The sequence below is a fragment of the Schistocerca piceifrons genome, chromosome 2 (genome assembly GCF_021461385.2).
Source record: "Schistocerca piceifrons isolate TAMUIC-IGC-003096 chromosome 2, iqSchPice1.1, whole genome shotgun sequence".
NCBI lineage: Eukaryota > Metazoa > Arthropoda > Insecta > Orthoptera > Acrididae > Schistocerca > Schistocerca piceifrons.
This window is the reverse complement of record NC_060139.1, coordinates 833,037,722-833,181,900: the sequence shown is the minus strand read 5'-3', so window position 1 is coordinate 833,181,900 and position 144,179 is coordinate 833,037,722. Positions and strand designations below refer to the sequence as shown.

The window sequence follows — 144,179 nt, the reverse complement described above, 5'->3', positions numbered from 1 at the left end:
CACAAAAAGGATCCCAGAAACTACGTTTAGCCCGTGCGTGGACAGAAAATTGGGCAGCTTCCAGCTGCAAAGAATGCACGTGAAGGAAGCAATTACGGACAAGACTGTTACAGGTAAGCAGGTAAGGTTTTCAACCTTGTGCCAGGCGTAGCGTTCGTCACGGATGGCCTAATAATCTCATATCTGATGACAGAAGTGATACTGGGGGAGGGGGGGGGGGGGGGTAGAATGTATGTGACATCGTGCCGGAATAGTTGACACAGGCAGAGGAAAAATTTCCCTAGGCATAGGAGAGCAAGGCACCGCACTCAGATTCAATAGGATGGAGCTTACCAGTGATGCTTTCAGACACTGCTTAGAAACCACGGCATTCTTAGCAATGGTAGCTAATTAGGAAGTAAACGTCTTTCCTCCATGAAAGCATGAAAAGCGTTGTGATGGAGCTTGCTGAAATTCTCTACGTAATTGAGAGCTAGGTTTCTGAGATAGAAGAATCTCACATGAGAGCTGAGACGAACTCAGAAATATATTTACAGATCAAGAGGAAGTTTTAAATGTTAAGACTGGTACCTATAAGAATTTTGGATATAAACTAGCTGAGAAACCCGGAGTTGCACAGGTGTTTATTTATAGCTGTGCCGAGACTTCGTACGAGTGGAATTTATTTTTGACTTACAAAGCTTCTCTGTGTACAACGTTCGAAGTGGTATGACTAGGGGCATGAATGAAGAGCTTGTTTGCTTCACTAACATTAAGCAGCTGACATTAAGTTCCACACCCACAACACGCAGCGTCTGGCCTTGTGCCATGTATACGATCATGGCGTACCATAAACTCACCAGTAATTGTACACGTTTAAGAGGAAATCCTAAATTATTAGCGATAAGTGAGATTCAAGGTATAAAAAATGGCTCACCTGCGCCAATTCCCTTCAAAATTTCCTTTTCTATGATGTTATGTTGGAGAGAAGTAACTTTAAGCCGCTGTGAGTGAAGGTTTGAAGAGCAAGACAATGCACGGCACCCTCGATCAGTCACTTTCGGAAGAAGTTTCTAAAGAGCGAGTTAAGCCTAATGTTCTCGAGCCGCAGCAAGTCTCACCTAACGATCTTCGTTGGAATCTTGGAACTGTATAGTCCTCAGTCTTTTAGCAGCTCTGGTGTATTCAGAAAATCTCAAACGTTTTCTACGCATTTTTATTCGAAAAAAAAATCAAAATGTGATGAGTAGGCAGTCGAATCACAATACAAACTTAATAAATTGTTTTTCCTAGTCAAAAATATACATAATATCTATCGAAAGAAGCAAAGCAATGTCAGTAAGTTTTAAATACACAAAGCGAAGTCAATGATCCCTGTACTATAGCCAAATAAATTCAGTGTTCCTTTGTCTTTGTAAAGCTAAGATTGTGCCAATTAACTCTGCAACTGACATATAAACTTCCGAAAATATATTTTTCATTTATTTAAAAAAAAAAAAACAGCGCCAGCTATTAGTTGTTTCGTGTGCTACGCTGTGAAGATTAAACATCTGAACTACTAGCTGAGCAGCCGATTTGATATACAACTTTAAATTGTAATATCGTGTTTCGATTTTGGCGAAATAAAGCCTATACGTTTCCCCGAGCGACGCTCAAAAAACTTTCAGTCACAATAACTTTTTTTTCTGTGATCCGATTTTGATGAAATGAAGGCTGTACGTTGCCCTAAGCTCCAGTCAAGTTACCTGCGAAAGTTCGTCTCGTAGGTTTCTAGATTAGCGTGACCAACCGACAGACAGACAGGCATGACAGTTTCACAGTTTTATTAATGCAGTAGTGTACGTACAGCTGATACAGATTCACAATTAGGGAGCATAATAAGTTTCTCATAAAATGATATAGTATTCAAGTGGAACAACAAAGCAAAGAATCTTGGAACAAGAGATTACTGAAAACGCAAGCTGTAGCTACAACTAACACCATCATTGTGCCTGAAACAGGCCACCACAAAACTATAGAAGAGCTGTTGCAAAAATTTCATGTTAAAAGTATCTTCTTGATGATCAATTTGCGCTATAGTTTTTGGCAGATCGAACTAAACCCTAGCTGTCGGCACTACATTGGATTTTTGTGCTATGGTGAATGTTACCAATTTAAGTAGCTAACCTTTGGACCATTGATATCTTCATGTATGTTTGTTCAGGCCTAAGGCCGGTATTACACTATCAAATTTCTTTGTCAAAGATTTGATCAACGATGTGAGCAAAGACTTTGACGTAGCGCTAGAAGGGGTATCACACACTGTCGTCATATTTTTCATCAAAGTTCAAGATGGCTGACAACAACAACTTGTTATTAACTGCAGCAGTTGCATGTACCCCAATTGCACTGCGTGCATATGCGGAAGAGAAGCGGGGAAAAAAAAGGAAACATAGCTGGGTGAAATGGCTCTGAGCACTATGGGACTTCACATCTGAGTCAACAGTCCCCTAGAACTTAGAACTACTTAAACCTAACTAACCTAAGGACATCACACACATCCATGCCCGAGGCAGGATTCGAACCTGCGACCGTAGCAGCAGCGCGGTTCCAGACTGAAGCGCCTAGAACCGCTCGGCCACAGCGGCCGGCAGCTGGGTGAAGCCGTGGGTTTTACGACGACACGAAAATAAGCATTCAACAAAACTTGTTACGTGAGCTTATAGTGAAGGACGTCAAGTCGTACATCAATTACTTAAGAATGGATAAGCATACATTTCTGTATGTGCCCAATGAAGTGTATCCTCATATCACAAAGCACAATATTCACTTAAGAACGGCTACATCTGCAGAAGACAGGCTCACTGTAACACTCCGATTCCTTGCTACAGGAGAGGGTTAGGTTAGGTTTGGTCAGGTCATGTCTCCAATCTTCGTAATCTATTTTTGTATTCAGCGTGCCTCACGTTGTGAAGTGCCTCATCAGCCTCATACATCTCTATTAATTTTGTAGTTCTCGGCACACACCAACTGTATTTACTCGGAATGTTTATAAAAACACTACAGACGACAGAATGCAGCGATGCTAGCGCTCCATGTGGTAACATGTCACATTGCAGTGAATAGAAGACAAGCGACTTCTTTGATCAAATCTACAGCGAGGCCCTAGATTTGATCGAATATTGGACGACATTTGACAAAATGCCCTATTACACCATCAAATATCTTTAACAAGGATACTGGACAAAAATATTTGACAAAGAAATTTGATAGTGTAATACGGGCCTAAGACATGGCACTCCATGAGGAAGTGGAGAGTTTTGTCACTAAGTATACTGATGACATAATGTTTACCGTGGAGTTCTGAGAAGAACACAATTATTATGCGCTAAAGTTGCAGGTGCTGTAGGCGGCTGGAGTGAGAAGTCTGGGTTCAGAAGGAAGAAGACTGCGTTTCAGGAACATGTAATTCTTGACACGTAATCTGTCTCGATTAAAGGTTTTACAAGAGTTCCCACCACTAACGGCCAAGATGCAGGTAAGGAAATTCCTTGGCTTAATAAATTTCTGCCGAAGAGTTCTGGGGAGTGAGATCTTGGGGCACTCAGACTTTGCACAATTACAAGAATGAACATACCTTCGAGCCCAAATTGATGAGAGCCTTCCATTTTGTGTTATGTCATATAGCATGAAAATCAGGACTGGGGATGTGTTTCAGGAGGTGGATGTAGGAAAACAATCACATTCGACAGCTATGTCCTAAACAGGGTGAACAAACTATGCCTTTACAGAACTAGAGACCTTAGCCATTGCATAACCGATCCATAAATTCTGGTATCATTTGTATGGAAGAACTACAACCACGTACACGGACCTCATGGTCCTGCAGTTTCAGATGTTCACAAAATTCGCGCACAGACGGCTATCTCGCCGGGCACTTAACTTACAGGGATTCTCGTTTAAAATTAAGCACATTCCTGGAAAAAACAGCGTCGTTACCTATGCAGTGTCATGCTCGCCATTTGGTTTAACTTGTGGCACAGAGGAGGAAATCAACGAGAACAGGTTTGATTCAACGTTCTTGGAAGGCGTGACATACGATACCTTCATTCACGATGCCCTGCAAAAATATAGGAAAAGAACAAGATAGAGATGCGGCGATATATGAAGTAAAAGAGAAGATGAATAATAAGGATCCCCTGGCGTTGAGGCAGTTTTATCTGATGAGAAACAATCGATTAATCTGCTGTATGAATCCAAAGAGATCAGAATGGGTGGTATGTGTGCCAGAGTAGCTGATTAACAAGCTGATCTGCTACACCCATTTGAGCTACGCACATTTTGGTCCAGGTAAGTGCATTAGCAAACTGAAAGAATCGGTATATTTTAACAGCATGGATTGGCGAGTGAGGAAGGTGCTGGCAGTTTGTGTGAAGCGCCGTAAGGCAAAAGCTTCTTCCGCAAGGCAAGCCGTTCCCTTTTCCCCTATTTTCACTAGGAAATTACTTGATTACACGCCCGTCACTCTGTGGAGTCCGATTGTGAGGGCAAAAATCAGTCACCACCAGATCCTTGTAGCCGTCGAGTTAGTATCGGAATAATTCACACTTCTACCAATAGAAACAGCCACCGGAAGCTCTGTCACAAAGACGTTCATCAAAAACTTCCTGGGTGTGATTGGGCATGAGAAAGACATACTTTCAGACCATGGGAAACAACTCGTCTTGAAGACATGGAGGGGAATGCTTTGGAGAAGGGTGAAAGAAGAATTTACAGCGCCATTTACCACCCACAAGCCATTTCAGCAGGGTGTATCATGAGAGAGCTGGGAAAGCTTTGTTGAATCTATTGCAACAAAAGACTAGGGGAGGGTAGGTCCAGAATTTCGAGTTAATGATGAATCAGCTCCGAGGTGTCAACCAAGTTGTCGCCAGTCAAAGTTCTCATGAATCAGGAAACAGAGAACAGAATCAGAGAAGTGGTCGCACGCATAAACAGGTGATTGCAGAAGCATCTGCAAATATCAGGAAATCAGCACTGCAACGTCACAGGAGGGATGCGAAGAATGTGAAGCAACATTTCTCTTACATGGGACAGAATGTGTTGGTGAAGAACCAGCATCGCTTCTGCAAGGTGAAAAATAAATCACAGAGGCTGTTCTCCCTGTACATGTGGCCAATCTGGGTAAAATGCCTGGTCTTTGCAAATGCAGCCAACCTACACATGTTGCCGATGAAGAAAGTAATTGGGACACAACACTTCTCAAATCCGAACGCATTGACACTTTACGAACACTGTATTTATTGTTGTACCTTGTATTAATTATATGGTTTGGTTTATTCAGTCACGTGTTCCCTACCAATATGTTCTGTTTGTATTTCGCAATAGCTTTATGTAATGTTATTTGACACTTGTGGTTGCTACAGGTTATGTATGTGTTTGTACCTCTTGGGAGAAAATGAGGGGTAGAATGATGTGAAGGGCATTGGAATTAGACGCACTCGAAAAAAAATATTTTTATTGTTAAAAGTGAGCATCAGCAGTCCACGTTTGCTGGTCTCAAAATCGCATGACGCAATGATCCATTGTTGCATGAGCATAATGCCTGTTCCACAAATGTTTTTGATAATGAAGTCCAGACGCAATCAGTGAGTATCGTCAGCGGATCCTGGCCATTTCTGTTTCAGAAGTGTCGGGGATGTAAGGTAACAAAATGTGATGTATCATTCCTCGAAAATTGTATTTTTTCTCAGGGTACCGTACGTTATTTTCTTTTGGCTTTCCCTCTACACTTCAAAAGCCGACACACTATCAGCAGTTGCAGTGTTTCTTAGGAACAGCCAACTTTTATCGCCTCTCAAGTGGACCCTAGAGATGGAGAAAGCTTTCTATTGCAGGTGAGACTATATTGTGCAGTGCTTCTCGCCCACCCAATGCCATCTGCGCCCTTGGCAATAGTTGCAGACCATAGCCAAACAGCAACAGGTGCAGTCTTATGCCAACTAAGTGAAAAACATTGGCAATCATTACACTGTTTTTCCAAAGCGTTACAACCAGTGCAGCAGGAGTGGAGTGCCTATGGCAGAGAATTGCTCGCAATTTATGAAGCTGTTAAATAGTTCCCACTACAAATTCACTATTCAGATCAACCACATATCAATAGTCTCCACTTTCCAGAACGCAAGTGAAAAGTGTCCCCTCCCCCCCCCCCCTCCCACAGCCCACAGTCAGACACATAGAGTTCGTCAGCCAGTTTACAACTGATATGTGTCTTAAAGAAAAACAACAAAAAACATCGCAGCTGATTATTTTTCACTCATCTGTGGTTTGGCAAATATCATTAACTACAAAAAACAGGCCATCACTCAGATGGCAGGCCCACAATTACAGCATTTATTGGCCAATCATTCTACAGGTCTCAGCTCGCCCAAATCTCAGTGCTAGGCACCAAGTTAACACTACGGCACAATGTCTTGCAGCGGAAGCCAAGGCCCTAAATTTCGCCAAAGCTCCATAAAGCTGCTTTTGACAGTGTTCATAATCCGTAACACCCCACACCCAAACATGTCCATGAAGTTACTGACCTAACATTTTGCGTGGCCACTGATTAGATGTCCATACATGAGTATGTTCGTGTGTTCAATGCCCCAGCAATGAAAAGTGAGATGACATGGACTCACCAACATCGAGCAGTTTCTGGCACAATCACATTAATCTCGTAGGCTCTTTTCCACTTGCAGACAGCTACAGATATCTTTTCACAGAAGTTGAAGGATACAGTCAATGGGCAGAAGCTACACCCACTGCAGAGATGTTAACAGTAAAGGCCTTCATTGTTATTTAGGTAGTACGATTCAGTTTCCTCCTTCACATCACTACAGATCAGAGCAGAAAATTCGAATTCCAAGAGTTGACCAAGTTGTGCAGCATCCAGCATCATGAGCAGCCTATCAGCAACAGGATGGTAGAAAGATGACATCTGACCCTAAAGGCAGCTTTCATGTGCAACTGTTAAAAACAGTCACAGGCCCTTCCCTTGGTCCTTTTAAGCTTTCTCACAGCACACAGGCCGGGCATCAGAGCATCACTAGCAGAAATGGCGCATGGGGAGCCATTATGCATTCCGGCAGACTACCTCACACCCACACCACTGCCATCTACAGTGGATGATACAACATATCCGAGACTACATAGCCAAGATCCATTGCCTGCCTGCTTAGTGCCATGGTGAACACCCTGTTCTCATCCACAAAGCGTTGGATGATTGCACTCACTTCAGGTTGTGCACAGATCTCATCAAATCACTACTCCAATCGCCATGGCTGACTGCACTTGCATGATATGAGCCATGTTATCAGATAGCAAATTAAGCTTTTGCATAATTGTGGTGACGGGGTCAATCGCGGGCGCTGAGGAGCTAGCTATATCCTGCACAGCAGCTGTGGGGAGTCGTCTATAGCGTCCATTACGTTAGCTGACTGCATTTCTCCTTCTTGTTCCGATTACATTTTAAAAAGCACGCGAGTTAAAACCATGAAATGCTGCCAACAGTTCCGAAAATTCTACTTTTCTGATTAACGACACAATAAATTGAATCACTATTTCACACGTAATTAAAATATCGTAGCACTTCACAAACTACCGCTACAGAAGTTTGTATCTAGAATGATAGCAAAAATGGAAAACTATCCTTTACACAGAACAGCAACAGAGTCCTTGCCACTTCTGCTTACTGCAAGAACCAAGTTGGTGGCACAAAAGATGTTGAAAGATAATTGGTTAGAGGCCCTGTCTTTATGTGTTTTCTTCCGTCGAGATTCTGGTCTGAAATTCGCATGTGATGGACCTGAGTAGTCTGCACCAGTGGCGGATACATATCCCCCACCCCTTGCTGTGTCGACCGCATTGCCACCCGCGCCGCCCCCGCCAGTCAGCCCGCACGCTATGCGTTCGTTTCTCTCGTCAGTCGACTCGACTGAATCTAGTTATTGAGTAGTTGTACTTTCCTATGCAGCACACGCGTCCGCGTCATCGTATTTTATATGTTTCTGCCTGGCATACAGATAGCTAACACATACGTACAAGAAAAGTCACGGCCATTCTAGTGTTCTCGATACGTTATTCTGTCTGGCATTTGTTCGAGAAAAGACGTGAATATTCTACTGTTTTCTTATACAGAGAACCTTATTACGTGGCGTTATAAATACGGGCTATTCGCCGAATAGGAAGCTAGTTTACATTCAGAAGCAGAAATATTAAGATTGAAGAATAAATAAGTAAAAAGACCTAGTTTTAGCAAGCGCAAGTGTGAAGATTAGTCAAAAGTGAGAGTGATCAGTTGATTGTGAAGTAGTAATAACGGTAATTCATAGTAATAGAGACTCGTAACAATATTTTTACTAATAACGTAACAATAGCTTCCCATATCTAACTCGTAATACGAGATAGGTATGGGAAACTATTGACGCCTATGTCTCCGGTAATAGTGACTTTCGAGAAGATTCCTAAAAACGCATTGTTACTATATTGGCCCCCTACTGAATTCACTAGAAAGGAACGGAATCGAGAATAATAGTTCCACGCGCATAAATTGCCGGATGACGTCATCATCGGAAACTCGCCCTTATATTATACGTCGTAAGGTACATATTGGTTTGTCGCTTTCACCGTAGGTATTTGTTCACCCTCCATAAAAGTCTGGAAGCTGTGGCGTCGGGGTCTCCTTAGACTTGACACGACTCGGAGGTGATGGTCGTCCCAGTCGGTATGACGTGGAACGGCGTCCATCGCTCACGACAACGCCACCCTGCAACTAATAGAAAAACAGAAACTCCTCGCGTGGTTTGGTCATATTTCAGATACCATCTTTCGTGATTAATGTCAATTTTTGATAGAGCAGCGCGTCAGAATGTGTAGCCGCTTTTGCTGCTTCACTGATAAACGCGGCAGTTGCACCCCTCGATGACGCGATGACTGGCTTGACCTGAAATCATGACCATCAGTTTTCTTTTGTTGAGAGTCCGCGACAGACTTTTCGGCTTGCGCGAACTGGCTAACTGTAGTTCTTCCTTTTATTATGCCCATTTAGGTAATGGATGTTGAATATTAATAATATAAAGTCTTGAATATTCAATCCACCAACCAAGTCGTTGCCACATTATGGAATTGCGAGGATGTTGAATTCCGTTGTCAAGACGTCGCTACGTCGCGTGTTCGATAACTACACGACATAATTCCAGAGATACCATATACTTAGGCAATGTTCAGAATGCGTCGCAATCTTGCGACAAATCGATGACTGTTCACTGTTAAATTATCATGAATTCACTTTTCACTTCCTAATATTCTAATAGTCAATTAATTTTCACTAATACACCTGATAATGTCTATTCAATGATGTAGGCGACATGAAAATTAAAGTTTGAATCCAGTTTTATTGTTCCTTGTCCCTACACTGAGCACGTACACCGATTTCTCACTCAGGGAATTGCTTCCGTTTGCATCAGTAATCCTATCGTTGACGACAGCTTCTGACAACTCAGCGCAATTGTGCGTTTTTCGTGTTGGCGTAGTATGTTACTTACTCGAGACTAATGAGACTAATAATTGTTTTCTGTCGGCGATCTTTCTTTTTCAATGCCCTTGAATATTAGTGCTTATTCAGTATCACGAAGGCTAAGTCCCATCACAAATCTCACATTATTTAACTTCGTCTCGAATCTCCCGTTATCTTGCTAATGGTGAAGATGACTTTGCTTTAGCATGACTTCTGAATAATGCTTCAATATGTATCGCAAAACTTTCAAAATTTCGACAAGCTTAAAACTATCTAGTAGCGCTTACATGCATGCTCGATCGCAATAGTACTAGAGAGCGACTAGATAGCAACTGAAGCTAACATTTCCATTTCCGAGCTAACCTGTAGTCACTTCGAACATCCTTTTTGATGCGGCTACAACTCTCTTCTATGGTAAATGTTATCTTCGGCCAATCTATCATCTGGGCTTTAACCTTCGTTATTAATTATTTTGCAATTCTTTCTTTGATGTTTTTGAGGCGTATCTTATCAGATTCTTTCATTCATTCAGTCTCTATTTCATGATAAATATTATTGTTCACATGACATTCCTGTTGATCAAATTATCACAAGTGTAAAATTTGTCGTCCTGTAATTGGGGTGTTACACATGTCCCCCTGAGGATAAAGTGGGTACGTGACTTCCCGCTTCAACTTCCCTAACCAGGTAAGGTCCTTGTTTTTATTGTTGGCACACTAACATTCACACACATACACATATACATACAAAATTTAAATCATTACGATGTTGTTTTTTTTTTTGTACAATAATATGAACTTAAGATTCATGTCTTATGAATTCATTTTTCATTTTATTTTCGGCCCATCGCATCACTGACGCTGCACCTGCACCAGACCATGCATGCTGCAAACATGACCCGGTTCGAAGCTAGTTTCTTCTCTTCTATCAACCATGGCGAAGCTGCCACGGAATCGGATCGTATATGGCAGCGAGTATGATCCGATTACTCGTGCTCGTCTGGTTACTCTCGACGTCCAGTGGCTGCTCTCGCGGTAGACTCCACTAACACCTCAGCACAATCTGCCCTAAGAATGTCCGCATCACCACTTTTCTATATGCTGCAACAATTAAATCACTTCTCTTTTCGGTACTTACCATGAGTTTAAACATTACTATCGCAGTTCATCATGCTCATTCTGCAAATTGTCTCTGCATTTAGTTAATAATGTTCGTGGTAAGTATGACTAGTCTATCGTCACTTCACACGTGTACTATCAGTCTACGCGCAAGCACAACAATCTACACATCGGCACCATTCTATGAGTTTCTGTAACTGGGGTGTTACAAATCGAACATACCGGCAGCGAATGTTCTCGAAACAACTGAGCCACATATACAAGGGAAGCCGAATCTGCCAGTTTGAAAGCTACAATCGTTGCGATAATTTGGAAGTGATAAAAAGTGAACAATTGCAATTATTGGCTATTACCACAGACTTCAGTCGGTATTGTGCTTAGCGATATTAGAAATACGCGGAGTGTGACCGTGAGTGATTTAGCGCTAAGTGTACTAGTGCAGTTTCTCAACATTGCGGTCTACAAAGACTTGGCTGAGGGCGACAATGGAGGAGGATCGATTAAATGGCTTAGCTCTGTTGAACACTCACCCTACATCTACATGGATACTCTGCAAATCACATTTAAGTGCCTGGCAGAGGGTTCATCGAACCACCTCCACAATTCTCTGATTTCCCTTATTTTATCGTGGTGATCGTTCCTCCCTGTGTAGGTCGGTGTCAACAAAATATTTTCACATTCGGAGGAGAAAGTTGGTGTTTGATTCCGTCGCAACGAAAAACGCCTTTATTTTAATTATGTCCAGCCCAAATATTGTATCATTTTGGTGACACTTTCCTCCATATTTCGCGATAATACAAAACGTGCTGTCCTTCTTTGAACTTTTTCGATGTACTCCGTTAATCCTATCTGGTAAGGATGCCACACTGCACAGCAGTATTCTAAAAGAGGACGCACAGGCCTTCAGATTTGACTGATTTATCGTATAACCGAAGTTTAACGGATTCCTTTTTGCACTCATGTGGATGACCTCAAACTTTTCGTTATTTAGGGTCAACTGACAATTTTTGCACCATTCAGATATCTTTTCTAAATCGTTTTGCAATTTGTTTTGATCTTCTGATGACTTCATTTGTCGATAAACGACAGCGCCATCTGCAAACAACCTAAGACGGCTGCTCAGATTGTCTATAACACTACCTTGGGGAACGCCAGAAATCACTTCTGTTTTACGCAATGACTTCCCGTCAATTACTACGAACTGTGAGTTCTCTGACAGGAAATCACAAATCCAGTCATATGACTGAGACAATATTCCGTAAGCATGCAATTTCACTACAGGCGGCTTGTGTAGAACAGTGTCAAAAGTCTTCTGGAAATCCCAGAAATACGGAATCAGTCTGAAATTCCTTGTCAGTCGCACTCAACACTTCATGAGAATAAAGAGCTAGGTGTGTTTCATAAGAACGATGTTTTCTAAACCCATGTTGACTGTGTGTCAATAGACCGTTTTCTTCGAGGTAATTCATAATGTTCGAACACAATATATGTTCCAAAATCCTGCTGCATATAGGCAGTAATGATATGGGTCTGTAATTTAATTGATTACTCCTACTACCTTTCTTGAATATTGATGTGACCTGTACAACTTTCCAGTCTTTGGGTACGGACCTTTCGTCGAGCGAACGGTTGTATAGGATTGTTAGGTATGGAGCTAATGCATCAAAATACTCTGAAAGGAACCTAATTGGTATACAGTCTGGACCAGAAGACTTGCTTTTATTAAGTGATTTAAGTTGTTTCACTACTCATGTTGGCAGCTATTCTTGGTTCGAATTCTGGCATATTTACTTCGTCTTCTTTTGTGAAGGCATTTCGGAAGGCTGTGTTTAGTAAATCTGCTTTGGCAGCACTGTCTTCGATAGTATCTCCATTTCCATCACACAGAGAAGGCGTTGATTGTTTGTTGCCGCTATCATACTTCACATACGACCAGAATCTCTTTGGATTTTCTGCCAGGTTTCGAGACAAAGTTTCGTTGTGGAAACTATTATAAGCATCTCGCATTGAAGACCATGTTAAATTTCGAGCTTCTGTAAATGAGCGCCAATCTTGGGGATTTTGCCTCTATTTAACCTGATATTGATTGTTCTGTTGACGATGTAATTGACCATTTTGCCAGGAAGAATAGGCGTTGTCCTATTGACAATGTAATTGACCAATTTGTCAGGAAGAATTGGCGCACAGAATTCATCATTTAAGGAAGAGAACTTTTTTATATCATAAGATGGCATTGCCTTATATATTTGTATAACCAGTTTAAATAAAAACTATCTTAAACTTTGCATGTGACTTGATTATTTTTTATTACGGTAAAAGTAAAGGTAGCTCAAGATATCTTTAACGCCCCCTCCTTGAGGTTTTTCTGTATCCGCCACTGGTCTGCACCCAATTCCATAGCAGCAGTACTCGTGGCATGAAACAGATACACACAAATATTATACACAGAGTCCTGGCCTAAACGATTGTCAATTTAACTTCTGTCTCCCTCTGAAATTTTTCAGTTAAATTATTATGACTGTATTATGCAGCTACTTGAATGGAAGCTTTTGAATGAGAGAAGTCGCTTCCCCAATATTTTTACACCATTATCTCCCACTCTTCCAGGTACAAAATTAATTACTCCACCTGGAATAAAATCTCTGTGGCTCTACAGAATTCCAGCGGTCGTCGACTCTGAAAATTGTTGAAATAATCAGGGGCAAAATAGTACGCAGAGGGGAAGTCGTCTTCCTCTCGTATGGGATGAAATGTTGTCACAATTCACTAAATTACATTCGGTATTTAAGATGGCAGCTTACAACAATGTCGCTACTTACAATTCCACTACGAGCCTACTCTTCGCAAATCTCAATCAGAAGTAGGTAAGTACATTGAACCCACACAGACCATATCTGACATATGGTCTGTGTGTACCTATCCACTTTCTATCCACAGATTCTTTATATCACGAGTCAGAGATAATGCGTCTCTCGCAATTGTAAGGATTCTTTGAGCCTTATAACTCACTTGCTCGGTTATACATGAACATTTGTCCTACTAGATAAAAATGTGATACTACGCGGTTACAGAACCTGAATTGCCCATAACTTTATAATACTACCCATTTGCAGATTAAAACTATGCATAATGCTGTCTTTGAAACTACTATATTCACAGAACCAGAAGCTGGATAGGTTTCACTCATACCCCAAATACCAATGATTCCAAACGATTTACCGATTCATTTTAAGCAGTTTCAATTCAGAATAAATGTTTTGTTTGCAGTAACAATAAACAAGGCTGGAGATGAGGTAGAGGACAATGTGGGTGGTGGGGGAGGGGGGGGGGGGGGTTGGGAGAGTGTATCTACAGATGAAAAGGGGGAAGAAGTTTACGATGTATATCGATTTCACATGCATATTGAGTAATTGTGAAGCACTGCTGGGTTCACTAGCCTCTGTTGTGTACAATTCACCTCTGTTGATAGGTAGGGGAGAGCTGGACAAAACCGGGTTTCATAAATTAAAATTGTTATAAAAATATGTCTATTAGCAATAGATCAACAAACCATAGTTTTTTAGGTTTCTGACTTATTTGTTATCAACATATTATTATGTTTTTACTTTAAAATTAACACTTAATTTTTTACAATTTTTTTGTTCAGCAGGTGCAAACATCCTGTTTTACCCCATCGGTTGGGTAAAGGCGGGTACACATTTAAATCAATACAAAACAAAGTATATTATTGTAAAACTTTTATTGAAAACATTTTAACTCAATACAAACTTCGAAATTGTGAATAAATGTAATATTTTAGACTCCCACAAGTTCCTTTACTAAATATTTCGGCCTAAAATACTTTAAAAAATCAATGTTTTAGGCCAATTTTACTTTATAAGGTAAATTACCAGTTTAAATATTATAAAATAAACATAAATAGCATATTTAAAAAAATTTTAAATTTAATTATTAATTTTGAAGAACTGAACAAATTTTGCAAACAAAACTTAGCCTTAATCAACTAAGAACAGAAGTCACAAACAAATGTGTCATCCTCTTCTTTGGCGTTGGGACACACCTTGTGCCTGACCATGACAGGAAATGCACCGAATCCATCCTTCTTTCGAACGAGACTGTGCATACAACTCGTTGCAAAATATGCAAGCTTCCTTAGGGTTGTCTTCGTCTGAAGAGCTAGAACTCTCATCAAACATCATCTTTGATTTTTTCGCCAGGCTACATGTTGTTCAGCTTGATTGCTTCTCCACAAATTTTATCATTTTGGAACATTTGTCTTTCTGGAACTTTGTTTTAGGTCTACTAATAGATGTAGGCCTACTAGGCTTGAAAAGTGTTCTTTCCAAAAAAAATTTTCTCCTCGTTCTTGTTTCTTGCAACTCATTTTTATATGGTGGAGAAGTGACTATCGCTGTTTTATCTTTTTTTTCGTATTGCATTCTGTTGAGTCTCGCCTCCAAATTTATCTTTGGAAGAGGGATTAACAGCTTAGGATAGGTGGATGGAAACGATGACACTCCTGCAGGTCCAGCAACTTGAATATCCCTTGGGTTTTGCTGGGGAATATGTAGTTGGCCGCCATCAGCCTCTGCTACAGTGAGCTGTTCAGTGGGTGCTTCGTCTGGAACCTCTTCTGCTTCTAGGGATTGAGGTGCTTTCGGCGTTTCTACCTCACTTTCCCCAGCTTCTACAGACATTTGCGAAAGTTGGTGAGGCACATCTGAAGAGGCATAGGCCGATCAGTTGTATCTGCCGGCGCAAAAAGATGATCTGGGAAAACATACCTGTTAAAGGGCTGAATACCAGTCTTTTCAAAGCCTTTCTGACCGGTTTGCATTACAGCTGCACGTGTAAAAGCACCTTTGAATGTTTTTCTATTTGGTAAATAGTTACCGGTCTACCAGGGTTTGAAATCATCCACTGTCTGACCTCTTGCTCATAGCAGGTGATCAAGGGGGCCATGAAAAGAACATCGAGGGGTTGAAGATAGTGGGTTGTGTGTGTGTATGGACACACACACACACGCACACACACACGCACACACACACACACACACACACACACACACACACAAAATAATTACGTTATGTTGCCTTGTTAATTCAATTAAATTGATACTCTTAGCATGAGAGCTGTGACCATCCAATAGTAGGAGGACATGTTTTTCTTTTGAGGGATTCGCAAAATCTACAAACCGCTGAAACCATATCAATACCAATCTTTGTTTATCCAGCCACTCTCATGGTAAGCTGCGGAAGCTCCAGGTGGAGCTTTGTCTATCAGAAGGGGTTTTCCCTTTTTGTGGGGAATACAATCATCGGTGCCATGAAGTTTCTGAACACACTCATGCATATCTCAGCTGTGACTAAAACACCACCCTCAGCTGAAGAGATCGAGCCAACTTGTCTTTTACCCTTAAGGGCTAAAACTTTGGACAGTTTGTTGGGCACTGTCAAAATACCCATTTCGTCAACATCGTATATCTCTGTTGGTTTCATTTTATGCTGAGTAAGAACTGATTCCAATAGATCAAAGAAAGAGTTGACAACCACCCGATTGAATCCCTGCACTCTAGCCAAAGAAGTTTTTTCTGGAGTCCTCCAAGGCAGTTGTGGATGTCTTTTCAGGAAACTATAAATCCACTGTTTTCCAGCTATTTTTCTCAACTGGTTAAAATTGTTAGGTATCTGACTTTTTTCCACAATCTCAAATGCAGGTCTACAAACGTCATGTAGGATGATTTCAAAATATCTTTCTCCAAGAAAAAGTATGTGGTTAACCTATTCTCTTTCGCGTTCTTGGAAAAAAACAGTTTTGTACCTGCCCAGTGCTTTTGCCGCTGCTTCCTCCGAAGACAGATGTTGAAGACGAGCTTTCTTGACCTTATCCTCTAGTGATGACTGTGGAGCAGCAGATGTTCTAACAGCTTTCTTGTAATCCATTCTTTAGGTTAAAACCTCCTCAATTGCTGCAGTCATGGATTCCAAGCTCCAGCTCTGTCTCTGTGTCTTCCTCTGATACTTCCTAGGCATTGCTGACTGACAAACAAAACAATTTTTTTTAAAACCAATTGAGGAATACAAGGGTATTGTTTAGATTAGGTAGGCCAGACTGCCTCTGTCAAGCAGTTTTTCAAGGTTTCTTTAAGATTTCGAATATGTTTCGAGAACCTGTAGGCCTACAGATGACGGCTTGTCGAAACATTACGCTTATTTGTTCAAGAAATAATGTTAAAAAGCTGGAAAGAAATAATAACCTAATTTAAAGAGTCAAATGAATGCACTTAAATTACATAACACTTCAATTACGTATTACTTCAATTTACTGTATTTACTCGAATCTAAGTCGCACTCGAATCTAAGACGCACCTGAAAAATGAGACTCAAAATCAAGGAAAAAAAATTTTCCCGAATCTAAGCCGCACCTGAAATTTGAGACTCGAAATTCAAGGGGAGAGAAAAGTTTTAGGCCGCATCTCCAAATCGAAACAAAGTTGGTCCATTGTAATATGAGACACAATTTAGGTCGAATGAATGACGATACAGTTACAATAGTTTGGTTCGAGTCATAACCTTAGCAGTTAAGCTTTACCAGGTAGCCATTGCTATGCGTCAGGCGCTCCGTCCGTATTTATACGGGTACCCTTCCTTTTTCACGTGCTTCGTCTGGTTTGAACTGATTGCTTATTTTTCTTTGATCTGGTAAGCGCCGTTTTCTTTGTTATAGGTGTTTACATCATTCTAAGCTGAAAATGCATTACTGTACTGTGTCATGCGTTGTTTGTCGCATTCTGATTGTGCGTGTTTACCGCCTGTCGCCGCTCGCGGCATGGCTTGCTTTTGTGCGCGCTACCGCCGCTTACAATAAAAAAAAGAGAGGAATCGTCTCATTAGCGAAACAATGGCAAGAGACCGCTATTTGTTGTTACTTACACTGCTGCTTTCTTTGATAACGATCAACAAGAACCAAATAATACACTGCGTATGATAGAAGATGTTCTGAACGAGAGTTTAGCGAAAATTTTTCTCCGTTTGAAAATCTTTGCAGGCGCCTCTTTAGTACATTGCATTCTGCACAGAAATTAGAGTCATCTTAGATTTAAAAATCTAGTCAATTGCTGTGCTTCATTTATGACTGTATCACTATTAGGCATAAGAATAATACGAATATAAACATGACATGGTATGTATATTCTTCCGCGTTTGCTGTTGTCTCACTCTAGTTTCGTAGTTTATTAGGCAGACACGATTTAAATGAGATAGCAGCAAACACGAAACAAAACATGGCAAAATGTTTGTATTCGTATTATTCTTATTGTGAAGAGAATACTGCATGTGATTCACAATTCATAGAAGTTTTTATTTATTTTATTTCAGAACGTAGAGTTGGCCATATTGACAAACATCCCAAACAGTCTTGCCAGTCGGATTTTCGTAGTACATTGAAATGCTGCTACATTCGAAGATGAACAATACGGAATTTGTATTTACTTCGTTGGATAATGTAAGAAAATGCAGTGGTCGAAACTCGGGGCGGAGAACAAAAGCTCGTCTTCCACCTTTTTTTTTAATTTATTTACTGACGCAGAGGATTTGGTGGCAGTATTTATCTTTGTGCCTACAAAGCATGCCTATGTAGCGCTACATATATTCGACGGCAGAAGTTAGTTGTGGCGGCACCTACCAACATTTTTCAGAACTTCCGCTTGCTTTGCACTCGATTCTAAGCCGCAGCCGGTTTTTTGGATTACAAAAACCGGAAAAAAAGTGCGGCTTAGATTCGAGTAAATACGGTTAATATGCACTTAAATTATTAAGGTAGCCTACATAAGGCCTATTTAACCAAATAGGCCATACGTACCTATCGTGTATTTATGGAAATGAATGATGGACCTATATTTTTATTCTTATGGTTTTTTATATTTATATTATCATGACCAGTAATAACAACAATCCTTTAGCTAAGTGTTATTTTTTTCATTCAACGTGTTCAACTACTATTTTGCAATCAAAACAATAATGTTACATTACTTCTGAGGTGTGGGGCAAAACTGGTACCACATAGCCAGTAAAACCGGGTACCCTGTTTTGCCCCACACTTTGTTGCTGTAGGCATATGAAAAGTACATCAAAATAAGAAAACGTGCTTCTCTGCTGCTGTTCTCTCCAACTGCATTAAATGGCTACCGCTAAAAGTTCCAGTGTTCAACTGCTAGATAGAAGCACCTATCACAAAATTTGTGAGGTACTCGGTTTGACCCGCCTACCTGGTTTTGTCCAACTCTCCCCTCCATTTCCTGATTGTACGAAAGTCGCAAAAGTTGTCCCAATCTTCAAGAAAGATGAGAAAAATAATTTGGAAAGTTATAGGCCCATTTCATTGTTACCTGTTTTTGGTATACTTCTGGAGACATTAATTTATCAAAGATGAATTAATTTTCTGCAATGGGACCAGACCATCTCAGATCCTCAATATGGCTTCAAGAAGAATAAATCCACAACCACTACTACACATGACTGCATACACACTACTCTAGACAAAAAGCAAAAGCTGTTGGGCTTTTCCTAGATTTGTCAAAGTCAGGTGATGTGATATACCCCAAAATTCTAGTAGACAGTCATATGACATCAGGTGCATAGCTCTGAACGCATTCCAGCTCATATCTGGCACACAAGAAGCAGAAAATAGCAACAATGCACAAAGATCAAGGACATATTTATTCTTACTTGGGAAACTGCACAAGTGTACCCAAAGATTCAATACTTCGAGCAATTCTGTTCCTCCTTCATGTACCGTAAATGATTTACTGTTAAACATCAGTGGCACTACCAATAAAATCTTTGCAGATGATACCAGTATCGTCCTTAACAGGAAAAATGATGACAAGCTCAAAGAGGTCATAACCAATGGTACAGGTGAGACAGGTATAACCTAATATTCAACACAAAGAAAACCACCTTCTTGAACTTTCATCTGATGACCGAGAAATTTATTCCCTGATAGAAAACATAGTCCCCGCATTTAAACAAGGTTTTTTAGTTCTATGGATCCAGGACAATTTACAATGGCAAACACACATCAGCAAAACTAATAGTAAGATGAATAGTGTGCTATGCCTTAAGCATCCTTATTTATCGCATAAGCCCATAGACTGTTCACATTGTTTACTGTGCACAATTTCATAGTATAATACAGTGTGGCATCATGTTTTGGGAAATCCCTACATAGCTTAGACATTATCCTCACTCAAAAGACATATCTGAGAGCAGTGAACAGTGCAAACCAGCTGACAGTTGCAGACCTCGATTCCAAAAAACTCATTTTATCTTTTGATCTTCTTTACCTGTTGGATTTGTTTAATTTTGCAAAAAGCAACATTGCAAAAGTCAGCAAGAATGTGAATGTCAATGACAAAGGTACAAGATAGAAAATGAAATTTCATGTTCAAAGAATCTGTACCCCTGTCTTTAAAAAATCGCCGTTTAACCAATGCATTCAACTTCTCTGTCTTTGTTTAAAAGAAATCTGAAAGCCTTCTTGCACAGTCATTGCCTTTACACTGTATCTGAACCTTTCATCCATATGCGTACAAAGAAATATAAAATCAACTGCAGGAATGATTTTTGCAAAAGAAAGAAACATTAACATACAATATGTTTAAAAAATGTTTTTGTTTATACTAATACCCTTTAATTTCCATCCAAACCTAGTTATCCACATTGTGTTTATGTAGGTAGTATATATCCATATGTTACTCAGACCATATCTCAGGTAACGTCATTACTCAGGCATTAATTGCCAATATGCCAGTTACAGTAATATATTTAGTTTTCCTAGAACCCTATTATATAAAAATAATTTAGGGAAGTTGAAATGATCATAATGTGTAATGACCAATTTAGTGTGTGTTAATCATTTGTTTTGGAAGTATTGACCCATACAATTAGAAAGCTATAACATCAGACTTTCCGGTAAATATTTTTATTTTTCCAGAACTAATTAATTCAGAACATAATCAGTATTGAAGTCTGGATACAGACAAAAGTACAAATGCTTTTGTGTCATTACACCTTTTTAATTCCTGAGTCCTCAATCTTTCCTCTCCCACATCCACACCGGCTGTTCAGAGCATCCTCCTACAGGCCAATCGCAAATTAGAACAGCATGCCACCCACCACCTCAAAAAACTATCCAATCTCCTGGTTCCCCACCTCCGGAAAGGCAACTCACTCACCCTTCACAACCTTTCCAGCAAACCTCAACCTCCTCTCATTGCACACAGACCCAGTCTCTCCCATCTACTCAATCTCCCACTTCCAGCTCCACTCCCCCCAAAACCTCAAAATTCCAATCAACACGATCTGGAACCACAACACCCTAATTCAGTAGTTAACCTTTCCTCCAAACCTCTCACCCAATCCGAAACCTCTGTCCTATCCAAAGGCCTCACCTTCAGCCCCACTCCCAGATTCAACCAAACTGCCCTTGTCAAAGATTTACTGTCCTACACCCGTACTCTCTGCTGGAAATATCACTTTGCCACGAAGAAAAATGATCCTAATCCTACTCCTAATGGTCCAACTCCCCAAGACACTATCAAAATTGAACCCTGCATGGAACAGTTCCGTCCTCCGTCACAGTGGGACCCACCTCCTCTTCCTCAAAATCACCCTCTCCAAACTTTCCAGGAATTTCTGACTTCCAGCCTTGCTTCTCAATCCTTCTTAAAAAACCTTAATCCTACTCCGAACATCACCACTGCTGAAGCCCAGGCTATCCGTGATCTGAAGGCTGACCGATCCATCGTCATTCTTCCGGCGGACAAGGGTTCCACAACCGTGGTACTTGATCGTCGGGAGTATGTGGCTGAGGGACTGCGTCAGCTTTCAGACAACACTACATACAAAGTTTGCCAAGGTAATCCCATTCCTGATGTCCAGGCGGAGCTTCAAGGAATCCTCAGAACCTTAGGCTCCCTACAAAACCTTTCACCTGACTCCATCAACCTCCTGACCCCACCAACACCCCGCACCCCTACCTTCTACCTTCCTCCTAAAATTCACAAACCCAATCATCCCGGCCGTCCCATGGTAGCTGGCCACCAAGCCCCCACAGAACGTATCTCTGCCTACGTAGATCAACACCTTCAACCCATTACATGCAGTCTCCCATCCTTCATCAAAGACACCAACCACTTTCTCAAACGCCTGGAATCCCTACCCAGTCTGTTACCCCCGGAAACCATCCTTGTAACCACTGATGCCACTTCCTTATACACAAATATTCCGCACATCCAGGGCCTCGCTGCGATGGAGCACTTCCTTTCACGCCGATCACCTGCCACCCTACCAAAAACCTCTTTCCTCATTACCTTAGCCACCTTCATCCTGACCCACAACTTCTTCACTTTCGAAGGCCAGACATACCAACAATTAAAGGGAACAGCCATGGGCACCAGGATGGCCCCCTCGTACTCCAAGCTATTCATGGGTCACTTAGAGGAAGCCTTCTTGGTTACCAAGGCCTGCCAACCCAAAGTTTGGTACAGATTTATTGATGACATCTTCATGATCTGGACTCACAGTGAAGAAGAACTCCAGAATTTCCTCTCCAACCTCAACTCCTTTGGTTCCATCAGATTCACCTGCTCCTACTCCAAATCCCATGCCACTTTCCTTGACGTTGACCTCCACCTGTCCAATGGCCAGCTTCACACTTCCGTCCACATCAAACCCACCAACAAGCAACAGTACCTCCATTATGACAGCTGCCACCCATTCCACATCAAACGGTCCCTTCCCTACAGCCTAGGTCTTCGTGGCAAATGAATCTGCTCCAGTCCGGAATCCCTGAACCATTACACCAACAACCTGAAAACAGCTTTCGCATCCCGCAACTACCCTCCCGACCTGGTACAGAAGCAAATAACCAGAGCCACTTCCTCATCTCCTCAAACCCAGAACCTCCCACAGAAGAACCCCAAAAGTGCCCCACTTGTCACAGGATACTTTCTGGGACTGGATCAGACTCTGAATGTGGCTCTCCAGCAAGGATACGACTTCCTCAAATCCTGCCCTGAAATGAGATCCATCCTTCATGAAATCCTCCCCACTCCACCAAGAGTGTCTTTCCGCCGTCCACCTAACCTTCGTAACCTCTTAGTTCATCCCTATGAAATCCCCAAACCACCTTCCCTACCCTCTGGCTCCTACCCTTGTAACTGCCTCCAGTGTAAAACCTGTCCCATGCACCCTCCCACCACCACCTACTCCAGTCCTGTAACCCGGAAGGTGTACACGATCAAAGGCAGAGCCACGTGTGAAAGCACCCACATGATTTACCAACTGACCTGCCTACACTGTGAAGCTTTCTATGTGGGAATGACCAGCAACAAACTGTCCATTCGCATGAATGGACACAGGCAGACAGTGTTTGTTGGTAATGAGGATCACCCTGTGGCTAAACATGCCTTGGTGCACGGGCAGCACATCTTGGCAGTGTTACACCGTCCGGGTTATCTGGATACTTCCCACTAACACCAACCTGTCAGAACTCCGGAGATGGGAACTTGCCCTTCAGTATATCCTCTCTTCTCGTTATCCGCCAGGCCTCAATCTCTGCTAATTTCAATTTGCCGCTGCTCATACCTCACCTGTCTTTCAACAACATCTTTGCCTCTGTACTTCCGCCTTGACTGACATCTCTGCCCAAACTCTTTGCCTTTACAAATGTCTGCTTGTGTCTGTGTATGTGCGGATGGATATGAGTGTGTGTGCGAGTGTATACCTGTCCTTTTTTTCCCCCTAAGGTAAGTCTTTCCGCTCTCGGGATTGGAATGACTCCTTACCCTCTCCCTTAAAACCCACATCCTTTCGTCTTTCCCTCTCCTTCCCTCTTTCCTGATGAGGCAACAGTTTGTTGCGAAAGCTTGAATTTTGTGTGTATGTTTGTGTGTCTGTCGACCTGCCAGCACTTTCATTTGGTAAGTCACATCATCTTTGTTTTTATATATATATATATATATATATATATATATATATATATACTGTATACTAGTAAACTTCAGCTTAGCAGTTTTATAAACTAATATATAGTAAGCAAAATACCTTAATCCCAGTTTATAAATACCCACCCCCACCCAAAAATCCTCAGTCCGTCACCAGCAGTAGTATGAGCAACATCTATGAATTAAAATGTCTGAAGTTAGCAATTATACAAACAATATCTTTGTAATTTGACTTACCTTTCATTAACTTCTTTGAGTCACTATGTGAGTAATTTGTCTTATCTTTCATTAACTTCTTTGAGTCACAATGTGAGTAACTTCCATTCTGGTTCACCTTGATACTTTAGAGTCAACGACATCGAAGTATGAACGCATGGTCTCGTGGTGATTGAATTAATAAAATCTGCTGGGGGCTTCCAGCCACATCTGGAAGTTAAAAAACTATGAGCTTTCGACCAAGCTATCCTCAGCTTTTGTCAAATGGTAAATGACTGCTGTGTCACTGTGGCCTTGCCATTATATAGCCACACTGCTGACTGTGATGTCATGGGTGCTCTCTTCGTCACAAAATGTGGTAATGTTTTCATCCCAAATCCGTTGTGTCCACTTCAGCCTCGTGATGGATGGGTCTCAGGCTCTGCTGAGCTGCAAAGCGTCTTCCTAGTTGATGGTATTTTCAGATATTTTTATTTCTTCTGCTACTTTTATGATGCTATCCCAAAATCCCTTCATCCTCATAATGGTAGATCTTTCGTCGAACAGAATTCAGTGTTGATTTTATAAAGCATGTTCTGCCATGGCTGATTTATTAGGATAGCGCTGGCGTAAGCACCTCTCGTTCTGACTGGCCTTGCTCAATAGTGCGTACCATTTGCCTGATGTAGAAGCAGACACGGTATTTTGTATACTTTGTTCGGAGCCCTAGATCATCTTTCACAGGCCTCATGGGCTGTCGTATCTTTGCTGGGGGCCTCAACACTGATGGGATGTTGCCTCTCTTCAGAGCCAGCTAATCTTTCCTGACACTGTGTAACAGAAAGGCAAGAACACAAGTTTATTGTTCTTTTCTTTGGAGGTGTTTTTCCTATGTGGCTCACCACAAATAGCCTGTGATACCTGGCAGTGATTTTAGCTGATTTTCCACAAGACTTTTTGGAGGCAGCTTAGTTCAAGTGGTAGACTTTCGGCATCTGAGATGACTTTAGCACAGTGAACAGGGTCTTCAGAACACCACGTTTTTGTGCTGGATGGTGGTGGCTAACGGCGTGCAGATACCGATCCATGTGTTTAGATGTCCTGTACCTGTACACTGTGGCTGAGGTGTCCATTGGTTCTCCAACGAATGAGGACGTCAAGGAAGGCAACCCACCATGTATCTCTACTTCCATCACAAACCTTATGGTGTCCTGAATGCTGTTCTGGTGTTCTAAGAATTCTCCCCTTCCCTCCATGAACCATGGACCTTGCCGTTCGTGGGGAGGCTTGCGTGCCTCAGCGATACAGATGGCCGTACCGTAGGTGCAACCACAACGGAGGGGTACCTGTTGAGAGGTCAGACAAACATGTGGTTCCTGAAGAGGGGCAGCAGCCTTTTCAGTAGTTGCAGGGGCAACAGTCTGGATGATTGACTGATCTGGCCTTGTAACATTAACCAAAATGGCCTTGCTGTGCTGGTACTGCGAACGGCTGAAAGCAAGGGGAAACTACAGCTGTAATTTTTCCCAAGGACATGCAGCTTTACTGTATGATTAAATGATGATGGCGTCCTCTTGGGTAAAATATTCCGGAGGTAAAATAGTCCCCCATTCGGATCTCTGGGCGGGGACTACTCAAGAGGACGTTGTTATCAGGAGAAAGAAAACTGGCGTTCTACGGATCAGAGCGTGGAATGTCAGATCCCTTAATCGGGCAGGTAGGTTAGAAAATTTAAAAAGGGAAATGGATAGGTTAAAGTTAGATATAGTGGGAATTAGTGAAGTTCGGTGGCAGGAGGAACAAGACTTTTGGTCAGGTGAATACAGGGTTATAAATACAAAATCAAATAGGGGTAATGCAGGAGTAGGTTTAATAATGAATAAAAAAATAGGAGTGCGTGTTAGCTACTACAAACAGCATAGTGAACGCATTATTGTGGCCAAGATAGACACAAAGCCCATGCCTACTACAGTAGTACAAGTTTATATGCCAACTAGCTCTGCAGATGATGAAGAAATAGATGAAGTGTATGACGAGATAAAAGAAATTATTCAGGTAGTGAAGGGAGACGAAAATTTAATAGTCATGGGTGACTGGAATTCATCAGTAGGAAAAGGGAGAGAAGGTAACATAGTAGGTGAATATGGATTGGGGGGAAGAAATGAAAGAGGAAGCCGCCTTGTAGAATTTTGCACAGAGCATGACTTAATCATAGCTAACACTTGGTTCAAGAATCATAAAACAAGGTTGTATACCTGGAAGAATCCTGGAGATACTAAAAGGTATCAGATAGATTATATAATAGTAAGACAGAGACTTAGGAACCAGGTTTTAAATTGTAAGACATTTCCATGGGCAGATGTGGACTCTGACCACAATCTATTGGTTATGAACTGCAGATTGAAACTGAAGAAACTGCAAAAAGATGGGAATTTAAGGAGATGAGACCTGGATAAACTGAAAGAACCAGAGGTTGTAGAGAGTTTCAGGGAGAGCATAAGGGAAGAATTGACAGGAATGGGGGAAAGAAATACAGTAGAAGAAGAATGGGTAGCTCTGAGGGATGAAGTAGTGAAGGCAGCAGACGATCAAGAAGGTAAAAAGACGAGGGCTAATAGAAATCCTTGGGTAACAGAAGAAATATTGAATTTAATTGATGAAAGGAGAAAATATAAAAATGCAGTAAATGAAGCAGGCAAAAAGGAATACAAACGTCTCAAAAATGAGATTGACAGGAAGTGCAAAATGGCTAAGCAGGGATGGCTAGAGGACAAATGTAAGGATGTATAGAGGCTTGTCTCACTAGGGGTAAGATAGATACTGCCTACAGGAAAATTAAAGAGACCTTTGGAGAGAAGAGAACCACTTGTATGAATATCAAGAGCTCAGATGGCAACCCAGTTCTAAGCAAAGAAGGGAAGGCAGAAAGGTGAAAGGAGTATATAGAGGGTTTACACAAGGGCGATGTACTTGAGGACAATATTATGGAAATGGAAGAGGATATAGATGAAGACGAAATGGGAGACAAGATACTGCGTGAAGAGTTTGACAGAGCACTGAAAGACCTGAGTCGAAACAAGGCCCCGGGAGTAGACAACATTCCATTAGAACTACTGATGGCCTTGGGAGAGCCAGTCATGACAAAGCTCTACCATCTGGTGAGCAAGATGTATGAGACAGGCGAAATACCCTCAGACTTCAAGAAGAATATAATAATTCCAATCCCAAAGAAAGCAGGTGTTGACAGATGTGAAAATTACCGAACTATCAGTTTAATAAGTCATGGCTGCAAAATACTAACGCGAATTCTTTACAGACGAATGGAAAAACTGATAGAAGCGGACCTCGGGGAAGATCAGTTTGGATTCCGTAGAAATGTTGGAACACGTGAGGCAATACTAACCTTACGACTTATGTTAGAAGAAAGATTAAGAAAAGGCAAACCTACGTTTCTAGCATTTGTAGACTTAGAGAAAGCTTTTGACAATGTTAACTGAAATACTCTCTTTCAAATTCTGAAGGTGACAGGGGTAAAATACAGGGAGCGAAAGGCTCTTTACAATTTGTACAGAAACCAGGTGGCAGTTATGAGTCGAGGGGCATGAAAGGGAAGCAGTGGTTGGGAAAGGAGTGAGACAGGGTTGTAGCCTCTCCCCGATGTTATTCAATCTGTATATTGAGCAAGCAGTAAAGGAAACAAAAGAAAAATTTGGAGTAGGTATTAAAATTCATGGAGAAGAAGTAAAAACTTTGAGGTTCGCCGATGACGTTGTAATTCTGTCAGAGACAGCAAAGGACTTGGAAGAGCAGTTGAACGGAATGGACAGTGTCTTGAAAGGAGGATATAAGATGAACATCAACAAAAGCAAAACGAGGATAATGGAATGTAGTGAAATTAAATCGGGTGATGCTGAGGGAATTAAATTAGGAAATGAGACACTTAAAGTAGTAAAGGAGTTTTGCTATTTAGGGAGTAAAATAACTGATGATGGTCGAAGTAGAGAGGATATAAAATGTAGACTGGCAATGGCAAGGAAAGCGTTTCTGAAGAAGATAAATTTGTTAACGTTGAGTATAGATTTAAGTGTCAGGAAGTCGTTTCTGAAAGTATTTGTATGGAGTGTAGCCATGTATGGAAGTGAAACATGGACAATAACTAGTTTGGACAAGAAGAGAATAGAAGCTTTCGAAATGTGGTGCTACAGAAAAATGCTGAAGATAAGGTGGGTAGATCACGTAACTAATGAGGAGGTATTGAACAGGATTGGGGAGAAGAGAAGTTTGTGGCACAACTTGGCTAGAAGAAGGGATCGGTTGGTAGGACATGTTTTGAGGCATCAAGGGATCACAAATTTAGCATTGGAGGGCAGTGTGGAGGGCAAAAATTGTAGAGGGAGACCAAGAGATGAATACACTAAGCAGATTCAGAAGGATGTAGGTTGCAGTAGGTACTGGGAGATGAAGAAGCTTGCACAGGATAGAGTAGCATGGAAAGCTGCATCAAACCAGTCTCAGGACTGAAGACCACAGTAACAGTAGTAAGAATTCTCCCAGTTACTTTTTTTTTCTTTTTTTTTTCTACCATGCCTTGCCGCAGTGGATACACCGGTTCACGTGAGATCACCGAAGTTAAGCGCTGTCGGGCGTGGCCGGCACTTGGACGAGTGACCATCCCGCCGCCATGCACTGTTGCCATTTTTCGGGGTGCACTCAACCTCGTGATGCCAATTGAGGAGCTACTCGACCGAATAGTAGCGGCTCCGGTCAAAGAAAACCATCATAACGACCAGGAGAGCGGTGTGCTGACCACACGCCCCTCCTATCCGCATCCTCAACTGAGGATGACATGGCGGTCGGATGGTCCCAGTGGGCCACTTGTGGCCTGAAGATGGAGTGCTTCCATGTCTGTAGATGATAAAAGTTGTTGTGCATCGAGAATTTCAGCGTAAATTCCAGAACCACTCGACCTTCTACCATCTTGAACACATGATATTTTAAAAATAAGTGTGAGAGAACGTACATACTGCGCGACAAGTTTGTGTGTGCAGGCTGGAAAAGAGTCATGAGCGTCAACGGCACCGACAAGTGTTTGCCGCTCGCACCATGGAAGTCACATTGGAAGAGCAAGAAGTAACCATGTAGAATTCCTTGCTATTTTAGTGTCTGTGATTATTGTTAAAGAAAAATGAACAACTAATTATAGACATTAAATTGTACTTCATGTGTTGGACTTTCTAGAAGTAAGACATGTTCATAATTATGTGGTTGCAAAAACTACGTTAAAAATGTATTTAATCGAATCTAATGCTAAACGAATCAGTTGACTTGCAAACATTCAAATATTTCAGTGAGAAGTGGTGAGTTTATTCTTTCTGGAAGTTGAAATATACCAAGGCTAAAACCAAAAATATTCTGCGAGTATCCACTTATTTCAAGAGTAGAGAGAGAGAGAGAGAGAGAGAGAGAGAGAGAGAGAGAGAGAGAGAGAGAGAGGAATTTCCGTAACCAGCATTATTCTTTGGAGAAGGAGATTTTGGAGATTGACGCAGCCGGCTATCCAGAGAAGATTAGCTGTGCGTATCAAGTAAGTCAACTGCTGTGAGAGAGATGTGGATTTTGCTAGCAATCCACAGTCACACCGCTTCTTATCGTCGCACGGCGTTAGAAAGTGTCATCAGCATAAAGATAAAAGCAACTTGGCTTATCTGAAACTGTGTCCAAAGTGATGTCTCCAGATTTCTCTATAAAAAAAGTTGGCTATCAATGAAGCTAATGGACTTTCCATTGCCACATCATTTAATTTGGTCGAAAAACTGGTCGCCACATAGGAAATACGATGCTGTCAATGTGTGCTTAAACAACCCCATAACTGTACTATCGATGACAGTACAGATAGATGATGCATTGCCCCCTACCTTTACGTCCTCATTCACTGGAAAAACAATGGACAACTCAGCCACAGCATGTGCAGGAAACCTATACACACAGATCGGTATCTGCACACTCTTAGCCCCAGCCATCTGGCACAAAAATGTGGCACTCTGAACACTCTTGCCCATCGTGCTAGCCATCTCAGACACTGAAAATCTGTCACTAGAGCTACGCCACCTCCGTAAAGTCATCCAGAAAACAGCTACAATCACCGCCGGGTATCACAGACACTGGTGAGGCACACAGGGTGAACTCCACTGAAGAAGAGAACAAGAAACTTGCATTTTTGCCTTAATGTGACATAGTGTAGGGAAAGATTAGCCAGCTCCTGAAGAGAGGCAATATATCATCAGTGTTCAGGCACCCAGCAAAAATACAATAGCTCGTGAGGCCTGTAGAGGACGATCCAGGGCTTAGAATGCCTGAAGTATACAAAATACCATGTCAGTGCGGCTGCTATTATGTTGGCCAAACAGTACGCACTGTGGAGGAACACTGGATAGAATATTAGGGGTACTTACACCTATACAATCGTGAAGAATCAGCTGTCACACAACATGCTTTAAAAAATCAACACTGAATTTTATTCAATGAAACATTTGTCATTACAAGGACGAAGAGATTTTGGGATAGCACATAAAAGAAGTGGTAGAAATAAAAATATCTAAAAATACCATTAACAATGATGATGGTTTGCAGCTAAGCACATCCTGAGACCCAGCCATTGCGAGGTTGAAGTGGGTGCAATGGATGTGCGACAGAACCATGGTGAGGAAGAGAGCATCAGTGACATCACAGTCAGCAGTGCAGTTAAATAACAGCAGGGACACGGCAGTCATTTATCACTTGACAATGGCCGAAGAGAGCTTGGTTGAAAGCTCGTGGGATTTTAATGACCTGACATGGCTGGAGGTCTGAGAAGATTTTATTAACAACACTAATTTTTGCATATTTGTGTATTATATTGAGAAACTGACTTGTTGATTGCCAGTGTAAACTGAAACCAATGTTGAGTATGTTACTGTCAGAACATGTTTATGAATGTGCTCTTTGAATAGTTTGACACTGTCATGCTGAATAATTGGATGTTGGAAGTGTCTACTTGTGAACAACATTTTGCATACAGGCTCAAACTGGTCATTGTATTGGCAGGAGCGACAAAAATGTGGAATAAATTATTTACAGCAATTTAATACACTTCCATCAATGAGATACAGAGGGCACACTAGAAATCATAGGTAGGCACATTCCAAACTGCTCCAATTATGTGCCTTACTACAAAGGGAGTGAGGGAGGAAAGTGATCAAGGAAGGGGGGGGGGGGGGGAGATATATATATATATATATATATGTGAAACTGTAATATTCTTCTAAGACGTTGTAATCTACAGCTATGCCTAATAGGTAGTTGTTTTATATGAGTGGGACATGAAATAAAATAATGTTGTAATAAATAATGTAAAATCATGTTTTGTAATTTCTCACCACATCACCTCATGTCATTAATCATCACATCATACTATGACTTGTCCAACATCATAATGTACAGGTGATAAACAAAAATATGGAAACACCAAAAAATATCACATTATCATGTGTAATATGGTGGAGGAAAACCGTTGGCATCCAAAACAGCTTCTAAGTCATCTCAGAATGGATAAATACAGACCCTGTACGGTTTTCGAAGGGAACCTTTTACCATTCTTCCTGAAAGTTAGTTGGAAGTTCAGGTACCGAAGGTGGAGGTGGATAATAATTATGCACCCTTGTCTCCACAGCAGACCACAAAGGATCCATAATATTGATATCAGGTTACTATGATGACACGGGCAGATGTGACAATTCATCCTAATGCTCACAAAACCAATCCTGGATGATGCGGGTTGTGTGAACTGGAGCCCTGTCGTCTTGGAACACAGTATCACTACTGGAGAACAAACACTGTACAATGGGATGAACCTGATCATCCAAAATGGTCACATAATCCTTGCCAGTATGTGTCTTTTCAGAGTAATCATGGGACCCAAGGAGTACTACACTATGGCTGGCCAAATCATCACTGAACCTCTGCCATGTTTCATTCTTGGGATGTGAACTCGGTCAGAAGTTTGAAGCCATGTGAAACAAGACTTACGTGACGAAATGACTTTCTTCCATTGCTCCATAGTCCAGTTCTTATGCCTTTGGCACCACGTTTTCGTGTTTGGGGCAACTGCATCACTGGTGAGAGGTTTTGGAATTCCAACTCACCCTCCAGTTCCTTCTTATGGAGATCCTCTCATATTGTTTTGGTGCTGACAGGATTTGCAAATGTGACATTCAATTCTGCAATGACTTTTTCAGCTGTCAGTCATCACATTCCTCTTCAGCGGCCATTTATCATTATCACTCAACACACACTTTTGTCCACACTGCGACTTAGCAGGTGAAGTTTTAGCACTTTCCTAATATGCAGTATAAATATTCACTACGATGCCTTTTGAAACACCAAACATTTTGGATTGCTTTGTTATGCAAGCACCCACCATAAGAGCACCAACAATTTGCCCATGTTTGAGTTCTCTTAGCTCCAACGTAATGACCTCACAAGTACACTGACCACGATCGACACTTGCAATGCATGAGGCCTGTTCAAAACATTCCACAACATTCGTAATTCTGCGTCAATGGTGTGTTGAAGCGAAATGTGGTTGGCATCACTGCACGCACCTGTGTTTAATGTGTAACTGCCCAAAGTTTTATTCTTGTATGTCTGTTAGTTATTTTCAGTGGTATATTGAGTAAAGCATTGTGTCACACGGTTTGCGAATTTCGAGATCGCAGAGTTAGAGAAGCAATGCGTCTGTTAAATTTTGTTTGAAACTCACAAAAACTTTTACAGGGACACACCAAATAAAGCAGGAAGCCTACGGTGATGAGTGCTTGGTGTTACGAATGGTTCACACAGTTTAAAAATGGCCTTTGTTCAGGATGCCCTTCGATGTCTACCAATGAAGCTCACGTCAGGAATATAAATGAAATTGGGCATGCTAACTGCAGAAAAATGGAACTGTTCAGTTGGATCATGTCATGAAATCCCGACACAGCAGCTTGGAAGCATCATGTTGCCACCAAGTCAAGCTTATGAGTCAAGACCAGAAAGACCTTTTGGATCATGCAAATGAGAATGAGATGTTCATTAAGAGAATCATAACTGGTGATGAGACATGTTGTGAGATGATGTGACCAGGGTTCAACCTTCACAATGAGTTAGAAAAGGTTCTCCGAGACAAAAAAAGCTCGTCAGTCAGATCAGATGTCACAGCCATGTTGATAGTTTTCTCTGACTTTGAAGGATTAGTTCATCATGAATTCACGCCACAGGGGCAAAGTGTTGGTTGATGCTACTATCGGGATGTGTCGCGATTCCTGCTGGACGATGTGAGAAGGAAACAGCCTGAAATGTGGTGAGACAAATCATGGTTCTTGCATCGTGATAACACACCTGCACATTCACCCCTGTTGGTACATGACAACTGCACAAAAAACTAAATCACTGTGCTTCTTCATCCTCCGTACTCTCCAAACCTGGCCACTGGGGACTTTTTTTATTTCCAAAGTTGAAAACCATGTTGAAGGGATGAAGATTTGCAATGATAGGCGAGATAAAAGAAAATTTGCAGATGGGGCTTCATGCGATCCAGCAAAAGGATTACCAAAACTGCCTCTGGAAGTGGAAACGGCATTGGGAGCAGTGTATCAATTGTGGAGGAGAGTATTTTGAAGGAGACCATGCACAATACGTAAAGGGTAAGTATAGAAAAATGCAGCAGTGGAGGCTTGGCTAGCATCTGCATTTATGTTCAAACATGCATTTCTCACGATGTTTCCGTATTTTTATCCAACCCCTGCATGCTTTGTGCATCACCTTGGTATGTCTTACAAGAACTATTCAGGGGACAAGTAAATAATAAATTATCTACTTGAAGACATTATTTTGGGAATGGATTGGATTTTGAAGGCTGATGTAGATTTCAACTGCTCTAACAAACAGTTAGTTTTTGAACACCCTATGAACAGAATTTCTTCAAAGACAAAAACAATTGTTCAAAAAGGAATAGTTAGATCAGGGAGTCACATGCTAATGAAAGCAGACATTTTGATGATTTTGGTTCTATCATGTACTGTAGAAGTCAAATTAGAAGGATCAGAAAGTTTACATTTGGGGCAGAATACAGAACTGAGAGAATTGCGTTGGGAGTATTATGATGTATTTGATGAAAAACCGGAAAAAGTTAGAAACTATGAGTGCATGTTAAAGCTAAGGCCTCATCACCAATTCTTTATAAAAACATATTGTATTCCTCTTTCAAAAACAGAAGTAGTAGAAAGAGAATTGCAAAAAATGTAAAGCTGGAGGATAATAGTGTGTAGGAGTAGAGAGTAAAACAACCCACTTATTGCTGCCTCTAAAAATGACGGGGCCATAAGACTTGTTCTAGACTCTAGCCAGCTTAATAAATTTTTATAGAGAGAAACTGATCACCCTATGAATACTGATGAATTATTACACTAATTTAAGCATATTAAATCCATGACTAGTTTAGATCTTATTCTGGGCTTCACCAAATTCCACTTCAGCTTGATTTTAGAAAATATATTACTTCCTTGTATGGGGATACGTGTTACAACAGAGTATCAGGTACCATTTGGATTTATTGTACCTGTTGCTGAGTTTGTTCATTCTTTGGGCTTTGTTTTGGGAAAAGATCTGTTTGTGTCCTACGATTATGCGGCACAATTACAGTCCCGCCCCGGTCAGCAGTTGGTACCAAGGCTGCAGGTCTTGTCCCGTCACTGTAGAGGGCGCACAGAGTATCAAAGCACAGCACCACTGGAGTTGATGAGAGAGCAAATGTGACATTGTTACAGAGTCTCATTTGCGACAGTGGACCAGCTGCATCTTGAAGCCTGCTCTGCGGCCATGGGCAGCAACCGATTGATACATTGTACATGGTGGTGAGTGCATCTGGGAAGTACCATCAAGTGTAGTCTTCATTCCAGCGTGGCTGGTTCCAGATCTTGTATCATGCAGGAGGCAGATGGAACTTGAAGACAACACCTGGAAAAAGGATGAATGGCTGCTGACTCACAACACGACAGCAGCAATTAATGCACCACCCAGTACTGTCTTGGATCACAGAAGGTCTGTTCCTGGAGGCATACTGTGAGCAGTGGAATAGCCAGAGCTTGGAGCCAAGGCCATGGCTGGTTGCTGGCTTACAGCAAACATATAGTGGATGAGCCATTTGATGTTCGGTTGCAAGGCTGCAACACGGCCAAATTTGGAAATGTATACCCGCAGAGCTCAGTGTCAGATGGCACCCACAAACACCGAGTGAGAGGTGCCACACACAGAGAGAATAGTAGCAAAATGGTGTTTTGGTGGTTTCCAGGAAAACTTGTGTCTGGAGTGCAGGGATGCCACTATGACTAGTACTGTGTGTCACGTACACTGCACTACCCAAGTAAGGTGCAATAGACAGCTTTGAACTTGTTCCGGATTCAGTGAGGTACCTTGATGGCCTTATTTAGTTGTGCGTCTCTGCAAACATTGCCCATTATCTACTGACAGGCGATTGAAGATGCACTGTAGTTGTCACACAGTGATCCTACTTACCTTGTTATCTCATTGCAACTTGTTATGTGAATGCCTTGGGGTAGCTTCACAATTGTACTCTCAAAACATTATTTCTTAAGTTGTCTTATTTTTGAGTTCGGTATTGCAGTACCCTTCCAGATTGATATTTGACTGTGCTAAGGACTTGTTATAAGCTTACCATCTGATGCTATTTATAAGACTGGATGACATGTCCGCACGCATGGAAGAAGGTAGTAAGTTAGTGCAATAATTTGGCACAAGGCATCATTACAGTACGCCCTGTTGGTTAGTGTGTACTGTATTTCTTCTGTGTAATTTAAGTTTTAAGTGTGATATAGTCTTATGCATCTTAGGAAGAAAAGGACAAAGGGGCAATGGGGGAGGGGGGGGGGGGAGGGGAGAAGCGAAGTGACACACATGTGGGGGCTAGTAGAAGAATAAAGATTTTACATTGGAGTTAACATTATTGTATGCAATTAGATAATAACTTGTTTCTGATGAAACCTGCATAGTGTATTATTAATTGTTAAAGCGGTTTATGTTATGAAATTTAGCACAGAAAAACATACATATTTCCATTTCTTATTTATATTAACCTTTCATGACTGTAAAATCAAATAGTGGGAACTCCAGGTTGGGATATTACAATATAAGGGAAAGATAAATTTCCACTCACTGTAGAGATGCACACTGTGTCACAAACAGGCACAATGAAAACACTGTTACACATTTAGCTTTCAGCCAAAGCCTTCTTCAGAAAAGAAACCACACACACATTCATTCACAGAAGCAAGCACACCTCACGCATGCATGACACCCTTCTCTGGCAGCTCCGACTTTCTGAGCTGCTGGTCATTTATGCGTGAAATGTGCTTGCTTGTGTGAGTGAAGTGTGTGTGCATTTCCTTTTCAGAATAAAGCTTTGGTCGAAAGTTAAATGTGTAATTTTCTTTTTGCTGTGCTTGTCTGCACCTTAACGTGTCACCTTTACAGTTAGTAGCAATCAATCTTTTCATTATATTATTTTTTTCACTGTAATTCAAATAAAATATTAATTGTAATAATGCTAAAAGTATGGGATATTGTCAGAATCTTACACAAGGGCTGGTGTTATGCAACAGTAGTTTAGTTGTTGTTATGCAGTTGTTGCAAAATAGTGGGAATGACAGAAGTGAAAACAGGTAATAACCAAGGAAATTACAAAGCTTCAATCTCGGGGAAATTACAAAACTTGGATCTCAAAATTTATTTAAAAAATATAAAACATGTTCAACTTCATGTGTATGAAATTACTTTCAAACATACAGTGGTCGAGGGCACTGAAGAAGATGTACCGTTACAATGTTCCTGCAGAGATGGTGATGATGTGCACTTTCACTTCAGTTCTCATGGACACCCAACTGCTGAAGATCCTTTAGCGGTTCATCCTCCCATCACTTCTTTGTTCTTCCAATTGGACGAGTTCCATCAGGTTTCCCGTAAGCACAGTTTTAGCCCAGCACATTTCTGGGCTTCTAGCAATACACCCTGTCAGGCTTATTCTTTCATTTTCTGCACAAAGTTTGATTGTTTCATGAGGTCATACAGTTGCGAGTTCTTTCTATTCCTTCATTTGTTCTCTTTGCACACTGGTCCGAAGGTCTTTCCCATGATTTTCTGTCCAAGAACCCATGATTTTCTGCTCAAGGATCAGCAGGTTCTCTTCATCTTTTTTTGTGGTGTTTTAGCATTTCTGTCCCACATGACAATACTGCATTATAGACTTTAAGTTTAGCCTTAACTGACAGATTTTTTGATGACAATATGTGCTTCAGACCGAAATACATTTTAGACCCATTGACAACACACTGATTAATTTCTTGATTTAGGTTGTTATGCCTGTTGCACCAGCTGCCAAGCTGCTTAAAATTTTCCACTCTGGTTATATTCCAAATTTCATCCTGCAATGGCTTCTCTGGGTACTTCTATCATTTCAGTCTTTTCCATACCAATTCTCAGTCTGACCTTACTGGCATTCTCTTCTAAGCCCTCTTTTCCTCTGACTGCAGTGTTGTCAGCATATCCCAATACCTGTATTCTTCCACTTAGATTCACCCTTTTACCTTCTCTTTTCATTTCCTGAATTACTTTCTGCAGGACCAAATTAAAAAGCAATTGTAAAATGGCATAACTTGTCTCACACCCATTGTGATGAATTTCTTTGATAGCTCCCCCTGGTATTTCATCTTCACTTTTGTCTCTGCTCTACAAACCTTCACCAAGTTAATTACATTCCTTGGTATGCCAAGGTCCCTCAGAATATTGTACATACTTAACCTATGTATACTATAATACGCCTTTGAGAAATCTACAAATGTCACCAGGAACCAATGGCTGAATTTCTAGCACTCTCCCAGATTTGTCTCATGGTGAAAATTTGATCCATGGTTGATCTTCCTGCCTGAAACTCTCCAACAATATTTTCAGCAAAAGGTTTCAGCTTTTGAATTATTAATGATAGCACTTTTATGATACACTTAGAAGAGAAATATCTTTATAATTACTACAATTCCTTTTACTATTCTTTTCATGTGGTGGGACCTTATTATTTATTCTTCAGTTTCTAAATTGCTCTATATACATCCTGTTTGATCACATCTTCCTCTACAGCTTCTCCAATTATTGCTTCTGGATCTTTTTAGTATCTTCTACATTCAGTAACTGCTCAAAACATTCCCTCCATCTGTCCAGAATTCTTTGCTTGTTCGTTAGCATATTTCCATCCTTATCATTAATAACTGAAACATCTTTCTGCTGTCAAATATTGTATTTGCCTTCCCCATTGCATTAATCATGTTAATCATGAATTTTTTGCCCTCAGAAACCTGTTTATTTCTCTTTTCATGTTATTGAATTCTTCTTACTTTGCTGCACAATTTCTATCCATCATGAATGTTTCCCTAACTCTCTTCCTGGCCTTCAGAGCTTGTTTACATTTATTCTTGATTACTGGCTTTGCTTCTCCTGGAATTTCCTTGGCACTTCTATTAAAGTTTCTTTATATCTTCCCACTGATTGTTAGCACATTTTTTGGCACTGTGATTTGATGGCACAACTCTAGATCCTTAAGCTTCTGAACATCAAACTGTCTCTTGACCATGTCGTTCCTCTTTCTTTTGTAACACAAATGTAGTTGTAGTGTGTCGGTTACTAGATAATGGTCTGTGTCCATATAGCCCCCTGACAGACCTAACACCTGCCATATACGTCTTCTACCTCTCATCTATAAGCATATGATCAATCTGATTGATTGTATATACGATCAATCAGACTGATCACATATAAAATTGCCAAAAAGAAAATCCAGGATATTCGCTGCAAAACACAATAATGAATAATCACAACAATCAGGACTTTGCTCTGTGAGATGCGGTGTTGCGGATCTGTCAGATGTTTGAAAAGGTTAAGAAAACATTACTGCCAGTTGTATATTTATTAATTACAAGAACACAGTAGTCTTCCCCAGGACATCAGTAGCTTTGGTGTGCTGCTGGAGTGGGTGTCAGGAGAGAGGATGCAGAAGCATGCATGCCTCACAGTATCGGAGCAGCAGCAGTGGCTCACATAGCAAACTGCTATGTCATGGGTGGACGATGACCCCGCACCGCCAACACAGCCAGCATGGGCCAGTAGTCTGCAGCTCTGCTAAACAGTCGCCAGATCACTCTTGTTAACATCAAAGCTCAACGCCGAGGAGAGGCATCCTCCAGAGCCACTTAGAGTGCATGTATCTATGCAGAGGAACGTTGCAGCCTCCCTTTAGGAGAGAGAGGCTGGCAGCATCAGGGTCCAACGAATGGCAGCAGTGGCTCACCTCCACAATGTCGGATGATGATATGCTCGTAGGCCCTGTTAATTAGGCTTCCAGAATGCCGGCTGGATGGAGACAGTCACAGCACCAAATCAGTCTTGGCTGGGTTGTAAGTGCTGCAGCTCACAGCAGCTATGGCCCTCCAACAGGACTAGGTGCACCACGGAAGTTCGAAGGCAACTAGACAAGAAGAGGGTCAACCAACATAAGCCTCATGACAGGGCTGCTGCAACTGAGTAGATATCCATCAGAACAGAAGTAGTATTTATGATGGGTCACTTGTGTGCTCTGATACGGTGAGGCAGCAATGACATCATGCGTCCTGGTTTACTCATTTGGACAGCTCTCTTGGACACTTCAGGATTTGTCAGCTTTGGCTTTCAGATGCTCTTTTCTAATGTCTCTGTAACTGAATAGTTAATCTTATGACAGATCTGGGATTTCTTGTGACACCTTGTGCAGTCACCAGTATAAGAGCAATCTTCTGTCGCCATGATGTCATTGCTAGCATTTGCTTGTTTGAGGACTCAGCCAGTTCGGAGTGGTGCTATAGCTTCTGCATTCACTGCAACTCAATCTGCATTTCTCTCTTATTCTGTACATGTTATGGACGTTTAACAGGTTGAAGGTAGGAGGATACTTTAAACAAGCTATGTTACAAAAAATGCCAAATTTCAATAAGGCTTGTGTAAAAGATGCTTTATTAGTAACAATGCAGCTTTGAATGTAATAAACAAAAATGAATAAATGGTCACTTAGGTTACAGCTGAATAAAACACAAATGTTGAGAACTTTGCAACCACACAGTAAGCAAACCGTTACATTTGCTCTTGCATAGAATAGAAATGATATTTACACATTGTACAAGAATGATTTAGTACACAAACTTGATTTGACATTCAATAAGACACTTGATTGTGGCTAAGTGTCTTTTAGATCAACTTCAAACTGAATGTGTCCATCTGAAGCAACTGTAGCTTCTGCCCACCTTCTTCTTTAAAATGTATTCTCTATTTGTTCATCTACACAAAAACAATTTATTAGCTAAAAATTTATATGCATTTTCATAAAACATTTCAACAAAAACATGTCAACTTGACATACAAATTTCCAAATTGAAAAAACATTAAATTATATGTATTTACTCTTGTTCTTTCTCTCCTACAATCTCTTAAAAAGAAAAGAGGAGATAGAGAATGGTCTATGAGTGTGATGTCATGTGCCTGCTTTTTGCAGCACTGCAACCTGGCATATTACTATCACTAGTGTCTGCAGTTGATATCAATATCACCCCCCCCCCCCCCCCCCGCCTCCTCTCTCTCCCCTTTAAGGAAGAAGCATTAGAAGGTGTTTGAGTACCTCACTCTTAGCGTAGCCCTTCTACGATAGGTAGAGAGTCAAAACAGTGGCCTTTTATGGGAATCAAATTGATCACTCTTCTTGTTTTCTATGTACATGTTCAATAATTGCAAATAGTTGAAGCAGTCACAGAGGAAGAACAGTAGGTGTTATAATAAACATTTACATTTTCCCTGTCATCAATCAGAAAATAATTTATACTGAAACTATCTTGATCAAACAGTGTAAGATGTTTTGCATGATATCTACCCCAAAAGTTTCACTTGTGCTGGCACTTTAATTCATCCACATTAATCCAAAAGACATTAATACTCTACAAATAAGTAAGTCACTTATGGATTTTTCATTACCTTTTTCTTCTTTCGAAATGAGAAAATGATGAAGGAACAGTAATCTAGTAGACCAGTTGGTTAAAATGAGCACTCTTACAGTTCTTTACATGGTTCACCATCTTCGGAACACACTTTTCATTTATGTTTGGTTACTGTGGGTAAGTTACTTATGTGCTGTTTTTCCTACATTGTTTGTGGAGCACAAAAAGGGGCTCTGATGCAGGATTGCGCCCACTGCTGAGAACCTTCAGATCCAGAGGTGTTATCTGAGGCATCAGAGCAGAAGTAGCATTTGCAATCAAACATCTCAGCTGAGGGACAATAGCAAAGAATACCATGGACATTTTGCATAAACACATGGAGCACAGATGTTTGTACTTATGTCTATTGCTTGGACTTATAGTGCTGCAATTAACATTATAGTGGGTGACTTCAACATGGAGCTGAAACAAGTTATAAACTGTACAGGTGATTCAAGTAATGTTATGTTCTTTATATAGTGCAAAAGATACTATCTCTAAGTTCTTTAAACTGAGTCTCCTATATAAAAATATGAAGTTGTTAAACTCATATCAGACACATTGCACGAACATTACATCTCAGGGTTGTGAGAATTAGCATAGTATTCACTCCAAAACATATCTTTCACTCTGTAGCACAGGATGCACATTTAGGACATCCTTGTAAGTTAAACTGTGTGCCGGACTGAGACTTGAACTGGGAACCTTGCTTTCTCATGGGCAGTGCTTTACCCAGTTATTCTATCCACGCACAACTCACAGAAAGTCCTCAAACCTTAACTTCTGTCAATATGTCTCTCGTACTTTGAAGCTTTCCTGCCTGTCATATTCCACTGGAATTCCTGGAGAAAATGATACTGCATAACTGTCTGAGTCACAGCTGAGGGAAGGGTCCAGAGACTCCCCCCCCCCCCTCCCCCTCTCAATCATCTAAGTAAAATAGAACATGACATAGTTGCTGTATAGTGAAACTGAAAGATATATTGATTTTCAATCATATGACGAAAAATGGGATATGCACTATTGATAGTCAACAAGGCCATCAACAGATTTCAGTTATTGAAATATTAATAGCACTATTGGCTATTGCGCATCCCTACTTTAGCCAAGATAAACTACTGTACACTGTTAGCGTTATTTGAGCTCAGTTGCTGTTTTGTTAATGAGTTCAGTTCTCACTTGCAATTGAATTTAATGTAAGTGCTGCTGTTTGTTGTTTTTGTGCTATGTTAGTTTCTAATTTTGGGTATGTTTGTAACATGAAAAAAAGGAAAACTGAGTTTGAATCATCCATTCGCATTATGATAAGTTAAAAATATGTGCACACTACTATAAAAGTGTAATTATCTATCTACAGCTGTTAATTGTTAGCACTGGAGTTATTTGGATGGAAGAACTTTGGGGTTGCCATTTTTTAGTATTTCATGATGCTGCAGATTGGTAAACAATATGACAAATAACATTATATTAAAATCAGTGCATAAACATTAAACAGCATTTGCCTGCATTACCGAAAAATCACACTGATCAACAAAAATGTCACTCAAACATTGATGGTTGCATTTCTTTGAAAAATTTACTCAAAATTCTATGATTAGTGGCCTAAATGCCAACATATTGCCCCTGGTGACCTGGGTGGTACTCAGTTATAAACACCTGTTCAGGTACAAACGATGGCGGAGGAAGTTGTGGAGAGCGGAAGGGATATGTGATGATAGCATCTTCTATAGCTCGTTCATTTCTAAATGATTTTATCAGCGGGCTGCTTCAATTCATCCAAGGCGAATGCGCCATACATCCCCTCCCCCCTTTTTGTCCAGAATCTATTTACACTCTTGTAATGCTATAATACCTGAAGCCACGAATGCCATGTGTAAGTAAATGTAAAAACATGCATGCATTCAACACTATTCAATGAGAAGACATGCACAACTAAAGGAAAAACATACAATATGAGGATTCCTTCTTTTGTAGTGATGCATTTTATTTTATTTTGAAACAGTGTGCAACCAGTTTTTCCAAATTCTCCACCACCGGGGTAGCTCTGTGTTTTGAGCCACTGAGCTAGCAATATCTGGATTTGGGGGGGGGGGGGGGGGGGGGGGGGGGGGGGGGGGTAGGTGTTTGAATCTATCTGGCAGCAACCTTGAAATTGGGTCTCTGTGGTTTCCCATTTTTAATACAGCAGAAGCCAAGGTTGGTCCCCTTACTATAGCCCACAGACAATTCCTTCCGAATTCCTTTCTTTCATGACAGATTCCAATTCCCTTAAAGATACAGCCCCTCTACTTAAATGAAAAGAGCTGCATCAAAGGCAAGCATACTAGCTCTTCAGAGACTCCCAGCACTAAAAGTCACACCATAAATAAATAATACTCCAAATTCTCCTCATTTATGCCGATTCATTTATCTGTCGGGACATTCTTTAATGCAGAAAACTATCTTTCTGCATTTCAAGAAATGAGGAAATTTGGGGAAGTGTAAAGTTGAAGAATTCCAGATCCTTTGTATTTTCTCCACTAAAAATTGTTCTAGCTTCTCTGTTGAAAACAATGTCACATCTGTTTGTTCCAACAACCCTGTCGTTTAATAATCAGTGTCCAACAAATTCTCATTTGTTCATTCCTAAACACTTCCTCAGCTCAAATCCCGTTTGAAAGGAGGCGTAAAACGACCTTCAAAGGAGATTAGCGCATGACTTCTTCTTAGTGGTTTGCCAAAATACAGCATTCCTAAACCACAAGATTATAATTGTATCTGCTTGGTGAATCGTCCGAGATCATTGTCAAACAAAATGGTTTATCGTTCTTTATGGAAATTCCATATTTTATGGAGCAAAAGTGAGAAAATGCACTATATCATGCACAATAGTGTAATATTGTGCACTAAAGGCAGAGAAAAGTGATTAATTCACAGGATTAAAGCGTAAAATATCTCATATTAAGTATAACAAATCAAAATAAGCAATATGCATGAATTTACTTCTTTTTAGGGCTAAAATATGCACGAGAAAACACTGATGCTGCCTATTCCAATAACATTCCCCCAACCCCACTACCTCCCCCCTATAGCCAGCTTCAGTTCAGCTACTACCCCTCTCATACTTTTCACACTCCACAAAAGGTCTGCATATATTGCAGGACTAACCCTCCTAGAAGAAATGTTATTGCAGGCGTTTGGATTAGCCACAACCTAGCAGGTGTTTCCAAAATGAATCTTTAACTCTGTAAAGAAATGTGTGCTTTTTTGAAACATCCTGGCAGATTAAAATGTGTGCCAGACCAAGACTCAAGACAGAAACTTGTATTTCACAGGAACTGCTCTTACTGGATGGCTATGCAGCCAAAGCTCATAACCCACCTTCATCACTTCACTTCTGCCAGTATCCATCTCTTAATTTCTACATGTACCTAAATCATTTCTCCCAGAGTGCTTCAACATCATCACCACCACCACCACCACCATCATGTAGAGATGTGTGTAGCTTAATTAGGAATGCATTAGTAATTCCTCTTCACCACTGACTAAAACTAAAGTGCAAACTCATGTGTCATCAAACTATGCAGCATAAAAAAGCTGTGCCTCCACAAGATATGCAGACATAAATTTGTGTAGCGTGCAAAGCGAAGTGAAAATTTTAAAATCAAATACAAGATTAGTTCTGTAGTCACAGCCACAACAGCTACCCATACCACAGCGTCACATGCTACGCTTGTAATAGGCCTGGTCATATAGCTGCTAGTTCGTCCATCACCTTGGTGCGGCAACATACTTCACAGCATTAGACAAGCACAAACGGCTGCAAACAAAACAAGACAACTGGAACCTATTGGCTGAAATGGATTTCTAAGTGGATAATGGAGCATCCCGGTCCACAATCTACATATTCATATATCAACTCATCTTAAGAGACCACCAAATGATTTGCAGAACTGTAAAATAACTGTACTTGCTGGAAAAAAAAAAAAAAAAAAAAAAAAAAACATAGTTTAAGAAAGCTACAAAGACGAAGGGAGACCAACAACATTTTCCGTAGTTCTTTTGCTAGTAGCATCTAACATTTATGTGTTGGACACTTTTACTGCACTTGTTTTACATAAACTATATTTCAATTCAGTTACTTTCTACAGTATTCCATTTAGTGACTTGGATTCACTAAAGTGGAGGCATCACACTGATAAGCTGATTAATCTGAATTTAATTTGAGATTGCATTTCTATGAAGCTTAATGTATTTTTTTAAACAATGGAAATTCTAGTTTTTTTAGTTTTTCCAAGATAGCCCAATGCCAGTTTCCATGAAGGAAGTAATTTCAGATGTACTTAATCAGTTACAGAGCTCAGATGTAGAATAATCACCATGGCAGAGCATAAGTAATCATGGTAGACTACCATCACTGCTGCCTATGAACCGCAGTCAGCCGATGTCTGCACCACTAACTCTCAGTAACACACAATATCACAGCCAAAAAGATTTCTCACCTCAGTCCCTAGCAAATAAGTACTATCTTTGTCCACACCATGGGCCCACACCACTGAAATTTTGTCATGGCTTTCAAGATAATTTGATTATATTAATCAAGAATTTATCAAAACAATTTTCACTTCTCTTGTAACATTTCATCTCTTATTCAATTCTTTTTTCTCTCCCTATCTCCACAAATTCAAGTCTGACAAGGACTGCCTTTGAACACAACGTTCTGTTTTTGGGATCAGGAGTAACCCATGGAAACAGAAGCAGCTCATAAGACTTTTGATACTGTGTTGCACTTGTATGTGATTTTGACATTTTTGAGATTTCAACATCCCCAAAGCAAAACATTATTTTTAAAAAATTGCTGGTGCGAGTTTGTTCAAAGCCATACTACTGTTTTGCCCCATTCATTCTCTTTTCAATTACTGTTGGGTATACAATGTTATCAACTGTGGTTATCAAGCTTGCATTATTTTACTTGACGGTCTGCACAGTTAAGCGATATTACACAACACACCTAATGTGTACAAGTCAGGTGTAGACGGCCTGCCACATAGCAGCAAATTGGGTGAAGCTACGATTTGAGCAGACAGTTTATCCACTGGGGAAAAATAGGAACATTTCTATTCTGCCACGAATCTGCACATGTATAGTGGAAGAAGAGTATGCACACATATGCAAAACACAGCATTTCGAGCAGGCTTTCTGCTTGTTATTGCTTTCATGTGTGTTTGGCAGATGAGAAATAGATGAGCTCTTGAGGACTCTTTGGCTACTGCGCAAAATATTCTACACATTCTTCATTGAGCAATTTTTTATTAATACAGTAATAAAACAAATGAGTATTCTCTTTTTTTGTTGTTGTTGACAAAAGCTGTTCATATAATGATAGCTCCTTATTGTAAAAACGGAACGAAACAAAGAATTATAAGCTTGCTTACAGAGGCATACAGCAAGGAAAGGTGTCTATGTGGTCCACTAGATATGCTGTACCATAATACAGAAAGTCTACACATGATTAATTCTGAGTTTATGTTTTACATAAATGTGCATCTAATTTTACTTTAGATGTGTATGTGTCACCTTAATTGGTGAAAGGAACACATTTATTTGATTTGATTGCATCTTTTGTATTACTTCAGCATGCCAAGAAGGGCAGTGTTGTGAGAATAGCCACAAGTCAGAGCAGCTGTGCCAGCTACGACCAGAGAGGGCTGTAAACGTCGTTTTGCATCTTCGCAGTCGCACTGTTATGAAACAGTGTCCCTCATTACTCTGTCACTTGTGCACATCCCGTCATGTACCATTGACAAGCCACATCCATTCTGATGAAGTTCCTACACTCCTGTTGATCTTTGAACTTTAAATCCTCTGTCAACTGGAGGGTATATGCCCTACCTTCACCCATTCTTTCCAGCGCATGTCGAACCCAATTCCTGCACCTGGCATTATGTTGTTGTTCTGTAATTCACGCAACGAGTACAGCAACCACTATGATAGTAAATGCTGCATAGATAACTACATTCTCCGTGTCTTAAATGCTGTGATAATCATTCACTTATATCAATATGACATAAAGTGAACACAGTGTACGTAATTCTGCATAATCATAATGTAATTTCATTATAGCTGCACAAGATAAGAGTAACTGCTTAATAAATACAAAGTTAGATCTCTGAAAAGTTTCAACATGAGTAAATAGCAACTTTACAAAAATATCAGCTTTCACACTCAATGACGCAACTGATATAAACAAGCCTGTGGTTCCGAATGTGTTTGCTTGGGGTGCTGGTGCAGACTTGTATTTGTTAGGTGTAATATGGGCTTTACAGACTTTCTTTAATTATGTTGCGAAGGAGCTCTCTACCTCCATTCAATTGCTTAAAAGTGAAAGTACTACCAAGCACACAAAGGCATTTGAAGGAAAGTGTTTATTTTATTTCATTTTAGCCCCTGTACTTCATTCCGCTCGGAACTATTGCACAGCAACATGCTCCAACAGTGTATGGCATTGTAGTAAATAGCCATTACTGAGTTAACAGTCACTTGTTTCAACTTGATCCGTGCAGGTGCTTGAGCTGAGAAATGATGAATGAAGAAGCTACTTCTGACCCATCCATTTCTATTAAGACATCAACACAGGGTGAAGTGAGAAAAATTATTATAAATGCTGCACAGTGTTGCGAACGGAAGAAAATGCAAACAGGAGAGTATATTAAAAGAAAGGTGAATAATTACTTTATACTGTTTGGCCACTTTAAGTTGACGACTGGCGTGGTGGCTGTTGGGAACAGCCTTGACCCCGCATTAGGACTGCCGAGGATAGAGGAGTGGTGAGGGGAAGGCAGCGTCGACTGCTTGCGGCAGTGCTGATACCATTACTCGCATTTTGTGCTTAACACTAAATTAGCGGTGGCACTCGCGAAAATATTTCCCCTTAAATGAGACCTGAAATGGATTGTAAATCACTCACTATGCTGACATATCCATGCACGGGAGTTTTACCCACAACTTATGTATTATTTATTTATCAAAAATTATGAAAAATGAAAGTTGATGAACGTAAAACTTACAACACTTTGAACTGTCAGTCAAAAACTGATTTTTGGAATCTGTTCTGCAGATGGCATTAATGAAACACATTCCAGCAGTAATGTTAACAAAGTACAAATGACTCTGCCAAAACAATTGTCAAAATCATATATCTAATTCGAGGCCATCATCATCGTCGCTGCAAGTTAGTGAAAACAGTTTCTTGCATGAAACATCCAGGTAGATTAAAACTATATGCCAGACCAGGTTCGAGGTTCTGAGTCACCTGTCCAGCACACAATATTAACCTGCCAGGAAGTTTGAAATCAGTGCCCATTCTCCTGCAGGATGAAAATTCATTCTAGTTTTTTTGCATCTTGCTGCAAGTACTTGACAAATTTTCAGTTCTTGTAAGTTTTTTTGTCAAACTTGTAGAGGTTGTGTGTGTTCAGTACTAGTGCGAATATACTAGTGTCCACAAGGAGAATAGCACAAAGCCAGATGGACCAAAACAAATGTGCTTTTGGGACCCTTAAAAACATATAACTGGCACCATCAGCCAAGCAAGTGTGAAATGAGTTTACCAATGAATTTGGCTCACCAGAAGGGAAAGTACACTGACAGTATAGGTGTATTTAATTTTTTGCTGTTTTTAATGTTACTACCAATACTATCAACATAAATGCATTATGTTTGTAATAAAAGTAATCAATATTGCTTGCAAAAATCGAACAGTAATTAAAAGGCAGTCTTTTGGTGGGACAGCTCACCACATTTTTGTTTCCTTCTATCGAGTATTTCATTATACAATAGACAAGAGAAGTTTGAACATTTCTTTCTTCCTCTTTCTTTATTTTTGCATTTTGTCAAAATTTTTATTCATTAATAATAATAATAATAATAATAATAATGCAACAAGAGTGGTGACAGTTCTTGTTTTTAAGCATGATAGCATTTCTGCAAGTTCTTGAAGCAAGTTTCTGAAATTAACTTGCCCCAGCGACTTGAAGAAGTAAACTTGAGTAAGTTTTGTTCTAATGAAAACACCTTAGCAAGTGCTTACAAAAGTTACTTGCTAGTGGACACAAGTCTTCCAATGCGTTCAGTAATATTTCATGTCTATCTGTGGGCAGATTGACGTTGGCAGCACTTGGAGACAAATGAATATCTCTCAGCTAGTACTGATTTTCTATGCTTCTGGCAACACTAGCAAAATCGTCACCTTATTGTGGCCAAACAGTAATAATAATTGTATAAATGCTGCAAAGCAAGACACAATTACAAATGTCTAAAATGCCATTCACCTTCTCCTATTTGAATAATTGTGTTACAACAGCCATAATTTAATTTAATAACTACTCAATGTTATTGCCACTCTGCTCAAAGAAATGGCCAAGCAAGCATTCACAAGCTACAGATTTATCAATGGAATACTGCAGATTACCCCACGGTAAAACTGACGGCTAGCTTTAACTTGTTCATTCATAAGATTATGCCATTCTGTCAGCGTCAAGCACTCTTCCAGCCCCATAGATCTGTTTGATACATATCGGTAAAAGTCATTACTCTCCGTGATTATGACATCTTGTTTTTGACTGCTGCCAACTACTACAATTTAACAGTTAATACAACAGTTGTTACAAAAGGCTTAACGTAATTTCGGACATTGCACTAAACTGAATATAAACGTCTCTATAAAACGCTTTAACAAAACTTATTACTTCTGTGTTTTTCTACCATAGTAGCTCATCTATACTTTATTCCAGACTTCAAAGCAATGAATTCACCCGTCTCTCCCCACCTCTCACACGGTAGCTTCCTCAGATCCCCATTCCATGCAACAGATCGATGATTATAAATCAGTTACAAATCATTGTGTAAACACTGGATCACCAATGGGTATTATGTGTATAACACATAGATTGCTATTTGAATTATCACAGATGGTTTAAACTGATAACATATCCATTTGGGTATGGTACCATAAATTTTTTTTAACAAATCAAAGTTTTTAAATAAAATAATTTTGAAAATTCCCATCTTCTGACAGGTTTTCATGATTTCCAGGTTCACTGAACTCCTGCTTTAATACTAATACAATGTTCAGGCAGTGACATTACACTTCAGCTTTGCATATGAGCATGAGACTATAAAAGTCATTATGCTTGGAAGTTTATGATGGTGCATGCTCTAACATATGGTTGCTGTGGTTGAACACACCTTCCATTTCCTCAAACTAGTCTTTCCTCTTATACTAGGTGTACAAGAGTCTTCAAATAAATGCTGGAAACCATTTTTTGATAGGTCCTTCAAAATTGCCTCCACAGCCTTCACCGCTGCTTCTGATGATTGATAATGCCGTCCATGAAGGCATTTCTTCGTGTTAGGAAATAGAAAAAAGTCACATGGCGCTAAATCAGGACTGTGGGGAGGGTGAGGGATGCACTTCACGTTGATTTTTGCATTATATTCAGCAACAACATTGGCAATATGCTGCCGTGCATTATCATGGTGCAGCATCCAGCCTGCTTCACAGAAATGTGATCTTTTGTGCCTGATATGGACTTGAAATGTTTTCAGGACATCCCTGTAGTGTTGTCCAGTTACTGATGTGTGTGCAGGTACAACATGCTGACAAACCATTCCCCGAATATCAAAGAATGAGATGACCATAACTTACCCAGCAGAAGTAACGACTTTTGCTTTTTTGGTGATGAAGGAGATCTCCACACTGAGCTTTGCTGTTTGCTCTCAGGATCAAAATGATGTAACCAAGTTTCATCAGCAGTGATTACATTTGAAAGAAACTCCAAATCTTCCTCTAACATCAACTTTAACTGCATGCAGACCTGCTTGCAAATGTCCTTTCGTTCGGGAATCAACAGTCTTGGAACCCATCGCACACAAAGATGTGTCATGTGTAATTTTTCTGTCACCAACATGTGGGTGGCACCCTATGAAATGTTCAGTATTTCAGAAAATGATCTTAAGGTAATTCGTCAGATCTCTCTCACAATGACCGCAGCAGTGTTGATGTTTTCTTCTGTAAGAGCAGTAACTGGAGCACTGGGTCCACCTTCCTTTGAAATCGATTGTCTCCCCTCTTTAAATATTTTAAACCACCTTCAAGCTGTGCTGTAGGGAAGAAAAGACTCTCCACAGCCCTCCTGTAACATTTTATAGGTCTCAGCTGAAGATTTGTTGAGCCAAAAGCAGAATTTCAAAGCCGCATATTATTCCTCGCGTGTTACCTTCATTGCAATGGTAGGTGATACCGAACATGTCTGACCTTGCCTGCCTCTCCCAGGCGGGAACCAGGAGTCCCAACAATGAAATACTATGGCACATTTGTTGCATATTAGGCTAAATGAATATCATAAGAATAAATTTTAGTGTGAAAAATTATGACCATTCTTTATTGAGCAGCCCTCATGGAAGTATGCAACCGGAATTTGGTTGCAATAATTACACATCTGTTGTTTGAAACTGATAAATAATATTTTATCTAAAATAATCTCCATTGCTATTTATACATTTCTCCCATTGCAAAAAAACATTTCTTCTTTTGAAGAAAACCAGACAGAGAGCCACTTTCACTTTCATATATTTTCATATGAATTGAAGCATTGTTCAGCGAGTGTGTGTCCCTGTGATGTGAACAGATGATAATAGGATGGAGTAAGTCTGAAGAATAAGTCGCATGCCTAGTATTTCCCAACTGAACACCTCGATCGTTTCCCTGACCCATTTTGCTGTGTGTGATGGGGCGTTATCATGGAGCATATGACATTGTGTTGCTTTTTTCATATTCCAGTAGTTTTTCACGTAATGCCCAATTTAAATCGATCATTTGCTGTTGGCAGCAATCAGTGTTAACAGTTTCACCAGCTTTTAGCAGCTCATGATAGAGGACACCCTTCTGATCCCACCAAACACAGAGCACTGTCTTTCTTCCAAAGCGATTTGGTCTCACAGCGGAGATCGATGGTTTGCCTGTATTTACCCATGACTTACAATGCTTAGGATTCTCAAAATATATCCACTTTTCATCACCTGTCACTATTCAAAGGAGAAATGACTTTCTTTTGTATCTGGCAGGCAGCATTTCACAAGTGGTCTTTCGATTTGCTTGCTTTTTACTATTCAGTTCATGCAGAACACATTTTCTCACTTTCTGCACCTTTCCCATAGCTTTCAACTGAAGAGAAATGGCTTTCTGCATCACATTCAATTGTTCCATGAGTTCCTGTTGAGTTTGAGTATCATCTTCATCCAATAATGCCCACAATTCATTGTCTTCGAGCTTTTTCGGTGGTTTCCTGCACTCTTCGTTTCTCAGATCAAAATCGCCACTTTTAAATTTTTTGAAACACTGTGTTTTCCCAAGAGCATGTTCGTCGAAAGCTTTGACAAGCATTCAATGTGATTCCCCAGCAGTTTTCTTCAAATTATAACAGAAAACCAATGCTGTCTGCTAATCGTAGTTCATAGACATAAAACTCAACATGCTTACGGGTTTTAAACAGATACCAATGTACTGAACTTGGGTTACTGTGTGCTGACATTCGTCATCAGCCATTACAGGAATAAGATGGTGCTACAGGCACGGTCTCACAGAGCCTACACTGATGGCTAGCACCATCTATAGGGAAATTCCAGTTTCATACTTCTACACCTGGTAAATTATGTGGTAGAAATTGTATACAACACATAGATATCATTTAATACACAAAGAAGTATATGCACAGGAAACAAGATGTCATAAAACTAGTGACAGACTAGAAAGGTGGAGCAATCTTCAGCTTGTCAAGCAGAAACTGTAAACCAAAGTTAACTTTGTGCTTCCTCGGTCCAATGACGGCAAAAGACTGACTATTTTTTTACTTTTCTGTTGTCATAATCCGTTATGTTACTTAATCTGTTAAATACAATCATTTAATTAAACTTTAATGTAGTCTGATCTTTTAATTTAGGGCATTAATTTCCAATTTTTAATTACATGCAAGTACTTGCAGATACCATACTTATACTAAATCCACAATGAACCATTATCCTCAATAGTGAAATAACCAGCCATACTGTTGCCAGGCCCACAAATTCCAGTGCCTTAAATGCCTATTAATCTAATTAATCTACAAAATTAATTCTACTTACTGGTTCAATCTCCTTGCTTTCGAAAAGTTCTTCACTTTTCAAATAGATCTAGTGTAACTTTCTTATGGTTCCTACAATAAAGAAGATGCGAGGGGTAAGTGAGGTACAAAAAACTATTTTCATGTAGGAGATGAATAAAATGAGTGAAATGTATAACTAACAACAATTTTTTACGAAAAATGAAAATTTTATTCACTACAGATTAGGAGACAGAGTAGGGCTTAAAATATACAGCAAATAACAATATAAGCCTTCATTCTTTCAGAACTATGAGAGTAAATTATTGAATAATGACACAAAAAGGATTAAATTACCCTTTTAGCTGTGTTGATACAATATTACTATACTTCGCAGTTTTAATTTCCCTTTTCTTCCTCTTCTTCTTCTTTGACTTTTCCTACTAGAGGTTAGTCATTTTCTTCTTCCAGTAGTCTTGGTTACTTCAGTCATAAACTGTTAACCCCTTCTCATCCATCGCTTGATCATTATATAACTTTCATGACAAATGTGTCTGACCCCTGCAGTTCTCCTCAGGGCCCACATCACTACCATTTTGGGCCACCTGTCATGGCTAATTCTTTTAAAATTCTGAAACAACTGAAGACTTCCCTTCTCCAGTCTGTTCGTTATGGACTCTGTCACTTACATTTTTTCCCCATATTTTAGATATTTTGATCTCATTTATGTGGGCAACCTGCAGGCAACCTCTCATAAAATCTAATTGCATTATTCCAACCTTGTCACTCCTTTTATTTCGTAAAAGGCCACATTTTTGGCTATAAGTAACTATATTCTCAATAATACTACAGAATATGCTTTTTTTGGTCTGTTGAGTAATACCATTGTTCAAATGAGTCCATGTAGGGACTTCATCACTCAGTTACCCATCACTACTTTGGTCTGCAATATCTTTGTCACAGGTGCTGTTGTTGCATATAACAAAACCTAAATATTTAATTTTTCAATTTTATAATTCTTTCATCTTCAAGAACTAAATTGATTCCTTGTTCACAAAAGACATATGTACTTGGTCTTATCAAAATTAATTTTTTGACCCCAATCAGGAATAACTGCCATTTAGGAAACTGTAGATTGCTACTTACTGTAAAGATAACATGCTAAGTTGCAGACAGGCACAAGTAATAGACACACATTAGCTTTCGGCCACAATCTTCATCGGAAAAAGAGAAACACATGCCATTCATTCAGACAAGCAAGCACACCTCACGCACACGACCGCCAAACTCCGGCTGCTCAGGCTCAAGTTGCCTGAGTAGGTGGTCAGGTGTGCCTCAGCTGTGCTTGCTTGTGTGAATGAATGGTGTGTGTTGCTCTTTTTCTGATGAAGGCTGTGTCTGAAAGCTTATGTGTCTCTTTTAATAGTATCTGTCTGCAACTTGGCGTGTTATCTTTACAATAATTAGCAATCTACCTTTTCCTACATTGTTGTTAATTTTTAGACTCCACCTTGCGTATTCCTTCTGCAATTTATCCAGTATCTGTTCCATTTCTTATCTGCGGTTTGCAAAAATTATTTGGTAATCTGCAAAAAGTAATGAATGCATTCTTTCCTGTCCAATTCACAGATTCATCCCTGAACAATTTTTATATCATGGCTGAAGCTCTTGGTGTATGTATGTTAAAAAATAATTAGGATAGACTGCAACATTACTTAAGGCCATTGGTGGTTTTAAAGTTTTCTTATTCTGTTTCTCTTTTCCTTCTGTCTCTTTGTACTTCTTATAACTATAGTAATCCATTTACCCTGTACTTTCAGTTTCTTCATGCCAGGTGTAATTTCAGTTCTTGGGATAGTCATATGCTTTTTACAAATCTACAAAACTCACATCCATTGCCCTGTTACTAGCTCTGTTCTGTTCAACTACTAATGTAAGTGTGTGAATGTATCCAAACATCAGCCACCAGCCCTAAAGCCACTTTGTTCCTCAGAGAACTTTCTTATATTCTGTTCAGTCTTTTCCTTATGGACACTAGAGTACAGTTTTGCTAAGGCTATTTCACTAATTCCCATTAATTCCCCTGTAATATGAGCAAGACTTCTTGTCCCCCATTTTTGATAGATGTTACTAATAAAACCCGTTCCACTCTCTATGTACATCCTCCTCTTGTTCAACTTTGTCAGAAACTATACACAAATATTCTACTGTCTTTTCGCTTCCATATTTCAAGAGTTTAGTTCTAATATTTCACTTTTTAATGTCAAAAAAGGGATCAGTCAGACATAACTTGTGTAATCTATTCACGTGTGGTCATTTTGCTTCTTAAGTTCCTTTTGTAGAAAAACTTAACACTTTAATCTTTGTATTCTGAAGCCTAAGCATTGTCACCAAACCAGTTTGTTTGATTTTCTGTTTCCTTCTTCCCTACTTGGCAGTTCCAATATCTAAGTGTTCTCTTCAGATCTTCAAAAAATTCATTCCTGGAGTTAGTATCTGCCTCTCCAAGAGGATGCAAATAAATGGCTCACATCAACACAAGTCACTGAGTTGTTAATTAGCATAGGTTCATCAAACCTCACAGAGCTCAGGTTGTTTACCTCGGTAGCTTCGCACAGTCTCCATTGTGTCCAGCAGAACCAACATCACCAATATGCAGCATGCCTATCATGGCAGACAATGCTTTACTCAGGCTATTACTCCCTTACATCACATCACGTGCCCACTCAGTACCAATCATGGCAGACAATGCTTTACTCAGGCTATTACTTCCTTACATCACATCACGTGCCCACTCAGTACCACATTTACAATCTTCTACTGGAGACTACTTACGTCACCACCAGACAATGCTGTGACCAGTTGCATCTCCGGGCTTCATGCCAGCCACAACAGCTGCTCACTAAATGGAGTCATCATCCTCACCATCAGCACCTGTTACTGACTCTAAACCAGACCACTGTCCACTGTTCATGGTGCCATGTCCTGTCGCCGACACTAAGCCAGACTTCTGTCCATCGCTCCCAGGTGGCATGTCTTGCCACATGTTACGCCACATGCAGCCAATGTCATCAAGCTATGCCTCCGACACATGCCAATGCCCAAGGTCCCAGAAGTATGGTCATCTTCAAGGATACACTCAGTGTTCCAGGTTGAATCCTACTGTCAATTGACCCCAGCTCCTCCTGCTCTACCGCCTACCACAACTCATGGACTTTATTGTGTAAGCGCATTTCAGGCAATGTCTCAGAGGGACATTTCTGTTTGTAATTTGGCTGTGGGAAATTCGAGCATGGAAACTGTATTTGTGGTTCTGTTCTTATATCTATAATAAACACTCCTGCCAGTCACTCCACTCAGCTAACAGCAACGATAAATGTCTTGTGTGGGTTCTCAGTGCATTGCTGTTCTCCATGACCACCATGGATTCTGCTTTCTCCAACACTGGGAATAACTGTGGATCTCACAGCAGGAGCTGCTACAGATGTTGTGCAGGTGGACTGTAATTTTCATGCCACTTTAGTGTCGAGTGAGGCACTTGTGGAGAGCCTCTTCCTCCGCTGCCCCCCCCCCCCCCCCCCCCTGGCCTTGTTCTGCAACACCTTCCACTGCAGTGCCTCCAGCTCAGGCTCCTCCTGCTCTGCTGGTGCCCTCGTCACTGCCCAGCACAATGCTGGCTTTTACTCCAATGGCCAGCCAGCCCCTGGGACATGCATTGTCAGCCAGCGCATTGCTGGCTTGCACACTGCCGGCCGGCCTGCACATCCCTATGCCACTGACTTGCCTCTACTGGCCCCCCATGTGGCCATCCCTCATGTCTCTGGCCCAGGCATTTCTCCTCATTCCTGCATCACGTGCCCAACTGGCTCCTGCGCCACAGTTCCCGCCGATTCCTGCATCTCGAACCCTGCCGGTTTTTGCTCCAGCAACACCTATTCTGGCAGTGCCAGTTCATCCGCCATCTGCTCTGACCATGGTCAGCCCTCTTACCAAAGATGGTGGTGCCCAACAGGATGTGGACAACGAGGCCACTCTTCACATGCATTTCCATGTTTCCGGATGTCTCTTCCTTTGTTTTGCTGGAACAAAGTTTCGTTCTTTTTCAACTGTCTGTGTGTTTTTCAACCACGTCGACACTGCTTTTTGCACCAGTGTTCACTTCTTTTTTGATAGGCATTCCTTTACATTTCATATTTCCTCTCAGTGTTGCACATTCTTGGCACTGTTCTCTCCTCCAAGAAACTTGGGTGGTCCATTTCTATGTTCTTTCTATATGCATTCCCTTCCGTGTTGTTGTCATACTGCAACTTTCACATATTTGTCTGTGCCTTCAGACTCTGGTTCTTTTGTTGTGTCCTCTCCCTCTGTGGACCTTTCATTGACACCCAGACCACAATGACCGCTGTCAATGGTGCCTTCTCTGTGGCTGTCCCTCTCTGTGATGACGCCTCCCCCGATGCTGCCACAGTTGTCCCTCTGATGACTGCTCCTCTCCTCAACAACACTGCGCCACCATCTGTGCTGCCACGCCGTTTCTCTCACAGCCAGCCCTCTCTTTGATGACACCATCATTGCTTCTGCTGGCGCTGCAACAGCCGGCCAAGTCACAGCCAGCCCTGCTCTTGGCATAACTCCTATGATTGCCAAGCCTGTCAGCGAAAACATCATCCTAGTCATTGGTCTTCTGGTCCCTCGTCCTATCGATAACAGTGCCAGTCTTCTTGTCAGTCCTGTCATCACTGGCCCTGTTCCAGTCAGCCATCCTGCTATCACCAGCCCTGGCAGTGCTGATGCCAGTTGTCTTGTCAGTGTGTCAGGACTGGCCCTGCCACAGCTGGCCCAGTAGCTGCCTCTGCTGCTCCTGAAGCCATCGGAGTCATCCCCACTGGCGTCAATGTGACCGATCCTGTTCTTACTGTTCAGCACTGCGACGACCGCCTGCAAGGTCACCAGCCCTCTCATTGCTGGCCCTGTTATGACCAGCCCTTCCGCTGTCAACATGGTTGTCACTTGCTGTATTACAGCTGGCCTTATAGCCACCACCACAACTTCATTGCCACAGTCCCCACCACAGCAGCAGACAGCTGCCTTTACCACTGCCACTGCTGACCCTGCAGCCAGTCTCAGCATACCCGTCAAATCACTCATTAGTCAGGTGCCATAGGCTTCATCTCACAACCGGTTTCCTGTGCCTCCTGGATCCAATGCGCGTGCTCGCTTCAGGGGCTTTCTCCTTCCATTCCGTGCTGCTCCCTCCTTTGGATGCATTGACCACGGGTAGCTCTTGTCTGTCCCTGTGATCTGGTTCTGGCATTATGGAAATTTTGCTACAAATCTTGAGCAGTGCCAGGCCTATGCCCTGTCACCCCCCCCCCCCCCCCTCCCCTGCCTGGCAACCACGCAGTCTCTTATTACGCTAATCTTGTTCATCTCTAGTTTTTACAGGTCCCTGTTTGAGGTGGCCTCTTGTCCGCAGGATCAGATGTCTCACCAGCCTAGCAGCATTGTCACCTCCTAACTGGCTGCCATTGATCAAACGACACTCTCATTGACTGCCGACACCTGCCCTGACATCATCGGCTTCCCAATCCCAGATTGCCTGCTCCCGACAACAGCCACTTCGCCTTTGATCTGGCTGAGTCATGTCTTTTGGGGGGGTCGGATATGGTATCCATTTGGAACTTCATTGTTCCACGTCTCACGTGAGTATGGTGGGCTGCCGCCTCTGCAGGAGAATGCAAACACAAGTTACCACGCTGTTTACAAGCATATCGTAGCCATACAGCACCACATTAATTTTGCTCTGCTAGAGACTACTTAGGTCACCACCTGACTGTGGCACAATGAGTTACGTCTCTGCGCTTCATGCAGACCACAACAGCAGCTCACTAAACAGGGTTATCGCACTCGTCATGACAACCTGTCACTGACACTATGCAGGACTGCCATCAAGCCTTCCCAGGTGCCATGTCTCGCCACACATCATCACATTAGCAGCCTCCAACACATGCCAATGCCCAATGTCCCAAAAGTACCGTCATTCTCAAGGATACATTCTGAGTTCCAGGTTGGGTCCTACCATCGATAATCCTCAGTTCCTCCCTGTTCACTGCCTACAACAAATCTTGGACTTCATCATGTAGATGCATCTCAGGCAGACATTTCTGTCTGTAGTTCAGTTGCATGGACATTCGTCCATGACACTGTATTTGAGTTGTGTTCTTACAGGGTGTTTCAAAAATGACCGGTATATTTGAAACGGCAATAAAAACTAAACGAGCAGCGATAGAAATACACCGTTTGTTGCAATATGCTTGGGACAACAGTACATTTTCAGGCAGACAAACTTTCGAAATTACAGTAGTTACAATTTTCAACAACAGGTGGCGCTGCAAGTGATGTGAAAGATATAGAAGACAACGCAGTCTGTGGGTGCGCCATTCTGTACGTCGTCTTTCTGCTGTAAGCGTGTGCTGTTCACAACGTGCAAGTGTGCTGTAGACAACATGGTTTATTCCTTAGAACAGAGGATTTTTCTGGTGTTGGAATTCCACCACCTAGAACACAGTGTTGTTGCAACAAGACGAAGTTTTCAACAAAGGTTTAATGTAACCAAAGGACCGAAAAGCGATACAATAAAGGATTTGTTTGAAAAATTTCAACGGACTGGGAACGTGACGGATGAACGTGCTGGAAAGGTAGGGCGACCGCGTACGGCAACCACAGAGGGCAACGCGCAGCTAGTGCAGCAGGTGATCCAACAGCGGCCTCGGGTTTCCGTTCGCCATGTTGCAGCTGCGGTCCAAATGACGCCAACGTCCACGTATCGTCTCATGCGCCAGAGTTTGCACCTCTATCCATACAAAATTCAAACGCGGCAACCCCTCAGCGCCGCTACCATTGCTGCACGAGAGACATTCGCTAACGATATAGTGCACAGGATTGATGACGGCAATATGCATGTGGGCAGCATTTGGTTTACTGATGAAGCTTATTTTTACCTGGACGGCTTCGTCAATAAACAGAACTGGCGCATATGGGGAACCGAAAAGCCCCATGTTGCAGTCCCATTGTCCCTGCATCCTCAAAAAGTACTGGTCTGGGCCGCCACTTCTTCCAAAGGAATCATTGGCCCATTTTTCAGATCCGAAACGATTACTGCATCACGCTATCTGGACATTCTTCGTGAATTTGTGGCGGTACAAACTGCCTTAGACGACACTGCGAACACCTCGTGGTTTATGCAAGATGGTGCCCGGCCACATCGCACGGCCGACGTCTTTAATTTCCTGAATGAATATTTCGATGATCGTGTGTTTGCTTTGGGCTATCCGAAACATACAGGAGGCGGCGTGGATTGGCCTCCCTATTCGCCAGACATGAACCCCTGTGACTTCTTTCTGTGGGGACACTTGAAAGACCAGGTGTACCGCCAGAACCCAGAAACAATTGAACAGCTGCATGTGAAGCCATTCCGCCAGACACGTTGTCAAAGGTTTCGGGTAATTTCATTCAGAGACTACACCATATTATTGCTACGCATGGTGGATATGTGGAAAATATCGTACTATAGAGTTTCCCAGACCGCAGCGCCATCTGTTGTTGAAAATCGTAACTACTGTAATTTCGAAAGTTTGTCTGCCTGAAAATGTACTGTTGTCCCAAGCATATTGCAACAAACGATGTATTTCTATTGCTGCTCGTTTAGTTTTTATTGCCGTTTCAAATATACCGGTCATTTTTGAAACACCCTGTATATTGTTAATAAGCAGTTGTTATTCAGTGCAGTATTTTGCTTTCAAAAATGTTTGTCACTCATTTATTATGTCTCAGTACATAGTGAAAAACATTTATCATTATGATTTCTATATCCTTGAGTAGTTGCCTTTCTTTTATTTTTACTGGTACCTAAAGATGTGTTTATCTCTTGGCCTAGCTAATTCAGGTGACAATTTCAGTTTCAGTTGTCTGTTGTTTCACCTACTGTTTCTCTACTTTAAACCATTGTCCAACTCTCACTCCTATAGAGAGGCACACTGCACATAAGAGATTTAACAAATGATTATCTTAAGAAGAAAACTGGAGTGGAATTCCACCTTATGCAAGGCACCTTTGTAGCTTCATTTTCACTCAGACACTTCCCATCCTTTCATTTTATTTTATTTATTTATTTTTTTAGTGGATTTGTTTATTTTCCTTGTGCAAAATTGTTGTTACATGTTAACTTACAAAGAAACTTTAGGTACAAAATATTTACATTTGTAAAATGAGCAGTTATTGTCAAATTTGAGATGTGATCAAAACGGAATGGGAATTTTTGTTTTCCTTAAATAATCATGGTTTATACATCAACATCAACTTTGTCCCCTTCAAAGCAACCCTCTCAGATATAATACACTTGTGCTAGTGATTTTTCCAATCTTGGAAGCACTTCTGAAAGTCACTTTTCATCATCAAGTCAAGTTCTTCAGCGATTCTGTTTTATCTCATCAATGGTGGCAAAATGATGTCATTTCATGGTTCTCTTCAGCCTCAGAAATGGAAAGAAGATGCAAGGGGAACAGTTTTACTTTTTGACACAAAATCATGAAGGAGTACTGAGGTTTGAGTGGGAGCATTATCATGATGCAATTTCCCTAGAGTGGTTTTGCCACAATTCTGGTCTTTTCCTTTGGACTGTTTCACATAAATGGCACACAACTTCAAAGTAGTATTTCGTATTGGCTACACAAGGCTGGAATTCATGATCCAATATCCATTGTAATCAAAGAAAACAGTGAGAAGAACATTCACATGTGATCCAATTTATCGATTTTTTTCGGTCGTGGCTCTTCAAGACTGTTTCAATTGGCACAATTGGGACTTGGCGTCAAAAAAAAAAAAACTTCCCTTAATAACTACATAGCTTTCCTTATTCAATTTTGGACATCCTGATTGTCACATTTGTTGCTTACTACCAACAGCTTTGCCTTATCAATATTTATCTTCAGTTTATACTCCTTTAAATGAACTGTCAGTCTGTTCAGATTTTTGTTCATATTCTTGATTAAATCTTCCACTAAAGCACATTATACGAAAATCGTATGCCATGACTTCTTGTCTGTGAATTACAATTCTCTTTGTTCTCTCTTTCAAGATGCTAATCTAATCTTCAATCAGTACAGGATATACATAAAGTCTGGGAACACTTTCAATATTTAATGCGCAAGAACTAAACATTGTACAGATGTCATACATATTGCATTTTGAAGAAAAACTCCAAAAGTTTTTTTTTTTTTTTTTTTTTTTTTTACAAAGATTCAGTAAGCGAACCATGAGTGACCCGGCAGAGGTCAATATGGTAATCAAATACTTGCCATACCAATCCAAACATGGCATTGTCGACTGTGGCAGTCGCTTCCTGTATTCTCTCCCTGAGCTCTGCTACATCACGTGGTAGAGGCGGTACATACACCAGATCTTTAATGTGTCCCCACAGAAAAAAGTCACGCGGAGTGAGATCTGGTGACCGGGGAGGCCATTTCATGAAACAGCTGTCCCCATCTGTAACACGGCTGATCCATTGATGCAGCAGCTCCGTGTTCAGGTACCCACGAACTTCACGATGAAAATGGGGTGGAGCCCCATCCTGCTGAAAGATGAGCGGAGAGTCCGACTGCATTTGAGGCATCAGCCATTGCTGCAACATGGTCTTGTAGGAATATCCAGTGACAGTGCTCTCGGTGAAGTGCTCTCGCTCCTGAACTCGCCATGTTTGTGACTAGCACTGACAATTGGCAAATTACCAAACTATACTGTGGTGGTATACACAAAAAAACCTTTCAGGCTTTCTCTTCAAAATGACATAAGTGTTTGGTTATTGAGAAATAAATAACTGAAAGTGTTCCCGGACTTTATGTACACTCTGTATAATGCCTGACAAAAAAAGTGAAGAACCCAGAAGATATGGACAGATGTCAACGTAACTTTTAACTCGTGGAACACTGGATGGCATGTAAACGAAGACAGTTGCAATTCTCTGTGACAGGTAGACAGACCACCAAAGTATTACCGTTGTTTGTGTTTAGTAATGTTACCAGGCTGGTAGGGTATATAAGGGGTGGGAACAGTATCAAATGTTGAGTGATCACTGTGAAGAACATGCAGATTCTGCATACTCCTGTAAGACAGCACCTGACAGAATTTAAAAGGACTTTCACTGCGTGTCATCATTTAGACTGCTGGTCGAATTGCATATCCAGATTTGTGGGGCATTTGGATATGAGAGTGGTGTAATACTGCACTCCATAGGACCATGAGAGCAGCCATATTCACCATCAAGGTTCTTGTCAGCCATGTCTGACCACCCCAAGGGAGGACTGCCGTATTGTGCATAAAGAACACTGTTACCCCCTTGACATCAGCACCTGCTGCCTGGGAACAAGTATTGACTCCCAGCAACATTCTGTGTCATCCCTCACCATGAGTGGGAGACTAGCAGCAGACTAGGGAATTACTGTCCTACGTGTAGGCTGCCATTCACACAATCATGGTTCTGCACTACCCTGGATGACGATCGACAGCGCATGCAAAGGTGACCTGAGGAGACATTCCATTCTACAAAAGTTTTAGAATGGCACAGTGGTGTTATTACTGGCATCATGGTGCATGGAGCCATCAGCTATTACTTCACATAGTTGCTGGTAGTGATCAGGGAACTCTTGATCGTACAGTGGTATGTCACGGACATCCTGTGTTCTCATATGTCACTTCTCATGTGATAGTATTGTGCTGCCATTTTACAGCATGACAATGCGCTGTCTGTGTAATGTTGAACTACTCCTGTGGCCATTAAAGACCCCCAGATCTGTCCCTGACAGGACATGTGTGAGACCAACTCAGGTGCCAACTCCGGCTCAGTGTCAGTGTCCTGGATATTGTGGACCTGTTACAAGTCATGGGCCAGGTTGTCTCAGAAGACAATATGATGGCTTAGTGACAGAATTAGTGCATGCACCCACATCAGAGGGGGACAGCTTCATACAGATAAGTGAACTCATACTGCCAAGTTCATAAATTTCACTTGAGTTTGCGATAACTGAAATAACATCAGATACCGCCTCAACCCATGAAATTTCATTTCATTTTCTCCTCCCCTTCTGGGTGGTTCACTTTTTCTTCTCAGACAGTATTTGTTGAACAAGTATGGTGAAAGGGGGATGCTTTGTCTGTTTCCTTTCTTGATTTTTAAAGGTCTTCTTTCCGATATCATATGCACTGCTAAATTGGTTCCACTATTAAAATTAAACTGATCTTTTAAGCTAAGCTCCATCTCACTTTTTTAGTATCTTCATTACATGTATATGTGATACACAGACATTGTCCAGTTATCACATTATGCAATAACATTTCCTTTTTTTAAACAAAGCAATTGTTTTACAGATCTCCAATTTCCTCTTTCTAGTGGCTGTCTATAATTATCTTGAACAAGAAATTCTTCACCTTTTCACAAAAATCTGCTGATACATCATTGAAATCTACTGCTTTTATATCCTTCAGATTCTTCAGAGCATGTTCAATTCTGGCTGTGGTACTTGTCAGTGTTCACACATCTTCACCATCTTTTTGTTCACATTTTCTACTTTTACATTTGTAGCTTTCTTTCCCGTTGCACTGAAGAATGTTGCATCACACTTCCTATTTTTGTGTCCTTTTCAGTATCTTTTTCAATATCAGTTGTTTGCTTTTTCTTTTGCTCCTTTGTACTTGCAAATAATAAGATTATTAGTTCTCTTGCAAACTTTCATCCGGTCTGCTGAGCATTGTTGGCAAGTGGGCTGCACTCAGCCCTTGTGAGGCAAACTGAGGAGCTACGTGATTGAGAAGTAGCAGCTCCAGTCTCATATGCGGCCAGGAGGGCAGTGTCCTGACTACTTGTCCCTCCATATCCACATCCAGTGATGCCTGTGGGTTGAGGATGACACAACGGCTCGTCGGTACTGTTAAGTCTTCATGGCCTGTTCAGGCAGAGTTTAGTTTAGCTTGGTTTCTGTAATCTTTCAGATGATTCTCTGCACTCCATAGATGCAATATCTGCTCTATAATTAAATGTGTTCTTAGCTATAATTTTTTATTGCATATAAACTTATCCACAATTTTCTTAATTCCATTGTTATGCATTTTCTATTCTGAGTCATTTTCATTCAAGACTGTAATTTCACTTGTCTTTTCCCTCCAAACAACTTTTAAGTCCTTAATTCTTCAATCTATCCTCTTTCAAAGCCCTTTATGGTGGCACCAATGTCACTATGGAAACCAAGTAGCTGGCACAGCATCACTATCAACTGCCATGGCACTTGTCATTAGGAGTGCCCTCTAACGAGGCCACGCATACCACAATCCTTCATATAAGCCATTCTAGGGCTGGTTTGAGCCAGGTGTAATTCTGTTGCAGTACTGATGCAGTGGAAGTGTTTGCCGGAAACCTACTGGTTTGGTTCATGCTGTGGACTTGGTTTACAGGTGTTTACTCTTTGGACTCTTAGTGACTGGCTGACATCTTGACACTGTGTGAACTGGACTTTGGTTGACATGTGCAAACTGGAATTTGGTTAGATTGCTTGCTTAAACATAGCCTAATGCTCTGGGGAGTGTTCTGTAATAATTTCTTTTTTTAAGCTGGGGTGACACTACATTAGTTTTGAGTGTAGACAGCCTTTACAAAAGTAGTGAGAACTCGGGACCTGTGACGCTTGCAAATCAGTCTTTGAACATTCCATGATTAGATGAAAGTGTTAGTTTCTTACCATGCAGCAACTTCTGCAATTACTAATGCAAACCGCGCATGATTACCAAGTGCTAACAGCAGCAACATTGTAGCCCTCTTAAGTGTTAGGAAATGTAACAAGTACATCTTCGTGCCACCCATGTTTATGGCTTCTCTACAATGTAATGAACAAAGTGAAGAGTGGGATGCTTAGAGCCAATAATTGCAGTTACATTCTATGACTGCCAAATTTCTGACACAGAAAGATGAAAGGTGACATTCTTGTTAGGAAATCTTAAATTGTATTACCTAATACAGAAACTACAGCCACTAACAAATCCAGTGCTTACAAGACAATGAAACACATTATTACAGCCAGGACTGAATTTTGGCAGCACAAAAATGGCCCCCGTCAATCTCATATGGACTGGACCGCCGACCTATGAAGACTAAGCAGGAATAGCAATTCTGAATGTTTGTGCACAGAACTATTCTCTAATCATTGATGTTAAGTGCAACTTGTGGTGTCACCGCCAAACACCACACTTGCTAGGTGGTAGCTTTAAATCGGCCGCGGTCCATTAGTACATGTCGGACCCGTGTGTCGCCACTTTCAGTGATAGCAGACCGAGCGCCACCACACGGCAGGTCTAGAGAGACGTACTAGCACTCGCCCCAGTTGTACAGACGACGTAGCTAGCGATGCACACTGAAGAAGCCGCGCTCATTTGCAGAGCAGATAGTTAGAATAGCCTTCAGCTAAGTCAATGGCTATGACCTAGCAAGGCGCCATAGCAATTGATAGTTATCGTATGAAGCATGTCTCATCGAGAATGATATACAAATGATAGATTAAAGTTAAGTATTCCAGAAGCTACGTACTTTTCTTTATAGCATTCATTACGTATCCTGTTTCAGACCTCACGCCAATCCGCGTGAGCGTAACGCGTGCCTTTCGGCTACTTCCGAGTGGCGTGGCTGCCTTGCTACGTCACAACACAACTTACACCCAACTCAGAAGTTTGGAATCATGCACTGAGGAAATCAGCTCCTTCTCTAATAGAAGTGAAATCAGATCCTTCTCTAATGGAGGTAATGTGAACTGCTCAAGCCTATGAAACTGCCTTTGCAGCCCAGAGTTTGTTTACAATGGAAGAAGACATCATGGCAGTCAGCTTTCCAACACTGGTCACGTGGGATGTCAAGCTACCTCTAGCAGCGCCCTCACCTTCTCCATGACTCAGATGATCCCATCAACAACCACAACAGCGGTGACAGGCCATGCCAGTAACAGCATCACTGTCGGGCTGTAAACCACATACACAAAGATTGCCCTCTTCGGTGTTAACATGCCACAGGTGTGGCAAAAAGGGATACTTGCAAGAGGTATCTTTCAGCAGTTCTACCACAAACATGCCCCTACTTGTGGAAGTAAACCACATGAGTAATAGATCTGTGGAAGAGCAGACTTCTCAGTATGCAGCCCCAACAAAAGTACTTAGATGCATCCACAAGCAGCAAGCACTCAGTGAAGTTATTCCTTCACACTGGTGCTTCTGTGTCCTTGCTAAACCAAGCCACTTACTTAAATTTGAGGTTGCTGCCTGAACTTTTGGGCTTATGGACACCATCATGTGTCCTTGTTAGGAAAACTTCAATTTTACTTACGTATAATTAAGTCCACCAGCCAGTAAATTTTCCAGTGGTAGAGGTTCCCAAGGTGGACAGTGTTTATGGAGTGGACCCTTTTCATGCTTTTGGGTTTACAATTCTTTAAACAGTACACACTATGAAGTCTGAAGGATTTTCCACCAACCTTAAGATTCTCTGTGACAGATATCCTCAAATCTTCTCACCTGAGATAGGGAAGGTGACTGATTTTGAAGCTCACATTACTTTTAAGTGATGGCTACTCCATGCTTCTTCAAAGTTCACCTGGTGCCCCTGACTCAGAAGGATACCCTCAAAGTGACTGGGCAGACTCACTCATGAGGATGTGTTAATGCGTATTCCTCATGGTCAATGAGTCACTCCACTTAAACGGCACTTTGAGTCTTTGTGGTTTCCTTCAAGTGATGTTAAACACATATGAGTTGAAATGGAAACTTACCTCTACCAACCACTGGTGAACTACTTACCAAATTAGGCCACAGCACTTTATCCAGTAAAATCATCCTCACAGAGAAATATTTTTAAATTCCCTTGAATGCAGTGTCACGAGTTTATCCAGTGCTCAATACACCATACAGCCTCTACTGTTATAACTGGTTACCTTTCAGAACCCAATCAGCCCCTGTGATATTCCAGTGTGTTATGGATCAGTTTCTACACAGAATTTCAAACTGTACTGCGTACCTCAATGAAATCTTAATTACAGGTTTCACTCCTGAGGACCACACCTTCACAACCTCAAACACTTGCTCCAGAGGCTGGCAACAAAAGGACTAAAATGCAACCAGCAAAAGTGTTCTTTCATGCAGTCATCCTTCACATATTGGGGTTCAAACTTTGAGCTAATCGACTTGAACCAATGGAAGATTACGTCGAGTGATCCACAACATATAGCCACCTACAACTGTCAAAGACCTACAAGTGTTTCCTTGTAAGATCAACTATTATGGCAGCTTTGTTGCAAATATAGCTGAAATCTCTCCTCACTGAACCAGCTATGATTCCAAGTTTCATGTACTGAATGGTCACCTCACTCAGGCTTTCCATACTTTGAAATACTTCCATAAGCAGGCACCATGTTAGTCAACATACACCCCTGGCCTGTCTCTGAATAGTAACGACCAATGCATAAACCCATGGTACAGGCTTCACTTAAAACTTCCAGGCTGATGGGCCATGGACAAAGTATGTAAAGAGGAGAGTTTTATACATCGACCACGCCCATCAATCTGGAAGTTTTAAGTGAAGACAATACCAGCTGTGAAAGCCTACATTGTATGACCCTGGTATAGGTGTCATCCACTCCCATGACTACCCAAATGGCCCAGGAAGTCCTATGGCGCATGCTTCTAAGACCTTATTTGCCTCCCAGGAATGCTACAGACAGAAATTTTGCCTTGTTCCATACCATAACCCGCTGCTAACATCTGGTGCAGAGGAACGGGCTGCTCAAAACATTGGTACATAGGTTTTGAACCTGTCCACCAAGCAATCTCAACCAAGAACTAGAACATCTGAGGATGGGGTTCCAGGAGAATGGCTACAAAAGGTAGCAAACTTGGAGAGCAAAGTCCGGAAGTCCTATACCAACTGTACAACTAGCAGGAAAAATAGAGGAAACTCAGGATGATGTGGACACTGCATTTATTCTATTTTGAGGTGCATTATCCTTATAAGTAGGGCAACTTATCCACAAATAACAAGTGAAGACTGTTTCCCACCAACAAGCTAAAACACAAGCACTGCTTGTTAATATAAGGATGAGCTCAGACAAAAGATTTCCAGAGTCTGTTAGATAATGTTCCAATGTTGAATGACATACATAGGTAATACACTATGTACTGTTGAGAATCACTGCTGTGAACACCAATGCCACAACAGACTGCAGTACCTAACAATCTGGCAGTCAAGGAAAACTGCCTATCGGAATAACACAGGATGGATTATGACCATACTATATTCCTGACACACACACACACACTTAACTTCTGGGGCAGTGTCACTACAGAATTTTTCAGGATTTGTGTAAGCAAACAGCTGATCAAACATGAAAATGGCTACACCCTTCATGAGGCTTGCAAACTGCACTTCAGTATTCAGTTTATTCACCATTGACCACTTACAGCAGAATATGCCTGAACATTAAATATACAATTAACAATAACTTTACAGTAAAGTTTTTAAAATTTAATTCCTTTTCTTTTAGGAATATTCTTATATACTAATGTCAATGATTATTTCAAAATGTTCTGTTATCTTATAAAATGGGTGTTTGAGTAACCAGTCATAAATCTTATGTTTGAAAATATAACTGGTCAGTGACCAAGCAGATGCTGGAAGTTTATTGAAGAGTTTTAAACTCATTATTTTGTGTGAGTTTGCAGTCTTTGTGAGTCTGTGTCTTGGTATGTCGAAGTCCAGTTAGCCTCTGGTGTTGTGGGGATGTACGTTCTCTCTGGTCTTGAGCTCATTTAAGTTGCTTCTGACATAAAGCAGTGCTGTGTAGATGTATAGATTCACAACAGTTAATATCATGTGCTCGATAAAGAGGGGGCAGCAGTGTTCCTTGGGCTTAACTTTGCTCATTATTCTGATTACATTTTTTTTTAATTTTCAGAATTTCACTGACAAAGCAAGAATGTCCCCATAACAATTTGCTGTAGGAAATGTGTGACTGAAAGAGGCCAAAATATACCAGTTTTAGTTACTCATCAGTGACTACATCTGTCAGTCTCCACATGAGATAACACATTGCTATTCTCTTGCAGATATGGCTAATGTGTTCCTCCCAGTTTAATTTTGAATCAATGTGGAATCCTAACAATTTTATTGATTTGCTTTCAACAGCTGTAGTTAAACCCAGAATCAGTTCTTGTGTTTTATCAGGATTACATAGGAGTTCATTAGAAGAAAACCAATTCATTACTAGTTCTAGTTTTTCCTGTGTTGCCTGATGCAGTTCTGTTGTGTCATGGTGTGTATTGAGCAATGTTGTATCATTTGCATAACACCCAATTGAATTTGCTCCTATATGGTAAGGTAAGTCATTAATTGCAATGATGAACAGAAAAGGACCTAGGACCGAGCCCTGAGGCACTCCAGTCCGAACTTCCTTCAGCGAGGGGTATCTATTTTTAATTGATACAAACTGTCTCCTGTTACTTAAGTATGATTTGATTACATCGAAAGATGGTTTGTGTATACCATAAAATTCCAGTTTTGCAAGTAGGGTGTTAGATGGTATGTAGTTGAAGGCTTTGCTAAGATCACAAAGTACGGCTGATACTCGATCCTTATTTTCGAATGCAGTTAACACCTGGTTAACAACTTCAGTGACAGCAGTAGTGGTATTTTTACCACGTTGATATGCAAACTGTCTGTTGGAGAGGATATCATGCTTATCAAAATAGTTATTTAGTTGACTGTACATTACATATTGAAAAACTTTAGAGAAAATTGGGACAATAGAAACTGGTCGATAGTTTTGGGTATCACTTTAGCAGTTTTGAGTGCATCTGGGAAAACTCCAGATTCTAAACACACATTAAAAATGAAAGAAAGAGGTTGACAGATGAGGTGTATTATTTTTTTCATTACATAGTTAAAAAACCAATAACAGTCCATACTTTTGGAGTTGGTGAACATTGCCACAGCTTTTACAATATCCTCTGGGGTGACAACATTCCAGTGGAAAGTATACCTCCTATGGGGCACAGCACCAAGATGATCTCGTGCACAAGTGCCATTTTGCTTGATTTTGTTTTTCAGCTCACTCTCTGAGGTTAGGAAGTAATTATTTACTTCTTCTGGGACCAGCATTGCATCTTGTGTATGGGTTTGTGAATTATATTGGTTGATGATATCCCATGCTGCTTTACATTTGATGGGAGCACTTTCAATGTGATGTTTACATGCCTGTTTTTTTGGCCAAGGACAGTTTGTCTTTGTAGATTTTTTTACATTTTAGATAAACTCTATAAGAAGTATTATCTAGCTCAGGTCCTTGTTTACAAGAATTTTTATATATTCTGTACAGCCTGAGCATCTCCTCCCTAGTGAGAGTTAGCTCATCTGTATACCATTTTAGACGTTTGTTTTTCTGTTTATGCTTACGGCTACTTTTGATTAATGGTGAGCAGGAGCACCATAACTCTGTGAGTATTTCCAGGAAGATGTTAAACATCATTTCACCAGCACCCTTCTCAGGTTGTGTGTTGTATACAAAGTCCCGGTTAACATAAGATATTCTGTCAATAAATAAATTAATATATTCATCTTTCTGCCCTCTTAGCCATGTGGCATTAGACTTGATTCTGACTGATTTGTCTGATTTAGGCAACTGATCACAGCAGAATGTTAAAATCAATGGTTCATGATCAGCTAGGGCTCCATTGGCAAGTCTGACGTCATACATATCTCTAGAAAAATTTACTATAATATTATCTAAGCACGCATTATCCTGTGTTGGTGTGTAATTTCTACATTGTAAATTTAGTGATCTTAAGATATTAAAAAATGTTCTAGTAACATGTTCATCACTGCTGGCCATTTCAATGTTAAAATCGCCACAGAAAATTAGTTTTATGTTACATTTTAGTATTTTTCTCATAAGCAGCTCAAATCTTTCGAAAAATGTATTTACATCTCCTCCTGGTGATCTATATAAGCTAACAATTATAGTATTCTCTGTGTTTAGTCTTATACAGCTAAATTCTCCATCTAGTTCTGCACAGTAAGAGCTAACATCTATTTTGGTAAACATTATACTATCTTTAACAAATATTAGGACACCTCCATTCTTTCTTTCACTTATATACATAATGTCTCCAACAGCATACCCTTGAGGAACAAAATATTGTACTTGATCTTCAGTCAGCCAATGTTCTGAGATACAAACAACATCAACGTTTTCAATACTGCAAAAATGTTCTAATTGTAACACTTTGTTCCTAATGCAGCGAATGTTCGTTTGCATCACAGTAACATATTTATGTTTATTGTCTGTGAACACTCTCTCATTCGAATGTTGCTTTTAGCACCTAGTTCAAGTACAGGAGGTTTATTACCCGCCGATTCACAGACTTTTATACTAAAAAATGACGTACATCCAGGTATTACTCAAACCGCTACTTTCGTAGATTGTTTTATTCCGTATGAGTCTTTCTTTAATTATTTCATTGACACGTTCGCACACAAACCTTTTCCCTTCCCACCATGTCTGGTGTGAAGGTTACGCTGCAGTTTACTTATATCGACCACAGCACAATTTGCGTATGTAGAACACAGTTTCTTTATTTTAATATTCGTTCTTCGAATTTCTTTATTAACGCGCGAACTATAGATTAGATCATGCCTATGAGGCACTGTAGCAAAAACTGTATTCCTTGATTTATTTTTTTCTAGAAAGTTCTGAAGCACTTTTATGCAGACATCTGCTTCATTTTTCGCAACATCATTTGATCCCGTTATGCATACGGCAAAGTCATTTTCTTGCGTGGATTCTGTTTGAATGCAAGGGTCTAAAACGTGTTTAGTTCCCGCTCCAGGTTTAACAACACTGGTCACTGCCATGTCTCGATTTATTTCTCGAAACATACTTGATATATTCCTGCCATGGCTGTCTGTTAGAAAAAGCACACTGTTCTTTTTGTCCAATTAAGAAGAGAAAGGAGATATCCCCCAACAAACTGAATTTGAGGGCATATAGACACCTCTCCCACTGCAACCTTACATGCTCATTCCATTTCATATCACTTTGCAACATCACAGCTAAAAATTTAATCAGTGTGACTGTGTCAAACAGCACACCATCAATACCGTATTTGAACATCACAGGATTGGTTTTCCTATTCATCTGCATTAACTAGCAAAAATAATCAAATTTTGAAAATATAATTGGATAGATAAAAAAAACTACTTGCCAAGTGATGGCAGGAGAATACACATATAAAAGCATCAAAATTTGCAAGTTTTTGGAGCCAGTGGCTCCTTCTTCTAGCAGAAGAGTTGAAATGGAAAGAAGAGACGTGAAAGAAAAGGACTAGCAAGGTTTCAGTAAAGGAGTACAGTTTGGAAAAGTTTCTCAGAACCCAGGGCCAGAGGAGACTTATTGAATGGGATGAGAAGGAAAGACGTTGTTGGGGACTGCATCAAAAAAGATTTTGACCTTCGAACAGCCCTCTGTAGCTGCAAGCAAACAAAATGTTCCCCTGTTTTTACAATGAATATGACCCCAACACATGTTAACCATCAACCTGCAAAATAATAAAAGAAACTAATTTTATATATGAAGTTCTGGTGTACACCCTACAATCCCATCTCAGAAATTTACTTGCAATTCCAAATTTTCCTTCATCATTGATTTTCATGCCTTTAATGAAAATATTAATATATACAATGTAATTAGCATTATTCCAGTTTATCAACAGTATAAATAACATAAAAACAGAAAATAAAAATGTTTGTGTATAGGGAGTCAATTACATTACCGTCAGGTTACCATTCTGAAACTTTTCCCTGCACAAACTGCAATCTGGAAACAACACTAACATAAATGACTTGTGCCTCACTGAGCCCATGCCAAAAATGCTATTTCTTCTGAATGCTTCTCCATCTGGAGCTCCCACTTCTGTCACTTTCATTTTGGCCAAGCCTTGCATATACCATAAATCTGGACAAAATCGGTGAAGACAAGTAGGTGCGGTCCCTTACAGTCACTCAATGATGACTCTTTTCCGTACACTTCAGCACCATCAGTAAACAGCCACAGTCTGCTGCTCACTCTACCCATCATATTGTTTATGTACATAGAGAAAAAGAGTGGTCCTAACCACACTTTCCCGGGGGCACTCCTGACAATATTCATGTTTCCAATAAACACCTGCTGACCAGTTCAACATACTGGGTTCTATTCTCTAAGAAGTCTTCAAGCCATTCACATATATGAGAATGTATTCCATATGTTCAGACCTTCATTAACGGCATGCAGTGGGGCACTATGTCAATGCTTTCCAGAAATCTAGGAGTACGAAATCTACCTGTTTCCCCTTCATCCATGGTTTACAGGACATTATGCAAGAAAAGGGCAAGCTGAGCTTTGCATGAGTGATACTTCCTAAAATTGAGCTGATCTGTGGACAGAAGATTTTCTGTCTTAATAAAATTTGTTGTATTCAAACTTCAAGTACGCTCAAGAACCCTCCAGTGCACCGAAGATAAGGATATGGGTCTTTAGTTTTGTGGGTCTGTTCTTTTACTCTCATTATACATGACAGTCACACGCATTTTTTTCCACTCGCTTAGGCCCTGAAGCTGTGTGAGAGCTTTGCAGTAAATAAAAACTAAGTAAGGGTATCAATGCCAAATAGTATTCTCTGTAATAACCTTACTGTGTTTCTGCCTTGACCTGGAAATTTATCTGTTTCCAACTCTTTCAGTTTTTTATCAATGACAGGGACATCTGTCTCTATGTCCTCCATATGGGAGATCATACAATGGTCAAACGATGGCATGTCTGTATGATCCTACAGAACAAATGGCTTTTTTAATTATAAAATTTAAAACTCTAGCTTTCCTTACACTGTCTTCTATTGTCGCACCAGACTGGTCAACAAGTGACTGAATACAAGCCTTTGACCGGCTTAGTCATTCTACATAGGACTTAAATTTTCTTGAGTTCTCTGCAAAACCTTTTGCTAACATATGACAGTGGAAGTTGGTGCATGCTTTGTGCAGCAATCTTTTCATAGTTGAATGAATTTTTGCATTCATTTTTGACCATAGAGTGTAACAATTTCTGTTTCCTCAGCATTTTCCAAGTTCCGTTAAACCCCAGCACGTCTCTTCTGTCCTTTAATCCCTTACTAGGCATATATTTCTCCACAGTGCAGTTTACAATCAGTTCAAACTTTGCCTACAGTTCCTCTGCGACCGTCACATTAGAAGTAAATGATTTCCATTCATAGTCTAGGCAGGATGCTAACAACTGCTTACCTGCTCTTTCCAGCATTAGCTCTTCGGGTGGATTCATTAACTTAGTAACAATTGACACGATCACTAGTTCCTCCCTCTGTACAGACACTGTCAGTAAGGTCAGGCCTGTTTGTAGCTACAAGGTTTAAAGTATTTCCATTGCATGTGGGTTGACAAACTAGCTGCTCGAGGCCGTATACAGAAAATGTGTTCTGAACTACTTCACAAGATTGTCTGCCCACACCACAGGCAATGAATCCATAAGCATTGCAGTTCACACTCAGTGGGCTAACATCGCCTCCAATTAACACTGCTTTATTGTGGTAATTCTGCATTACTGAGCACAGACTTTCTTCGAATTATTCTACAACTGTTTAATCAGAACTTGGTGGCCGATAAAAATATGTAACGATTAACTTAAGTTTACTTAGTCTGGTTACTTGTGTCCAGATTACTTTGCAGTCACACTCTATTTCAACCTCGATAGAGACAATATTTTTGTCAATTCCCCTCATATGGCATCTAATCTGTCTTCTTGATATGCATTTCATGCCTCACTACATATTTCACAGTTCTCTACTTTGGCTTTCATCCAGCTATCCTTTTTAAGTATACGTTGAGCGTAATGGGTCTCCTGAAAGGCAGTAAGTTCAGGGACTTCATTACAAATGCTTCGACAAATAGTTGTTACAATTTTGACTTCAAAGCGTCTTTACTTTGCACACTATATGAACTTGGTCTCTGCAAATCAAATGCCAGGTGTTTATCAGAGGACCTCAATCTAACACTTAGTCTTAAAAAAAATAAAAAAGCACATGCACTCCGAAAGTATTCTGCTTCCTCCACGCCATGTGACACTTATCTGTCAAGGGGAATCCTACAATTCTTCGCCTATAATGCAGGTTCATAAATCTGCAGCTGAGACAAATACAGAATCACTGGAGCCTCTGGCTCCAAACCAAAAGACCTCGATCTCTTCTGCATACAACAACGCAAACTGTAAGCATTGCTTGCACCCCACGAGCAAGGCCACTGTCTTCGCCACTTCCACTAGCTGCTGATACAAACTGAGGATAGACTCCGATCCCTAGTGACAGGCATCACTCGTGCCAACATGAGCAGCAACTTGCAGATGACTGCACCGCACTCACAATAGCTGCAGGCAGGTTGTCCTCCACATCTCAGATGAGGCTTCCCCAACAGACACACTGAGTGTGCTTTGTTTCCCTTAAAGGTTCCACAACACTCCTAACATTGGAGCTCAGAGCTCCAACTAACTAGCAACCTCCCCCCCCCCCCACCCCCACCCCCCCCCACACACACACACACACACCATGCACCTGCTCGGACTCTGCTGAAAGAGTGGTGACTAGTCCATTTGTAAGGTGAATGGATAAGGTCAGACAGCCAGTCCCCACATTTCCCCCCCCCCCCCCCCCCCCTCTGGTCTCAAGCAACCTAAACACATTACAATTTTCCACTTATTCTGCAAATCAGATAAGCTGGAAGGTGACTTAGCCGTGTCTAGGGGCAAAACAAGTGACATCCGAAAAGCCCCTTGCAATCCAACAGTTTCTCTGCACCTACAAACCATGAGGCAACAGCTGGCACAGCCAATGGCATGTTCAGCTGTTCAAAAACTGCTGCCAGCTCCTGCATTCATACACAGCATGCACTTTCTCTATCTATCCTACTACTAAAATCTGTCATTATGTTATTCTTGGCATCAAGAATTCTTCAATTTGTTCATACATTTGTCATTATGCTGTTCTTATCATCAGGTGATCTTCAATTAGTTCATACATTTCCTCAGCCTCTTCATTATGATGATCTAAAGTCAGAAAATATGCTTGAAAAATAACTAGGTTTCTCTGTTTACTGCTCATCTTTGCGATTAATGATCTGCCACTGAAATTGTGTTCACCATTTCACTAGTTAATTTAGCAATTTACTACTACAGTAACTCCATTCATTCCTACTTCTTCAAATGCACTGAGAAATCACAATTGCCTCCACCCAAGTTAATTAACTTTTAACACATTACTGTATTTGTCTTTCATTTCATTTTTAACTCCTCTTTCTTACCAACTCTTAACAATTCTGTATATTCCAAGTAGCAATTTTGATCAATAAAATTCTTCAGTCATCTGCAACAAGGATATAATGAATTGGTGATCTGAGAGACCTTAATGGCTACTGTGTTACCTTTCCTGCTAAATCTTGAGTTCCAAAGGCTATGAACAGCAACTGTGTCTCCTTCTCGACTTTCCTTCATTAAAGCTGCTTTTGTAGGAAGTTAATGCAGCAGTATCTTATTCCCTCCTGCAATTTCTACCTGGGAAACAGACACTGTTTGTAGCCACCCATAATATAGAGAATAGAAACTGATTTAACAGATGCAGGTTAGAAAATATCTTGACAGTACAGAAAGTAGTAAACACAGAATGTGATATTCACATATTTTGGAGCTAACTCATTCCAAGTCATTACAATATAATGTGTAAAGTGACCCACAGAACTTCAAACTATTAATTAACTAACATGGAATATTTTGCTATATGCATTTCAGACAGACAAAGAGGCACAAGAAGGACGGGCAAAAATATGGTAGTCTAATTTTAAACATATACACCTAATAAAAGAAGACACATACACACTAAAACAGGACGGAAGCATGAATAGTATACAACTACAAAAATGAAAATTAATGTTCCACTTTGTTAGTGTGTGCATGGCCTCATAACTGACACATGGAGCATATTAGTGAAAGGTAAATGTGTATACCATTCCAATATGTCTACATTTACTGATATAATTTTAAGCTCACACTGGTTGGAAGTTGTATTTTTGAAGAACCACACCAACATACAGTCAGAGTGCTTTGCTGACAGAACAAGAGAAAATGAATGGAATGAAATTAAATATGTGTCATCTAGAAAGTAAATCTACTCATGCTTACTGAGTGATATCTCTTGGGAGACACACAACATAAAAAGAAACCAAACATTTTCTTCAAGCAGTTGCCAATAACACAAATGTTTCACAAACGTTTGTGAAAGAAAGAGAAAATGCAGACTATCACATTTTGGTGATGTGTAAACAGACAAAGGATGCAAATACCCAAATTTTCAGAAATGCAGCAAGAGGAAAACTGCAAACTAAGAGAAAAAATACCACTGAATCAGACTATAGACCCAAACAAAGCTCCACGAGAATTACAGTATATAAACAGCCCTGAAACAAAAGAGCAGAAAGATTATCTTCAGACTGGGTGCTCTGAAAATTTATACAGGGTGATTCAAAAAGAATACCACAACTTTAGGAATTTAAAACTCTGCAACGACAAAAGGCAGAGCTAAGCACTATCTGTCGGCGAATTAAGGGAGCTATAAAGTTTCATTTAGTTGTGCATCTGTTCGCTTGAGGCGCTGTTGACTAGGCGTCAGCGTCAGTTGATGCTAAGATGGCGACCGCTCAACAGAAAGCTTTTTGTGTTATTGAGTACGGCAGAAGTGAATCGACGACAGTTGTTCAGCGTGCATTTCGAACGAAGTATGGTGTTAAACCTCCTGATAGGTGGCGTATTAAACGTTGGTATAAACAGTTTACAGAGAATGGGTGTTTGTGCAAAGGGAAAAGTTCTGGACAGCCGAGAACGAGTGATGAAAATGTAGCACGCATCCAGCAAGCATTTGTTCGCAGCCCAGGAAAATCGACTCGCAGAGCTAGCAGAGAGCTGCAAATTCCACAATCAACTGTATGGAGAGTCCTACGAAAAAGGCTAGTTATGAAACCTTATCGTCTGAAATTGGTTCAAGCACTGTCTGCAGCTGATAAGATTAAAAGAATCGATTTCTGTGATTTTATCCTTGCTCAAATGGAAACAGATGAATCTTTCGTTTCAAAGATTGTGTTTAGTGATGAAGCAACTTTCCACACTAATGGGAAAGTCAACCGTCACAATGTCTGTATATGGGGCACTGAGAAACCGCGGGAAACAACTCAGTATGAATGTGACTCGCCTAAGGTGAACGTTTTCTGTGCCATTTCAGCCAATAAAGTTTTTGGTCCCTTTTTCTTCGAAGGTGCTACTGTAACTGGACTACAGTATCTGGAGATGTTAGAGAATTTGCTGTTCCCTCAGCTCGAACAAGAAGCACAACAATTCATATTTCAGCAGGATGGAGCGCCACCACATTGGCACTTATCTGTCCGTAACTACCTGAACGTCAACTACCCGAGGCGATGGATCGGCCGCCAGGCAGCCCGTGACAGAGCACTTCATCACTGGCCTCCAAGAAGCCCTGATCTTACCCCCTGCGATTTTTTCTTATGGGGGTATGTTAAGGATATGGTGTTTCGGCCACCTCTCCCAGCCACCATTGATGATTTGAAACGAGAAATAACAGCAGCTATCCAAACTGTTACACCTGATATGCTACAGAGAGTGTGGAACGAGTTGGAGTATCGAGTTGATATTGCTCGAGTGTCTGGAGGGGGCCATATTGAACATCTCTGAACTTGTTTTTGAGTGAAAAAAAATCTTTTTAAATACTCTTTGTAATGATGTATAACAGTAGGTTATATTATGTTTCTTTCATTAAATACACATTTTTAAAGTTGTGGTATTCTTTTTGAATCACCCTGTATAATCAAGATACAGAGAGGTGGATAATTTTGAAATCTCGAAAAAGGTTAAATGTAAGATGCTAAAGATATTCTATCCAGAGGAAGAAGCAAAAACTAAGAACAGTGATCTGAAATACATGGCGAATGAGTATAACAATACATAAGCAAACAAGAATGCAAAGTAATGCACCACTAGAAGTTAAGAAGGGGATTAGAACAGAAATAAAATTTCTACATTTTGGATTTTTATCCTAGAGTAAAATTTGCCATTTTCTTCATAAAATGGTATATAAATCACATATAAACTCAAATGGGAAGTATTTTTTTCTTTTTATATAGAAGGCTGTGGATTACACTATTACATTGTTTCTACTGGCAGCATTGTCAAAAGCAATATCCTAGCTTTTCATAATATAAACACATGTTATATGTAGAAGTGCCGACTAAGTATGGAAACTGCGAAGGTAATCGACTTACAGATTCTAAAAAAAACATTATTATAATTGTAAATCAAGTAACCAAGCACAACGTATCTGTGATAGGAACTACAGAGGAACATGTGATGGTATGGAGGCCACTGCAGCTACTGAAATTTTCAATTGATAAGATTAGCACAAAAATGGAGTGTGTGGGTCACGTCCACAAGAGGATGTGCACCAGGTTGAGAAAGTTGAAACAAAGTTTGAGAAACAAGAAACCCTCTGATGTAAATCCAAGAAGGACAGGCTGACGGACAAAATTAATAATGAACTACGACAATACTATGGGATAGCCCAGAGCTTTCCTACATGCGGTCCATGGACCCCTTTGGGGCCCACCAGCTCTTTCTAAGGGGTAAGTGGTCAACCTTTGACAAAAACTTGTAAAAAAATGAGTAAAATTATTAACTAAAAAAAGGTAAAAAGCAAATTCATCATTATAACATTTTTTTCATTTGATAAATATGTTAGGTCATCTTCCCAAGCAGCGGCTGTGTTTCCCGATAGGGGACTCGTAGTTTAGTGCTGGTGAATGTGGCCTCCCTGCTCAATTGTTTCTGAAACACTCCAGGGATCACATGTCGGCTGGCTCACAGCACTTGAAGTGCAGAAGCATATTGCACATGTTATTCCGAAATGGCTTGAGTTCAGTCGACCAATCAGAGCACTCGCTGGAATGTATGTGGTCTGAGACATCATTCAATGTTAAACATCCTTCGTGAGTGCACTACCTGTTTCATCATCCGTTTTTTGACCAGTTTATTACTTTCAACATGGATTCATGGCTGAAGTCGGGATCACTGAAGAAATGAGCAGTTTCTGCATCGCATTCACAGCAAGAAAAGCTTCCTGTTGAAATTAATGAGGAGTGAGGACAGCCTACTGAAGAACAATCATACTAAGTGCCACAGCGGATTTATTACGCAAAAATTCTGCAAGTGCTCCATTAGTTGCAATACCCTGTGGATGTGGAATAACAAAAAGCATAAAGTATAACGAAAGCTATTTAGAAGTATACTTTATCAAGAGAGAGGGGGGGGGTAAAGCTCAGCGTGTACCTGTGCGCAAGTCCTTCTGAACGGTTTGATAGTTCCAGTCAAAGTGCACCATCATTTTGAGGGTGCTCACCCAAACTAAAGAGATTTATTTATTTCAAGTTGAAGAACACTGAATTACCTACTTCTCAACAGTGCATGAAAATTCATGCAAAAACAATTAATGAAAACTCTTTAAAAGCCTCTTTCTTGGTAAGTTATCGAGTGGCAACGACATGCAAAGCTCACACCATTACGGAAACCCTCATAAAACAGTGTGCCCATGATACTGTTTCTTGTATGCTAGATGAAAAAGCAATAAAACTCGTATATTCAGAGTCGATACCAAACAATACTGTAACAAGACGGATAGTTGACATATCAAACAATGTGAAAGAATCTCTGGTTCCTTGCATCCAACACAATTCATTTTCTCTCCCAATAAACGAATCTACAGATGTACATCTACATCTACATCTACATGATTACTCTGCAATTCAGATTTAAGAGCTTGGCAGAGGGTTCATCGAACCACAATCATACTATCTCCCTACCATTCCACTCCCGAACAGCGCGCGGGAAAAACGAGCACCTAAACCTTTCTGTTCGAGCTCTGATTTCTCTTATTTTATTTTGATGATCATTCCTACCTATGTAGGTTGGGCTCAACAAAATATTTTCGCATTCGGAAGAGAAAGTTGGTGACTGAAATTTCGTAAATAGATCTCGCCGCGACGAGAAACGTCTTTGCTTTAATGGCTTCCATCCCAACTCGCATATCATATCTGCTACACTCTCTCCGCTATTACGTGATAATACAAAACGAGCTGCCCTTTTTTGCACCCTTTCGATGTCCTCCGTCAATCCCACCTGGTAAGGATCCCACACCGTGCAGCAATATTCTAACAGAGGACGAACGAGTGTAGTGTAAGCTGTCTCTTTAGTGGACTTGTTGCATCTTCTAAGTGTCCTGCCAATGAAACGCAACCTTTGGCTCGCCTTCCCCACAATATTATCTATGTGGTCTTTCCAACTGAAGTTGTTCGTAATTTTTACACCCAGGTACTTAGTTGAACTGACAGCCTTGAGAATTGTACTATTTATCGAGTAATCGAATTCCAACGGATTTCTTTTGGAACTCATGTGGATCACCTCACACTTTTCATTATTTAGTGTCAACTGCCACCTGCCACACCATACAGCAATCTTTTCTAAATCGCTTTGCAACTGATACTGGTCTTCGGAAGACCTTACTAGACGGTAAATTACAGCATCATCTGCGAACAACCTAAGAGAACTGCTCAGATTGTCACCCAGGTCATTTATATAGATCAGGAACAGCAGAGGTCCCAGGATGCTTCCCTGGGGAACACCTGATATCACTTCAGTTTTACTCGATGATTTGCTGTCTATTACTACGAACTACGATCTTCCTGACAGGAAATCACGAATCCAGTCGCAGCTTGATTAGAAGTTGCTTGTGACGAACGGTGTCCAAAGCCTTCCGGAAATCCAGAAATGCGGAATGAACCTGAGATCCCCTGTTGATAGCGGCCATTACTTCGTGCGAATAAAGAGCTAGCTGCGTTGCACAAGAACGTTGTTTTCTGAAACCATGTTGATTACGCATCAATAGATCGTTCCCTTCGAGGTGATTCATAATGTTTGAATACAGTATATGCTTCAAAACCCTACTGCAAACCGACGTCAATGACATATGTCTGTAGTGGGATTAGCAATTTTATTGGCTTTTGTCCATTAAGAATTCTTGGGATGTTTCGAGGAGGACCTCTTATTATGCAAACCACTACTGCCAATACAACAGGTATTGAAATATTCTGATTGTTGGACAATTTTTTAAAGACCAGCAACATTTCACGGTCTAATTGCATCGGTGTGTACACAGATGGTCCAAATACCAATGCAGGTCCAACAGTCGGAACGATAAACAACATAAAAGAAAGTTCAAAGGATTGTGGCAGTAGTCTTTGTGCTCGCCAGAGACATGCTTTAGCTACTAAACAAATGCCTGCTTTCTTCAAGAAAGTTTTAGATGAGCCTGTCCAAATTATTAATTACATAAAATCATGGCCATTGAATTCAAGAAGTTTCACAATACTGCTTAAAAATATGGGAAACCTTCATCATTCCCTACTTCTCCGTACAGAAATGATGAGGCTCTCCCACAGAAATACACTCCCTCGATTACATGAATTTAGTTTATGAGTCATAGCATTACTTTTTGACCATATTACTAAATTAGCAGCTCTTATTAATGACTAAAATTGGCAATACACACATGCTTATTTGCCAGATATTTTCCCCAAAATGAAAGAAGTGAATATTGCACTGCAAGCAAAAAGCATAATAACGGTCACTGCCAACAACAACAAAGTTCAAGTGTTCAAGAGGAAAATCAATTTTTGGGCAGAGAGTGTCGAGGAGGGGGAGATCAAGTGTTTTCTTCTTATCAACAATTTTTTGAAAGACAAGACAATGGAGCTTGGGAATAATTTATGTCATGAAATCCTCAAACATCTCTCTGAAGCTTGACATCATAGCTGTAGCATTATTTCCTAACAGCTAAAGATGAGACACTGCGGGAATACGAATGGGTCGTCAAAAAGTCTAACACTCTATCGTTGAATGAATATGAGTTGTTGATTGAAATTTCCACAGACTCAACCTCAACATCTATTTTCAACAGTGACACTTACTCACACTTTTGGATCTATTTCGAAAACAAAAAATGCATTCCTTTGTTGAAAAACCAAAAGTATTCTATTTCCAATTGCCACAACATACAAGTCTATATCTGGATTCTAAATCCAAGCCACCAATAAAAGTAAGTACCGCAGCTGTCTACACACTGAACCAGATGTTCGTCTCCACTTGTCAAGTACTGAAACTGACTTTTCAAACTTGGGTCCAGGCGAAGCACCCCCAACCTTTACATTAAGATTCCATTATTATTCCTACAGACTCATCTCTAGGGAAAAAATCACATTTTGCTTCATGAACAAGGAGTGAATGTTCCCGGACAATAACTTTTGTATGTATTTTGTTTACGTTTTCCACAACTACTTAATATTTAATTGAATTCTGTTAGTATTGATATACCTGTTCCGAAAATTAAAATGATATTCAATGAGCATTGCTTTTCTTGGCAATATATTCTCCCCCACTCAATTAGAAATATGACCTGCCTAGTGCATTGAACAATGGCAGTAAATCTAACAGCAAGTATCTGAATACAGAGGGAATTCAGATGAATGGGAACATTGTTAGTTTCAAGTTGTTTCCATTCATCTTTAAACCAAAGTATCTTGATTATTATGGGGATAGTGGAAAAGTGGCACTTTCATTAAGAAGTTTCCAATTCACATGGGCTTCATGCTGAATTTCACCAGTTACTGAATGCTTGACTGACAAGGGGTCCGACACAAATTTTTTCCTGAAAAAGGGGTCCGCCAGCTAATATGGTTGGGAAGCCCTGGGCTAGCCATTACAAAATAACATTGGTGACTTGTTCAGAATGAACCAGGCAGTATTATGGACTACCTTCTTCCACAAACTGGTAAGAGCTCATAAACCAGTCAACTTTGGCCTCCTGAACTAGATTCGTGGTGCAAGTAACACAATGTCCAATACTCAAAATACCTCATTTGGTCATAAACAATCCATCCTAGCAGCAGTGATGGAAGTCGTAAAGCCCATTTACAGAGATGTGGTAATCCTGATGATGGATCCCCAGGCTACCACCTGTAACACAGCAACCAACCACAGTCATTTGCCAAGCTCTGCCAAAGTTCCGACCTGCCAATGACACTATCTGTGGAGACTGAATGAAAACAATCCAGCATCAACACAAACAAAATGTGTTGTTTTTAACTGAACCTGAAGAAGCTGCAACAGTACCACATGGCACCAGCCTCGTCACCAGAGGTGTAAGCATCATCTTAAACAATGCTGCCACCATGGCATCACCTCACTTCCATGAGTCACATGCCCTTGGAGCACCGAGTTTGTAGCCTTCCAACGCCCAGATATTTAAGGAGCTGCCTGACCACTCTTCAGGCAGTTCACAGTCTGGGCGTAAGCCAGCTGCATCTAGCATCTCACCAAATTGACTTAACATCACCAGTCTAATAAGGTGTATTTCACTGCAGTATCCACGGGCTCCTACTGTCCTTAAGCTCCCACCTCACTGGACCTCCTCTCAACCATCCTCGAGCAGCCTAATAATCTCCACCAATCAAGGCCTCAAGGACTTCATTTGTGTAAGAACATTCTAGCGCAACAGAAATGATTGACTTTCAGTGTCTGCCTTTTAGCACAGACTGACATCCCAAGGTAACTGTTATTGCATTCTGTTGCTTAGACTTAATGAATATACAGTTGTTCTTTGTTACCTGGGCACTTCAATCGTAGTGTGTTCTTCACCACAGGCAGCACACTACATCTGACTTGTTGGAGATGTTTCTACATAGGGAGGTTCAGAATCCAAATGAGTCTTTCAATGATCTCAAATAGACTTGCACACCAAAACAATGTCTTTGCTGGGAGGAAAACACTAAAATTGCAGCGTGGTTGAGGAGAGGGGGGGAGGGGCGGGGGGGTTTGGGGGACGAGGGAAAGGTAAGGCGGGTTTGTTTGCTTTACTGTTGTTGCTTTAAATTACAACAATACTGGTGAGATGGAAGGGGCTACTGCATATGGGAACTAATCCCAGAGTAAACTGCATCTGAGAACTTCAATGGATGACAAGCTTTGCACTGACAAAGCACAGAATGCAGCAGTTATGGCTATAAAGGAGTCCAGACGGAAGAAAAGAATGATATCAACACAGCAGACAGGAACCAGCAGTGTGTAATACTGTATAATCACAACTACGTTTATGCTTCAAATTCCTCGTTCAATTCTAAAACGTCACCCTTCATGTTTACAAACCCCTGCCTCAGCAATAGTAGTGGCAGAACAATTGAGTGGAATTTTAGAGAATATTTTACGTAAATTACCTGGTCATATTATAGTTTCAGGTGGAGATTTTAACTTGCCACCTATAGACCTGGGAGCTCAAGTGATTATGATGTATAGTAGGAACAGAGAATCATGCACCTTATTCGAAAATTACCTTGAGCAGTTTATCAGAGAACCAATTTGTGAAGATAACATCTTAGACCTACTGATGACAATGAGACTCGAACTTTTCAACTCAGGGGAATCTGTGATTATAAGGCTGTTACAGCTTCACTGAATATGGTTGTCAATAGGAATACAAAGAAGGGCAAGAAAATATTTCTGTTTAGCGAGAGCAACAAGAGACAGCTTTCACATTACCTAACAGGTCATCATGGAAATTTCATCGCCAGCACTGACACTGTTGAGCTTAAATGGGAAAAGTCCACGAGAATAGTACATACACTGTAGTCAATTATGTCCTGAGTAAAATTGTAAGGGATGGAAAAAAAAACACAAAGATTTGACAACCGTGTTAGGAAGCTGCTACAACAGCAAAAGACATCTTTACTGCAAATTTAAATGTAGCCAAAGTCTCACAGATAAACAAAAATTAAATGAAGCCTAAATTAGCATAAAGAGGGCTATGCGTGAAATGTTCAACAAATACAAGCTACCAACTTGACATAAAACCCTAAAAAGTTCTAGTCTTGTGTCAAATCAGTAAATGCATCAAAGCAATCTGTCCAGACATTCCGTGAACAAAATGACACTGAAACAGAAATGACACAGAAAAGGCCAAAATACTAAACATCTTTTTTCAAAAACTGCTTCACAGAAGAGGATTGCACTACAGTTTCTCCTTTAGCTTGTTGCACAAACAACGAAACAGCAGATATTGAAATAAGTGCCAAGGTATAAAAAGCAACAGAATTTGCTCAACAGAGGAAAGACCACTGGACCTCATGGGAGACCAAATAGATTCTACACAGAGTATGCGAAAGAGCTTGTCCCTCTTCTAGCAGCAGCTTACAGTAGGTCTCTTGAGGAGCGAAGCATTACTAATGATTGAAAAAAAGCACAGATCATTTCCGTTTTCAAGAAGTGTCGTCCAACATATCCACAAAATTATAGGCTTATATCTCTGACGTGGATTGTTTTAGAATCATGTTTTATGCTCTTGTATTATGACATTTCTAGAGACAGAAAATCTCCTCCGTAGGAACAAACAAGGATTCTGAAAACAATGTTTGTGTGTAACCCAGTTCCCTTTATTTGAACACTAGACACAGAATGCAGTCGATACAGACACCCATATAGATACCATTTTCCTTGACTTCCGAAAGGCTTTCATTCCAGTTCCACGCTGCCACCTGATGAATAAAATGTGTATGGAATATCAGATCAACTGTCTGCCTAGACTGAAGAGTTTCTAGCTAACAGAACACAGCATGTCATTATGAATGGAGGGAAATCTTCAGATGTAAGTGTAACTTCGAACACGCCTCAGGGGAGTGTTGCAGGACCATTACTTTCCACAGTACATATAAATGATCTATTAGGTAACATCATAAGTTCCATGAGGCTTTTCACAGATAATGCTGTTTTATACAGAGAAGTTGCAGTGATAGGGAACTGTAGTAAAATGCAGGAAGGCCAATAGAGGACCAACACTTGGTGTAGGGAGTGGCAATTAACCTTCAACATAAACAAATGTACTGTGTTGTGAATACCTAGACAGTTACCACATGATTATAAAATTGCAGAACAATCAATGGAAGCAGTTACTTCCATAAAATATCTAGAAATACAAACAGATTTGAAGTGGAATCACCACATAAAAGGCAAATGTCAGACAGAGATTCATTGGAAGAATCTCCAGTAAATGTACTCCATCAACAAAGGATGTAGCTCACAAAAAACAAAACACCTGTTCAACTAATATCCACATACAGCTTGTCAGTATGGGATATGTACCAGATAGGACTGATAGAGGAAATATAGAAGATTCAAATAAGAGCAGTACACATTGTTACAGGTTCAATTAGTAAGAACGAACGTGTCACAGAGATGCTCAGCCGACTCCCGTGGCAGAAGCTCCAAGAGATGCAGTCTGCATCACATTATGGTCCACCATTAAAGTTCCAAGGGCACACATTCCTAGAAGAGTCAACCAACATATTGCTTCCTCCTATGTATATATCACGAAAAGACCACGAACATAAAATAAGAGACATTCGAGCCTCCCTGGAGGCCTATTGGCAATCGTTTCTCCCATGAACCGTACACCACTGGAACAGGAAGAGTGGGAAGCGACCCTAGTACACAATGTAACCTCCGCCACACACCATAATGCAAACTGCAGAGTATATATGTACATGTAGAACCCAACAGAGAATTTCTAACTAACATGACATGTACTGCTCTTTTGGCACGTGATGGTGTATATGTGCAAAAAAAGGTTCTCCTTCTTGATGGGCTCAATGAAACACTATGAATGAACTGACCTGTTCCATAGCCCAATGTGTAGGTCAGGTTAAAAGGTGACAATCTGATTGTGAGTTGATGAATAGGTATTGAAAGCTTCAGTTGATTCACGTATTTTACAATGTCGGTTCATATTCCTGAAGGTTCAACATGCTACTAATTACAGGCATATTCACTTAATACTGGTATAGCAGTGAACAAAAGTATGTAGAAAGACATAAGCTGCCCAATAGAGATTGCTTTAGGGTGATTCAACGCCAAGTGGTCTACTTTTAGATACAGTTCTCACTCGATCATCTCAGATTTTGTTCAGATTTGGTGAGCAAGTTTGCTGAACAACCAAAGGATGATTTACAAATTCCTAGCTTCCAAATTTTAACACTTTGTAAGTAGTTGGCACTTTAGTGGTGGGTAAAGAAATGTCATGGCAACATTTCAAAACTTTCAGCAGTGTTCAAAGTGCTATGATTCAGTGGATAATTGACAAAAAGCTGCACCCCTTGGCAAGTTAGTTTAACAGTTTGGATTGTGCACATTCTGTAAGTTTTGACAGTAGACTTACTAATTTTGCCCCAAATGTCACTGACAGTTGTCAGTGAATTAGTATATTTTGTCGCAACAAAACTTCTCCCAAGTTGAAGAGGCTTGATCTTGTTATGTAGCTGGTTTAGAAATCTCTCCTTTTGTGACCTTATTGCCTAGTAGCTTGTTTAGAAAATCTTTTAAGCTTTGTCATGGTTGGGTTCATAGGTTTTTAGGATACAGGGGGCTGAAGTCACCCAAAACCAAATTTGCTGCCAAGGTAAGTGAATTTTGAACCCTTATATCTCGGAACAGGCACCTGTCCCAGACTTGTGTTACTTTCCAATAATGCTCTTTTCCTTGAAGGTCTATAATTATCTTGTTAAATTGACATGCAAATCAATATTTTGGAGTATCAAAAAACTAAGGATTTTTTAAAGCAGTGTTAAGTCACAATATAATTAAAAGCTTGCGTTGATCCATTATGGCTTTTTCCATGATAAGTTAATAAAAAATTAGCATCCCTATAGCCACTGGATCACACCCAATAACCAGATCCAAGGCCACCAATGGTTGGGGGACTTCTTCCAGGTTTCCAACCTTGCTAGTGGTCTGCATAGTAAAGGTTATGGAGGAAGTACGCAGCATTTCCCAATCACGATGTTTGGGTATCTTTATGACTGCCATGGAGAAAGAACTACATTCTTGAATGTTTTTCATCAAGTAGAGTGATGACTGGTACTCGGAAACTGTACTGCTGACCCAATGTTGTTGGAGATAGCTCCAGTAGACTTTTGATAATGTGCTGATTCAGCTTGTATTTTTTGAACTGACAAGCGAAACAATCTCAACAGGCCACAAGCATGCAAGAAATAGATAAGTGTGTAATGAGATTTCACAAACACTGCCAACCCACCAGCTGTTTTCATACATGTATACAATATACTGCCCTGTTTGTAGTGTTGAAATCATAAATTCTGGGGCATCATCAGTTTGTTCTGATGTTTCGGCAACACATGGCAGTATTTTCAGATCAATTGGAATGCACTGGTGATTTTCTCTTGTTCCAGCAAACCAAAGAAAACCTTTCTTCATGACAAGTTCTGGAACTCAATGTGGGATTTCTCAACAAAAATTAAGTTTTATTCAAGTTTTGCTCACAGAATCTGTGAAAACCAAAGGTGTGAGGATTTGGTTGACCTTTGGGGACTGTAGGCTAGCTCTCACAGCCTATTATATTACAGCATCCTGGACAACAAAGCCATAATTCTCTGCAAAATAAAGCAGTGCAATTACTTCACTGGGCTTGAGATTTTGCCTCACATTTTTGATATATTGTACTTTGATTTGTTGAAACAGCACCCAAATGATACATTGCTAGTGTGGAAAAGTATTCTTGAAGCAGCCCTGGAAGTCAAAGTTGCAACATCGGGCAATTATTTTTGAGATCCACTGTCGCCCAATTGAACAATACTTGACGAAATTTTTCAGCTGACTTGTCAGAGTTGCATTAACCAACCTCAAATTTCCAGATGATAACTCTTCTTTTAAAAATGATAGTTCTGCACATCTTCACTTACTGGAGCCATCAGGTATACTAATCAGTAACCTACAAAAGTACACTTCGATTTAATTTTTAAAGTGGATTACTTTTTTCTTGTGTGACATGATTCTAAAAAGTTGAAAACATACAGAATACACCTAACGATGGCAAAAGTGGACTTACTGGTGCGCCGTGGCTTTTCCATTGGTTGCTCTTGGTAACTGATAGCAGATGAATGATGAGAAGTGAACATGATGGATAGTAATTCAGTAGCCAATTAGAATGCTCATTTATAATTAACTACACTGCTGGAATTTTTGGTGAAATTGGAAATAAGACATAGAAATAGCTGATTGCAATGACATACCTACATCTCAGACTAAGTTATGCATCAAACTATGACGGCAATCCCATTTTCATGATGAGATCTACTGGCTTCACAAACTCAAAACCAAATTGTCACATTGCAAGCTAACCTTGGCCTTCGGTTTCTTTACAGGCCAATCTGTCTGCACATTTCGTTTTCTACTATTCATTTTCCCTGGCTTTGCCAAATTTCAGTCAAACTCACATTCCAAACTCAGTACAAGTCAGCCCGCTAGCAATCACTACAAGTCAGCCTGCCAGCAAGTCACGTTTTCTTCCTTACATCTATAAGAGGAACAAATCATCTGCATGTTCCCTCACAATCAACCATTAGATTCAGTGCACCACAAGTGCACTTTACCTAAAAATTCTCGTTTTCGAGAGAATAATATCTAAAAAATAAAATGTAAAACTTTTAGAGTATATTTGATGTGAGAGAAGACTAAGTTTGATAAAAATTAACTTTTTATCTTTAAAAACCAACAGTCATGTGTACAAAAAACTTTACTGGATATTGCAGAACTTCAAAGAAACACAGCATTCATGGGAATTTAATGTCACAGAGGAAAAGATGTTCTTTAACACAAGGTTGGATCAAGTGTCCCTTCTGAGACACAAGGTTTAAAAAATCACTTTGGCAGCAAATTTGTTTTCATACATCTTCAATAGAATATCTTAAAAACTATGAACCCAGAAGAGATAAAACTAACAGGTTTCGAAATAAGCTAGTAAGCAATAATCTCACAAAAAGATATATTTCTAAACCAGCCGCATAAAGGTGCATTAACAACTTTCAATGCTACCTGGAACACAAACGCAATATAAAATTTACAGAATGTTCACAACTCAAACTATTAAACTATCTTTCCAGCGTTTGTGTAGCTTTATCACAATTATCCACCAAATTACAGCATTTCAAAACTGGCAAAAATTTCTGAAATGTCACTACAGCACTCATGTAACTTTCACATAAAAAGCCCCTGCTCACAAAGTTGGAAGCTGATCCTTTGGTCGATTAGTAAACCTGCACACCAAACCTGAATGACATCTGGTATGATCATGTGCAGATCCTTCTTGTTAATTTGTATTTCATTTGACAACTCGAACTGTCTCCTTTACTCATGAAGTATTTACCTAAATTCAGTGTATTTGGTGTCTGTTCTTTTGGGCATGTCATGAAGAACAAACACCTTTTTGATCCTGCAGCCACTATGAATCAAGATACAAAGGAATTATGCCAGTGGGTACTGATTTAAATCAATGCCGACTGGCGGCTAATGTCTTTAATTCCTTTATGTATTTACGTTCTACCTGAATTTTTCTACAAAATTAATTTAGGTTATCGTATACTATCAATGGTGATGTGCTTTACATAAAATGTACATAAATTACACATTTCCAATCTGCAGAGAACCAAATGTTCCAGAAAATAACAGATAACCTAAATATTAATAACTGGACACCAATTTCCCCCCCCCCCCCCTGTCCCCCCCAAATGCATGTCCAGTGCCTTAACAAATGTGTCACTGAGCATGATGATATTCAAGTCATGTTTTTCCTCAGGTTAATGCCCTAGAGCAATATTACATAAGCAATAAATTTGCACGTGACAGCTGAACTAAAAGCACCTCATTCCTAGCACTTCTGAGCTTTCCATACTACTTCAACACCAGAGAAAATCTGTGACACCAATATGTTTCTATTAGGTTTCCATACATTACCATGAATAAGACTGACACAAGTAACATAATATGTCTAACTCAATTTTCATTTACTTACAGTACAAAAATATTGCTGGATCTAATGACTGTTGTGCCAGTTAATGCTTATAAACATGACATCAATAAGTTTCTTGTTTGGAATTATTCCATGCTATAACAGCACCAAAGCTGAAATTAATTATTTGTGTAGTGATCAGTCCATGGTCCTGTTCAAACATAAAACACATCTGATTATCAATGAACCCCAACTCCTAAACAGTAACATTAAGATGTAACCAGTTACAAATACCTCAACAATGGAGACAGTTGCTCAGATTGTCTGGAATTTGATTCACACTTTGTGGGTCTTTTTTATATTTTATTTATTTATTATTACTTCACTGTGTCCAAGCCTCTTCCACAGATATAGTGATGCAAAGCGTTTTCAAAGTCATTAGAATGATGATTCTTGATATGCTATAATACATCTCAAAGCACATAACACCCTGCATAAGCAGTGAAGAGAATAACATACATCGAGGACATACATTAGCAATTTTCAATAATAAGATTGCCTTCTACATACGGACTTCTAAAAATCAGTTCAGGATCCAACACTGACTTTGCAGAACACCAATGCTTGAAACCTGGATACATCTGTCCAATAAGTGGTGAAATAAATACTGGACCAGCAGACCAACATCTACGACCAAAATTTTTCTGCAGCAATGATTCAAATTCTGCCATTTCTGCAGAATAAGATATCATCAAATTCTTGTTGCAGAACCAGTCAGTCCATATTGTGCATGTACTAACATCTGTATACGGGCAAAGCAATGGTTTGCGCAGATCTAGATCTTTGTTTGTCTGGAAACACAACACAATGGGGGTTGAACAGAAATGTTTATGCTTTTCTGCCCAACTCCTGATCTCCTGCATAAGTGTAGGTAAATGTTCTCTAGGAATTGACCATTTTATCCCTTTGCAATAACTCTCAACAGACACAAATTTCTGTGGTTTAAAACAAAAACCAGTTCTGCACGATGCTGCTTTCATCACCAGTCCAAACTGCTGACGTGAAAGGTATGCTGAAGCATCAGGGAAATACCACGACATGTATGGGCTGACACGAGTTACTATCTGATGCATAAGTATATATGCTGTCTCTATAACTTTCTTCCACAATGGCTGGTAAAACCCTTGATGCAAACGTATTGGATAATGATTTGTGACAGCTATCCTGTTTATAAGAGGGTACCAAAGTAACTCACTGTATAGAGCTGCTGACAGTCTCTCAGATATTCCTGGTATTTCTTTCACTGTGCATACATATGTGACCTGTTGAGCTAGATGTATTGGTACACATTTCAAAGTAACAGATGCAACAATACCTACACAACCAAGGCCACACACAACATGCTGCAATGTTGGACACACAGTTCCGTTTCCATCACATTTTCCACTCTGATCAACAACGTGTTCTGCACAGGGCCACATACAATCAATGGTATCGCCGTGTAAGGACACTACTTTGCACGCTTTAATACATTGTGCAATTGTACCATTGGCACCTATTAGGCCTATAGAAACAGCATCAATAACAGCCATATCTGGCAATGTTCCGTACAGTTCTAGCGTAGCGTTGAAATATTCGACGCACTTCAAAATTTCTTTAAGTGTAACTCCTGCTTCTACAGTCAAAATTTGTTCCGCTGGGTCGTACCAGAGGATACGTCTTAAATTGTTTAGAGATATCAGCACATCTCCGTTTTCACTAACTGGATACGTTCCTCCACAGCATTTCACCGTAACACAGTTTTCTTTCACCTGTTTCAGTATTTTGAATACATCAACTAAATCTTTCGGGTAAAACGCCACTCTCCGCCTTCGACTGGACATAATGAGCAACAAAAATGAAAAATACACAATGTTTTTTAATCAGTTCAAGAAAACGTTGTCATTTAGTTTAAAGTGAGAAAACATAAGAGCTCCAAATAATCACTTACACAAACGAAACCAAAATAATTCTCATACAACCTACTACATTGTCAACAAACAACATTATCTATGATCTTTCGCAGATATATGTTTCAATCCAAGTGTACACAGCTAAAGTCTTTGCCGTAGAATTACCCCCCCCCCCCCCCCAACCAAATCTACAGGTGTCAAATTCATTACAAATAAAACTTAACGTCTGTGACATGGAAACCAACATCCGTAAGAGTGTAATGATGCTTCCTAATCAGTGTACAAAAACACGAGTTTTCATTTGAGTGGATTCGAGGAGCAATGAAATTAAGTGGATCACCCGGCTTCAGATAACATCACTGTGCGTATACTTGGTGTATTCTACCTTTATGAAAGTGGCTGTGCTCTGTATTCCTAATCCCATAACGCTTGCTTATTCTCATTTCAATTGCTTTCTTTGTTGTTTTATATATGTTGCTGGAATTTACAGAATTTTTATATAGTTTATGCTATTAAAGAGATGAAGACAGTAAGCAGGTAGAAAATGATGTAGGTTGCACTAGATATTCGAAGACAGAGTGGCTTGCACGGAATAGAGTAGTGTGGAGAGCTGCATCAAATCTATCTTTGGACTGAAGATAACAACAACAACATTGTTAGATTATATTACATTCAGTTTTCGTTCCATAGACCCAAAAATTAGATGATTCTCCTGGGTATGCAACATGTCAGAAATTATAACATAAAACATCTGAATATAACACTTGCTACCCTTATCATTTGTCATAAGATTGTCAGTATAGGTGAATACATTACAGTAAACTGGAACTGGTAATATTTGCAGAATTAATACACTGTCAGAATTAAACACTGTTATGCACTTTTAATCAATTTATCATACACAAAATACCTAATCTTGACTGTTCTGACCAAGTGCTGTCAAATCTGAAATCTAATATCCTTTTTTCTTAGGCTTGTCTAACAGTCCCTGTTAAGATATTCATCCACAGAGTAGAAGGTGTTGCCTATCAAAACAGTCTTTCAAACTATGTTTAAACCATGCTTTATCTGAAGCCAAGTTTTTAATGCTTGCTGGCCACTTACTGAAAATGTGTGTCCCTAAAGACTGAACCCATTTTTGGACTAAGGTAAGTGATTTTAGGTCTTTACGTAGATTGCTCTTATTCCTAGTATTGATACTACACAGGGTGGTCCATTGATAGTGACTGGGCAAAATATCTCACGAAATAAGCATCACACTAAAAAACTAAAAACAACGAACCTCGTCTAGCTTGAAGGGGGGAACCAGATGGCGCTATGGTTGGCCCGCTAGATGGCGCTGTCATAGGTCAAACAGATATCAACTGCGTTTTCTTAAATAGGAACCCCCATTTTTTATTACATATTCGTGTAGCACGTAAAGAAATACGAATGCTTTAGTTGGACCACTTTTTCCGCTTTGTGTAAGATGGCGCTGTAACAGTCACAAACGTATAAGTACGTGGTATCACATAACATTCCGCCAGTGCGAACGGCATTTGCTTCATGATACGTTACCCGTGTTAAAATGGACCGTTTACCAACTGCGGAAAAGGTCGACATCGTGTTGATATATGGTTATTGTGATCAAAATGCCCAACGGAAGTGTGTATGTATGCTGCTCGATATCCTGAATGACATCAGCCACGTATCCGGACCGTTCGCCGGATAGTTACGTTATTTAAGGAAACAGGAAGTATTCAGCCGCATGTGAAACGTCAACCAATAACATCCAACAAATGATGATGCCCAAGTAGATGTTTTAGGTGCTGTCGTGGCTAATCCGCACATCAGGAGCAGACAAATTGCGCGAGAATCGGGAATCTCAAAAACGTTGGTGTTGAGAATGCTACATCAACATCTATTGCATATTTCTATGCACCAGGAATTGCATGGCGACGACTTTGAACATTGTGTACAGTTCTGCCACTGGGCACAAGAGAAATTACGGGACGATGACAGATTTTTTCCACACGTTCTATTTAGCGGCGAAGCGTCATTCGCCATCAGCGGTAACGTAAACCGGCATAAAATGCACTATTGGGCAACGGAAAATTTACACTGACTGCGACAAGTGGAACATCAGCTACTTTGGCGGGTTAATGTATGGTCCGACATTATGGGAGGAAGGATAATTGGCCCCCATTTTATCGATGGCAATCTAAATGGTGCAATGTATGCTGATTTCCTAAGTAATGTTCTACCGATGTTACTACAAGATGTTTCACTGCATGAAAGAATGGCGATGTACTTCCAACATGATGGATGTCCGGCACATACCTCACGTGCGGTTGATGCGGTACTGAATAGAACATTTCATGACAGGTGGATTGGTCGTCGAAGCACCATACCATGGCCCACACGTTCACCAGATCTGACGTCCCCGGATTTCTTTGTGTGGGGAAAGTTGAAGGATATTTGCTATCGTGATCCACCGACAACGCCTGACAACATGCATCAGTGCATTGTCAATGCATGTGTGAACATTACGGAAGGCGAACTACTCACTGTTGAGAGGAATGTCGTTATATGTATTGCCAAATGCATTGAGGTTGATGGACATCATTTTGAGCATTTATTGCATTAAAGTGGTATTTACAGGTAATCACGCTGTAACAGCATGAGTTCTCAGAAATGATAAGTTCACAAAGGTACATGTATCACGTTGGAACAACCGAAATAAAATGTTCAAATGTACCTACGTTCTGTATTTTAATTTTAAAAAACCTACCGAACTATCAGCTTAATAAGTCACAGCTGCAAAATACTAACACGAATTCTTTACAGACGAATGGAAAAACTAGTAGAAGCCAACCTCGGGGAAGATCAGTTTGGATTCCGTAGAAACACTGGAACACGTGAGGCAATACTGACCTTACGACTTATCTTAGAAGAAAGATTAAGGAAAGGCAAACCTAAGTTTCTAGCATTTGTAGACTTAGAGAAAGCTTTTGACAATGTTGACTGGAATACTCTCTTTCAAATTCTAAAGGTGGCAGGGGTAAAATACAGGGAGCGAAAGGCTATTTACAATTTGTACAGAAACCAGATGGCAGTTATAAGAGTCGAGGGACATGAAAGGGAAGCAGTGGTTGGGAAGGGAGTAAGACAGAGTTGTAGCCTCTCCCTGATGTTGTTCAATCTGTATATCGAGCAAGCAGTAAAGGAAACAAAAGGAAAATTCGGAGTAGGTATTAAAATTCATGGAGAAGAAGTAAAAACTTTGAGGTTCGCCGATGACATTGTAATTCTGTCAGAGACAGCAAAGGACTTGGAAGAGCAGTTGAATGGAATGGACAGTGTCTTGAAAGGAGGATATAAGATGAACATCAACAAAAGCAAAACAAGGATAATGGAATGTAGTCTAATTAAGTCGGGTGATGCTGAGGGAATTAGATTAGGAAATGAGGCACTTAAAGTAGTAAAGGAGTTTTGCTATTTGGGGAGCAAAATAACTGATGATGGTCGAAGTAGAGAGGATATAAAATGTAGGCTGGCAATGGCAAGGAAAGCGTTTCTGAAGAAGAGAAATTTGTTAACATCCAGTATTGATTTAAGTGTCAGGAAGTCATTTCTGAAAGTATTCGTATGGAGTGTAGCCATGTATGGAACTGAAACATGGACGATAAATAGTTTGGACAAGAAGAGAATAGAAGCTTTCGAAATGTGGTGCTACAGAAGAATGCTGAAGATTAGATGGGTAGATCACATAACTAATGAGGAAGTATTGAATAGGATTGGGGAGAAGAGAAGTTTGTGGCACAACTTGACCAGAAGAAGGGATCGGTTGGTAGGACATGTTCTGAGGCATCAAGGGATCACCAATTTAGTATTGGAGGGCAGCGTGGAGGGTAAAAATCGTAGAGGGAGACCAAGAGATGAATACACTAAGCAGATTAAGAAGGATGTAGGTTGCAGTAGGTACTGGGAGATGAAGAGGCTTGCACAGGATAGAGTAGCATGGAGAGCTGCATCAAACCAGTCTCAGGACTGAAGACCACAACAACAACAACCTGTTACCGACTGTTCCTCTAGAATTGTGAGCCATATGTTTGTGACTATTACAGCGCCATCTATCACAAAGCAAAAAAAGTGGTCCAACTAAAACATTCATATTTCTTTACGTACTACATGAATATGTAATAAAAAATGGGGGTTCCTATTTTGAAAAACGCAGTTGATATCCGTTTGACCTATGGCAGCGCCATTTAGTGGGCCAACCATAGCCCCATCTGGTTTCCCCCTTCAAGCTAGACAAGTTTTGTTCTTTGTGGTTTTTTCGTTTGACGCTTATTCCGTGAGATATTTTGCCCAGTCACTATCAATGGACCATTCTGTATATTCAGTTATTGGTTGGAAACAGAAATATATTACTTGCAACAAATTTCATTAAGGAATAAATTACTGAGAAGCTGATGATGGTCACTTTTGAGACAGTCTGTTATTCCTTGCCCATTATATTAGTTAAAAAAACGAATCTCCATAATGTAAATACAAAATAAAGATAGGATATGTAAACTCTTAAACAGGGGTTTACAGAAGTTTACATCTTTTATAGTTCTAATGGCTTCCTTTTGTTTTCTGAAAACTAGCTAAGCTGCTACAAAATTACCCCATAATATGACTTAATATTTAAGGTGTGACAGAAAGTATATATAATAGGTCTCTTAAGGGTTTTTTTCATCTGACACCTATATTTTAAATACATTGAAGCTGACACTAATTACATTTTCCATCACGAACTCAGTGAAGGTGTCAGTAAGTATGCTCAGTCAGTCGGCTAGTCATACACATAGATCTCAAAGCGACATGGTAGGCACAACTCAGCAGGTATACAGCAGAGTGTTAAAATTGGTTAAATCTTCCACAAATTAGGAACCGTTGTCACTATAAGTGAAAAACAATTACTTACATGCAACACTATGGTCTGATAAAATTTTCTTCTCTGTATTAGTTTCTGTGCAAATGATATTGTGCACTAACAGTATTCCTGTGGTAGATGACAGCTATCAAAGGTAAATTTAACATATGAGTGAGTCATACAGAACGAACGTCTCAGTGATTTCCATCATTAATTGTATTACCATTATATGCTAAAAAATGACTTGTCCCATAAGAAAACAAAAGTTGGGTGAGGGATTGTCATAAAGATGTGATTTTCACAGACATGACCCTACATACGACAGTAATTTATATTTCAATTTTGTGCTGAACAAAACTTAACAGATTTCAATTCACTGGGATGAAGATGTCAATGAACTACCTTTGTAGTGACACTAGCCTAGAAAAATATGAGAGTTTCATCTCATACACCAAGCGCTAACACAGAAGTGATTATGAAATCAGAAAATTATTTACTTGGTTTCAACAAACATTGAAAAACCATTAAAATAATATATGGACATAGAGTAATAATTACATTTAAAATATCTGTATAAATTTATTTAATTTATTCCCCAATGTGTCAGTAGTGTATGGTATGGTCTTGTATTAATTTTGTGAGAAAAGCTTCAATACTGTAATACATTTCTCAATATTTAACACACAATAATAATTCACTTGATCACATACATTGCAACAAATGTTGACTACTGTTGAATCTTGAGTCTACTTCTACAACTAAGGCACACACATCTGTTGCAGGAACAGCAATCACACGCTTTCTCTGTGTCAAGTGAAAGTTCTTAAGCACAACTGAAATGTAATTAGCATAATATTTTTCCACTTAATAGCAGTCATACATTTTAGTATACACTCTAATTTGTCAGTTGCATATGAATAACAGAGGGATCAAAATGACAAGAAATACCTGCATTTTATAGCTACAAATATACAATAATATTCCATTTGAGCATAGAGTTCTGCATCAGCTATTCATCTGCCATTGCATACAATCATGTACAGAAGCCAGGCACGTGACACTAGTTTCTGGTCCGAAATGTCAACACAGCCAGGCGTTTTACTTGCGCAAGAGATTCCCCACCAGAAGGAATGTCAACTCAATGTCGCTTAATTTAGCACAGTGGAGTCTACTGAACAGTGTAAGTAAGGTTACTAGAAATCGTCAGTAATATGAAAAGTAAGAATATCATATCAGAATTAAGGAACTAGCAATGACAAAGTTTGTTAATACCAAAAGCAAATATCTTAAAGAATGTTCCTGATAATATTGTTATGGTAAAATACTCAGAAGACATTAGTAAGAATTCCAAAATTGTTTCCTCTGATTCTGGTATCACTGCAGATGACTTTCTACATTAATCACTGCGGTTCAAGTAATAGTGCTACCGATGAATAAAGCCCTAAATTTTACAACATACTGAATTTAAATTACATTTCCAACTTCCTGAGGCATTTGAACACAACTGTTCTTGCCTTTCAGTGAAAAGAGGCAACATTTACAGTCTCTCCTATTTTTTGTGAAAAAATAGTACACCCACTATATATTCTGACTAACTGGATAATTAGTAATGACTGTTTCTCTTCATTCTTAAAAATAATAGTCGTTAATCCTCTATTCAAAAAGTGACAAATGAGAAGCTAATAATTACTGCCAGTCTCCCTTGTTTGTTAGTCTCATAATATACACACTTAAACCATTTGATTCATATACAAAATTGTGTTAAAACTTCACCACAAACATAGCACAACTGATGTTAATAACAGCACCCTAATAATAACACAATCTTGTTTTACACACACACACACACACACACACACACACACACACACACACACACACACACAACACACACACATACACACTGATAGTGACTAGACCATATATCTCATGATATTAGCATCAAACAAAAAAATAAGAACAAATCGGTTCGAGCCTGATGGGGGAAAACAGATGGCGCTATGGATGGCCCACTACATGGTGCTGCCATAGGCCAAATTGCTAGTCACTGCATTTTTAAAAAATAGCTACCCCCATTTTTATTACTTATTCATATAGTACGTATACAAACATGAATGAATGATTTGGAACATTTGTTTCACTTTGTGATGGATGGCGCTGTAATATTCCGACACTTTTAATATGCTCACCCATTTAGATGAACAGTTGGTAACAATGTGGTTTTTTTAAATTAAAACACAAAAAGTAGTTACGTTTGAGCTTTATTTCTGTTGTTCCAATGTGATGCATTTACTTTTGTGACCATATCATAAATTATGGGAACACATGCTGTTACTACGTGAGAAATCATAATAACCTCATTAATGTAATAAATGCTCAAAATTATGTCCTTCAGCTTCAGTGCATGTGGCAATACGTGTAACGAAATTCGTCTCAACACTGAGTAGATCGCCTTCAGTAATTGTCGCACATGCACTGACAATACGCTGACACGTTTTCAGTCGCTGTCGGTGGATCACGATAACAAATAACTTTCAATTTTTCCCAAAGAAAGAAGTCTGGAGACGTGAGGTCCGGTGAATGTGCAGGCTATGGTAAGGTGCTTCTACAACCAATCCACCTGTCATTGATGAAGATGATAATGATGAAGTCCCATACTCCGTGACAGAGCATAGGAGAATGATGCAGGAGACGCACACCGCCGTACTAGGCAAGGTCCTAGTGGAGTTTTTTAACTATTGCCTTCCTCTGACCATAACAGTGATGAATGATGATGATGAAGACGACACAACACCCAGTCATCTCGAGGCAGGGAAAACCTCTGACCCTGCAGGGAATCGAACCCGGGACCTCATGCTCGGGAAGCGAGAACTCTATCACAAGAACACGAGCATTGGACTACCTGTCATTAAATATTCTATTTAATACCGCTTCAACTGAATGCTTGCTATGTGCTGGACATCCGTCATGTTGAAAGTCCATCGCCATTCTGTCATGAAGTGAAACATCTTGTAGTAGAATCAGTGTAACATTGATTAAGAAATCGGCATACTATGCACCATTTAGATTGCCATCAATAAAACAAGGGCCAATTAGGTGTCCTCCCATAATTCCACACTATACATTAATCTACCAGCGGCGCTGATATTCCACTGGCGCAACGATCGTGGATTTTCCATTTCCCAGTAGTGCATATAATGCTGGTCTACGTTACCTCTGTTTGTGAATGACGCTTCGTCACTAAGTAGAAATCTTGAAACAACCTGTTATCATCTCATAATTTATTTTGTGCCCAGTTGCAAAAATATACACGACGTTCAAAATCGTCTCCATGCAATTCCTGGTGCACAGAAATATGGTAAGATCGAAATGTATGATGATGTAAATTCTCGAAACCGACGATCTTGAAATTCCCGATTCCCGCTCCATTTGTCTGCTACTGATGTGCAGATTATCTCAACTGCAGCTAAAACACTTATTTGGAAACCTTCATTCGTTGCAGTTCTTGGCTGCGTCTTCGTCTGTTGCTCAACACCTCCAATTTCTTAAAATACATTAACTATCCGACAAAAGGTCCGGACACTTTAATGCTGTCTGTCAGGATAACGATCAACATACATAGCACAAGCTTGTTGGGCACTTTGTTTACAAAAGCCATAAATAAACACATCTACCTTTTCTTCGACTTTTAAACATTCCATTTTAACAAGATTATGTCTTCATTGTAATAATTATGACTAGACAAGCATATTATCATACCTAATTTAACTAATGAATTGCACACAGTGCTATTTTGTGTGTTGTTATGTTTGTGAGGATATTACAGCGCCATCCATCACAAAGTGACACAAATGTTCCAAATCAAAAATTCCTGTACTATACAAATATGTAATAAAAATGAGGTACGTATATAACAAAAATGCGATTTCAATGAATTTGACCTATGGCAGTGCCATCTAGTGGGCCGTCTATAGCGCCATCTGTTTTCCCCCTGTCATGCTATAATAGATTTGTTCTTCATAAATTTGTTCTTACTGTTTATATAGTTTTTGTCCTTGCACATGCACAAATATTAGTCAGGTCACACTTGAAGCAACGTGACTAGGCTTCAAAATCATAGTCACACACACACACACACACACACACACAGATATATATATATATATATATATATATATATATATATATATATATATCAAAACAGTTTTGCATCACCCCAGTTCCCAGAACTCCTGAAGATAGACATTGACTGTGGATTATACAACCATGCATGAGAAGCGCCTATTAGACAGACGGGATACGACTGCTGATCAGTTCCACTCATTCCATCAGGAAGGAGGTACACTGCTCATGTTGTTTGTTGTTCAACCATGCCTAGACGATCAGTGACGCAGTTCGATCGTGTCCACATTGTTACTTTGTGTCTGGAAGGGTATTGTCCTGGTGTCTCTGAGTGAACCAAAGGGATGTAGTTCAGACATAGAACTCTTGCTCAATTTATATCATGTTGTATGAGTTCCTCCACCAAATAATAGCACTTCTCACATAGAATCTACTGTAGCCTTATTTTTAGAATCTGTGACTCCATATCCAATATGTTTTTCTCTATTAATTTGCTATACTTTCATCCCCATATACTATTGGGTCCATGCATGTAATTTCAATTGGTGTGTGAGTAGCATAATCTTTTTTATTTCATGTGTTATAAGTCACTACATTTACATGTGGCACATGTTAATGTCTGAAGCGGATTTGGTTGCCCAGTTAAATAGGGTCTCTCGAAAACAGCTGATCCAGTTTCTGACTCAGTCAACACAATCGTTATTCCTCTTCACTTGAGTATAACAGGTAGAGAGATTCGTGATCAGTCTAATATTTTCGCTTCTTCTTCACTGCAGAACAAGTCCAAATTAATCCTTTCCATCCTGAGAGAAATTTTTTAAAACCTTTACCTGAAATATGCCAATTCCCGTGCATTATGACATGTGGAGTCAGGTAAAAATACTGAAAAAATTACCAGGCTGACAGTTTTTCAAAATCCCGCAAGCAGTATTGTGCTAGATACAATTTACCCAAGTCCAAATACTATATATTGTGGTGTTCAAGAAGTGCTTTTATTTATTTTTCTTTCATGGAATTTGAATACAACACTATGACAAAAGTGGTATAAACGTAATATGTTGTAAAATAGCCAGCTCAAACAAAAATATACAAACACACACACACACACACACACACACACACACACACACACACACATACACACACATGCACACACACACACATTTTTTGATATGTAATAAACGAAAGCAGTTTTTCTCTTTGTACATGCACAAACATTGGTCACACTTGGCTCAAAATTGTCGTCATTTTCGTCACTGGAGAGGTCACTCAAATTGGAATCCTCTAAAACAAGTTTTATTATTTCTTCGTCTGTTAACCCTAAAAGAGAAAAGGATACTTTATTTGTATACAAAGACCAATGTTGTACAATTTATTCATGGATCTTAGTGCACATATTTGCTCTAGTGTATGCATGAGAAAATGAGATTAGAGTCAAAGCTTGTCATCATTAACACCTGAGACGCACGATCGTGCTACTCCAAATATAAACATTTATAAAATCCAAGAGGCACTTAATGCACGTGTTTAGACAACTGATATAAGTTCAGTGAAACATTCTCGGTCAAAAATAACGCATCATTGTGTTAAATGAATGAAATGGAGAAAAATACATTGTATTTACCTCGCGGACGCATGTCTTTGTCGAAGTCTGAAGTCATCTGCTGCCTTCTGGTGGTCGCATTATGCAACAAAACAGGTACCAAACGCAATTCGCGAGCCCACACAGTCGATTCAGTCTGGAGTGACGCAGAAAAGTTATGTATTTGAGGAGCAGCAAATTTAAAACCAATCCCGCACGATCGTGCAGGACAAGGTGGAAAGGATTCTGAAAACAACATGTACCTCGTCAGACTCAGTTGCGTTTACGTGGGAGCGAAAGTCGATTGCGGAATTGAAAAATCGGCAACTAAAAGCGGATTTTAGAATCGATTTTGAAGTATTTACATGACCACCCAGAAGTGGTATTGGGAAATGGGTTTACGAAATCCTGTTTTGGGAGCCGCATGTAAATGGGAGGTGTGTGGTTAAAATGATTCTCTTCAATTAATTTTTGCCTGCTGTAGAGGGAGATTATAATTTCGTATATGTATATGGACAGAAAAGTTAGGATCTGCAGTTCCAAAATTCTGAGGGACAGATACTTTTACTGTGCAGTATCTGCATACCTGATAATTTTTTTCAGTTTCAGTATTCAACATGCGCTATTTGAATTACCCTGGAAAATTGTACCATATCTAATGACATATTCAAAATAACAATGATTTTCTATTTTTGTGCACTGATGTTAGTATAATTTGTTAGCATTTGAATTCCAAATAAAAAACTGCTTTATTTATTTGTTAGAAAGTCTTCTTCCATAAATTGCTTATTATGTTGTATTTTAACTTTCAGCCATTTTGAATGTTTGATTTTGAAATACACCATATGGGGTTTTACAATGTTCAGTTTCAACCCATTTAACTGGAATCAGTTTTCTCGGATACCCAGTGTGCTCACAATAGATATCAGATTTTTTTTTACCTCATCATCTTATGAAAACAGAACTCATGTGGAATTTATATTTGCAGTTAATTAAAACAGAAGTATCGTGAGCAATCAGAACTTTATGGTGAATTTATATTTATGGGTATGACACATACATAGAATAACAACAGCATAGGGCCTAAAATTGAGCCTTGTAGTACACCTTGTGATACTCTACTCCTTTTAGAATAATAATTAAAGTTATAGTAATATTTCAAACTAACTATGAAACCTTATGTGTAACATCAGGTAGTTTGTTAATGTTAGTTGTAGTTATCATTTTTTCCATTCTTTTATACTCATGAAATGTGTATTTAATATGTATTGTTATATTTTAACTATAAGAGTGGCAAGTGTTCCAGAGATGTGCCACTGTGTGACCCTGTTTGCAGTCGGTTGATATTTCAGTCCAGCCAGCAGCCAGTCGACGGGAGGATGCCTTGGAACATTTTACCAATACTTTTATCACATTCACAAAAGATGCAAATAACTGATGAAATACAATGTTATAACCAATTCAGGAGAGATGATCATACAGTGAACATGAAATTGTGTCAGTTTCACTCAATCTGTGTGTATTTATACTGTTAGTAAAGATTAAGCACTTGCAAAAATTTGTGAAGGATATTCAGATGCTGTCAGAATCTAAATAGTTCTGTAATATCCAAAGATCTTTCAATAATTTTGGATGCACTGCGCAGAATTTATTGTTTTCGATTTAAAAGAGAGATAACATTGCATGTAGATACTACACTTCTCCAATAATTAATAGCTCTGATTATAATTTATAATTAAGGAAAGTTGGGACAGTAGATAAACTGAATAATACTAAGGCATCACCTTTGTTAATCGAAGATATTTATTTGAAATTCAAAGGATGAATTATCCAATTACGATAATCATAAGTTGTGAGGAAAGGGAACTTAACGGAGAGAACATTTAAAGACTGAAATTATAGCGATGGCTTTTTTTTCATGAAAACTGCAACTTTTGCGACAATGCTGGTTTCACGACTAGCAGAACATCTTTAGATCTGAGAGGAGTATCCACAAGACTGAATTTAATCTATCATGTGAAGAAGTTACATAGTCATGAAGACTAATGTCTGTGTGTCAACCCTGTTTCTAAGCTGTGGAGAGACACATACATTTACAGCAAGCAGCCCATTCATTAATCAATTAGTAACAAATATCAACAAGTCCTTATCTATTTCGATCATCAGTGTCATGGAACATTTTATGATCACCTTTTTGTTGAGGACTAAGTTTTAGATCTGAAAACACATTGCGTATTGATTGGGCACAGTTCTTCATTGTTGGTGTGTATCATTTACGATGTACAGCCATGTCTGCTGAACCATGTGCCAATGCACAGTTATCCTTTGTATATTTTCTAGAGGTTTGATGTATGCCATTTCAGAGCATTTTCCTTAATCTCATATTTATCCAATTTGCAGTTAAACAAGGCATGATATCTAGAGTCAAAGGCTTTTGTAATATCGTGGAACATCACCTGTTATGCCCTTCAATGTTCTAAATTGTTTGCTACACACAAAATAAACCAGCAGAACCAAAAACTTCAAGAGTTTGTACAACAACATGACATGCCAAATATATCAGACTGACATCCCAGGTGACAGAGTTGAGATCACCCAAGTAGCAAACACCTAGGTTTATAATTATTTAATATCTTGCCATTAGAGGTATATGGTGTGGCAATTAGTTCATTCAGAAACACCAAACAAAACCGACTTAGACAAAGGCAATTTATTCAACAGAAGAATTTGAAACAACTCTAAAATCAGATCTTGAATATTAACCTTGATTAATTTATGTTATGTGTTTACATGAAATTTTTCTTTCTCAAAAGAATTATTAGGTTGGTGCAAGTTTGTAGCGTTTTTGTTTTGCATGTTGGTATTCCTATCGCTAAGGCTTATTTATCGATTGTTAGATTAGATGAGATTAATACTAGTTCCATGGATCATGAATACGATATTTCGTAATGATGTGGAATGAGTCAAATTTTCCAATACATGACATAATTAAGTTAATTTAACAACATACTTAAGTTAATATAACACCTTTTTTATTTTTTGTGTTTTTAATTTTTTAATTTTTTATTATTTTTTTATTTTTTGTTTTTTTCTTAATTTGTATCTAAAAATTCCTCTATGGAGTAGGAGGAGTTGTCAATCAGAAATTCTTTTAATTTCTTCTTAAATACTTGTTGGTTATCTGTCAGACTTTTTCGTTTTTTTCGTTTGTAGTTCACTGTTGCTGTTTGAGATTACATGTTGTCATTTTGTCATCTGGAAATAATGAATGGAGCTGTGAACATTAGAAAATGGAGTGACAAGTGTATACAAATCGGAGCATTTTCGATGTATTTTTCTGTTTGAGATCGTTTAAAAGCATTTAGCCGTCAAATGATATATATATATATATATATATATATATATATATATATATATATATATATATATATACATATATATATAATATTTATTACCTTTTTACACATGACACAGAGGACTATTAGTCGTTTACTGTAGGAATATTTTCACATCCTTAGGCAGATACAGTCCCCGTACTCTCCCTGATTGGGGATCTGCTAAGAGATAGCTACACTCATGTGGCACACTTACTATTCTAAAAGGTCCATTGAACACCAATTGCCACTTGCTATTCTGTTTCAAGGGTGCCGAGGACTTAGGATGATTGCATAAGAGCGCCAAGTCCGCAACACTAAGTTTTTGATTATTCGTCACATGTCGATTATATTTTTCTTTCCTTTTCTGAGTGCACCTGGTAAGGTTGCACCCTGCTTTCCTTATCCCCTCTTCCTTAGGCTCAGGAATGACTGGGACCTTAGGTAAAGGTGCCAGCCACTCATTCAGTACTCTATTATTATTCATTATAATCTCAGTTGGTGGATACCCCATAGAGGCATGCGGGGTTGTGTTGTGAATTTCCAAAAATTTAGATATCAGATCTGGCCATCTTGTGTGCTTATATGCGATATATAACCTGAAAAATTTATTTAACTCTCCAAATGTTCTTTCTACTAAACTTGCCTGTGGATGAAAACGGGATATTAGTATGTGCTTTATGCCTTGTTCATGGAAATAGTTCTTCCAGGTATGACCTGTAAAACAGGAAGCATTATCTGATATTATCGCTTCAGTCTTACCCGCCTGTATAAAATATTCTTTCCCTAACCATTTAACTATTCCACGAGTGGTGGCTGATTTAAGGCAGTATATTTTTAAATATTTAGAGAAAATGTCATATAACGCTAAAATGTACTTTAATCCACCCGTGGCTCGAGGGTAGGGTCCTGCTATGTCTATAGATACTAACTGAAGTGGCCGCTGAGGCACTATAGGGTGCAGTTCAAACCTTGTGGATTTATTTTGAAACTTAGCTTTTTGGCACAGAAGACAAGTCTTGATAATGGTGTGAATCTGCTGGCTTATTCCCTCAAAGTAACAGTATCTGGATAAAATCCTTATTGTTTTGCCTCTCCCAACGTGACCCCATGCTAAGTGCGTGTGCCACACTACAGTTGGGATAGCCTGTTACGGTATACACACGACTCCATGGTCATTTGTCACACCTGTTTTATAATACAGAATATTATCTACTATTTTGAAGTTTTGCACACTTTTAAGATTGGTACCTTCTTTAATTTTGCTAATGACATCTCGCCAAATCGGATCAGTTTCCTGCAATGTAGACATATTCTTACACATATGTAAAAAGTCCCTCCTATGTTCCTTATCTTGTACTAAGAGCATTCGATATTCCTCCGATTGTTCCAAAATCTTTGACACTGAGGATAGCCCTAGTGGAAGCCTTGACAAGGCGTCAGCTACAACATTATCTTGTCCTTTTATGTACATAATCTTAATTTTATATTCCTGCAATGCTAACCTCCATCTTAGCAAGCGGGTATGGTGTAATTTGCAAGACATTAAATAGCTCAAAGCCTGGTGGTCACTGAATACTTTGCTTTCTTTGCCATGGATGTAATAGTTGAATTTCTTTACTGCCCAAACCACTGCAAGAGCCTCTAACTCGGTAGCAGAATATGCTCTCTCACACCTGTTTAGTGTGCGGCTGGCAAAACCGATTACATTGATTGTTGTGTGGTCGTTGCTCCTGTCCCACTGAAACAAACAAGCGCCCAGACTGTATGAACATGAATCTGTCGCTTTGCAAAAATCTTTTGTCATGTCTGGGTGTCGCAGTATGTTTGCATTCACCAAGGCGTTTTTGATATCGTCAAATGCGCGTTGACATTCTTCTGTCCACACCCAGTGGGCATTTTTACACAACAGGCTCAATAACGACTCGTTATTCATTAATTGGTCTAAAAAAGGATGCAAGACCTATAAACGCTTTGAGTTGTCTCGGGCTCGGAAGCCCACTAATTGCGTCAAGTTTTTTGCTGTCAGGTTTGATGCCTTTTGGTGTTATTATGTGACCTAGAAATTTACTCTGATTATGTCCAAATTTGGATTTCTCAAGATTCGCTGTTACTCCCGCTTGCTTAAACCTTTCTAAGACTCTACCCAGTAGTTCTACGTGCTCCTCCCAGGTGGCAGTAGCAATCACCAGATCGTCTACATACACTGTTACCCTTTGCAGAAAATCCGGACTCAAAACCTGGTCGAGGGCTGTTGTGAAAACTCCTGCACTTACATTTAGGCCAAAAGGTAGTACCCTATATTGGTAGCTCCTTCCCCCAAATATAAATGCAGTATATTTCCTCGATTCGGGTGTGAGCAGGATTTGCCAGAATGAACTTTTCATATCAACAGATGTCAAATATTGCACTCCATGGAATTTTTGAATTTGCTCATCTAAGTTTTCCAGATGAGTCCTGACACGTACAATAATTTCGTTTATGTCTCTTGCATCTAATACTAACCGTACCTGTCCGTCTGCTTTTGCCACTGCCACCAAAGAACTATTATAAGGGGACCAAGACGGTTCTATTATTCCCCACTCGATCAGCTTTCTAATTTCTTTAGCTACTATTTCCTTCTTGGACCAAGGAATGGAGTATGAGGCTCGACAGTAGGTTTTGTGAGGCTTCACCTCGATATTGTATTGATATCCCCTAACAATTCTTGGTCGTTCTGAAAATACACCTGCATAGTCAGATAATAACTGTACAAAATCATGCTGTTGCATTGAGTTCAAATTTTCGGACTGTGATACTTTGTTCACAAGTGCGTCCATATTTGCTTTTAGTTGATCACCTTGTACGTCTGGATAATAGAGATTTTGTCCTAGAGAATGATTGTCTAAATGTAGTATCCACTGATTCCTACATTTTATGTTAATAGCATTACAATTAGGCACAGGTACCTCTTCAGATCTGAGCATGGACAATTCTATCCTCCTACCCGTGTTCATCAAACTTAATTTTCCCCGAGAAAGGTCGATTACTGCGTCCCTTTCTCTCAAAAAATCTACTCCCAAAATGCAGGCTACCTTTAAACCCTTTACTACCAGGAACAAGCACGCTATGGCTTCTCCCCCTATATACATCTCTACCCGCACTTGGAGTTTAATTATTTGTCGCTGTGCACTGATGGCTCCAGTGACTTTGCAACTATTCACAGGAAAAGTCAGCATACGCTTTTCTTTCCCCAGTACTCTGAATAGGTCCATACTCATGACACAGACAGTACCGCCTGTATCTACGATTGCTTGCACATCAATATTGTTAATTTTGATCTCTATTATCGCTTGTACTTTGTCTTTGTGCTCCTTTATGCACGTGGGTGGTTCAGTTATTAATTCATGTCCCATCTGTACCCCGTCATTATACCTGAGGATACAGATTTCCGATGTTTTGTTCTGTGTTGGGGTGCTCTCACTCCAAACCTCAGCCGACGATGGAGAGCGTATCTCGGCTGAATCTAGTTTGTTGGATTATTACTGGTGGATGGGTGTGGCTGCTCTGTGTCGCTGACCTCTACTATGTGTAAGTTGTGTTGCGTCGGCCGCCACGGTTGCGCAATTGGCGCATTTTGTGGTGGCGGTCGGTTATTGTTATATCTTTCACTGTTTTGCCGGTCCGGACTGGGCCTCTGGTTCTGTGGCCAAGTTCGGTTTGCATCGTTATAGGTATTGGTGTTCCACGGCCCCCTGGCATTTTTCCATCTACTATTGCTTGGTGGGCCTGTTTCATATCGGTCATCGAACCTCCTTTTCCGGTCATTCTTCACCGGCTGACTATTGCCGTTCCGGTCTCTACCTCTACTCCCGTTTTGTACATAATCTTGTCTCCTATTGTTACCTCCGCCGTTTCCATTATTTGGTGGAGGCGTGTTATTTCGACCATTTCTGTAACCGTTTCCGTTACTTCTAGCCTGTTCAGAGGCTGCCTTAACATCCTCTTGAATCAGGTCAATTGAGTCCAGAACAGACGAGAAATGTTCCATGTCGTTCTCCGGTACGTGTATAAGTTTTTCCTTTACGTGTATCGGCAAGTGTGATTTCAAAAGTCTGATCAAATCCCGGGATGAAATCTGCTCGTCCCAGTAACGGCTCTTATTAATGTATTTCTCAAAATATTTTCGCAAATTGCCTAATCGTGGAGAATATGGCTCTGGATTATATACCTCTTTCCGTAATCTATTCTGAATACATGTTGACCAATATTTGGCCAAGAATGCCTTTTCAAATTGCTCATATGTGTCGCAACTGTCAGCTGCTTTGGTTGCCCATAATGCAGCATCTCCTTGTGTGTAAGACATAACGTACTGTATTTTCTGTGTATGACTCCAAACACTAGGCAAAATGTTTCTAAATCCCTTGATAAACACTACGGGGTGAACAGATTTCTTCTCCGTTGTAAAGATCTGAGACTGTCGGTTTTTAATCAGGCTTTCTTCAATCACTATTTTGGAGTGACATTTGTTTGTTTCGCTAACATTGGTTGCCTGTTCTGTCTCGCTGTCGCAATTTTTCACTGCTATATTTATATGCCTATCCTGCACTTCCGCACTCGAGCCCAAGTCTTTGGCTTCAATCGCGGAGTGCACCTTCTCGTCTATTTTTTGATTAAGTTCGGTGTCTTTTGTCTCTAACCAGTTCGTAAATTCCTTTTCAATTTTCTTCGCTGTTCGGACATTTTCTGCTCTATTGCTTGACTTGTGTCAATTTCTAATTTTTCCATCCTGTTAGCCAGTACACTGATTTGATCTACGATACTGACATTAGCCACTTGGATATTATCTACTCTTTCGCTCAGTTCTTGCACCGCTTTGGGTATGGTTTCATAGTTTTGTCTCAAACTAACAATCTCACTTTGCATAACTTCCAAAGATTGCATTAACTGCAAGTCTCTCTCATGCTGGCATCGATCACGCTCTGCTTGTTTAGCATCACGATCCGTTTCTCGTTCTGCATGCATAGCATCACGTTCTCTATCGCGTTCTGCTTGCATAGCATCATGTTCCTTATCGTGTTCTGCTTGCTTACGTGCAAATTCAGCTACCAATCTCTGGTCACGCTCTGCTTGTTCATGCACAAACGTAGCTTGGAAATTGAGCATGCACTCGAACATAACTCTTAATGATTGCACTTCTGACACCTCACCACTCTCTGGTCCGTGTCTAGTGCGTGTGGGTGGCACAGTATTTCTACTTTCAACTGAATCACTGGCTGGCAGTGGCAACATTTCTTGCTCTTCTGCCCCCAGATTCTCACATTGTACTTCCTGAACTACGCCACCAACATTACTTTGTGCTCCACTTTCTAACTCGGTATCACTGCTTGCTAACTATTGTTCATTATCCATGTTTATATTTTTCTGACTACGCAATCTAACCATAGTCAACGAAAGAAACAAAATCTGAACTAAATATCCTAACACTCAGGTTTCATTGACATAATCACACAAGAAATGGTCATTTGTTGAAACACACTTATTATATACTACGATGACTAACTACTCAAATGTCCTGTTATTTTTTAAAAAAAAACGCTACCAACAAGCACACCACTAATGATCCGAGAACACCGCACTGAGGCTACTTTACTACCCACAGGACAACTACACCGTAGCTTTACCTTTTGGTGATCTATCTTGTGTGCAGCTGACCCCTGGGATTGTGGTAATTAATTAATTTTTTGATATACTGAGCTCTCTTCTTCAGCTTGCCTCTGGGTATATAGTGTTCTCATGCAAAAAATCATATACAGGTATTACCACACAATATTGGTTAGGCAATACATACAATACATGAAAAAATTATTAATTGTTCTCCAACAAAGTTCGACTACAATAATTCCCTAATTATCTCATGGGTATTTTGTGGCCACTGCTAATTCGTGCCCCATGCTGGGCGCCAGTTTAATGAATATATTTATTTATTTATTTATTTACTTATTATGTAAAATGAATGGATGAAAATGGGGAAGAAATTGCTTTAAATATTTTTGTTATTTACTCTTTCAATATGAATTTTGTTGTAGAACCATTTTTTTACGTGTGGTAATAAATTCATTTAGACAGAATTAAGCACATTTAAAATTATGTGAACTTTAGCAACCCTCTCAAACTGATAAATTCAAACTAACTGATTAATAACATTTATGACTTTGAAAATTATTTAAATTAATTTTTTTTACGTATTTCGGCCCTGGCACACATTTTCTAAATGCAGTGGGTTTTTAAATATTTACTGAATTCTTTCCCGGCGTTAGCTATGGAACACAAGACTGTCTCTGTTAGCATAAAATGGTTAAATATTGCCAAGCCGACCTGAACATTTAATTATCATTGACAAAACACACTTCACTATACGTTTAAGTTCTTTGCTTTAGAAATTGAAAGAACCAACAGATTAATAACTTCAACGTTAATTATCCGCCTATGAATGCACAACTGTAAAACCAGTAATAAATTCAGTCAGCCTCAGGATCGCTGTGAAAGAAAAATATTTCGTAATTCACTGCTAATTTTACCTGCTCCCGATTTACGGATTTGGTTAATTTTGTAGCGGAACAATTTTTTAAATGTGCCGCCGATGCAAATCGTTCGGTCGCGGCACAGCCCAGCAACTCCAACAATAATCGCTGAAAGTGCTGAAAATTCTTTAAAGAAATATTATAGATGACATGGGCAAGCTAATTTACATTATTTTTGATAAATTATAATGTATTTAGACCACAACAATAATTAAAATTACACACCTTTATAATTTCTCCTCTAAAGGCGGCTAAAGACAGATACAGACAAAAGGAGTCTACTCATGCATATAATGCTACGTCACAGGTTCCTCTCTGTCTCAGCTCTCGAGGAAGACGACAAAGAATGCACATTATGTAGTGCTATTTATACTATTGCTGATTATTAATATCTCTTTGTGATCTTACAACATTATTTTCCTCAGTGGCTATATTTTACATTTTTTCATCGCAAAATTTAACATATATCGTAATTACATTATGAGTATAGAAATATTACAGTCATAAATATATCGAGAATATTATTACAGAAAATATTACAATAATAACCAACGTCCTTTATACAAAATTAAATAATATTTTTTGTTACACAATTACTGTACATACGAATTGCTTCATAGCGGCGTACATAGTAAAATTAAACGTCATTTCAGTTTATTAACAGTGTGTGTGCTGCCAGGGATCGTTACATGCGCAGTGATCTACGTCAGTGTACTTGAGAACTGGCAGATGTGTTGAACTGTTATCATTTCACCATTGTGCGACATTTGCACGTAATGAGAAAGGTTCAAAAATCATGTGTATGTCTACTGCATGCGCTGAGTCAAATTCACGAAATCAGTGGGCGTCGATTAATGCATTTCTGCTTGCTCGCCATCAACTGGTTCGTGAACAACGCTGACCATCCCTGTCCTGTATGGTTATTGGTGACAAGAAATGGTGTCTTCATGCTACCATAAGGAAAACATTCGAACGGCTGAGCTCAAACAAAGCACTAACTCCATGTACAACGACCTGTGCACATCAGCAGAATGTAATGTAATGCATCTGGTGGACCAGGGATGGTGTGGTGTACTATGAATTGCTTCCCTGACAAGTAACGATCACAGCTGACATTTACTATCAACAACTGAGATGTCTTGCAGATGTAGTCCAAGAACAACGACCAGGAAGACTGCATGAAGTGATGCTAATCCATGACAACACCATCCCTCATTCTGCTAGACTGAAAAAAAACCGCTATACAAGAGTTGACTTGGGAAGTCATTCTTCCCCCCCCCCTCCCCCACACCTTATTCACCTGATCTGACGCTCTTAGATTTTCACATTTACCTCTCTCTACCGAACAGCCATCAAGGAACTTCCTTTCCAGATGAAAGTGCAATCAGAACAGGGTTTGTTGAGGTTTTCATCTCAAAACCATGTGATTTCTACAGTCACAGTCGAAAAGTTACCCCAGCGTTGATACTCTGTTGTAAATACTAAAGGAGAACATGTTATAGATGACTAAAGGCTCTGTTATGCGTATCTATTGTTTAGATTAAAGTTATGGAGAAGCACCACAAACCTATGCTAAGCCTAAAATATATCTCTCTCATTATTCATATATAAATTCGTACATTTATGTGAGTATGTAAATTAAGTATGACATCAATTAGATTTATATGCTTAAAAATTTATAATAAATAAGTGAAACAGCCATCCAAACATTTCAAAACAGCGTCATTTATGTACATACAAACACTTCAAACGATATTTATAAGGCAATACACACACCATGTTAACCTTATCCTTTTTGTTAAATATCAAACAAAGTCAAAAAGAACTATATCTTTATCCTTCAACAGAGTTGACTTTTTCACTGCTAAATAAAGTTATTTAAAGATTATTGCTTCACCAATTTATGTTATTTCCGTAAAGATTATTGCTTCACCAATTTATGTTATTTCCGTAAGTCCTGGTATTGTAAAACCTAAATCATTTTTCGTTTTCTGGCATCACTTGCGGAGGAAATAAATATTCAAGTCTTCCTGAAATATTTGCAATGTATCAAGAAAACAAAGAAAAATAATGAAATAAAGACTAAGAAGACATACAATTACAAATCAATTACTGGAATATGTGTGAGCAACACTTTCCTGTCATCCAACATCAACGTTGGAGGCCAGAAATGAAACCCCATATGTTTCACAACATTTATTCGATCAAAGTTATAAGTAACTGTTCTAAATCAGGAAAGAAGAAAAGTCTTGCTCCAAAATCCACTGCAACTGCAAGGATTAAACAACGCTGCCCCCCACCTCTCTCTCTTCAATTGCAGAGCACCTGCGGTGTAGGGGTACTTGAATTTGATTTGTTGTCCAGTTCTTGTATAGACGACTGTGTGTTGTGCCAGTGTGTGCGTAAATGTGACCATCTGTTTTACTGTCATCTGATGCCTTGGTGCTGACTCTTCAGTCTGAGTGTGTGTATACACATTTGAACCTCAGCCATCCTGAACTGAAGGAACATTGTTGAGCGCTGGCGATGGTAAGATCCCTGATGGCTTCACTCTTTCAATGCTTTTTCCGTTTTGCAAGATGTGTATAGCATGAGCACCACATTGCAGTATTTGGTAAGACCCAAAACAAGGCGGTTGTAGAAGAGGCCTAACAGTCTCTGCGGACTGCATGAAGGAGGCAATCCGCCATCACATTGTGCATGAAGACTGGATCTTTGCTGTGGCTGGACACAGCTGCCCATCTCATCCTTCCAATGTGGTCATGAATCTGCTGCACCAGCAGTGATAGCTCTGTTTGTGATGGTAGCGACACAGCTGCGAGATACTCTGCAGAATTCTCAACAGCTCCTCATAAACAATGTGTACCATTGGATATATATATATATCATTATACAAATGCTTTACATGTGTAAATACTTTTACATAGTTATTCTTGTATTGTAACAGTCCTCATTGCATAGTTAATTTTATTGCACAAACTGCATAGGCCACGAATTAAGTTGAATACTACTAGTTACAAAGTGGTTGTTCACAGTCACATTTACAATAAAAGATCATGCTTTTTTCATTACCCACAAAGTCATTTGTGTTATGTAAAACGTTTTTTTCTTTTACCAACGACTTCATTACAATTTTAAATTTATTTGCCTGCAGTTACCTTATGGCTAATCATATATTATTGAAAATAGTTCTTACTGAAAAATATATTTTTGACTTTATATAATCAAGTGTAAGGAAATCTAGCAAATTTTGGTTTCTGGTTACACATGAGTGTACATCTCATATAGTTTCACACAGTAGACGTTCTGTTTGGCAGTCATAAGTACTTTGAGTATATGTAGACTTGGAACAGTAAGTATTTTGTGCTCAACAAAGTACTGTCTGCAAACAGTTAAGTTACGTAAAACAACAATACATTTTATTGCTTTCTTCTGCCAGGGGATGCTTCTTTTGTCCCAGGAGCATTTCCTCAAAGAAGTATTTCACATTCTATTTGTGTATGGAAAAAGAATAGTATGACATAAGCATAACCTCTTTACTCTCACGATCTTTCCATTTCTTTGGTAGATATAAAACTCTTGGCAACTTACAGAAATTCATTTGTGCTGCTTGTATATGTGATTTTTCTTCTTTTGTTATTCTTCATGATTCATAATCGTACACAAGTATAGGTACAGCCATAACTTTGTAGAATTGCATTAGTGTTTTCTTTGCTGTTTTTTCCCAAAGTTCTTCCAGTTATTAGGCAGACAGCTTGAAATTTATTAAACTTCTTCTCAGTGTCTTTCAGGAACGAAAACTGAATCAGCTGTAACAAAATTTACAAATGTAGTTTTAAAGTCCCTAGATAAAGGCAAACAAGGAACAGGCATTTTCCTAGGTCTCAGTAAAGCTTTTGACATAGCTGATCATGAAATACTTCTAGGTAAACTGTAATAATAATGGGGGTTGAAAATAAGCAGACAGAGTGCAGAGGGTAGAGATATCCGAAAATTTGAGTGCTTCATATTATATTGTATAACATCTTTAAGAATTTTTGAACATTGAGATCCCTCAAGGAGCTCATTAGGTGCAATATTGTTTCTCATTTACATTAATGACTTCCCACTATTGGCCACACAAGGAGAAACTGTGTAATTTACTGATGATAGCAGACTAGTAATTACAGATAGAATACCAAAATCGTACATGTAAGATTTGAAAAAGCACTTATGTCAGTCCACAACTTGTCAAATAAAAGAGGTGTCTCTTTTAGTGTAAAAAAAGTTAGTAACATTAAATTTTACACAAATAACAAACTAATATAAAAATGTAAATACATAATGAAACTATAGAGTATGTTGCTGGTACAACATTTTTAGGTATTATGTAGTTCAATAATTAAAATGGCATGAATATATCAGGGTACTTTGAAACAGAATTTGCACAGCATGCTGTGCCTTATGAATATTAACCACATTCTGTTATAACTCACGCTTAAAATCAACATACTTTGCACACATACATTCTATCATAATATTCTCTGGTGCAATGCTCAGAATGTGGAAAATGTGTTCAAACTGCACAAACGAGCCATCAGAATAATGAATGAGAGTGTCAAAAGAGCCCATTGCATTGAGCTATTCAAAAAATAGGGTATTCTGTCAGTTCCAAGTGAATCCACATTTCAAACCGCAGTCATCATACAAAAAACCCTGTGTAGTATGCAGTAAACTGCTCCATTCGTGGACGTCAAACCAAATACAGCGATTGCTTGTACCTAGACAGAATAAACAGAGCAATGACCCAAACCACAATGTTTTACCAAGGAATCGTGATATATAATAAATTTCCGAAAGGATCAAAAACGTAAAGAAACTCTATGAATTTAAAACATATCTTAAATAATATTTAATAAAAAATAGTTTTTACTCGATTAAAGAGTTCATGAAACATACAATTATTACAAATAAATAATCAGGTAGATCAATTACAAGGTAGACAAAGAGGATGGAGTATGTTTGTAAGCAACTCAATACCCTGTAGTTTGTAATTTACTTCATCCCATTTGAAACCAAAGCGTATTATCGAAGGAGTCTTATGATTCATTTCTCTTGTTTAAAGAAGGTTCTTTGTGCCTTATGTAATTCAATAATAAATTGTGTATATATATATATATATATATATATATATATATATATATATATATGTGTGTGTGTGTGTGTGTGTGTGTGTGTGTGTGTGTGTGTGTGTGTGTGTGTGTATATGTATTATGGATTTCTCATGTATACCCTGTTTTTCCATTACCTTACTTATCTGTATTATGAGTGATCCTTATGTGTATGTCAAATGACACATCCATACAGAGAAATTTGTCTAGAGATGAATGAATAAATAAATAAAATATATATATATATATATATATATATATATATATTACCAGAGTAGTAAAACACAAAGAATAACAGGTACTCCAGCAGTGACTGAGCAGCACTAATACATGGCAGTAGTAGTCAGTGCAGGCCAGGGCAGTGCTGTTGCTGCTGAAGTACTGGGTATTCTTCCTGTTTTACTGTATCTGTTAATACATATTGATGAAATGCATATAGCTCTAGATTTATCTGAGAACGGTCAAACGAATGGGCACATAAAATTCCTCTTTAAAAATGATTTTCTTTGTAATGGGCAAAACCGATGCTTTTCATGGACTCTGGATACCACATGAAAGACATGATTAAGCAGTATGTGTTTGGGCTGACTCCAACCTATAGAGGTTTAAAATAAACTGGCATTTAGAACAAGGTTTAAAAACACCTTCTCAGCTATCATTGTAAGATCATGTCATTTAATCTTGAGTTCTGAAGGATTGTGAGTTTTTTTCCTGCACTTAATATGCTAGTATAAATCACTTAAATTTCGCTAGTAAATCTTCATTGTCAAACCCATATTGCCAGGCCCCCGGATTTTCACATTTATACATCAACTAAGATCGATAATTAAAACAGAGTGGAAGAGCAGTTAATTTTTTCTTAGAGGGATTTCTGCCAATGGAATGACAGAGAAATTTATGGTTCATGGGTCTATTGAAACTGAGATAAACAAAGCCAAATATTTATTCTTCCCTAACTGATTTTGCTATTTTCCTACTAATTATCGTTTTTTATTTCATCTGAATCTAGAACTGAGTCAATGAAACAGGTTTGTGACAATTACCGCAGTGAGCTACAGCTGGAATTAGGTGTTCGGTTGGCGTTTGGTTTAAATGATGCACCTTGTAGTGAAATGTATTTAGCTTTTATGCCCCCTCGAGTTGCTCAGCAAACTTCGTTCTGTGAAAGTGCAGTAGATGTAAATGGAGTCGCTTTGCACGCTAGGAGCAACCACTACACACTCATCTGAGCATTACATACTCGAATAGCTTGATCGTCAACTCTGGGAAAGGGGGAAAAAGACAGTATTACGATTTCCATGCTGTAAAAATACTTTAAGTTACATAAAACTACACCACATCGTTTTATGACTTATTTTGTCATCAAAAGTTTACTTTTTTTGTGAAAAAAGGAAGCTGCTTATTTTCATGTCAGATGACTTTAGTCCCACAGCGGTTCTCAATCGATTTTGAAGAATGTAAGCGGTTAAAAAATCTGATTTATTCACACTTGGTAGTGTGAAATGTCAGCTTCTTAACAGACCGTTTACCTTTTCATAATTTACAGCAGTCACTGTGAAATGACACTGTTTATCTAGCACATGAACTTGATTTGCAGATCTCATACTGAAAAAGTCTGATAGCGTGCAGCTTACTAATTACTGCATTTTAGACCATATATTGTTGTGAGTGAAATTTAGGTAGAAGTACAAAGCAGTGTTTGAAACGGTAGTGACAACTATGTCTGTTGTCCTTCAATGTGAGGTATTAAATGGCGTCAATGGAGTGGTCACAAGGTGATGGAGTTCTGCAGGGTTAGCATAATGCCAATGACTGCAGAAGAATGAAACGAATTACTAGCTATTAATTCAGGCCTAGCAATGGAACACTGTGCGATTATAATCGTTCATGTTCAGAAAAGTCCAAATATATATGAATATCCCCCTCAACGATGACCAATTGCGCTGGACAATCGTCTGCTATGGTCACACGGTAACCCACACATTATATCATAGAAGCAATTAACTTTTGTCCGTTTTCTATGAAACAAAATTAACAGATCCAACCAATCTCTTCCCATGTCTCTCTTCTTAAGTGGACGTTTAAAACATTTCTTGTCGCTGACTGGTAAGCTTTTTGGTGTAGGTCACCATATGAGAAGCCATAAAATTTCTCTTCACTGTGAAGTAGTTAAGACATTAGTTCCTTTAGCCAGTTCTGGACTTAATATAAGTTTTCTTCCAATTTTCCATTCATTTTTTAAGGAGGAACTTCAGTCTTCTGAATGATCTGTAGCATCAATTGTGACATCTTAGCAAACTTCAGGGTCCACATAGTTTTATTTCTGACTGCGTGAATTGCCCTCATCGTATTTGATCCATTCCATTTGTTCTTTTTTTCCATGCAGGATGTATTTTGGCTTTGTTCTCGGCAATCTAGACTGAAAAGAGCATCGGTTAGTCACACTTACAAGGTAGTCCAAAATTTGGCTATAGTCCAAATTTAGACCGCTATAACTACATAATTTTTAGGTTAACTGTAAAATGACTAAAAGTAGTAGCTATTAGAACTACAGTTCTTCTAAAAACTAAGATTACTGGCAGCATGGCGCACTGGAGAGAATATTGTTCATAAACATAGAAACAATACAAGAAAATAATGATTTCAAGGCTGCAAAAGCTTAAAGATGGCTGGAATTGAGTTTACGTTACCTACAATCGCAGGTGACAATGTACTGATATGGGAGTTTTACAGAACAGCTGATGTGGTCTGCAAGACTTTTAACTGTTCCCAAATTTTCGTTGTTGCCTAAAGCATTAGACCCTACCAGGCATGAAAATGTGTGTACAGCACAACTAAACTGATGTGAGTTTTGTTCCATCAGCTGGTGGGAATACATCAGAAGCATCACCATCCTGCACACGCAGAGCTGCTGTGACGGCCAGAACGTCAGAGTGGGGAGTGCGTCAAGCAGGACAGTCATCCCCACCCACAGCCCCTCATTCGGCCAGAGGCTGTCTGCTCCAAGTGTTCATACTCGAACAAGACACACCCGAGTGCAGGATATCCGTGCGAGCACAATCCCCAATCTGCAGACCTCTGGTTCCTTGCTCACTGTGTGGTGTGATCTTTTTCTTGACTGCCGAATTATCGATTCGCTCACTGCTAAATGTTTGTGATAAGCAAGAATATCAATGTCATTACTGCTAGTTTCATTCACAGCAACTTAAAGTGGCTCTTAGGTCCACGACTAACCACACCTTTAGAAATCACGACATATTCAGAATCAACAGCATTGTAATTCTCACAAAAACTACTAGAAATATGATTGCTGCTCATTTCTCTTGCAGGAATTTAAGCTGTCCTCTTAGATTCCCGCCTAACCATACGAATGGAAATCGCGACATATTCGCAGTAAACGACAAAGTGTGTCTGAGAAGCAAGAATATAAATGGCATTGCTGCTCGTTTCACTGAGAGAAATTTAAGCTACACTCTCAGGTTTTGCCTAATCACTCTATCTCGACATAATGGGAAACAACGGCAAAATTACGGTATATTAATAATTTTTACTTATGGACCGTCTGACAGCAACTGAATAAAACACAATTTTAGTGCCATACGCGTTTCGCAAGCCATCATCAGTGGCAGGTTGCGTGGAGAATTTCCTACATATTACGCTCCTGTTGCATTTTTGGAGTTGTTCTTCTTCTTATGAACGCCAATTTGGGGTTTTCTTCCCCATTCCACAGCACTATGCACTGAACGCTTGTTTTAAAGCAATGAACATTTTTTTATTCTTCATATCTACATATTTATTTCTCAATATAGTCACCCTGGCGATGAACATATTTCTCCCAACATGAGTCCAGTTAGTCGATATTGTCACTATAGAATGTTTGACTTAGTTGATGGGCCCACAACCTAACCTCTGCTTGTATTGCTCCAACACCATCAAAGTGAAGTCCTCGGATGGGGTCTTTAAGTTATGGAAACAGATGAAAATCGGATGTGGCCAAGTCGGGACTATACAGAGGATGATGGATAACAATGAATCCAAGGCGTTAGACTGTTGCATGTGTCGCAACGCCCCTGTGTGGTCTCGCATTGCCATGCTGAAGGAAAGGGTGCTCCACATGTGAACAAACTCTTCAAAGTACAGCTCTCTGTTAGTTAGGTTACACACCCATATGTTACACACTAAAATTTCGAGCCCTCCAGCAGCAGAGCGTTGCAAATATGTAGATAGGGAGAATAAAGGTGTAGAGCGTTTAATTAACAATTTTAAGGTTTTTCGCATTATAAATTCGTAGGGATTATTTTTCAACAAGCCCTCATATTTTTCATCATCCTTTTTTCCTTTCTTCTTCTTTTCTTTTTCGCTATTTAATCTTATTTATCGGACTTACATTTCTATAAACTGAAAGTCATAAAAAATTAAATAAAAGAATGTCTCTTCTTTCGTATTCCGATATTCGTTCTGGTCCAGTGAAGACCACTAGCACTCAAAGAGCATCGTCAGTCCTCATTAAATTCCAGCATAAACTTTTGGAAATGCACTACATATTTTCTGCTGCACCTTTATCTCTTGATCCATTGTAAGACTGAAAGTCAAATCCATGTGAAGTATCTATGGTTATCGAAGTGTGAGTGTGATCAGCCACATACCACACATAAGACTGGTGCTTTGTGTCTGGAAACATATGCCAATCCAGTTGTAAAGTGACATTCAAGTTTATGTTGGTAGCTTGTGTACAACCAAACTGATTTAACATTTGATAGTAGGAATTTTTTATGAACATTTCATCGAACTCTGCTCCAGTCTCTCATTGGGTAGATCGTGTAAAGTAAGTGTGCTGTCTGATGCTGAAATGCTTGATGGTATAAAAAAGCTGTGGAACAGTGAAGGGATTCCTCGACTATGTAACTACCATAATGAAGTAGGACTGCACATAATATGGTGGAGGTTCTGTTTCCAGCACAAATATTGGCTGAGCCATGTCGAATGGCCTAGAGATGTTAAATGAGGCTTTATTAGAAAATTTCTAGTAACAGATAAAAAACTATTAATGGATCTGGTGAAACTAATACTGAAATGAAGAAAACGACTGCACTAACTCAATTTACTTTCAGAAAAGGGTATGGCTCCCATTGTTGTTGTTGTTGTGGTCTTCAGTCCTGAGACTGGTTTGATGCAGCTCTCCATGCTACTCTATCCTGTGCAAGCTTCTTCATCTCCCAGTACTTACTGAAACCTACATTCTCCTGAATCTGCTTAGTGTATTCATCTCTTGGTCTCCCTCTACGATTTTTACCCTCCACGATGCCCTCCAGTGCTATATTTGTGATCCGTTGATGCCTCAGAATGTGACCTAGCAACCGGTCCCTTCTTCTTGTTAAGCTGTTCCACAAACTCCTCTTCTCCCCAATTCTATTCAATACCTCCTCATTAGTTATGTGATCTACCCATCTAATCTTCAGCATTCTTCTGTAGCACCACATTTCGAAAGCTTCTATTCTCTTCTTGTTCAAACTACTTATCGTCCATGTTTCATTTCCATACATGGCTACACTCCATACAAATACTTTCAGAAATGACTTCCTGACACTTAAATCTATACTCGATGTTAACAAATTTCTCTTCTTCAGAAACGCTTTCCTTGCCATTGCCAGCCTACATTTTATATCCTCTCTACTTCGACCATCATTAGTTATTTTGCTCCCCAAATAGCAAAACTCCTTTACTACTTTAAGTGTCTCATTTCCTAATCTAATTCCCTCAGCATCACCCGACTTAATTCGACTACATTCCATTATCCTCGTTTTGCTTTTGTTGATGTTCATCTTATATCCTCCTTTCAAGACACCGTCCATTCCGTTCAACTGCTCTTCCAAGTCCCTTGCTGTGTATGACAGAATTACAATGTCATCGGCGAACCTCAAAGTTTTTATTTCTTCTCCATGGATTTTAATGCCTACTCCGAACTTTTCCTTTGTTTCCTTTACTACTTGCTCAAAATACAGATTGAATAACATAGGGGAGAGGCTACAACCCTGTCTCACTCCCTTTCCAACCATTGCTTCCCTTTCGTGCACCTCGACTCTTATAACTGCCATCTGGTTTCTGTACAAATTGTAAATAGTCTTTCGCTCCCTGTAATTACCCCTGTCACCTTTAGAATTTGAAAGAGATTATTACAGTCACCATTGTCTAAAGCTTTCTCTAACTCTACAAATGCTAGAAACGTAGGTTTGCTTTTCCTTAATCTTTCTTCTAAGATAAGTCGTAAGGTCAGTATTGCCTCACGTGTTCCAACATTTCTGGGGAATCCAAACCGATCTTCCCCAAGGTCGGCTTCTACCAGTTTTTCCATTCGTCTGTAAAGAATTCGCGTTACTATTTTGCAGCTGTGATTTATTAAACTGATAGTTCGGTAATTTTCGCATCTGTCAACACCTGCTTTCTTTGGGATTGGAATTATTATATTCTTCTTGAAGTGTGAGGGAATTTCGCCTGTCTCAAACATCTTGCTCACCACATGGTAGAGTTTTGTCAGGATTGGCTCTCCCAAGGCCGTCAGTAGTTCTAATAGAATGTTGTCTACTCCCGGGGCCTTGTTTCAACTTAGGTCTTTCAGTGCTCTGTCAAACTCTTCACACAGTATCGTATCTCCCAGTTCATGTTCATCTACATTCTCTTCCATTTCTATAATATTGTCCTCAAGTTCACCGCCCTTGTACGGACCCTCTATATACTCCTTCCACCTTTCTGCTTTCCCTTCTTTGCTTAGAACTGGGTTTCCATCTGAGCTCTTGATATTCATACAAGTGACTCTCTTTTCTCCAAAGGTCTCTTTAAATTTCCTGTAGGCAGTATCTATCTTACCCTTAGTGAGATAAGCCTCTACATCCTTACATTTGTCCTCTAGCCATCCCTGCTTAGCCATTTTGCACTTCCTGTCGTTCTCATTTTTGAGACGTTTGTATTCCTTTTTGCCTGCTTCATTTACTGCATTTTTATATTTTCTCCTTTCATCAATTAAATTCAATATATTTTCTGTTACCCAAGGATTTCTACCAGCCCTCGTCTTTTTACCTACTTGATCCTCTGCTGCCTTCACTACTTCATTCCTCAGAGCTACCCATTCTTCTTCTACTATATTTCTTTCCCCCAATCCTGTCAATTGTTCCCTTATGCTCTCCCTGAAACTCTGTGCAACCTCTGGTTCTTTCAGTTTATCCAGATCCCATCTCCTTAAATTCCCACCTTTTTGTAGTTTCTTCAGTTTTAATTTACAGTTCATAACCAATAGATTGTGGTCAGAGTCCACATCTGCCCCTGGAAATGTCTTACAATTTAAAACCTGGTCCCTAAATCTCTGTCTTATTATTATATAATCTATCTGATATATTCTAGTATCTCCAGGATTCTCCCAGGTATACAACCTTATTTTACGATTCTTGAACCAAGTGTTAGCAATGATTAAGTTATGCTCTGTGCATGATTCTACCAGATGGCTTCCTCTTTCATTTCTCTCCCCCAATCCATATTCACCCACTATGTTTCCTTCTCTCCCTTTTCCTACTCTCGAATTCCAGTCCCCCATGACTGTTAAATTTTCGTCTCCCTTCACTATCTGAATAATTTCTTTTATCTCATCATACATTTCATCAATTTCTTCATCCTCTGCAGTACTGTAGTAGGCATGGGCTTCATGTCTATCCTGACCACAATAATGCGTTCTCTAAGCTGTTTGTAGTAGCTTACCCGCACTCCTATTTTTTTTATTCATTATTAAACCTATTCCTGCATTACCCCTATTTGATTTTGTGTTTATAACCCTGTATTCACCTGACCAAAAGTCTTGTTCCTCCTGCCACCGAACTTCACTAATTCCCACTATATCTAACTTTAACCTATCCATTTCCCTTTTTAAATTTTCTAACCTACCTGCCCAATTAAGGGATCTGACATTCCACGCTCCGATCTGTAGAACGCTAGTTTTCTTTCTCCTGATAACGACATCCTCTTGAGTAGTCCCTGCCCAGAGATCCGAATGGGGGATTATTTTACCTCTGGAATATTTTACCCAAGAGGACGTCATTATAATTTAACCATACAGTAAAGCTGCATGCCCTCGGGAAAAATTATGGCTGTAGTTTCCCCTTGCTTTCAGCCGTTCACAGTACCAGCACAGCAAGGCTGTTTTGGTTATTGTTACAAGGCCAGATCAGTCAATCATCCAGACTGTTGCCCCTGCAACTACTGAAAAGGCTGCTGCCCCTCTTCAGGAACCACACGTTTGTCTGGCCTCTCAACAGATACCCCTCTGTTTTGGTTGCACCTATGGCACGGCCATCTGTATCACTGAGGCATGCAAGCCTCCCCACCAACGGCAAGGTCCATGGTTCATGGGGGTGGTGGCTCCCATTAGAAAAGCTAAAGATAAAGATATTAGATGACCAAATTGCCCAAGCAGCAGCTGCCTGAATTTGTTTTGCTGTGTTGATGAGATGAGCTACAGCGATGCAATATGGTGCAGGTTAGGTGAAACATGGCTCTTAATTAAATCGGCCATTTGGAATCTATCAAAGTGTCTCAATAGATGCTAACATAAAGTTATCCAAAAGCACTGCATTTTATTCATACAATTCTGGTGTAACATTCCTTTGATGTTCTCTCAGATGTATAAACCCAGTTACTTATAGAGCAAGACATTTGAATGACAGTGTGGATGGTGTATGGCTTATAGTGACCCACTTGTAGCAGGGCTAATTTTTTTCCTGGTGAGGATCGAGGATCCGCCACTCTCCTTCATATTCCTGTATGAGTTGTTGTGTGAGATGAAGATTTGCCTCGCCAGCAAGAAGACATTGATGTCATCTGCATATTCCTGAACTATGTATTTATTTCCAAGTCACGTGAAGCCCACTAGGTTACGACTGACGCGTCACAGAAGTGTATATAACCTCATTGATAGCAGGCAGTCTTGTCTCAGACCTCGATGGAAAACTATGCGAGACGTAGGATACTGATTGACCCTAATTCTGGTTTTGGTGTGCAAGATGCATCTTATCACTGTCTGAACGATGCTTGGCTCAAAGCCGTCAGTCAGTAGGCACTGTCTATGTGGTCACTGTATAGAGCGAGTACATATCCAGTGCATCGAGCCGGTGCTGCACTAGATTGGTACTCTCCGAGCCTTAGGGGGTGACAGTCCGCATTTCTGCTTAAAGAGCGTTAAGGAACGTAATACGTTGATAATGCTGTAACGTTGTTGGTTTAGCTTGCTTGACTGTAAGCTTGATTTTTTTCACAGTGAAAGTCTCAAGATATTGAATATGATTGAAACCGTCATTAAAGATTTACAGTTTGGTCCCAGCAAGTGCCAAAACCTCTTCTACAGGCTCACGGGGTTACCATCTGCTACTGGCTCCATACTACACTTCAGTCCAGAACCATGCTACTGCTACAGTCACAGGTTCGAATCCTGTCTCGGGCATGGATGTGTGTGATGTCCTTAGGTTAGTCAGGTTTAAGTAGTTCTAAGGCTAGGGGACTGATGACCTCAGGTGTTAAGTCCCATAGTGCTTAGAGCCATTTGAACCATTTGAACCCCTACTACCTGAAGAATGTTATAAGATTTGATTTATTTCTTAGTGGTAGAAGGGCTGGGAAAGGCTCTGGTTTGTGTCCTCCAGCTACTGGAGATCGTCTGAGGTTTAAGCAAGCTTTGTCAGAACTTGTATAGCAGTGGCAAATGCGAAGCTCTAGAGTTCTTGATAATGCTGGGTTATCTAGTCTTTAATTTTGTGTGTTATGAACTTGGTCATGCAGGTTCATCAAGGTGATAATAAACTCTTGTTGCCTGGAATCAGTGCCGCTAAGAACCAGGACTGGGCCGAGGCCAATATTTGTGATTGGGCCCTATCTCCAAATATAGCAATCAAATTTTATTGCTTTTTTAGAGAAGGTTTGACAGGATTTAGACATAATGCAATCCCAGGAATGTTGCAGATACAACAAAAATGCTCATTAGGAATAAATATAAATGAAATACATTTTCTTGTAGAATATTAAGCTTACCTTCACAAATGCAATAACTCCACGTATGACAATGCATGGTACCATTTATAACGGCTCTTCTTGATGATTTGGTTCGATTTGTACTTGGCCTCAGTTAAAACTCGGCGACAGTCGGTACAGTGTTGAGATCGTTATCAAGTTACAAGGACGACGTTACACAAAATAACAGTGCTGAACCGAAATGTCGAGGTGTGTGAGATATTTACTTCACCAAAAATCGTAATTAATCGTTAGTTATCGATGTTTAACTGATTAATGATGAAATATTAATGATAAAACCAATATAGTCACATCCACAACAAATTCCCTACAAGCTGGTCGTAATTTCAAGTATCTAAGAAATCGTAACAGTGGGCTTGTTATTTGAGTTAAAGATTTTACACAAGTGCCAAGCGCTACAGTCAAATATTATCGCTGCGTGTAATTATTACTCGGGAGTTTCATGTCAATAATTTGATAGAATTTTAAATCCCAAATGCACGACTTGGCACGAGAGGGTGTTTTATTGCAAAATATCAGTCACTTCCTGACCGAGCCTTGAGAAAATGCCTCTGAGCACTATGGGACTTAACATCTATGGTCATCAGTCGCCTAGAATTTAGAACTACTTAAACCTAACTAACCTAAGGACATCACACACATCCATGACTGAGGCAGGATTCGAACCTGCGAGAGCCTTGAGAAGAAAACTTTCCCGGGTGTTGGGGGGATTTAAATCATATGCTTCAGACCTATCACTGAAGTTCCGTAAACCACTGGCTATTATGAATGAAAATTGTCTATCAGTGTTCGTTGCCTAAATCACTGTCTAAGTAATGTTTAATTCAATTATCTAGTTAAAAGTTCACTTTATTCTAGTAGGTAAAAGTCCTCCGTTCGATAAAGTCAGAAGATTGTATTACTGCACCATATAGATCGCAATTATTCAATCTCAAAAGCAATCTAAGCGCGCCTACATGTATGAGCATTCAAATGTATGACCTGCTTCGGCTAACTCCCGGAACATAGTGACAATGGATTGAATTATACTTAGTCATTACTCACGATTCCCAAAGAGTATTCTTTGGGATCGTTGGTTCTACTCTGGGAATGTTAATTTATGCTAATTTTGCGATTTATTATGATCTTGTTTTTAATTTTACTGAAGTTTAATCTTTCTTTTGTAGATTGCTAAACTGTCAAGTCTTAGATTCCTGATTTAATTACTTGTTATTGTTCTAATAATAGTGATAAATGGAACTTCGTTCACTTATTCACTTTTCTGCGAATTTGGGACTTGGGGGGAAATTTTTGGGGTATTGGGAGATAATTTTTGATTCTTATTTCTCCTCCGAGGAAGTACAGTACAGTACAGTACAAAAAGTCAAATAAAAAAAAATTAATTTTTCAGGGGTTCCCATGTCGGGTTCTATTGATAACAGAGATAAGTGGTCAAGTGTTTTGGTTATCCCTCGGCCTATCGACCATTTGTACACTTATGAGAAGAACTGGCATATTGTAACTATCCTACAGTACAGGGTCAAAATTTAAAAGTTACAAATTTTCTCCAGCCCAGATAAATTGAGCAAAGCACTTGGCTCTTTTTCATTTGGTGTGGTCTTGGTGTCTTATAATGTTAATGGACGATTCCCGAGAAAACAACGAAAAAGCACAAATTTTGGGTAGGAAAAGTATCGTTTTGGAAAAGGCCTGTTCAAGGCAGATTGTCTAAAGTATTGCTATATGTTCTTAGGGAGATTTTCTGTGGAAACTTCGAAATATTTCTCGGTATCATTACCTGTTACCAAGATCCAGAGGTTCAAATTTGTCATACCTATGTATTAAAATATGCACATAATATCTGGTCTGAGGCATAAATGTAGTTTTAGCAGTCATTGTGGACACATGGTGAAGGCTGTGAGGCCATCACAAGGGTTCTGCGGTCACCAATCCATGTTTTTTGTCAGCAATTTTAACCAAAATATTTTTGTTAGGTACTTCCTCTCTATAATGGGCACTTCATACCTATACAAATATGCACAAAGTGGTTCTGCAGTGACAAAAAATCCGATATGAAAGGTCTTATCATGCCTAAAACATGCCTATAAAGAACTTAAAATAAGTGTCAAAAACTGTGTAAAACTGGAGAGACTGCAAATTCAGTAAAATATTTCTAGTAACTTTTTCACCCATTTATGGTACAAATAATAAAACAGGTACTTTCAATGAATTGCCATTGATACCCAAAGTGTTGAGAAAAACTCAAAGTACTCGATTTCGTACCACCCTTGTATTACTTGCACTTATTTGTTGTTTGTAACATCTATCAAAGTTTATAAACGTGTTGAAGCACATAAATTAACTGTCAGAAATTTACTAACCTTTTACATTAATTGCATGTGCTGCTGTATCAGGGAAAAGATGAAAAGCAGCAGAAAAATGCTTCTGCTGGAAAACAAAAGGGCGAATATACTCATCCCGAAAAGAATCTGACAGATAAGTAGGGAGAAAGACGCCTCATTCTGCCATCCCCAACAAAACTTTTGACGTTTGGACATATTCGTGCTTTTTTGTGCTTAAAGAGAATAGTATAGAAACAATGACAGTGGAAGAGAGAGGTGGGAGGGAAAGAGGCAGAGGACAGTGATGGTGGGACAGAGAGAAAGTGTCAATGAAAGAGAAATGGATGAAAACAAAAGCAATGACAGCCAAAGAGGGAGGAGATGTTGATGGTCAGTGTGTGACATAGATAGTAAATGATATATGCATGGAGACGGAAGAACTGGGAGGAAAAGAGAGAGAAGACAGTGGAACTGAGAAAGAGAGATGAGTGGACACCATATATAGACTTGGGGGGGGGGGAGGATCTGGAACCTGACTAGACTGGCGACCTTTAACATGTAGGTAGAGGGGAAGGGAGCATTTTGGATACAATTTTTAAGCTTTTGGGTATAGGAGAAAAGGTAAGATAGACCTTTCTCCCCACTCGGCCCCCTCCCCCCCCCCAAGGGTTCTTGTGTTGGCAAGGTATGGTGGGATCAGTGGCAGTGGCAGAGAGAGACAGAAAGAGACAGTCTAAGTAAGAGAGGGGACAATGGCAGTGGCATGGCAGAAAACTGATATGATTTACAAACTAACACATTCAGCTTCAGGAGTTACTCAGTAATGAAATACTGTAAAACGTATGTATGCTCCACTTAATTTTAGTTTTTAAAATAGTTTAATTTACTTTCACTTCACTTTAAAACAAAAGGCTAAGTATTATACTGAATTGTACATTGACTAGAGGTCTGTTATCAGTAATGCTGTGATACGGAGTTACATGGTGTGCCCACAAAATTCAGTAAATAGACACCAGTGCACTCACATTATAAGTCATGATGAGTGGGAAGCATATTATAACCTGCTTGCTTATAATACTGTCAATGGCACTTTGCGAGCGTTTCGTGCAGGAAATGTTTATATCACAGCATGGAAATCTAGTTGCCATGCCAAATTAAATTCATTTTCCAAGATTTCCAAATTTGTGAGACGTTGTTGACGCGTAGTTAATGTGAGATAACTTTTAACATGAGCCACAGTGCTGATAGACCTTTCTACTTCAGCTACAATCACTGGAACAGTAAAAAGATGAATATACATACACATACATTCTTAAACTAGGTTAAAATTTTAAGCTTGTAAATCTTATACAAGAGTTCAAATGGTTCCTAAACAATATATTCAAAGTTTTAAGTATATGCTGGTTTCAACTGTTTAAGCTCTTCTTCTCAATCTCTTGTGACATTATAACGGTATTCATTGATAGTTAACTTGCATGCCTCAGCGACCTGATCGTCAGTCGCCTTTAAGTATTTCCATAAAACCCAAATTTTTCGTCTAAAATCTTCACTGTTTCTAATCAGGTTTTCAAATTAGAACCTAGGTTTTCGATAAAGCCATAAAACACATTTATCTTTAATAAATCTTATGAATTTACTTACTGAGAGTTTCAACAGCAATGGCAATCTTATCTAAAAGATGCTGCAAATGGTACTGCAGTGTCAACCTGAAAACTCCAACTGGTATCAGATGCGTAATGTAAAAATTTTCAATGCAGTTTCAGAACAAATGGTCTCTTAGTGAACAAGTTGTAAGGAAATTGAGTCACTCTGAAATAAGAATCAGCTGCATGACAACTCTCGGTTGCATATACGCCGCATAAGGTTATGACAACAACAGGGAACATTTTGCAAGAGGATTTCACTGAAGAAAATATGTCTGAGCAACTTTGTAAGCATGTCTAATATTACTTCAGTTGTCATAAACTTGCCCACGGCATTCGTTGTTCGCAGTTGTGTGTTTCAAAAGTGTTGATAGTATTAAAAGTGCAACAGTATTACTCGTTTTCTAATTACAATCTATGAATTCCAAACACCATTAATTTGTTTCATATTTATCAATTGTCAGAAGTTGTACAAACAATAATTGAGTAATACTTCTCATTTTTTCTCAGCTCCAAGATGGCACCCTTGGCATGATGGGCACATGTAGAAATAAATTCATTCTTGTCGAGTCCTCGTCGCCAAATGTTGAGCCCTCGTCGACAGAATTGGGGTCCTGCCCACTTGTCTCAAGTAGGGTGCCTAAAGGATGCTGCATTCTCGGAATGCTATACAAAATTGGAAGCAAATAACATTAATAGTTTTATTTCAATACAGCATACTGACAATACTTAACTTCGTGTTTTTACAAGGGTGTCACAAACAATGGGCGACAGGAAAACAAGTAATGTTTTTCGCTATAGACAATAGCCAAACAAGCAGTGGATATGGATTACTAATAACTGACATCGTTACACTCTCTGCTAAGCCGTGCTAGTACTCTGTGAATACTGTCCACTAACGTCCGGCAGAGGCTGGCAAGAGCGGCGCTTATGTTCACTTCGGCTAGATGCTGTTCCTCTCGTGGTGATGTCCTGGTCAGCGCACTATTGGCCAACATCGTTTCACTGCCTTCTCTTCTCTTGCGTTCTTCGTCCTCGTTCCGGTGCTTGTGGTTACGCCAGAACAACTCTGATTATCACTTGACAGGCAATGCACTTGTAAATGCTTTCCAGATCTTGTCGGTGTCTGCCCTTGCAAATGTATTTTGCAAGAAATGGGTTATAGTGACTCAAGAGCTCCAATATTAAAAGGAAATTGTCGTTATTGGGATCTCCAGCTTTCTGAGCTCAACCTCTGAAGGACACGCTCCTTCCAACAAGAAATAATGTCACATCAAAACACATGAGAGTACCCTTGTAAGTTGACTATTCTACAGACGAATAAAAGAAGATGATTGCTGGTCTATCTTTTCTTCTGACATCAACATGATCAGTGTATATCTTTCACATCATTTCATTTCTTCAGTTTGATGATCTTCCAGGAGAACTATATACAAATAAAAATGATTTATATTGTATTTACTCTTGAATGAAAAATATTTTCTGTATTCTTGTCTTACGGTAAAATCACCTTGAGATGGAATTGGAAGTGCTTTATCTTTCAATGTTGTTGGCAGGCATAGCAAATTATAGAGGTGTTTCACAGCTGTTTCCATGTACATTTATTGGGGAAATGTTTTGGTAGGGTTTTCATCAACATGTAAAGAAAGCGTATTTTCGAATCCAACACTTGCTAATTTTAGTGCACAATGCCTAAAAAAATATTGTGTGGTCAATATCAAACATCAAATACAGTTGTATACAACTGGCCCGTATGACTCATACAAATTAAGTGGAAAAAAAGGTAAATTTGTTAAGGTGGTGTTGGTGTAATGTTATTTTATTAATAATGTGATATAAAAATTATTTTACAACAGCAGGTTGATTTCTCACAACTTAGCACCCTGGGGGATCCAAACCATTGAGAGACTTGGGCCCCTAATAAGGTTTGGGCCCAAGAATAGTTACTAGGTGCACTGAATGCAGTAGGGGGTAGAGTCATGAATGAGTTTTTTGATGAATTAATTTAGTATTTACGTTCCGACTTACTACTTTTATATAGCATCTTTCTGGTTACACTGAATGTAATAGAATTAGTTAAAAATAATTCGATATACAAAATAATACAAAATTTCAGCAAAAATTTTGGCGCCTTTTGAAGGATAGCCCCCTAGGGATTTCTTCTGATGCTACCTGCCGGGCGGTGTGGCCGAGCGGTTCTAGGCGCTTCAGTCTGGAACCGCACGACTGCTACGGTCACAGGTTCGAATCCTGCCTCAGGCATGGATGTGTGTGATGTCTTTAGGTTAGTTAGGTTTAAGTAGTTCTAAGTTCTAGGGGACTGATGACCTCAGATGTTTAGTCCCATAGCGCTCAGAGCCATTTGAACCATTTTTCTGATGCTACTCGCTTTGTTTTATTATCCCCAGAGGGTTTTTTTCTTTTTTTATACTGAACGTCGCTGTTGGACTGTGATTGCTAACCGTCGTCCACCCGTATTCTTCCGATGCATCTTTTCCAATTCACATTGGTATGCTCTGGAAGAGCTGCCTCTGGCTCTCGTATTTGTCTTTTTGATGGGCTCGAGCTGTGGATGATGATAGCTAATACAATAGTATTGACCAGTCGAACCAATCCTGTCTGTTCAGCTGTGCACTGCAGGACAAAGAAATCGCGTTCACATATCGTACATATAGTTGGTATTTGAAGAATGAAGTGGATTGTAGAACAAACATGAAATATCTGTTAGCGGTTTCCTGAACCAGGGAAATTTGGTTTGATAATGCACCACAGACAAAACTTGCACTGTGTTCAGTCTGTCACGAGTCTCTTTAGGGGCAGGAGCTACTATCTTACCTCGCTAAGCCTTCAGTCTCGAGTCACCCGCTGACTTTTATCTTCCATTGTTGCTGACACTGAGGAAACTGCTAAGTAATTTTAAAAATTCAAAATGCTTCCACAATCTACATGAAAAAGGCTATTCAAGTTACAAACGCAATTTTTCAATTTAAAAGTTCTCAATTAAACTTCTGTAATGTGCGTCATAAGTGAGGTTCTTTTTACCATAGATAACTATGCATTCTAAAGCATTTGCAGTAATTTTTTCAATAAAAGTCGTCATTAATATCATTGTTGTCTTTTGTGTTGCTACAATAGTCTTTCTACATGTCATGTTAATCACAAATATAGGTTTGTTCGTTACGAAATTGTATGGACTTACGTCAGTGCCTCCATTGAGTACTGTAACTCGTTTGAAAATGAGAAATGCATCAAATACTTTCAGAAAATTATTAGGTGGATTAACATTCCATATCTCTTGAGGGAAAACTTCGTTTCTGCCTCTTTTCAGGTATATATCCCGTAATGTAATGTGATTGCATAATGAAGAGTCAAGTAACAGATTATTTTTGCGATTTGTTTGAAATGTAACAAACACAAAATGTGGCATACCAAACTCAACAGAGCTATAGAAATTCGTAATATCTAACTCAAAATTTTTCTTACCACTCAATCCAGAAACTACTATAGTTTGCAGTTCACAAAAGATATCGGATTTTTTAAAATTTTTCAATATATTTTCTCGTTGTTCTAATATATAATTTCGCTCATATTTAATAACTGATGCACGAATTTCCACATTTTCTACTGGAACTCAAAGTAAAAGTTACAGTAAGATATTCTTCCAATAAATTTTCTTTATGGTTTTTACAGAAACTACTATGCATAATCAGTGGATAAAGCACTTCATGTTTTTTACTTTTTATTTTGCCATTATTAAGTATGTGTCCTTCCATACTTATTTTACCAGCAACAGATGAAGTTGAATACAATAAAACTGATGAAGAAGTAAAAGGATGTTCAATTCTAGATGAAGCATTGTTTCCTTTCTTTATGCTTAAAAAATCAAATAGCTTAGCCACATAATTATCAATTAAATTTTTATTGGATTTTCGATCATATTTTTGATAATCTGTACTATCAGTTCCAATGTTATTAAAACTCAGGTATTATTAAGCATGGCTAGGATATACCTATCCACCACAAATGTTTATACTACTCTCTGTATCCTCGTTTGGTAAATTTAAATTATTTTTAGATTTCTCATTCACAGCGAATGAACTGAATTGCTAACTGTCTATGTTGTTCATTATTTATTAAAAAATAAATTTTATTAAGAGATTTCTAAAACAACTGTTACACAAGCAGCACTGCAGTGAATCAACTTATCATTTTCATCGCTTGTAGTTGTTTTTAAATCTTGAACAGGATCCAAAATTGGAGTATATACACGATAATTTAGCTCATGCATTATTGGTACACCAAACACTGCATTTGGCTTGAAGAAGCAGTAACATTAGTTTCTCAATGGAAATCATCATTACGCTTTACAAGCATTCCATCAGCCAAATTAAAATTTATATTACTTAATTCGAATGGAATAATTTTTGGAACATCATCACAGTTTTTTATTACTTTCAGTAATCTGACCACTAAATCCAGGTACAGTTCCAATACTACCTCTTACATATAAAACTTAACATTGCTCTCAATAATAGTTCTATTTAAAATTTCGTCTGCTTTAATGTGAATATTGGAATATTTTATTTGAATGAATTTTTCTAAGTTTTCTGAACTATACCAGACAGCAGGAATTTCGATCGTTGCTCCTTGACAGTGACATTTATTATTGTTTGAGTAATATTTGGAGTTAGAAATGTTGCATAAAAACCAACTAGTGCTACTTGAGTATAGCAGTCTCATATAAGTAGAGTTAATTTTTTTTAGAAGAGATGACATATCATTCAATTGAAATAATATACTCAATTATATTAATAAACATTATTTTAAGTAAATGAAACCTTATTGGGAACAAATGATAAGTATTCCAGAGAAAAATCAAAGAATAAGCATGGTACACATTTACCAGACTTTATTCAATGTGCAATAATAGGACCAAGCGTATGTGGAAAAATAACAGTAATGATCGATAATTATATTATAGTGCCAGGATCGCTGACCTGGAATAAAATCAGTCACTTGAATAGCTATTGTAAATATTTTGATCAATCGAAATACCAAGAATTTATAAAAATGTGCAAAATATTGAAAACAAGCATAATAAAAAGAATGCTACTTTTATTGCAAATAACGATGAAATTATAATGCTAGATAATTTACTTGTAGTATTTGATGACTTTACTCTCGAAAATTAGGATATACTTTGACAATATTTTACTAGAGGTAGACACAAAGGAATATATTGTTTTTATGTAGCTCAAACTTACTCAAAAATATGAAACCAATTAGTCAGAGATAATCTTATGATTTAAAATTACATGATGACACAAAGTTAAATAGGCATAACTAAAATGAAAAATGAGAGCATGTTCAGAAACAAAATATAGAATTTCATAACAACATAACAGTAATGAAAGGTTACTCTTGATTCTCTAGCAACAAGACATTTACAAATAATTTGTTAATGATTTTTCATTAAATATAAAATGTTTACAAAATATGACCCAGAGGTTGTTAAAAAGCCAGACGAAATGCAGCAGTAAAAGAGAAATTAAAGGAGAATCTAAAAAATGGATAAAACAACCCAGAACAAAATATGAAAAATATAAAAAATGACCAACCAGTTACTGGCGCTATCTAACAAGTGAAACAAGGAATCTAAAGTTTAGATGATAATTTTCTGAGAGCAATTAAAGAAAATAGAAATGTTGAAAAACAAATTGTTCCATATTGTCATCAACATTATTTCGAAATATTTAATTATGTTGGACAGCACAACTATATGTTAAATAATCAGAAATACAAGATTAGTTGAATTAATATGGAGAAGAAATTCAAGATAAAAAATTAAAAATGAAGAAGAAGGATCAAATAATGAAAAGATAAACATAAGTGAAAGAATGTCACAATTTATCAACAAAATTCATGATACAGTTTCTAGATTAATGCCTGTTGATAGTATTAAATACATTGGTAAATTACCTGTAAAATTTGATGGGGATAAATGAATTATTGCTCGAACAGTCCACGGGTGTACTGCCGGTTCATAGTATCCAAAGGGAACAAAATTTCGGCGATCAGACATGTCGCTATCGTCAGGTGCGTTGACGAACTGAGCTCCTGAGGGCGGGCGGCCGATTTAAATCCCCTCCCCTCACAGGCCGCTCTCTTCGCCGTCCGCGCCTCCGCGCTGGCAGTCGCGAATATGGTGTCGGAATCTGTCGTAGTGTCGATGTGCTTGCTACATCCGCCCTGGTCGCCATTTCATACTTTTGCTGAGAGTCTTCTTAATTACATTCAATACTGGGTCCCAAGCCTTGCTGAGATCGTAGCTGCGAGAATGGAAGAATAATTTAAAACCTATTAAATTCTTAATCTACATAAATGGGTTGATTCTAGTGAAAAACATTCAGGGATATATGCAGTCCAAAGTCTGCTTCTTCTGTTTCTAAAAAAACCAAGAAATTTACGAATCTATTATGGAAATATTTATAATAAAGAATTGCAAGAACTGATAAGGAAATATGATTTTACTCATTTTTCATCTTTTTGTGAGTCAAAAGCATCTGTTGTTGAAAAATTTAATAGAACACTTAAAGGAAAGAAAAGATATGGAAGAGATTTAATCATCACAGAAATTACAAATGGGTTGATTTAGTGAAAAATCTATTTGATAAATACAACAACAAAAAGCATTCAATAGTAATACTCTAGGCAGAAGATGTAATCAAAGAAAATGAAAAAAATAAAATAAATATGAAATAGGCAATAATGTAAAATCAAGTAAATTAAAAGGTATCTTCGTGAAAGAATATACTGCCAAAAGGTCAATAGAAGTTTTTAAAATGCAGACGTTATTGATTCAAATTCAGTCCATTATAAAATGTTACATATCGAAGGAGGTTTCTATGAAAACTGACTTTTAAAACAAATTATCCAGATACCTACCTTGTTGAGAAAGAAGGGTGATAATATATGTGGGAAATAATTTTGGATTTGATAAGAACTGGTTAAATATAAGTAATGTAATTTTATAAAAATCTGTTTGACAAGTGTATTTTGATGCTTTAAAGATTGTACTAAATTTCAGGTGCTGGACAGCAAGAGAATCTGTATTTAATAATCGTTTTTCTGTCTGCTGACTTCCCATAAGAAAATGGTTATAATCTGACGGTTTTTTGTTTTCCAGGCTCGACACTCAGCAAACCTTATAATTCTATAATGAAAAAGCATAAAAGTACTAAATTTTTAGAGTCTGTGTCCTTTTATTTTACTAAAAAAGTTGAATTTTTGTGTGGGTACCAAACAGGTACCAAACTAATCTAAAAGTGTTGCATCATCTAGTTCAAAAATCATCTAATTTTTTAAGGCTTACCCCTTCTTGTAACACTAATTTTATTAATTCTGCATTTTGAATGCTGTTACTACCATTAATACAAGAACAGCCACGGATTTTATATTCTTTTGCTATTTGTTTTTATTCGACAACTTTCTTCCTTTCTAAATCCTTTCAAAATGGTTTTTCTAACACTAATTTATAGTTTTTTGTTAAATCTATTGAGAGGTGTCATGTATAATTTTGAATGTGTATTTTTGGTATCTGAATCGATTGTGAGCAAGCAGCGATGTTGTAAGCTATATTGCAGAAGTTCAGCTAACATCTTTCAGCTGCATGACGGCGCAGTCATGCAGACAATGTTTAGCTCTGGTAGCAAGTGGAGTCGAAATACAACTGTGTTAGAGTTAAGTTGGTAATTTTAAGCAGTGTTTGTGAGGAAGCTATGGCGATATCATGATTCAAGTTAAAATTTATCTTTTGTTCAATCAACATAATTACAAAAGTGGTATATGAAGGAAAAAATCTAATGGAATGTCACGTAAATACACTAATAATTTTAATTTTTTTCACGATTGCTGCGCCATTCGAAGGAACTTGGTTTTTGTACTGAAAGTTGTTAGATATGATAGATAGGAAAGTGTAATCTCGGGATGTTGAAAATTTCATTAAATTTAAAATCTACCTTGAGCAATTTTCTCAATATATAAAAAACAGCATGTTGTCATTTATGTGCATATTTCGTCTTCTTACAAACCTTACTCTTACAATCCTTGTTGATCGATTAATCAACCAAGCGTGTTTGATATGCAATTAACAGAGAACTCATTGCACCTCTTGAGTGTCTCTGTGTAGATACAGTAATTTACAGCTTTAGCATAGCAGCGTGCAAAACAGAGAAGTACTGCAACTCGTTATCCAGATTTGCACAGATTAGCAGTAAGGAGGGAATATTATGTTTATTTTATTTACTCAATCAAGGCCAACTTATGTTATTCAGAGCGTGTTTGTGATCAAATTTTGCAAAACCAGTGACTCTAGGTTAAATGTCCAAGTTAATTATTCAGGCAGTTTACACTGTCCAAAATCGTTGCAGTCAGAATGCTAACTTTTACGGTATGATAGACTACCTATTTCATTATCACAATTACTTACTTTTACAGTGCAGCTTTACTTTCGCATTACGACAGTTGATTTACTATCACAGCTCAGGCTTGCAACCAGAAACATTAGTACTTCTGTCTACATTTTTGTTATTCAGTTAACTTTCACTATTCGCTTCCTCTCCAACAGATATAGTATTTTTCTATCTTTAAAATTTTTGCAATTGCACAGGGTTGTTTTACACTCATGCTTTATTTCCATATCTTTACGATATACGACTTTTTTTCGAATCTATGTGGTTGTGTTACACTTTACAACTGCCATCTATTAAATTTTGCGTACATCTGTACGATTAATCTCTTATGAACAAATCTTTTGTTCTTTCATGCAGTTCTAAATATTCCTTCTTTAAAAGTTCTTTATTCTGTACTTTGGAGATGTTGTTGTAAATATCAGTTATTATTACCTATTTATATTATAAAATTTTATTAAAAAGTTGAATTTTTGTGCGATGGATGGAAAGATGAGTACTTTTATTTTATTAAGACATTTGAATTTTTGTGAGAGCTATGAATACCCAGTAAATTTATTAATAAAAGTTCAATTTTTTGCATTGTGACTGAATGGTGGAGGCTTATTTAGAATGCGAAAATTACAACTCATTCTGATGAAGATTAATTATGTCGTTAGTTAAATTTTCAAGTTAATAGCCATCCAAGATAATAAAATAACTGTATTGGTAAACAGTTCTTCAAATTTCTTTTATTTTGTCATACAGATTTCTTGAGTGAGGATTGTAACTAAGTCTTAACATTTAGGATGTCTATCTTCAGTTCTATACAACTGTTTTTGTAAAATTTTCCATTG

At 39.2% G+C, this 144,179-nt stretch overlaps 1 protein-coding gene across 8 annotated transcripts; it reads right to left on the bottom strand.

Moving 5' to 3' along the window:
* Positions 1-34,735: 34,735 nt before the first annotated feature.
* On the bottom strand, positions 34,736-95,287 carry LOC124777335 (L-gulonolactone oxidase-like). 8 transcript variants are annotated; one of them, XM_047252698.1, is made up of 6 exons: positions 93,498-95,187; positions 93,267-93,414; positions 77,674-77,803; positions 53,125-53,195; positions 40,964-41,211; positions 39,974-40,276 (listed from the first exon to the last, which is right to left on the bottom strand). In XM_047252698.1, exon 1 carries the CDS (start codon positions 95,084-95,086, stop codon positions 93,737-93,739), a length of 1,350 nt encoding a protein of 449 aa, XP_047108654.1. In that variant the 5' UTR covers positions 95,087-95,187; the 3' UTR covers positions 39,974-40,276; positions 40,964-41,211; positions 53,125-53,195; positions 77,674-77,803; positions 93,267-93,414; positions 93,498-93,736. The 8 variants fall into 8 exon arrangements, 7 of the variants coding, with proteins under 7 accessions (XP_047108656.1, XP_047108657.1, XP_047108654.1 ...); XM_047252700.1 differs by lacking the exons at positions 39,974-40,276; positions 40,964-41,211 and adding an exon at positions 34,736-34,864; XM_047252701.1 differs by lacking the exons at positions 39,974-40,276; positions 40,964-41,211 and adding an exon at positions 39,413-39,434.
* Between the last annotated feature and the right edge of the window lie 48,892 nt (positions 95,288-144,179).

Coding starts and splice junctions, on each gene's coding strand:
- LOC124777335 (XM_047252700.1), bottom strand. CDS start 95,086: ATGTCCAGTCGAAGGCGGAGAGTGGCGTTTTACCCGAAAGATTTAGTT.